At 45.0% G+C, this 144,179-nt stretch overlaps 4 protein-coding genes and 1 non-coding gene across 5 annotated transcripts; all 5 read left to right on the top strand.

Moving 5' to 3' along the window:
• The first annotated feature begins 18,691 nt into the window (after window positions 1-18,691).
• Window positions 18,692-19,591, top strand: LOC125133260 (vomeronasal type-1 receptor 4-like). Its single transcript, XM_047791373.1, has one exon. The coding sequence runs from the start codon at window positions 18,692-18,694 to the stop codon at window positions 19,589-19,591; it is 900 nt and encodes a 299-aa protein (XP_047647329.1).
• Window positions 19,592-39,166: 19,575 nt separating this feature from the next.
• On the top strand, window positions 39,167-41,432 carry LOC125133258 (vomeronasal type-1 receptor 4-like). Its single transcript, XM_047791372.1, has 3 exons — window positions 39,167-39,337; window positions 39,732-39,843; window positions 40,642-41,432. Exons 1-3 carry the CDS (start codon window positions 39,167-39,169, stop codon window positions 41,430-41,432), a joined length of 1,074 nt encoding a protein of 357 aa, XP_047647328.1.
• A 22,028-nt stretch (window positions 41,433-63,460) lies between these two features.
• LOC125134768 (U6 spliceosomal RNA) lies at window positions 63,461-63,569 on the top strand. The gene has a single exon (XR_007136770.1). It is a non-coding gene; the product is annotated as a U6 spliceosomal RNA (small nuclear RNA).
• Window positions 63,570-79,778: 16,209 nt separating this feature from the next.
• LOC125132719 (zinc finger protein 160-like) lies at window positions 79,779-140,777 on the top strand. Its single transcript, XM_047790366.1, has 5 exons — window positions 79,779-79,898; window positions 85,951-86,017; window positions 89,878-90,004; window positions 99,836-101,437; window positions 139,172-140,777. The coding sequence occupies exons 2-5, from the start codon at window positions 86,003-86,005 to the stop codon at window positions 140,743-140,745; spliced, it is 3,318 nt and encodes a 1,105-aa protein (XP_047646322.1). The 5' UTR covers window positions 79,779-79,898; window positions 85,951-86,002; the 3' UTR covers window positions 140,746-140,777.
• On the top strand, window positions 117,599-131,475 carry LOC125132717 (zinc finger protein 480-like). The gene is made up of 4 exons (XM_047790362.1): window positions 117,599-117,752; window positions 125,944-126,034; window positions 128,297-128,423; window positions 131,218-131,475. The coding sequence occupies exons 2-4, from the start codon at window positions 125,963-125,965 to the stop codon at window positions 131,346-131,348; spliced, it is 330 nt and encodes a 109-aa protein (XP_047646318.1). The 5' UTR covers window positions 117,599-117,752; window positions 125,944-125,962; the 3' UTR covers window positions 131,349-131,475.
• Window positions 140,778-144,179: the final 3,402 nt, after the last annotated feature.

Here is a 144,179-nt window from a genome sequence, read left to right as displayed (position 1 = left end):
ATGGAGGTTCCCAGGCTAGGGGTCAAGTTGGAGCTGGAGCCACTGGCCTACACTACAGCCACAGCAATGCAGCATCTGAGCCACATCTGCAACCTAAACCACAGCTCATGGCAATGCCAGATCCTTAACCCACTGAGCAAGGCCAGGGATCAAACCTGCATCCTCATGGGTGGGAGTCAGATTCGTTTCTGCTGAGCCACGATGGGAACTACTCAACTTTCACTTTATATGTGTCCCTAGAACTGAAATGGGTCTCTTGAAGACAGCATACATATGGGTTTTGTTTCTGTATCCATTCAGCCAGTCTGTTTTTTGGTTGGGGCATTTAGTCCATTAACATTTAATTATTGATATGTATGTTCTTATTGCCATTTTATTAACTGTTTTGGATTTGGTTTTGTTGGTCTTTTTTATTATCTTCTTCTCTTGTTCTCTGCTCGTGTGGTTTGATAACTATCTTTAGAGTTGTATTTGGACTGCTTTTTCTTATTTGTGTCTGTGTCTATTGCATATTTTTGGTTTACACTTATCTTGAATTTTGATATGGGAGTCTATATATATACAAGATAAAACATTTTAAGTTGTTGGTCTCTTAATTGCAAGTGCATCTCCAGTATCCTGTATTTGTACACTCCTCATGATTTCTGATTTTGGTAGCCTATTTGTGTGTGGATGATTTCCTACCTTTACTATATGTATGCCTTTACCAGAGTCCTGTCATTCGTAATATTTTTGTTTCTATTTGTGGTCTTTTCTTTTCCACCTAGAGATGCTCCTTTAGTATTTGTGATAAAGTTGGTGTAATGGTGCTGAATTCTCTTAGCGTTTGCTTGTTTGTAAAGCTTTTGATTTCTCCTTCGAATCTGAATGAAAGCCTTGCTGGGTAGAGTAACTTTGGTTGGAGTTTTTTTCCTTCCAACACTTTAAGTATATCAGGCCACTCTCTTCAGGCCTGCAAAGTTTCTACTAAAAAATCTGCCAATTACCTTATCGGGGTTCCCTTGTATGTCATTTCTTTTCCCTAGCTGCTTTCAGTAGTTTCTCTTTGTCTTTAATTTTGGTCAGTTTGATTAATATTTGTCTCAGGATGTTCCTCCTTGTTTTTTTTTTTTTTTTTCATATGGTATTTGTTATGCTTCCTGGATTTGAGTGACTAATTCCTTTCCCAAGTTAGGGACATTTTCAGCTCTTATCTCTTCAAATATTTTCTCTGGCCTTCTATCTCTTCTCCTTCTGGCACTCCTATAATATGGATGTTGGTGTGTTTAACATTGCCCCAGAGTTCTCTTAGACTATCTTCATTTCTTTTCAATCTTGTTTCTCTTTTCTGTTCCGCATCAGTGGTTTTCAGTAGTCTGTCCTCCACCTCACTTATTCGTTCTTCTGCCTCCTGTGTTCTGCTGTTGGTTGCTTCTAGTGAATTTTTTATTTGTTATTTTATTTTTCATCTATGCTTGCTTAATCCTTAAATTTGGTATTTCTTTGCTCATTGTTTCTTGTAATTTATCAGTCTTTGCCTCCAGTTTATTTCAAAGATCTTGGATCATCTTTACTGTCATTAGTCTAAAGTCTTTTTCATGGAGATTGGTGATCTCCAGATTATTTGGCTACTTTTCTGGGGGGGGGTTCTTGCTCCCTTATCTGAGTCATAATTCTCTGCCTTTTCATTTTATATAGATTTCTGGTGTGGTCTCTTTTGCAGACAATAGAGTTGTAGCCTCTCTTGCTTCTGATGTCTGTCCCCCTTGTGGCTGAAGTTGGTACAGGGGCTTGCTGTAGGCTTCCTGATGGGAGTGACTGATGCACTGGTAGGTGAAGCTGATTCTTATCCCTCTGATGGGTGGGGCTCTGTATCTAGGTGAGATTAGAGGCAGCTGTGTGCCTGTGGGGTGATTAGGCAGCCTGTTTGCTGATGCATGGGGCTGTATTCCCACCCAGGTTATTGTTTGGCCTGGGGCTTTTCAGCCCTGATGTGTAGGGTCATATTTTTCCAGAATGGCCATGTCTAGAGGGGCACATGCTGATGATTATTCCTGAGAACTTTGCCGCCAATGTCCTTCCCCCACAACTAGCCAGGGTCACCCCATTTCCAAGGAGATCCTCCAAGAACCACAATCAGGTCTGACCCCAATTACTATGGAGTCTCTGCTTTGCCCTGGAACACAGCACACATGAAAGCCGGTGTGTACCTTTCAAGAATGGAATTTCTATTTCCCCCAGTCCTGTGGAGCTCCTGCACACAAGCCCCAATGGCCCTCAGTGCCAAATGCTCCAGGGCTCTTTCTCCCAATGCCAGATCCCCAGGCATGGGAACCTGACATGGTGCTCAGAACTCTGATTCCCACAGGTGAGTCTCTGTGACACAGTTACTTTCCAATCTGTCGGCCAACCACCCAACAGGTATGGAGTTGCTTATATGGTGTAATCGCCCCTCCTACCATCTTGATGTGGCCTCCTCTTTGTCTTCTGAAGTAGGATACCTTTTTTGATAGTTTGCAGTCTATTTGGTTGAAGGTTGTTCAGCAGTTGTCATTTTTTTGCTTTTATGTGAAGATAAGCTCTTGTCCTTCTACTCTGTCATCTTAATCTTAATCCCATCTCAGTGCATTTTAAAAATACAACTTATAATAGAGCAGGCCCCTAGAATTATCAGTGTATCTACATTTTATTAAAATTAAAAATTGTATCCATAATTTTATTGACCTATACAGTATTTAAAGATAAATGGAAACTCATTACCAAAAAAAAAATCTATTTTAAAAATACTGCTGAGAATTCCCTGGTAGTCTAGTATTTAGGACTCAGCACTTTAACTGCTGCAGCCCAGGTTCAATCCCTGGTCTGGGAACTGAGATCCCACATCAAGGCACTGCATGTCACAGCCAAAGAAGAAGAAGAAGAATATTTTTTAAATGTTAAGATGACGTCCAAACCTAAAATGAAATGACAAGAAGATACATAAATATTTTAGTTAAAAAGCTAACTAGCTTTGTTAAAATATAATTGTGCTTAAATGCACTATTATTTTACCAATCTAGCATGGTTCACACCTTCATCTTTTTAAATTTTTTTTGAAGTCCAGTTGATTTAACATGTTAATTTCTGCTGTAGGGCAAGATGCAGATTTACATATATAAAACAATATATAAACAATTATATATATAGTTTTTCATATTATTTTCCATTATGGTTTATCACAGGATATTGAATAGAGTTCCCTGTGCTATATCTTGTTGTAGGACCTCGTTGTTTATCCATTCTGTACCTAACAGTTTGCCTCTGCTAATCCCAGCCTTCCAATGCTTCCCTCCCCTACCTGCCCTCTTCCTTAGCAAGCATGAGTCTCTTCTCTATACCCTGAGTCTCTTTTTGTCTCATTGATATGTTAAAATGTCCTATTTTAGACTTCACATACAGAGGATATTGTAAGGTTTTTGTCTTTCTCCTTCTGACTTGCTTTGCTTAGTATGATAATCTCTAACTGTATTCATGTTGCTTCAAATGGCATTATTTCATTCCTTTTTATGCCTAATATTCTATTTTGTGTGTTCGTATAAACACCATATGTACTTTATACATTCATCTGTTGACGGAACATTTAAATTGTTTCCATGTCTTGGCTATTGTAAAAAGTGCTGCTATGCATATTTTCACATTATACTTTTGTCTGGGTATATGCCCAGGAGTAGGATTGCTGGATCATATGGCAAGTCTATTTTGAGTTTTAGAGGTACCACCATAGTATTTTCCATAATGGCTGCACCAGCTTACTTTCCTATCAAGAATGTAGGAGAGTTCCTTTTTCTCCACACCTTTTCCAGAATTTATTTTTTGTAGATAGATTTTTTTTTAACGATGGCCATTCTGACTGGTATAAGGTGGTACCTCATTGTAGTTTTTATGCTCTGATGATTAGCAATTATGAGCATCTTTCATGTGCTTACTGGCCATCTCATATATTGGTTAATTTGGACAAAATGTTAACCTTTATTTGTCTCAGTTTTCTATAAGTTTTCAACAAAAACACTAGTACTGACCCTCACATGAATATATGAAGAGGACAAGTTATATTGTATACATGTTTCTTATATGCTGATCCATAGTTTGTGAAGATCTTCCACTGTTACACATTCAACTCTCAGACACCTGTTGAAAGGGAAGAACTATATATAACTATTTTTCAGTGGTAACCTGTGCCTGAAGAAGGTCAAGGTCTGTTGATGGGATCGACAGAGTTCTGCCTCATATCCCCACACAGGATTCTCTGGCTCAGAACAAGAAGCTCATCCCCGGGATGTGACAGAATGGACACCAAGGACTGGGCAATAGGAATGATCTTTTTGTTACAGACCACAGCAGGCCTCCTGGGGAATTGCTCTCTCCTTTACTGTTTTCTCTTCCTTTACCTCACAGGAGGCACCTCCAGGTCCACGATCTGATTCTCAAGCACATGACTTTGGCCAACCTCTTAGTTCTGCTTTCCAAAGGAATCCCTGAAACACTGGCAGCTTTGGGGTCGAAACACTTCCTCAATGATTTTGGATGCAAACTTGTTTTTTACATTCAGAAAGTGAGCAGGGATGTGTCCATTGGCACCACCTGCATCTTGAGTGTCTTTCAGGTGATCATGATCAGTCCCAGGGACTCCAGGTGGGCACAGCTTCAGGGAAAAGCTCCCAGGTACCTGGGCACCTTCAGTATCCTCTGCTGGGTCTTGAACATGATGCTCAGTATTTTGGTCCCTCTTTATACAACTGACAGATTGAACAACACAATTATGACAAAGAACATAGTCATGGCTACTGTTACGCAGTAGTTAATGGCAAAATCAAAGAGACGGTCTATGTGTCATATGTATTATTCCATGATGGTTTCCGTTTGGTGCTGATGGTTGGGTCCAGTGGTTCCATGGTTCTTATCATGCACAGGCACAAGCAGCAGGTCTGATACATTCATAGGCACGACCGGTCTGCTAGACCCTTCCCTGAGACCACAGCTACCCAAAGCATCCTTGTCCTGGTGTGCTGCTTTGTTTCCTTGTGGACACTCTCTTCTGTCTTACACAGCTGTGTGGCCATTTTTAACAATCCCAGTTTCTGGCTGAAGAACACTTCTAAGCTCATTGCTGCCTGTTTCCCTGCTCTAAGTCCCTATATTCTCATGAGCCATGACACCAGAGTATCCAGGTTCTGCTTTGCTTAGAATGGAATACAAAATCCCCCAAAGCCATTGAAATAGGTAAGTCATATGAATATAGATAAGAGTTGTTGGTTATCCATTCATCTTGTTAAATATATATGACATTCAAAAAATATTGACATTACAAGAGAGTGGTACACAAGACAAACTGTTTTACTCCTAAATGCGTGTCACCATCTAAAGCAATGATAAGAGGAATGTGATTACTTACCAAGCTCGTAGAGATGCAGTTCCATCTTTACTAATCTTTCTCACAGAGGCGTTCAGAGTCTATGCATTGTCTAAACTGTGGTTCCAGAAACAATCTGGAGACTATGGATAAAACTATTTAGAAATGTGTTGTGAATCCACAGCAGACTGTCCCAAAATAGACCTCAATGGCATATTGATTACTTTGAATTAAATATACTTAAGAAATGGCCAATGCGACTGGCACAATAGATCCTCCCATCTGTCTTCCCTAGGGCGGAAAATAAATTTCCCAGGTGAAAGCTACCCACCCTCTACCAGGAAGTTGAAAAACCATCTTTATCACTAGAGAGAGGGAATTCAAGGCCAAGAAGCCTGTACAAAAAGATCTTGTTACTTCTCTATTAATTTGTTTCCCAACACTGCTTACTTCTTTTACTAAATAAGCAACCAAACCCAAGTTGCTTTGCGCTGTCAATTCCTCTCAAATACTGTTCCTTGTCTAAAAAGGCTAAGAACTGCCTGCTGTGGCTACTTCTTAGGTCCTATTTCTAGAAGACACCTCTGGACACGCACTAAATCCTTTTTCTCCTGTGAATCTGTCTCGGGTCAATTTGATCCTTAGGCCAGCCACAGGAACGCAAGAGAACTAGAGGGGGATATTTATTCCTCCCCAACATTTGGAGAGCCAGCACGGAGATTGGTCAGACCCATTTCCTGCCTCAGGCAGCTACAGATGAGAGATTCTGGGACTTTGACAAAGTTCAGCTGGAGGGAAATTTGTTTGTTTTTGATTTTTAGGGCCACACCTACAGCATATGGAAGTTCCCAGGCTAGGGGTCCAATCAGAGCTGCAGCTACCAGACTCTGCCACAGCCATAGCAACACAGGATCCAAGCCAGTCTGTGACCTACAGCACAGCTCAGAACAACACAAGATCCTTGACTCACTGAGTGAGGCCAGGGATCAGACCCACCTCCTCATGGATATTAGTCAGCTTCGCTTCCACTGCACCACAACAGGAACTCCAGGAGGGAAGATTTCTTGCCACATCAGTCTCTCAGATCTCTGCCTGCATAGTCTGCTGGAAGCAAAGTGGTGAGAGTCCCTTTCCTAGCTCTCTAAATTTAGAATAGCAAGAGGAACGATTTTGTAGCTAGTTCCTTAGGACATAATGATTCTGGTTTTGATTAAGGAGTACTTTCAGGTTTCATTCATCTTTTCCTCCCAGTGGTGGACACTGTTTTTCTTTTGTTTCTGTCTGTTGGGTCATGTCTAACAAGGAGGAAGACCCATAGGACAGAAAAGCAGGCAGAGGCTCTTTAGCTTCTTTTTTTTCTGACTTTTTAGGGCTGCTCCAGCCACATATGGAGGTTCCCAGGCTAGGGGTCTAATCAGAGCTGTAGCCGCCAGCCTACACCACAGCCAGATGCGAGCCACTTCTGCAACCTACACCACATCTCACAGCAACGCCGGACTCTTAACCCACTGAGCAAGGCCAGGGGTCGAACCTGCCACCCCATGGTTCCTAGTCAGATTCATTTCCGCTGCACCATGATGGGAACTCTAGGCAGACACTCTTTATAGCCTCCAGTTGGACGTGCCCCACAGGCTGGTGGGTGAACAGTTCTCATTAGATGGGAAACAACAGAGACCTATTTTACCATTCATTTTTTCATGAAAAACCAGGTGTTTTGGGTGTTGTGTTTCTTGTCTTGTGCTATGGTCTTAATCCTTGGCTTTATGACTGGAGAGAATACTCTCTCTGGCTTATCTATCCAGAAGGTGTACTGGAAGCGCATCTGATGGTGAACTGAGGTTCCAAAGATACAAAGTCCCCAAAACCCCTCTTTATCATGCCATCCCAGAGTTCTGGGGGTTTTTCTCAAGGCATCCTAGGCCATAAGAGGCATCTCTTCTATCAACCTTCACTGCCTTGAAAGTGCTGGAAAAGCTCCAGTTCAGCAGAGCCTACCCAGTGTCATGGATGAGTGGGACTATGACTAGAGACATCTCATTTTCACAGGAAACTGGAGACACCCTCTTCACTACACCATTCTTTTATTTATTTATTTATTTATTTATTGCCTTTTGACCATTTCTTGGGCCACGCCCATGGCATATGGAGGTTCCCAGGCTAGGGGTCCAATCGGAGCTGTAAGCCACTGGCCTACACCAGAGCCACAGCAACGCGGGATCTGAGCCGTGTCTGCAACCTACACCACAGCTCATGGCAATGCCAGATCCTTAACCCACGGAGCAAGGCCAGGGATCGAACCTGAAACCTCATGGTTCCTAGTCGGATTCGTTAACCACTGCGCCACAACAGGAACCCCTACGCCATTCTTGACACCTACGGCAATAAAGGGCATTTACTTCCTTAGTACTAAGGTACTTTCTGCACCTTGTGACTGCTACATTATCTCTCATGGGATTTTTTTTTTAATATTTGGTTAAGCCATTTTTTAAAAGTGTTGGTTTGACTTGCTATTTCAAAGTAATATAAGATCCTACTTGTTAATGGACATGGATCCTTTAAATTGGCTATATTTAAAAGGAAAGAAAAACAATAGCTTTCATTAGAAACAACTGTCATTAGTACATATGAGAGGAACAAATTGAAAGAAAAAAAAAGTATAATGGCTAGTCTTAGGGAGTCCCTTAGTAAAATTAAAGAACAGGGAGTTCCTGGCACGGCTCAGTGGGTTACAAAGCCGACTATTATCCATGAGGATGCAGGTTTGATCCCTGGCCTCACTCAGTGGGTTAAGGATGTGCCGTTACTGAGAGCTGTGGTGTGGGTTACAGACACAACACAACTTGGATCCCACATAGCAGTGGCTGTGGTGGCAGCTGCAGTGCCAGTTCAACCCCTAGCCTGGGAGCTTCCATACGCCACAAGTTCAACCCTGGGGGGGAGGGGGGAAAAAAAGGAAATTAGACTTAAACATTCTCCTTCTTAAAAAAAAAAAAAAAAAAAAAAAAACATTGTCCTGTCTTCTCAGCAAGTACCCAGGCCCTACAAATACTCAGGAAATAGATCAGCTGGAAGCCAATATTGAAGAACTCATAGAAACAACTCTCTGTTTTGAAAATCTCCAGAAAAGTAGCAAAGGAGCTCTAGAAACAAGTCACAGCCCACTTATATGTACCAATCCCCATACCTCCTCATTTCCACTCAAAATGCTTACAGATATTAGAAAAGATCGGGATCTTGGAGTAAAATTGTCCTTAAGAAGAAAAAAAAATGTTTTTAATACCCTAAAACTTAAGATAATAGACAAAAATACTCCAAAAGTCCTAAGCGAGAACTTAAGATTTTCTTTCTTTGTCCCTTAAATTGATAAATCTTATCCAGTCTTTGAAATGAAGAAGAAGCAAACTAAGTATCCTTCAATTTCACAAGAAATTATCATCCAGGATAATATTTGGAAATAAAATCTCACACCTGGTTTAATTCGTACAGCCAGTTTAGTTCCATCAGTAAAACATGAAACTAAAAGAGAAAAAGATGCTAAAGACCTCTTTAAACACAAACTGATAAATTTCTTTTCCAAACTTTCTATCACAGCCTCCTTAAAATTGTGTGACAAGGCCCATCACAGACCTTAAAAATCTCTTCTCAACAAATAATAAAAGATGTTACCTGTCCCAGGGAGGACAGCTTACAAATAGGAAGTTCCCATTGTGGTGCAGCAGAAATGAATCCAACTGGTATCCATGAGGATTCAAGTTCGATCCCTGGCCTCGCTCAGTGAGTTAAGGATCTGGCATTGCCGTGAGCTGTGGTGTAGGTCGCAGACACAGCTCAGCTCCCACGTTGTTGTGGCTACAGTGGAGGCTGGCAGCTGTAGCTCCGATTCGACCCCTAGCCTGGGAATCTCCATATGCCACGGGTTCAGCCTTAAAAAGCAAAAAATAAAAATAAAAGTTGCTATTTATAAATGAGTGAGGTTTATATCGTACCTGATTCATTTTCAAATTTAAACGTTGAGACCTCTGCCTGCCTGTATTTATGCTTGTACGTCTAGGTATGTCTAGTAAAAGAATGGTACATTATGGTGACACTTTCTCCCTTTAAGCAATATTGCCGAAAATAATTTTTAAAAGAGCTTTGTTTGGTGGCCTTAAATAAGCACATGAAAAAAGCAAGAAGCACTTAAATACAAACTCTCAAAAACATAAGAAGAAGCAAACTAAGTATCCTTCAATTTCACAAGAAATTATCATCCAGGATAATATTTGGAAATAAAATCTCACACCTGGTTTAATTCGTACAGCCATGTCTTTAAAACTATCAGTATATTATATTATATTTACCCTACTTATGTTTACTAAAATTCAAATAAGCTCATGCTGTTTGTATTACAAAATTTGTAAGCCAAAACAAAGTAAAACACTCTAAGCCAATGACTGTTTTTTTTGTTTGTTTTGTTTTGTTTTTGTCTTTTTGTTGTTGTTGTTGCTATTTCTTGGGCCGCTCCCGCAGCATATGGAGGTTCACAGGCTAGGGGTTGAATCGGAGCTGTAGCCACCGGCCTACACCAGAGCCACAGCAATGCGGGATCCGAGCCGCGTCTGCAACCTACACCACAGCTCACGGCAACGCCGGATCCTTAACCCACTGAGCAAGGGCAGGGACCAAACCCACAACCTCAGTTCCTAGTTGGATTCGTTAACCACTGCGCCACGACGGGAACTCCCAATGACTGTTTTGATAGCTCACGAAATTTTCATGAGTTATCCAAGTATGATTATTAAGAATACATTAAATAGCTGGAAATAATAGTTTTTAAGTAACCTTTGTAACAATAACTGTTGTGCGATATTTCTCTTTAAGTTACTTCCTAAACCTCCTTGGTAACTGGCACCCTCAGAGTTCTGCTAAGTTAAATTAAATGATGGGAACTCAGTGAGTGTCTAGATCATTTCTAAAGAACGTAAAATACGGAAACATCCCTTGCTAAACAAATCCAAATGCACCTGCTTTTTACCTCTTATTACAGAGAGACTAAGCATGTAGGGGTCTTTTAGGAAACCTACACTGTACTATGCAATGGCTTGTGTTTTCAGAGATGAAATGTACTTACACGTTCACCAACCCATGAAATCCTAGTATAGTTCACAATTGTTTACCTCCCTATTGTCACACACAAAAAAAATTGTTTCAAATGATTTCAGAACTCTAGTTCATAAAAGTGGCTATAGCTACTAAAAATATTAAGGGAAGGCAAATGTGTTTGGGGGCAAAAAGAGTTAAGAGATAGTGAGTGTTGTTTTTTTTTTTTCAAGGAAATCAAAAAGCTGTTTTGTCCAAAAGCGCTTACATCAAATAAAATGAACACAGAATATTGTAAGGTGGGGGGAGGGGAAAGGAAACTTAAGAAAGGAATTTTATGCATAGTCAAAACTGGAAAGACTGGAATTAGTTTAAGTCAATTTTTTTTTTCTTTTTACAGCTGCACATATGGAAGTTCTCAGGCCAGGGGTCAAATTGAAGCCGAAGCTGAGGCCCACACCACAGCCACCCAACAAAGGATCCAAGCTCCGTCTGCAACCTACACCACAGCTCACCAGATCCTTATCCCACTGAGCAAGGCCAGGGATTGAACCCACATCCTCACAGAGACAATGTTGGGTCCTTAACCTGCTGAGCCACAAAGGGAACTCCTAAGTCAATTAGTTTTAGATAATAAAACTGTTGTAAAATTGAAATTGTTTTTTCTATTAAAAGGATAAATTTCTCAGAGTTCTCATTGTGGCTCAGTAGTAACCAACCTGACTAGCATCCAGGAGGATGCAGGTTCGATGCCTGGCCTCACTTAGTGGGTTAAAGATCCAACATTGCCGTGAGCTGTAGGTGTAGGTCGCAGACGCTGCTAGGATCCCGTGTTGCTATGGCTGTAGCATAGGCCGGCAGCTGTAGCTCCAATTTGACCCCTAGCCTGGAAATCTCCACATGCCACAGGAGCAGCCCTAAAAACGACGAAAGACAAAAAAAAAAAAAAAATGTCCACGTCAGTAAGACTTAATTTAGAAATTTCTTTGGGGAAGTTTTTTAAACAATCACAAAGGCCTTAAAACACTTGGTCAAATGGGATCATAAGTGACCCTTAAACAGTTCTTATCGCTTTAATCAAAGTGCTAAAGACTTCCCAGGTATATGGAGAAACTTGCATAGTTGTGAAAAGCCTTAGCTCTTTTATTGTTGAATAGACTCTTTTTTTTTCCTGCTAAGGAATCAATGACCTGATAAAGATAACACACAGAATCTTTATTTATTTGGACAGATAATATTAAAAGGAAAACTTTGTTTATAATCTCTCATTTAGAGAAGACCTATAGAAGTTCCCATCGCAGCTCAGCGGAAATGAATCTGACTAGTATCCATGAGGAAGAGGTTCGATCCCTGGCCTCACTTAGTGGGTTAAGGATCTGGCGTTGCTGCAAGTTGCAGCGTCAGTTGCACACTTGGCTCGGACCTGGCCTTGCTGTGGCTGTGGTGTAGGAAGGCTGCTATAGCTCCGATTTGATCCCTAGCCTGGGAACGTCTATATGCCATGGGTGTGGCCCTCAAAAAAGATAAAAAACAGGAAACTCCTAATCTGGACAATTTTAACATTTTCAGAGGAAATGTAAAAATTTTGGCACACCTCCAAAGACTTTTTCTCTCCTTTTAAAAAACATGGACTTTTAAGCTCTGTCAAATAAATGATAAACATTCTCCAGTTATTGTGTATGAGTAAATATTATTAATATAAATGTTCTAGAAAATGTATGAAACTCCTAAAATTGCTGTATGCCATAACTATAATGTTATGAGTCATAATTCTAGTTATACACTTAAAGTATTGTATGTCAGAGAGAAATCAAAATGTCCTTGATAATTCCATTATAATAAATCAAGTTCTTCATGGGAACAACCTAAATGTCCATTGACAGATGAATGCATTAAGAAGATGTGGTACATATCACAATGGAATACTACACGGTCATAAAAAGGAATGAAATAATGCCATTTGTGGTAACATGGATGCAACTAGAGATTCTCATACTAACAAGTTAGAAAGAGAAAGACAATATCTTATGATACCAAGTACATGTGGAATCTAAAATACGGCATAAATGAACCTATCTACAAAACAGAAACAGACTCAGAGACACAGAAAATATACCTGTTAAAAAAAAAGAAAAGAAAATATATTTGTTGTTGCTGGGGCAGGGGGGAGTGGGATGGATGGACTGGGGATTTGGGGTTGGTACATGCAAACTATTACTATTTCAATAGATAAGCAATGGATGGCACAGGCAGCTATACCCTCTTGGGATAGAACATGATGGAAGATAATATGAGAACGAGAAAATATATATAAATATATTTAAGACTGGATCACTTTGCTATACAGCAGAAATTGGCACAACATTGTAAATCAACTATAATTTTTAAAATCAAGTCTTTAATAAACATTTTCAAGTCTTTTATCACTTACGGACAGACATTATCATTTTATTCAGATGGTTTATAAGCTCTTCCTGCAAATGTATGTACTGTCAGAGAAATTCACGGAGAGATGTATAACTAGCACTCTAAAATAAAACTTTCCGAGCGCTTTAAAATCACGCCACTAAAGAAGGTAAGAAACTACAGAACCTTCCTAGAGAAACTGACAGCTTCGTAAAATTGTAACAAAACATAAAACAGAATAAGAATTCATTACTTGGCAATAAATGAACTGAAGAAAACAATTCCAATTTTTCAATGTTTTTTATTTGAAACATTGCTGATTGGAAAATGAAGCTTAGAGTCATTCCTGGTTCCCCACTTACCAACTACCAGATCCATATCTAGCTAAGAAATCTGTGAGGTCAAGAGCTGTTGGGACAAACCTGCTAACATGCTTAATCCTTCCAATATCCATTTATTACCCAGGCATTCACATGCCCCAGGTGGGTCTGATGTTTATCTTCAAATATAAGATAGTTTTAAAATTCTTTTTTTTCCTGACAAACAAGGATGCTTCCTATGTTGTTACACAACACTACAGTTCGAATCGAAGCTAGAAACATTTTTCTTTTGTAAAAACGACACAATTGGATTTTAACCAGAGTTAGCAGAGAACATTATCCTAATGTCAAAGACCATGGTTCACAGACCATCATAACAAAAGGTGCAACCACTATGGAAAACAGTACAGAGGTTCCTCAAAAAACTAAAAATAGAACTACCATATGATCCAGCAATCCCACTCCTGGGCCTCAATCCAGAGAACATCATAATTCAAAAAGATAATGCACCCCAGTGTTCACTGCAGCACTATTCGCAACAGCAAAGACATGGAAGCCACCTAAATATCCACTGACAGATGAGTGGATTAAGATGTGGTAGAGGAGTTCCTGTTGTGGCTCAGCGGAAGTGAGTCTGACTAGTATCCATGAGGACGTGGATTCGATCCCTGGCCTCACTCAGTGGGTTAAGGATCCATCATTGCTGTGAGCTGTGGTGTAGGTTGCAGCTGCGACTTGGATCTGGCATTGCCGTGGCAGCGGAGTAGGCCAGTGGTTACAGCTCTGATTCAACCCCTAGCCTGGGAACCTCCATATGCCACAGTGTGGGCCTAAAAGGTTAAAAAACAGATGTGGTACATATATACAATGGAATATTACTCAGCCATAAAAAATGAAATAATGCCATTTGCAACAACACTGATGGCCCTAAAGATTATCATAATGAGATTGACCATGAAAGACAAACATCATATGATTATCACTTGTATGTGGAATCAAAAAAAGGATACCAATGAATTTGTTTGCATAAGAGAAACAGACTCACGGTCTTTGAAAAACTCAGGATTACCAGAGGGGACAGATGGAGGGGGAGGGATGGACTGGGGGCTTGGGGTTGGCATATGCACACTGAGGTATATGGAATGAATGGCCAACAGGGACCTGCGTATAGCACAGAGAGCTCTACCCAATATTCTGTGATAATCTATGTGGGAAAAGAATCCGAACAAGAATGAATGTGTGTGTGTGCATAACTCAATCACTTTGCTGTACAACAGAAAGTATACCAGCCTTGTAAATCAACTATACCTCCATGAAACTTAAAAAAATATAACAACGAAAAATTTTGAAATATTGTGAAGACTGCCAACACCAACACAGGGACTCAAAGGGGAAAATGTAATTGAAGAAATGGACTTGCTTAAGGCAGAGATGCCACACACTTTCAAGTTGTAAAACACCTGCAATATCCGTGATCAACAGTAAAGTGAAGCACCAGAAAACCAGGTAGGCAGGTGTTTCTTCTGCTGGTTTCCAAGAGTCACCTTCCCCTCTCCCAACTATTGAAAGCCAGCATTAGAACATCAAATGCCTTCCTGCTCTAATACAGTCCCCCAAACAAAGGCTCCAGCGTCGTCTCTGGCACCTATTCCCTGAATCAGCAATGTTCAATGATGCTGGTGGGAAAACACGGCAATGCCTACTTTGCACTCAGCTGTGGGTTCTGCTCCAGCGATTCCCCATGTGGCCACAAACTCTCCACGTAGCTGCTCTCCGTTACTACACCTTCCTCAAAACCATGCAAAACCAGTTTCCCTTCTTCCCATATGAGTTTCTAGGATTACAGGCATTTATATACATGGTATCTACAACTTTACACGTCTTTATATTCTATGGATATCCTTCGCAGACATTCTATCTTTGACATGGGATAGAAGGAAAAGTTCTTACTCATAAAGTGTAATTTGACGGAAACATCCCACATCTCCTAGATTTCCATGTTAATTGGCAGTGAGTAGTGCCAAAATATCTGATGGTCTCCACGTTGGTGAAGGGATCCAAAATAAATTATTGTATCAGGTTGCATCCGCTGCTACTATTTGAAAATTCCTTCTCAGATTTTAGGTTCACTTTCTCTGCTCATAACCTACACAAAGGCACAGATCTGTGGTCCCAAGAAGGAAACTCATTTTTCATACAAACATATTTTGAGGGAGCAAATAATACAAGCAGACACATGAAATTCCCTGCCAGGGCTTCCCGTGACAGCTCAGTGACAGATGCATGTGAGGCCCTGTCTGCCTCCAGGGATCAACAGGGAATGAGCCTTTCTTAAACATTAAAATAGTCCCTTTGGAAATAACTACAAACTTTTAATTGTTGCTGTATAATTTGTAACTGGGAAAAATAGGTTTTCACAAATATCCTCAGTTCCCCAAGCCTGTCTCCCATCATGGCAGCTCCAGGTGAAAAGATAATTGCAATCCAGAGGGGAGGGGAGGGGAGGTCACAGACCACAATCCATATCTAGGGGCCTGGCTGTCTCCCTCCCTGTCACAGCAGCAGGGGCTTGTGACCAGCACACTGAGCCCACCGTCCAGGCAACCAGGGGAAGTCAAGTAAGTACTTGCTATTTCAGTCTGAGGGCAGAATCTGCAAGAAACGAGGGGTGTCGGGTGTCTGCATATGTGATTAGACAGGAGAAAGTGATTCTTCTGGCTGGAAGGAAGCCGGTGCCAAAGCAACACAAAAGGAGGACGAATTCTGGGGACTGAGCTGAGCTGTCAGAGAGATGACGATGCTAGACCAGACTTCAGTTCCAATGCCTCCTAATGTCACCGAGTGTACTCCTTAGCAGCAGTGACTGTCACGCTTTCATCCAAATGATTAAGCATTTAATCCAAGAGATGCTGAATACACTCACTGGAGTTCAGAAATAGCTCTAGAGTCGGGTTACCTTACAGAAATCATAGAGGACTTTTTCAGAGTCACTATAGGTGTGGCACTAGCACTTCCATCATTAGTAAAAACGAGAATAAATCCACAGAAGTGATCTAATTTCTTATAGAAACAGTGCATCCATTTGGCAATGGCTGAAAGAGATGTTCTCTAACTCTGGGTTTTATGAAATGCTTAATAGAGAAATTGTTCCCTACTGAAAACATCCATGGTCGGCTCATTTGATCAGACCATTTTCCATCCAGCTGGGGATGGGATATTTATGGAAAGGTCACTTCAGGCATGCTTTGCAGAGAGCAGCCGTCAGGCACAAAAGGGATCTAGTCTCAGATTTTAAAATATTCTCATAGGTTTAAGCTCTACAATTTCATTTGATGAAAAGATAGCGTATCAAAATTGTCATTTCTATACTGTATTAATGTTTCAAAAGTCGTGACCTAATGGTTTATACTTGAAACCGTGTTCATAAAGAGAATACATGTTTATTTGAAATTACTACGATTTATTTTCTATGCCACATTTTCACACACTTGGATTTCAAGTATCAGTTCAGGGCATGACATGGTCTTCCATGATGCCTGTGACACATGTCATTCCATCCCTGTCAGAAAAGCAACTCACGTTTCTGGAGCCAACCAATAGAAAAGAATACATTTATATAGGTGTTTTGTGAGAGAGCAGACCTCTGGAATTATTCCAGAATCAGGGAATCCACATTCATTGAGATCCCCAAAATTTTATCCATCACTGACATTGACCTGTACAATAAATATTTAAAGATAAATGGAAACTTGTTACAGAAAATATATTTTAAAATACCAAAGTGAATAGACAAGATATGACAACATGTAAGTGTACATATCTCTGTTATGTAAAAACATAACCATCTTTGTTGAAATATCATTCTGTTTAACGGCACTGATAGTTTACCAATCTCGTAATGTTCTTCTCTCCAACGTTTGCACAAAAAGCTGTCAAAAGTGGACAAATCATTACTGTTATCTGCCTCAGTGTTCTTGTTTGCCTTTTCTTTTTTTTTTCGGTTCCCTTTTTTTTTTATTAGTCTTTGTCTTATTTGGTGGGGAGGCACACCCGAGGCATATGGAGGTTCCCAGGCTAGGAGCTGAAGCTGCCGACCTACACCACATCCACAGCAACGTGGGATTCAAGCCCTGTCTGCGACCTACACCACAGCTCACAACAAGACCGCATCCTTAACCCACTGAGTGAGGCCAGGAATCAAACCTAAATCCTCATGGATACAAGTCAGATTTGGTCCTGCTGAGCCAGGAGAGGAACTCCCATAGTGTTTTCTAGAAAAATACGAGTACGGATCCTCCCATAAGTTTAAGAAGAAGTCAGGGTGGAATACATACATGTCTCTCAGACTGACCCGTGTTCTGTAAAGATACTTCCTTGTCATACATTCCACTAACAGACACCTGTTTAAAGGGAAGAAATACAATTATTTTTCAGTGGGAACCCATGACAGTGAAAACCAGCTCATCAGTGACTGGGGATGCAAATTCGCTCCTTATGTTCACAGAGGGAGCAGAAATGTATCCACTGGCACCACCTGCAGCCTGAGTGTCTTTCAGGTCATCAGGATCCGTCCCAGGGACTCCAGGTGGCCAGAGCTTCAGGGAAAAGCTCCCAGGGACATGGGCACCTTCCATATCCTCTGCTGGACCTTGAACATGATTCTAAATATCTTGCTCCCTCTTTACGTGACCAACAACATAAACAAAACTATCAACATGAGGTATGGAGATCACATCTACGGTTATTCTGTAGTGTATAGCAGCGTCACAGAGAAAATCGATGTGCCACTGGTATTATTCTGTGATGGGTTCTTTTGGGTGTGGATGGTCGGGTCCAGGGGTTCCCTGGTTCTTCCCCTGCACAGGCGCAAGCAGCGGGGCCAATACATTCATAGGGAAGATCACTCTGCTAGACCCAAAACACATGGGTTTTGGTAACATGTTTCCTTCCCCTTTAAATATTTCTTGTATAGGTCGATACCAATTAGGGATAAAGTTTGAGGTATCTGAATAAAGGTAGATACCTTGATTTTCGTGTAATTCTCAAGGCCGGCTCTATGACAAGTTGGAATTTAAAAATGCACTCGAGGATTTTTTTGGTTTGGCAAAGAGCAGGTTAAGGTGCTTTTATGACAGGAATGGAGTAACACCTGTCACAGGAGTCGCTGGAGTCCGTGCCACACCCTGCACAAGGACACTTGAAATATCAGTGTGTAATAACGTAACTGGAATAGAACATACATCTAACTGTGTTCGCAGGACAAGGTGTGTTCTATGCACGTTTCTTATATGCTGATCCATAGTTTGTGAAGATCTTTCACTGTTACACATTCAACTCTCAGACACCTGTTGAAAGGGAAGAACTATATATAACTATTTTTCAGTGGGAACGAATGAAAGGGAAGCCTGTGCCTGAAGAAGGCCAAGGTCCATTGATGGGATCGACAGAGTTCTGCCTCATATCCCCACACAGGATTCTCTGGCTCAGAACAAGAAGCTCATCCCCGGGATGTGACAGAATGGACACCAAGGACTGGGCAATAGGAATGATCTTTTTGTTACAGACCACAGCAGGCCTCCTGGGGAATTGCTCTCTCCTTTACTGTTTTCTCTTCCTTTACCTCACAGGAGGCACCTCCAGGTCCACAGATCTGATTCTCAAGCACATGACTTTGGCCAACCTCTTAGTTCTGCTTTCCAAAGGAATCCCTGAAACACTGGCAGCTTTGGGGTCGAAACACTTCCTCAATGATTTTGGATGCAGACTTCTTTTTTACATTCAGAAAGTGAGCAGGGATGTGTCCATTGGCACCACCTGCATCTTGAGTGTCTTTCAGGTGATCATGATCAGTCCCAGGGACTCCAGGTGGGCACAGCTTCAGGGAAAAGCTCCCAGGTACCTGGGCACCTTCAGTATCCTCTGCTGGGTCTTGAACACGATGCTCAATATTTCGGTCCCTCTTTATACAACTGACAGATTGAACAACACAACCAGTATAAGGCACATAGATCACATCTACTGTTTTTCAGTAGGTTATAGCAGTATCACATACAAACTCTATGTGTCAATGGTTTCATTCCGTGATGGCTTCCGTTTGGGGCTGATGGTCGGCTCCAGTGGTTCCATGGTTCTTATCCTGCACAGGCACAAGCAGCGGGTCCGATACATTCATAGGCACGACCAGTCTGCTAGGCCCTCCCCTGAGACCACAGCTACCCAAAGCATCCTCGTCCTGGTGTGCTGCTTTGTTTCCTTGTGGACACTCTCTTCTGTCTTACACAGCTGTGTGGCCATTTTTAACAATCCCAGTTTCTGGCTGAAGAACACTTCTAAGCTCATTGCTGCCTGTTTCCCTGCTCTAAGTCCCTATATTCTCATGAGCCACGACTCCAGAGTATCTAGGTGCTTCTTTCTTTAGAGTGGAATTCAATCTTACCTAAAACGATCGCTAACATGTAAATCACATGCATATTTACAATGATCAGCTGCTTATCCATTCGTCTCCTTCAATGTATGACACTTGTGAAATTCGTTCACTACCACAGACAGGGACACAAGACAAACTGAGCTTTTGCTCCCAAAGAAACACCACCATCCATAGCAATGACAATACAAGTGTCATGTATTTATTAAGTTCATACATATGCAACTGACTCTATCTCTGCGTGGCTCACGGAGTTCACAGTTTATGCATTCTTTAAGCTATGGTTCCACTCTAAATGCTTCCAGATGATATAAAAGAGCAGGGATTGAGAAGAAAGGTTTTCTGTACCTTCAAAGGAAAAAAATACTCATGAGCCTAAGAGTTGTAATAATAGACAGAAATACTGAGTCTCATAGAAAAACTGTAGATTGTCCTTCTTTGTCCTCAAGAGGTATAAAGCTTATCATGTCTTTGACATGTAAACACAACCCGTATTAACTCAAGTTATGGCAATCAGCAGAACCTAAAACTGAAGGAAAAAAAGAGGCCTCTTGAAACACAAGCTGATAGAAAAACTTTTCTCTTCCAAAGCCTCCTTAAAATTACTTGCCAAGGGCACATACAGATCGCTAAACAGCTTCTTAACAAATGACAAAAGACATGAGCAAGTACACCTAATTTCTTCAAATGATTACTTATAAACTAAGGACTTTAGTCTTGTACCTGATTCATGACTATACTTGTTTCATTTTGTCTTGTTTATTGTCTTTTTAGGGCCACACCCCCGGCACAGGGAGGTTCCCAGGCTAGGGGTCCAATTCGAGCTATAGCCGCCAGTCTACACCACAGACACAGCTCGTGGAATCCAAGCGGCATCTGCCACCTACACCACAGCTCCTGGCAACACCAGATCCTTAACCCACCGAGCAAGCCCAGGGATCCAACCTGCGTCCTCATGGATGCCAGCCAGCTTCCTTAACTGCTGAGCCATGAAGGGAACTCCCGTGACTACCGTTTTAAAATAAAAAACTATGAGATCTCTTTCTGCATCTATCTTTCGGTGTGTTGGCATACAGTTGTTCATAGTAGGTAAGAGTTTTCAGGTAAACCTTTTTCTTTTTTTTTTTTAGGGCCACACCCATGGCATATGGAGGTTCCCAGACTAGGGGTCAAACCCAAGATGGAGCTGCCGGACTACCCCACAGACACAGAAAAGTAGCATCCGAATCTGCGTCTGCACCTACACCACAGCTCACCCGAATGCCGGATCCTTAACCTACTAAGCAAGGCTAGGGATTGAACCTGCATCCTCCCGGATGCCAGTCAGATTCATTAAACACTGAGCCATGACAGGAACTCCTAGGTCATCTTTTCAACACTAATCACTTTATGACACTTCTACTTAAATAGTTTCCTAAATCCTGATGGTAATTGGCACCTTCAGAGTGTTGCTAAGTTAAATTAAATGATGGAAATTCAGGGAATGTCTAGTTCATTTCTACATAAGATCAACTACTCTAACAATAATTACGAAACAAGTCCAAGGATACATACTTCTGACCTCTTATCACAGAGACAAAATATGTCTGGGTCTTTTAGTAAATACGCCCTGTGCCTTCGTAAAAACCTGGCTTATGCAATAGCAGGTGCTTCCAGAAATTATCAAGTGTACTTACAAGCTCTCCAAGTCACAAGGTGCTACCATATTTCACAACTAATTAATTCCTTAAGTTCCCCCCAAAATTAAGGGGAGAAAAGTCATGGTAATAAGATAATGTTTGGGTGTAAGAAAAGGCAGAAGGCATAGAGAGTCTCTGTGAAGAAAAAAAGTGATTTCCTCATAAAGCTGATTATCTAGAGTGGAAAGAGAACAAGAGGCAAACTCAAATGCACACAGAATGCTGGAAAAGGTGTAAAAAACTATAGAAAAAAAACGTATGTAGGACAAAACTGACAAAGAGTGAAAGGAATTTAAGTCAAGGAGTTTTTAAAGGAAACTGGTACAAAATTAAATTTGATTTTTCTCCCTGTTAAAATGGCAAAGCTTGCTTATGGGTCTGCTCTCCATAAGAGACTGTACACAATGATTTTTCTTACTTTTACGTATTGTTTTAGTCATTTGTCTTCTTGCCTTTTCTAGGGCCGCTCCTGCACCATGTGGGGATTCCCAGGCTAGGGGTCTAGGCGAGGGCTAGAGGTGCTCCCTCTGGACTAGGAAGCTGAACACATCCTTACCACAAATGGGAAGGAAAACTGTCACCTGCCATACTAGCACAAGTCAAAGGATGCTGTGCCCATCACACATGCAGCCACCACCACCTGCCCCTGAGGAAAATCCACAGGGAAACCAAGGGGCTCCACCTGCCAAGTCTTCAGCCTTGCACTCACCCCCAGGGGTGCACTCCAGGGGACTCAGAATGGGAAAGAGCAGGACACGGGCCCCACATACCTCAGATCTCTCTTGAAGGCAAGAGGCTGGGAGCTTCCCGCACATAGAAAAACACTCGATTCCCTAACTCGAGCTGTCCGGCTTGCTTTAATTCACAGTCATCTTTGGGTCTTCTTACCTCCTGGCTTTATTGCAAAACACCTACACATCCTGCCTCCTCCCTCACCTCTTTGGAGCAGCCCCTCAGAGCTATCAGCCTCCCTGGCTTGAAATCCTCAAGCAAGCCCACCACACAAGACAATGGAATTCTCCACTTCTAGGTCCTGCCTCCTTTGTTTTGCATGAGACACTAGAGAAAGGAAATGCAGGGCCAAGAAGCCTCTATAAACAAATCTGGTTACTTCTACTAAGGTGGTTCCCAAGCCAACATTTCTTACTTCTCTTTACTAAAGGAGCAGACACACCCTTCTCTCTGTCCTGTCACCACTTCTCAAAGGGATCGCTCCTTGTTGAAAACAGTCAATGGCGGCCTGGCTCTGGCTCCACCGTAGGTCCTACCTCTCAGAGACCTCTCTGGGCACAAATTCCACACACTCTCTCCTGTGAACTTGTCTTCTGACAACTGCAGTACTAGACCAGCCACAAGAACCCAACACAAGTAGACAGGAAAATCTCCCCCTCCCCAGCAGGCGGGGAGCCAGCAAGGAGACCGGCCATTGTGCCGCCTCCACGAAGATGCAGCTAAAAGACACCGAGACCCTGACCAAGGCCAGCACAAGTGAACATTTCTCACCTTCTCCCAGCTCTCTGCCTGCACGATCTGGTGGAAGGGAAAGAGATATGACTCCCTTCTCTGTATCTCTCAATGTAGATGACGAGAGAAACTATTTTCTAGAACAAAGCTGGAGGCGTAACTCTCCCAGACTTCAGAATATACTACAAAGGCACAGTGAGCAAAACACTGGCATCAAACAGAAATGTAGACCACAGAAACAGAACAGACTGCCAGAAAGAAACACACACATCTACACTCAACTAATCTAGGACAAAGACGCCAAGAATATGCAATGACAGAAAGACCACCTCCTCAGGAAGAGGTCTTAGGAAAGCTGGACAGCTACTTATACATCAAGGAATGTGGAACACTCCTCTGCACTAAACAAAACGAACCACAAAATACCTTAAAGACCCAAACATAAGACAGAACACCTTCAAACACCTCGAAGAGAACATAGGTGAACATGCGCAGGCATGCATCGTAGCAATATTTTCTTAGATACGTCTCCCAAGGCAAAAGAAAGAGACGTGAAAATACACAAATGGGACCGAATCAAACGTAGAAGCTCGGCACAGCCAAGGACACCAACAAAATGAAAAGGCAGCCTTCGGAACGGGAAAAAACATTGCCAAGAATGTGACGGACAAGGGGTTCATATGCAAAATATATCAACGGTCTATGCAACTCTGTATCAAAAAAAAAAATTCGATCCAAAAAATGGACAAAAGACACAAACAGAAATTTCTCCAGTGGAGACACTGATGGTCCACAGTTACACGAAAAGATGCTCAATATCACCAATTATTAGAGACATGCACATCACAACCACAAGGAGGAATCACCTCACACCAGGCACAATGGCCACCATCACAAAGTCTACAAAGAATAAAGGCTGGACAGGATATGGAGAAAAGAGGGAATCCCCCTACATGGTTGCTGAGAACGTCACCTGGTGCACCCAACATGCAAAACCACGCAGACCTTCCATAAAAACAGAGCAACCAGATGGCCCAGCAATCTCATTCCTGGGCTTATACCCAGAAAAGAGAAACACTCTAATGCGAGGAGTTCCCGTCATGGCTCAGTGGTTAATGAAACCGACTAGGAACCATGAGGTGGCAAATTCGAACCCTGGCCTTGCTCAGTGGGTTAAGGATCTGGTGTTGCCGTGAGCTGTGCTGTAGGTTGCAGACACAGCTCGGATCCTGCGTTGCTGTGGCTGTGTCCTAGGCCTGCGGCTAAAACTCCAATTCGACTCCTAGCCTGGGAACCTCCATATGCCCAGGGGGCAGCCCTAGAATACCCCAAAAAAACCCTCTAATTCGAGAACATACATGCAAAATAACATATGAGATCATGCACATATGGAATTTAATTTTAAAAAATGATACAGGAGTTCCCGTCGTGGCGCAGTGGTTAACGAATCCGACTAGGAACCATGAGGTTGCAGGTTCGATCCCTGCCCTTGCTCAGTGGGTTAACGATCCGGCGTTGCCGTGAGCTGTGGTGTAGGTTGCAGACGTGGCTCGGATCCCGCGTTGCTGTGGCTCTGACATAGGCTGGCAGCTACAGCTCCGATTAGACCCCTAGCCTGGGAAACTCCATATGCCGCAGGAGCGGCCCAAGAAATAGCAAAAAAAAAAAAAAATGATACAGAAGATACTGACTCAAAGATTTTGAAATCAAATTGGGGGTTACAAAAGCAGAAACATGGGGGGAGGAAGGGATAAATTAGGGCATTGGGATGGACACACAGATACACTATACATAAAACTAAGTAACAAGGACCCACTGTTTAGCAAAGGGTAAAGCTATTCAATCCAGTGTAATAACCTACGTGAGAACACAACCTGAAAAGAAAGGCATGTACATATAACTGATTCACAGGGCTGTACTTCTGAAACTAGAAACCATATTGTAACTCAACTAGACTGCGATCAAATTCTATACCATTGCATTTCATCCAGAAATAACACAGAATATCCCCAACATAGGAAATGGCCCCTCTCCATAGCAGGATACAGGAACCAGATATAGACAGATACCGGTTCAAAACCAGAGACTCACATGAGGTGATGGGGTGGGGGGACAAGCTCGGGGACAGGCCTTGGGTACTGGGCTCTTTGTTTAAACATTTAATCATCACCAATATTAGCATCAGCCGAACATGCCATCAGCTCAAAGGGAAAACATTCCAACTCCCTCCTCCCCAAAAAAATATAGCAACAACAACAACAAAATGCTTCAGCAGAGCATACAATCATTGGTAGTAGAATCCATATTCATTCATTAGCAGAGAACTGTAATAGGAAATAATGCAGATATTTTGTTCACTTGGATTTTTTTTCTTCCAAGGGCCCCACCTGTGTTCACATGGAAGGTCCCAGGAGAGGGTCTGAATCAGAGCTGCAGCTGCCGGCCTCCACCACAGCCACAGCAATGCCAGATCCCAGGCAGGGCTGAGACCTACACCACAGCTTGTGCCAATGCCAGATCCTTAACCCACTGATCGAGGCCAGGGATCCAACCTGGGATCCAGCCTCACGGAAACTAGGCCGGTTCTTAACACCCTGAACCACAAGGAGAACTCCCTGAGTATCATTTTCTTTTTAATGTTCTGGAAATCCTCTGACTGTTAAGATATATGCTTCTTTAACATAAGTTCCACATCTAAACTCCCAGCCCATGTGTGCTCACTTTGGAAACATATACATTAAAATTTCAGCACATTTCACCTACAACCCCATGGTTTTATATGGATTTACAAAGATACATCCAATCCAGCTTATGGCCCCACCTTAAGTTATTTAAAGTATTGCCTACTGAGAAAATCATACCCGTAAAAATGTTTCGTTATGCAAAACAGTCTAGGCAAATGTACTGTGGTCTTTCTGCTAGGACAAGGTGAGATATAGTCACGAAAATACCTGCAAACCAGGTACAGAGCCAGAGAAGGGGCTTATGATAAATCCAATAACCGGTGGGATTGGAACTGAGATAAAAAGAACCTGGCCTGAGAAAACACCACCAGAAACATCCAAGGGTGGAACCTGGAGTCCCTCTTTTAAGACTCTCACCTAACACCTGGATGCTGGCAATTATCCTCACGGGGGAAAGGTGCACATGGACAGACTCATGACCTCCTAGGGACGAGCTCCTCCAACTTGGATGCAAAGGGTCAGAAGCAGGACATACGCGGATCCAGCAGGGAATCACTCCGTCCACCCGGAATTACGAACCAAGTCCTCTGTGCCCAAAACACAGAGAACGCAAGTGGGAAGAGTCCACCTGACTGTTCTAACATGACCGAGTATCTGGAGAAAGTCGTCGTGTACTGTTTAGAGAATGATACCTTTGGGAGGAGGCGGGGCACACAGAAAAGTGTGATGGCTTTGCCAGGCAAAAGAGGCCACAGCAGGCTAATGTCCTCCAAACCATGTCCTCCCTTGAGAGCGGATAGCAAGGGGTTTTATTGGTTTAGCTTAAAAACTGGGGAGCTGTCTATAAGGATTGGGGTGCTTGCCTTCCTCTCCCTTGATAGGGCATTTCAAAGTCATCGGAGGAGTCCCTTGAAAGCTTCTGGTGTCTGCGGTTATGGCATCTTGACCTCCTCTCTGCAGGGAAGATGGCTCACCAAAGTGGGGGTGGTGTCTTAGGAAGTGTTTCAAGGGTAAAGAAAACACAAGATGCAATACAACTCGAACTAGAAAGGAACCATTAGAAACAAGTTAGTGGGCCAAGGCACCCATAACATAATGGAGACAATTGTTTTTCTTGTCTTTTTGTCTTTGTAGGGCTGCACATGCGGCATATGGAGGTTCCCAGGCTAGGGGTCGAATGTAGCCACCAGCCTATGCCAGAGACACAGCAACCTCAGATCCGAGCCACGTCTGCAACCTACACCACAGCTCATGGCAACGCCACATCCTCAACCCACTGAGCGAGGCCAGGGATCAAACCTGCAACCTCATGGTTCCCAGTCGGATTCGCTTCCACTGTGCCACAATGGGAACTCCACATGGAGACTCTCTTAAGTAGCTTTTAGCTCCAACAATATTTCCTAATGATTATCTCTGGAGTCAGCCTTTGGAGATGGAGGGGAAGCCTGAAAGGCTAAAGGAAAAGCCTTTGACTCAAAAACACCAGGGCTCCTGGGCTTAAGCATGGTTTCAGGTTCAGGGGAGGGAACTGTGGCTCCAGAGATTAACCGCTGTGGTCCGCTGGTTTCCGGAGACCTGATTTGAGGGCCATGTTACAACGGTTTCACCAAACCAACCGATTCTGAAAACTGTGAACCTGGTTCCAAGATGCATGTTCTCTCTCCCTCCCCCCATCTCCCTGTCCTCCCCCACCCCACACACACAATCACACAGAGTCACCAGCACAGTTCTTTATATGTGAAAGCAAAACAATACTTTTGCCTTTGCAATGGATAAGCAATGGGATCCTGCTGTGTAGCACGGGGAACCACATCCGGGCACTTGTGATGGAGCAGGATCAGGGGAGAAAAAAGAACGTATACATGTATGTGTGACTGGGGTACCTTGCTGTGAAGCAGCAAATGGACAGGACACTGGAAATCAGCTCTCATGGAAAAAATAAACATCATTATTAAAAAAGTAATTTAAAAAAGTTTTAAAGCAAGACTTTCAAACAACTATAACATATAACCTGATTTACTCAGACCAGAAAAGCAGCACATGTGTTTTCCTCACCAATTGGCTGTAAAACCATCTTCAGAAAGCTTTGGAGGACAACCAACATGACCAAACTAGAGTCCCAAATATTACAAGGTTCATTTCACTGGTTTTGTCATGGGCGGTGGGGGATATACTATGTGTTTGGGAAATTCATATCTGGAAATGCAAACACACACACACAGGCCACAGAGCTTACCATTCGTACACTTGCATGGGTGCATCACCCGCCCCACGTTACAATCTACACAAACAGACCACTGCACCTACATTCTTCAGATGAAGAAACAACAACAACAAAGCTGCCATCTCTATAAATGCTTTCTCATCGTCTGCTGTTGCTTAACGTGGGTCAGAACCTCTCTGGTCGGCAACGACGCATTTCCAGCATGACTGTCAAAGGCGTCAGTCCAATTGTACCACAACTCATTTACCCAACCGCTCCTGTTGCACACTTGCAAGGATTCATGCTCTACATGTTCCCAAAAAGCTGCAAAGGAAACAGCCTCAGCCTGGGGTCATTTCTGCCCATAGACATTGAATACCTGTCCAGCAAAGGGAAGTCACTGCTCTAAGGTTTATCTGGGCTGAGTGTCCTCATGGAGAGGGACCTGGCTGAAGACAAGACACCAGGCTGGCTGGAGACCAGCAAGGGAAGTGGGAGGGCATCGGCGCCAGGAGGTTGTCGGGCAGGGAGGCTGAGACAGGAGGGAAAGAGCAGGACACAAACACCAGATGAGGAAGAAGGGGCACGGCTGTGGGGGAGGCAAGAAAGACCAGCCAGAACCAGCTGACACCAACGTTGCTTTGAGAAAACTCCCGTCAAGGGCCTTTAGCTCATCAGACCATCACTGTAATACTAAGCACATCTCTCCCTCCACGTGGCAACTTTTCTCTACACTCAAAATCTACTTACATTAAAAAAGAAAACCATGGCTTAAAAGCAAGCCCTGAGAAGTGATGGTTTCCAAGGCTACAGGGCACAGCTCAGTACCGAAGCATCAAAACTGGAATGCCTAACCCACTGTAAGTGTATTTTTTTCACTCTGCCCAATTTTTCAAAACTCACTCCCCCTCAAAATAGGATTGTACCCGGGCGGACCATAAAAAAACAAAAAGTAGGCACGGACCAATTCCTGGGAAATCCCTACTCTTCCCCAAACAGCAAGAACACTTCACCCACACACACCTACCCCCATTAACCTATGAAGTCACTTATCCATAAAAACCAACGTCTCCCCCACCCGTGCCCTGGGGACACACGCTCACATGCTGACATGGTCCACATTCTCCTATGGCATGTGTATCTCAGCTCAATCTGCTTTCCCTTTTCTCTGACTCCTTTTGAATGCTTTCCTGCAAGAAGCCAAGAACCCACACCAGGCAGCGGTCCGGGGACTCCTGCTCATCCCAGGACCCAACACCTCCTTCTCCTACAACACGAGCATCAGATGTCCCAAATCAGGGACGCTCCACTTCCCTACCAATGAATGACACACTGGTTCCTAGTCTAGCGCTTCCAGCCTCCTCTGGGCAGGGCTGACCAGAGGAACTGGTAGATTCCCACAGGGGACCAGACAGACCAGGGCTACAGTCTTTCATCACCAACACCCTGGACCCCACCCTCAAACACACGAAGTCTCTGCGGCACCTTCCCAGCAGCCCCCGAGGTACTTGAGCTCCAGGCAAAATCCCTCACCTGTGCCCTGAGGTCTCCCGGCACATCCCGCATCTCTCAGGCCTAGTGTGTCCCCTACTATTTTCCTCTCCTTGCCCTCCTGGGCCTCTGGACCACCTGCCCATTTTCCCGGCTCCCTCAAGTCTTGCAATCCTGAGCTCAGAGTCCTGCCCACCGGGGAACAGAATCCGTCACACAAACCAGTCCCTCATCAACCCCTGGCATTCCCCCTCCCACGGGTCCCTCACAGACTCGCTTTTGCCCATGGCCACCTTTCCCAGCCCACACACACACATGCAGGCGCACAGAGAGGGGGATGGAGGGAGGAAGCCTCACAGACACCAGACAACTGCCTCCTACGATCCAGAAAGGTGCGAGGGCGGCAGCAGCGCCCTTAGACGGGACACTCACAATCACAGGGCATGACCCACACACACACGAGGGCACACCACGCCTGACCCCGCACCCCTTCCAGGGTGCCCCCGCCCAGCTTCCAGCCTTGATCCTCTTCCTAGAAGGAGCACCCAGGACACAGGCCCTCTAACTTTCCGGGGGTTGCGGAACTTCCTCAAGACTCTTTAGCCCAGACGGCCTCCCAGATAACTGCCTAGCCCAAAAATTAACCGCGCCAACTCGGTTTCAACCCACCTGAGGGTCCAGAAGCTTGGAGGAGCTGCAGAAACCTCAGAGTCCCGCCGTCTAGCGCCTAGAAGCGCAGCAAAGTAGATCTGCCCTTCCTCCAGCGCCCCTCCAGGCCTCCCAGACTCACACCTGGAAGGCATCTCCTACCCACTTCACCTCACGCCTGCGCACAGCACACCTACCACGGCCCTGCCATTCTCAGTGCAAGAATCCACAATCCCAAAAACCCTGAAGCTTCATTCGCCTGCTTTTCCTCTCGTTTGAGAGGGTAGCAGCACTTCCTCCCTACAAGGCTCATCTGTGGGGGATCTGAACCTTCCTTCGGACCAAATGCTAAATGCCGGGAAACAGCAGGATGTGTGGGGCCATGATGGGCCCCTGGAAGGGATTCAGGTGTGTTCCCTCGTCTGGGGCTAGTGGAGTGGACGCACATCAGCACCACCAAGAAATGTGCTTTTAAAATGCAGATTTATAGGACCCATCACAGGGCAGCGTGAATATACTTTCATACTGGTGGACCACAGGTGATTTGTACCGAGGAGCAGTGTGGCACCAAGTGGCCGTCAGCCCTGGCTCCCCTGAGCATAATCTGGCAATTCTGAAGACTTGTTCTTCTCTCACCTCCCCCAACCTATAATCCTGTCCTAAAAGGGATGAGAACTAAACCAAAAAAAAAAATTTTTTTTTGTCTCCTTCGGGCCACACCCACTGGCATAAGGAAGCGCCCAGGCTAGGGGTCGAATGGGAGCTGCAGCTGCCAACCTACACCACAGGCACAGCAACACCAGATGCTTAACCCACTGAGCAAGCCCAGGGATCAAACCCTCTACCTCATGGATACTACTCAGGTTCTTCATCTGCTGGGCCACAACCAGAACCCCCAGCATACACTTCTTTTACCCCCTCCCCCTGTGTGGAAGTTCCTGGGCCAGGGATCAAACCCTTGCCAGAGGAGCTACCCAGCCACGGCAATGAGGGCTCCTTAACCCGCTAAGCCACCGGGGAATTCCTAGCATTAATTTTTTAAACAGTTTTTATTGAGATGTCCCTACCACACAATTCACCAATTTCAAGTATGCAATTCAACGGTCTTTAGTAGCTTTGCAGACATGGTCACCTCAAGGAAAAAAACTGTGTCATTTTTAAATATCACGCACAGCTCTCAGCAATCACTAGGATGTCCCCACCCCACACTCCACGTCAGAAACTTCTGTCGCCCAAATTGACATGATGAAAATCCCTTCCGTTTTTTTTCCCCACTGTACCAGACGATTGGATTAGGAAGATGTGGTATAAATACACAATGGAATACTACTCAGCCATAAAAAAGAACGTCCTCATGCCATTTGCAGCAACATGGATGGAACTAGAGACTCTCATTTTTGTTATATTTTCAAAATGTAATTCATGGCTTTAGTAACAAAATTTAAAAAGGGAGAATTGAAATTCCAAATACTATTGTTTGCTTTTCCCTTGACAACAACAACAAAAATTCCAAGGGGTAAAAGTGGTGATAATTTTCTACATATATTAAACATTTTTGAAAAAAATGTCTTTAGAAAAATCACGGCTCAAAGGCAGACTTACAAACCCTGCTGTTATTTCCTCGGTTGTGTTATCAGGGAAAAGGACCATGTCACATAATTAAGGGTACGGCTGTTCCTTACCATGGTGATCTTAACAGAAGAAATTTATCCTGGATGAGCCCCATGCAGCCACATGGGCCCAAACATCAGAAAATAAAAGTCAGAAAGATGTGGCCAAGAGCATGTTAGGGGCCAGAAGATGACAAGGATTGCACACGCTCTTCAGGTGTTTGATGACGGGGTTGGAAGCACATGGAAACTGCCCAAAGGAAATAAATTCTGCCAAGAATGGAATCATCTTGGAAGCAGGTTCTTCCTTAGAGAATGAAGAGAGGAGGTCAGGCCAACAGGCATCTTGATTCAGATTTGTATAACCCTCAGCAGAGCACTGAGCCTTTTAAACATTCCAAACTGACCTGTGGACTATGAGAACAATGTGGCTGTTGTATCAAGCTGCTAACTTTGTGGTGATTTCTTTTGTCCAAAATACAAATTAGGGACTTCCCATCACAGCAAAGTGGAAACTAATCAGACTAGGATCAATGAGGATGCAGGTTCGATCCCTCTCCTCTCTCAATGGGTTAAAAGACCCAGTGATATACAGATGGCCAACAAACACATGAAAAAATGCTCAACATCGCTGATTATAAGATAAATGCAAATCAAAACTACCATGAGATATCACCTCACACCAGTCAGGATGGCCATCATTAATAAATCCACAAATAACAAGTGCTGGAGGGGCTGTGGAGAAAAGGGAACCCTCCTGCACTCTTGGTGGGAATGTAAACTGGTACAGCCACTATGGAGAACAGTTTGGAGATACCTTAGAAATCTATACATAGAACTTCCATATGACCCCTCAATCCCACTCTTGGGCATCTATCCGGACAAAACTCTACTTAAAAGAGACACGTGCACCTGCATGTTCATTGCAGCACTATTCACAATAGCCAGGACATGGAAATAACCCAAATGTCCATTGACAGATGATTGGATTCGGAAGATGTGGTATATATACACAATGAAATACTACTCAGCCATAAAAAAGAATGACATAATGCCATTTGCAGCAACATGGATGGAACTAGAGAATCTCATACTGAGTGAAATGAGCCAGAAAGACCAAGACAAATACCATATGATATCACTTATAACTGGAATCTAATATCCAGCACAAATGAACATCTCCTCAGAAAAGAAAATCATGGACTTGGAGAAGAGACTTGTGGCTGCCTGATGGGAGGGGGAGGGGGAAGGAGTGGGAGGGATCGGGAGCTTGGGCTTATCAGACACAACTTAGAATAGATTTACAAGGAGATCCTGCTGAATAGCATTGAGAACTTTGTCTAGATACTCATGTTGCAATAGAAGAAAGGGTGGGGGGAAAAAATGTAATTGTAATGTATACATGTAAGGATAACCTGACCCCCTTGCTGTACAGTGGGAAAATAAAAAAATATATATAAAATAAATAAATAAATAAATAAAAATAAAAGACCCAGTGGTGCTCTGAGCTCTGGTATAGGTTGCTGACCCAGCCCCAATCTGGCATGGCTGTGGCTGTGGTGTAAGCTGGCAGCTGCAGGTCTGATTTGACCCCTAGCCTGGGAACTTCCATATGCCACAGGTGTGGCCCTACAAAGCAAAAGAGAAACAAGAAATATCAAATAACACAAGTGCAAACAAATTTAGTGATAAAATATTGAAGCCCCAAAATACGGTCAAAGTAGCCAATGATTACCCCAAAACCAGTTGTTAACAGGCTGAAGTCTACTCTCAAGTTCAGTAGGTATCTGATGTTGCATTGAAAAATTACATGCACATTGGAGTTCCCATTGTGGCTCAGTGGGTTAAGGATCTGGTGTTGCCATAAACGGCTGCGTGTAGGTCATGGAGGCAACTCAGATCTAGGGTTGCTGTGGCTGTGGCATAGGCCGGCACCTGCAACTCTGATGCATCCCCTAAGCCCAGGAACGTCCACATGCCACACGTGCACCCCTAAAAAAAATTGAAAAATTACATGCATACTATTAGTCTATTTCTATTTGGATCGGCATTTATTTATTTTGGAACGTCCATATGCCACAGCTGTGGCCATGAAAAGAAAAAAATTAGATGTAAAAATCGCAAGCATACTATTAATATATGTGATTTGCTCCTGTCCATCTTTTTAGTTTGGGTTGCTTTTTGTTCTCCCAGTATTGACACTCAGAGTCTAACTGGGCTTGTGACTCAAATTGCCCTTCTCACTCAGCGATTTATGAACAAACAACCATTGGGAACATACATACATTTTACATGTTAATAAGCTTAAGAGGTTTTGCAGGATCCAAACAAAGCCGAGCTCTGATATTCTGCAGGCACGGCGCATCAGAATGCAGGGGCTCATGGCTGGCAAAAGTGCAGTGATCAGGGTAATGCTGTCTACGTGTCACGGACTGGGATTCTCTTCAATGGGCCAACAAAGGTGAACAAGGAGAGAAGGGACATACACTGGTGCCCACCAGGACAGGGATGCTTTGGGTGACTCTGGTCCCAGGGGAGAGTTGGGGGACTAGGTAGTTCCTATGCAGGTGTTGGGCCCTCCACTTGTGCCTGTGCAGGATGAACACCGTGGAGTCACTGGACCAGATCTTGGGCATCATACAGAAACCATCAGGGATCAATACCCACACTGCTTAGACTTGACCTGAGGTTGTCTTATGAAGACTAGCATAGAGGTGGCCACAATGGTTTCTTTGTCATAATGTCGTGTTCTTTTTGCCAGTTACGTACACTGGAACGATGATATGCAGCATCATGTACAGAGGCCAGCGGAGGATACCAGAGGCGCTCGTGCACTTGGGACCTATTACTTTAGCCTCTGTACAGCAAGGGAAACAACACATAGCCTGAGACTGTAACAAAAGCAATGGGAGAAAATATTGATGATCCTTAGAGAAGGAGTTATCCCAGATGTGCAAGAAACATACACAACTCCACTGCAAAAATGAAACAAAATAACACGCCAAAACTAACAAACTGATTCTTTAAATGACCAAAGGCCTGAAGAGCTATTTCTCCAAGGAAGACATGCAATTGGACAACAGCTAGAGGGAAAAGGGCTCAACATCACAGATCATCGGGTAAAAGCCAACCCAAGCCACAGTGAGAAATAACCTCACACAGGTGAGGATTGCTACTCTCAAAAGAAAAAAAAAAAGATGCATGTTGATGAGATGGTGGAAAAAGAATCCTTTTACACTGATGGTGTACACATTATTGCAAAAAAAAATGTAAAGCACCTTCTGAGCCTTCAGTTAGATGGAAGAGTACCATCAAAGATTACTGATCACAGATGCTAACAACTACAGTAATAACATTTTTATTTTGGTCTTTTTGCCTTTTCTAGGGCTGCTTCCATGGCATACGGAGGTAGCCAGGCTAGGAGTCTGATCAGAGCTGTAGCTAATGCCCCTCGCCACAGACAGAGCAACGCAGGATCCAAGCCAGGTCTGCGACATACACCACAGCTCACAGCAACACCAGATCCTTAACCCACTGAGCGAGGCCAGGGAGATCGAACCCACAACCTCATACTTCCTAGTCGGATTCATCAACCCCTGAGTCATGACGGGAACTCCCAATAAACATGTTTTAAGTATGAGGAAAACTGCCAAGGAGTGACACAGAGACTCAAAGTGAGTAAAAAACTGCCCTCAGACACTTCATCAAGGCCAGGTTGCCACACTCCTTCGATTTGTAAAAAACCTGCAATATCTGTGATGCACAGTAAAAGGAAGCACCATAAAACAAGGTATGCAAGCTCTGCCTTCTGATGGTTGCTAAGAGCCACCTTTGTCCATGCTTTTGCTTTTCAAAGCCAGCAAAAAAGCATCAAGTGCCTTCACGCCCTGATACCATCCCCAACACAAGGGCGCCTACCTCTGCTGGGGCACATACTCCCGGAGTCAGCCATGCTCAGTGCTGCAGGCAGACAAAAAACGCCAGCACCTCTCTCCCTCTCAGCAGTGGAACCCCCTTCACTGGCACCTCAAACCACTGCTCTGGGTCACTGCACCTTCCCCAAAATCACCCCAAGGAGTCTCCACTCTAGCATAGGGGGTTAAGGACCTGCCATGGCTACAGCTGTGGCAGACATCCCAGATGCAGCTCCAATTGGATTCCTGGACCAGAACCTCAATACACCATTGGTGTGGCCAAAGAAGACCCACAAAAAAACTTAAAACCACCCCAAACCACTACTTCCCATCTTCCTGGATGAGTTCCTGGGACGGTTTCTAAAACCCCATGACTGTCTGGGCACTTCCATGTTCTCCTGCCCAAAAGGGAGCACAGGACTGCGACCCGAAGCATCCTTCAAAGGGGCTGAGGGTCAAAGCAGCTGTACGGGCTTTCTCCCACCTGTCCTCTTGCCTGAGATCCAACACCCGCTCCCTCAGCTTCCTCATCATCCGAGCGCAGGAAGCAACACGTTTGGGTCACGGTGCCTCCCCCTGCTTTGGGCTTTGGCCACGGACCTTCAGGACACCAAAGTGACCCTGGGCCCTTCCAGCCTTGACCACCTCCTGTTCCGAAGGGACAGGGCTCACAGTCCTGAGTCCCAATTTGAGGGGCCCTCCCTCTGCCCTATACCACCCCCCAAACCCTCTGTCTCCTTGAAGTAAGCAAGGAACACTGACTTCTCCGATGGGCAAGAAATGGTAAAACTGCCCGACTGGAACATGCTATCCCAATGCTTTTAGGACTGAAAACCATGTTTCAATGTCTGCCTTTCTATGGGAACTCTGCCCTTTGGACCTTCCATCCTGATGGGGGATGGAAGGAAAGATCCTTATTCATAAAGTGAAATTTGCTAGAAATTTGCCGCCTCACCTAGACTTCCAAACTAACTGAAAATGTGTTGGGCAAAAATGGCCAGCGAGCTCTACACAGGTAGAAAGTACAGTCCAAAAACACGACGGCATCAAGTTCCAACTGCTCCCTCCTATTTTTTATTTTCTGGCCTTTTTAGGGCCAAACCCAAGGTCCATGGAAGCTCCCAGGCGAGGGATCCAAGCGGAGTTGCAGCTGCTGACCTACATCACAGCCACAGCAAGGTGGGATCTGACCTGCATCTGCGACATGAACCACAGCTCACTCAAACACCCCATCCCTAAACCACTGAGAGGGGCCATGAATCAAACCGAGTCCTCATGCATACTAGTGGGGTTCATGACCCCTGAGCCACGATGGCAACGCCCGCCTTGGCAGGCTTGGAAAATACGTCCAGGGCACTTTGTTTGCTTCCATTTCGCGACACATGACCTAAAGGAAGGCACACATCCGTGGCCTCAAGAGTAAGAAAAAAAATCTCATTTTTTTCATAGAAACCCTTGCAAGGGAGCAAACTCTACAAGGAGACACATGAAATTCCCTGCCAGGGCTTCCCGTGACAGCTCAGTGTTTACTGCTGCTTCCATGTGACGCCCAGCCTGCCTCCAGGGATCAAGGGGAAAGAGCCTTCCGCAACACAGCAATGGTTCCTTGGCACATCATACCTGCAAACTTTCAGCTGTTCTTTTATAATGAGCAACGGGGGAAAAAAGGGCTTTCCCAAATAGTCCCCATTCCCCAAGCCTGTCTCCCATCATGGCAGCTCCAGGTGAAAAGATAATTGCAATCCAGAGGGGAGGGGAGGGGAGGTCACAGACCACAATCCATATCTAGGGGCCTGGCTGTCTCCCTCCCTGTCACAGCAGCAGGGGCTTGTGACCAGCACACTGAGCCCACCGTCCAGGCAACCAGGGGAAGTCAAGTAAGTACTTGCTATTTCAGTCTGAGGGCAGAATCTGCAAGAAACGAGGGGTGTCGGGTGTCTGCATATGTGATTAGACAGGAGAAAGTGATTCTTCTGGCTGGAAGGAAGCCGGTGCCAAAGCAACACAAAAGGAGGACGAATTCTGGGGACTGAGCTGAGCTGTCAGAGAGATGACGATGCTAGACCAGACTTCAGTTCCAATGCCTCCTAATGTCACCGAGTGTACTCCTTAGCAGCAGTGACTGTCACGCTTTCATCCAAATGATTAAGCATTTAATCCAAGAGATGCTGAATACACTCACTGGAGTTCAGAAATAGCTCTAGAGTCGGGTTACCTTACAGAAATCATAGAGGACTTTTTCAGAGTCACTATAGGTGTGGCACTAGCACTTCCATCATTAGTAAAAACGAGAATAAATCCACAGAAGTGATCTAATTTCTTATAGAAACAGTGCATCCATTTGGCAATGGCTGAAAGAGATGTTCTCTAACTCTGGGTTTTATGAAATGCTTAATAGAGAAATTGTTCCCTACTGAAAACATCCATGGTCGGCTCATTTGATCAGACCATTTTCCATCCAGCTGGGGATGGGATATTTATGGAAAGGTCACTTCAGGCATGCTTTGCAGAGAGCAGCCGTCAGGCACAAAAGGGATCTAGTCTCAGATTTTAAAATATTCTCATAGGTTTAAGCTCTACAATTTCATTTGATGAAAAGATAGCGTATCTTAAAATTGTCATTTCTATACTGTATTAATGTTTCAAAAGTCGTGACCTAATGGTTTATACTTGAAACCGTGTTCATAAAGAGAATACATGTTTATTTGAAATTACTACGATTTATTTTCTATGCCACATTTTCACACACTTGGATTTCAAGTATCAGTTCAGGGCATGACATGGTCTTCCATGATGCCTGTGACACATGTCATTCCATCCCTGTCAGAAAAGCAACTCACGTTTCTGGAGCCAACCAATAGAAAAGAATACATTTATATAGGTGTTTTGTGAGAGAGCAGACCTCTGGAATTATTCCAGAATCAGGGAATCCACATTCATTGAGATCCCCAAAATTTTATCCATCACTGACATTGACCTGTACAATAAATATTTAAAGATAAATGGAAACTTGTTACAGAAAATATATTTTAAAATACCAAAGTGAATAGACAAGATATGACAACATGTAAGTGTACATATCTCTGTTATGTAAAAACATAACCATCTTTGTTGAAATATCATTCTGTTTAACGGCACTGATAGTTTACCAATCTCGTAATGTTCTTCTCTCCAACGTTTGCACAAAAAGCTGTCAAAAGTGGACAAATCATTACTGTTATCTGCCTCAGTGTTCATGCTCTTCTTTTCTTTTCTTTCTTTTTTTGTTTTTGTTTTTGTTTTTGTCTTATTTGGTGGGGAGGCACACCCGAGGCATATGGAGGTTCCCAGGCTAGGAGCTGAAGCTGCCGACCTACACCACATCCACAGCAACGTGGGATTCAAGCCCTGTCTGCGACCTACACCACAGCTCACAACAAGACCGCATCCTTAACCCACTGAGTGAGGCCAGGAATCAAACCTAAATCCTCATGGATACAAGTCAGATTTGGTCCTGCTGAGCCAGGAGAGGAACTCCCATAGTGTTTTCTAGAAAAATACGAGTACGGATCCTCCCATAAGTTTAAGAAGAAGTCAGGGTGGAATACATACATGTCTCTCAGACTGACCCGTGTTCTGTAAAGATACTTCCTTGTCATACATTCCACTAACAGACACCTGTTTAAAGGGAAGAAATACAATTATTTTTCAGTGGGAACCCATGACAGTGAAAACCAGCTCATCAGTGACTGGGGATGCAAATTCGCTCCTTATGTTCACAGAGGGAGCAGAAATGTATCCACTGGCACCACCTGCAGCCTGAGTGTCTTTCAGGTCATCAGGATCCGTCCCAGGGACTCCAGGTGGCCAGAGCTTCAGGGAAAAGCTCCCAGGGACATGGGCACCTTCCATATCCTCTGCTGGACCTTGAACATGATTCTAAATATCTTGCTCCCTCTTTACGTGACCAACAACATAAACAAAACTATCAACATGAGGTATGGAGATCACATCTACGGTTATTCTGTAGTGTATAGCAGCGTCACAGAGAAAATCGATGTGCCACTGGTATTATTCTGTGATGGGTTCTTTTGGGTGTGGATGGTCGGGTCCAGGGGTTCCCTGGTTCTTCCCCTGCACAGGCGCAAGCAGCGGGGCCAATACATTCATAGGGAAGATCACTCTGCTAGACCCAAAACACATGGGTTTTGGTAACATGTTTCCTTCCCCTTTAAATATTTCTTGTATAGGTCGATACCAATTAGGGATAAAGTTTGAGGTATCTGAATAAAGGTAGATACCTTGATTTTCATGTAATTCTCAAGGCCGACTCTATGACAAGTTGGAATTTTAAAATGCACTCAAATGAAGACAACCATTTCCAAACTTTACAATTCCTAGACATGAAACAGATTCTGGCAAACCAATGGAAAGCCTGCATCTCTGTTACCTTCTTTTACAGGAGAAAGCTTTGACAATGGTTATCCGTCCAGGAGATATTTTTTCCCAAGAAAAAACATGTATGCTTGAGACACATCACTTGACCATATTTCATCCACTTACACCAAACTTAGGTAACTGTTGGTTACTTCACTTCTAAAATTCGACCTACTTCTATGCTTTTGCTGCCCCTACTAAATGGAAACCATCTAATACCAAAAGAGCATGGTAAAGAGATTAGGAACATGGATGTGTTCATTCTAATTTAATTCTCCATGCCTACACACTTCATTAATTCATAAATCCTGGATTTACTTGTGGCCTCAGTATGAAAAATAAAAATTCATTAAAAAATAAAAAACAAAAATAAATAAAATAAAAATGCACTCGACGCTTTTGGTTGGTTTGGCAAAGGGCAGGTTAAGGTGCTTTTATGACAGGAATGGAGTAACACCTGTCACAGGAGTCGCTGGAGTCCGTGCCACACCCTGCACAAGGACACTTGAAATATCAGTGTGTAATAACGTAACTGGAATAGAACATACATCTAACTGTGTTCGCAGGACAAGGTGTGTTCTATGCACGTTTCTTATATGCTGATCCATAGTTTGTGAAGATCTTTCACTGTTACACATTCAACTCTCAGACACCTGTTGAAAGGGAAGAGCTATATATAACTATTTTTCAGTGGGAACGAATGAAAGGGAAGCCTGTGCCTGAAGAAGGCCAAGGTCCATTGATGGGATCGACAGAGTTCTGCCTCATATCCCCACACAGGATTCTCTGGCTCAGAACAAGAAGCTCATCCCCGGGATGTGACAGAATGGACACCAAGGACTGGGCAATAGGAATGATCTTTTTGTTACAGACCACAGCAGGCCTCCTGGGGAATTGCTCTCTCCTTTACTGTTTTCTCTTCCTTTACCTCACAGGAGGCACCTCCAGGTCCACAGATCTGATTCTCAAGCACATGACTTTGGCCAACCTCTTAGTTCTGCTTTCCAAAGGAATCCCTGAAACACTGGCAGCTTTGGGGTCGAAACACTTCCTCAATGATTTTGGATGCAGACTTCTTTTTTACATTCAGAAAGTGAGCAGGGATGTGTCCATTGGCACCACCTGCATCTTGAGTGTCTTTCAGGTGATCATGATCAGTCCCAGGGACTCCAGGTGGGCACAGCTTCAGGGAAAAGCTCCCAGGTACCTGGGCACCTTCAGTATCCTCTGCTGGGTCTTGAACACGATGCTCAATATTTCGGTCCCTCTTTATACAACTGACAGATTGAACAACACAACCAGTATAAGGCACATAGATCACATCTACTGTTTTTCAGTAGGTTATAGCAGTATGGCAGAGAAAATCTATGTGTCATTGGTTTCATTCCGTGATGGCTTCCGTTTGGGGCTGATGGTCGGCTCCAGTGGTTCCATGGTTCTTATCCTGCACAGGCACAAGCAGCGGGTCCGATACATTCATAGGCACGACCAGTCTGCTAGGCCCTCCCCTGAGACCACAGCTACCCAAAGCATCCTCGTCCTGGTGTGCTGCTTTGTTTCCTTGTGGACACTCTCTTCTGTCTTACACAGCTGTGTGGCCATTTTTAACAATCCCAGTTTCTGGCTGAAGAACACTTCTAAGCTCATTGCTGCCTGTTTCCCTGCTCTAAGTCCCTATATTCTCATGAGCCACGACTCCAGAGTATCTAGGTGCTTCTTTCTTTAGAGTGGAATTCAATCTTACCTAAAACGATCGCTAACATGTAAATCACATGCATATTTACAATGATCAGCTGCTTATCCATTCGTCTCCTTCAATGTATGACACTTGTGAAATTCGTTCACTACCACAGACAGGGACACAAGACAAACTGAGCTTTTGCTCCCAAAGAAACACCACCATCCATAGCAATGACAATACAAGTGTCATGTATTTATTAAGTTCATACATATGCAACTGACTCTATCTCTGCGTGGCTCACGGAGTTCACAGTTTATGCATTCTTTAAGCTATGGTTCCACTCTAAATGCTTCCAGATGATATAAAAGAGCAGGGATTGAGAAGAAAGGTTTTCTGTACCTTCAAAGGAAAAAAATACTCATGAGCCTAAGAGTTGTAATAATAGACAGAAATACTGAGTCTCATAGAAAAACTGTAGATTGTCCTTCTTTGTCCTCAAGAGGTATAAAGCTTATCATGTCTTTGACATGTAAACACAACCCGTATTAACTCAAGTTATGGCAATCAGCAGAACCTAAAACTGAAGGAAAAAAAGAGGCCTCTTGAAACACAAGCTGATAGAAAAACTTTTCTCTTCCAAAGCCTCCTTAAAATTACTTGCCAAGGGCACATACAGATCGCTAAACAGCTTCTTAACAAATGACAAAAGACATGAGCAAGTACACCTAATTTCTTCAAATGATTACTTATAAACTAAGGACTTTAGTCTTGTACCTGATTCATGACTATACTTGTTTCATTTTGTCTTGTTTATTGTCTTTTTAGGGCCACACCCCCGGCACAGGGAGGTTCCCAGGCTAGGGGTCCAATTCGAGCTATAGCCGCCAGTCTACACCACAGACACAGCTCGTGGAATCCAAGCGGCATCTGCCACCTACACCACAGCTCCTGGCAACACCAGATCCTTAACCCACCGAGCAAGCCCAGGGATCCAACCTGCGTCCTCATGGATGCCAGCCAGCTTCCTTAACTGCTGAGCCATGAAGGGAACTCCCGTGACTACCGTTTTAAAATAAAAAACTATGAGATCTCTTTCTGCATCTATCTTTCGGTGTGTTGGCATACAGTTGTTCATAGTAGGTAAGAGTTTTCAGGTAAACCTTTTTCTTTTTTTTTTTTAGGGCCACACCCATGGCATATGGAGGTTCCCAGACTAGGGGTCAAACCCAAGATGGAGCTGCCGGACTACCCCACAGACACAGAAAAGTAGCATCCGAATCTGCGTCTGCACCTACACCACAGCTCACCCGAATGCCGGATCCTTAACCTACTAAGCAAGGCTAGGGATTGAACCTGCATCCTCCCGGATGCCAGTCAGATTCATTAAACACTGAGCCATGACAGGAACTCCTAGGTCATCTTTTCAACACTAATCACTTTATGACACTTCTACTTAAATAGTTTCCTAAATCCTGATGGTAATTGGCACCTTCAGAGTGTTGCTAAGTTAAATTAAATGATGGAAATTCAGGGAATGTCTAGTTCATTTCTACATAAGATCAACTACTCTAACAATAATTACGAAACAAGTCCAAGGATACATACTTCTGACCTCTTATCACAGAGACAAAATATGTCTGGGTCTTTTAGTAAATACGCCCTGTGCCTTCGTAAAAACCTGGCTTATGCAATAGCAGGTGCTTCCAGAAATTATCAAGTGTACTTACAAGCTCTCCAAGTCACAAGGTGCTACCATATTTCACAACTAATTAATTCCTTAAGTTCCCCCCAAAATTAAGGGGAGAAAAGTCATGGTAATAAGATAATGTTTGGGTGTAAGAAAAGGCAGAAGGCATAGAGAGTCTCTGTGAAGAAAAAAAGTGATTTCCTCATAAAGCTGATTATCTAGAGTGGAAAGAGAACAAGAGGCACACTCAAATGCATACAGAATGCTGGAAAAGGTGTAAAAAACTATAGAAAAAAAAAACGTATGTTGGTCAAAACTGACAAAGAGTGAAAGGAATTTCAGTCAATGAGTTTTTAAAGTAAACCGATACAAAATTGAAGTTTGATTTTTCTCCCTGTTAAAATGATAAAGTTCTCTTATTGGTCTGTTCTCAATAAGAGATTGTAAACAATGATTTTCCTTACTTTTTTTTTTCTTTTGGTCTTTTTGCCTTTTCAAGGGCCACTCATGCGGCATATGGAGATTCCCAGGCTAGGGGTCTAATTGGGGCTGTAGCCGCCAGCCTATGCCACAGCCACGGAAACACAGGATCTGAGCCACGTCTGCGACCTACACCACGGCTCATGGCAACGCTGGATCCTTAACCCACTGAGCAAGGCCAGGGATCGAACCCACAACTTCATGGTTCCTAGTCGGATTCATTAACCACTGAGCCACGACCAGAACTCCGATTTTCCTTACTTTTTAGAGTAATATGTCTAGATAAATGGATTAAGAAGATGTGTGTGTATACACACACACACACACACACACACACACAGTGGACTACTGCTCAGCCATGAAAAAGAATGAAATCATTCCATTCAAAGCAATATGGACTTAACTAGAGATTCTCAGACTAAGTGAAGTAAGTCAAAGAGAAAGACAAATACCATATGACATCAGTTCTATGTGGAATCTAACATATGGCACAAATCAGCCTATCTACAGAACAGAAACAGACTCACAGACATAGAGAAATTGTGGTTGCTAAGGGAGACGGGGCGGGCGTGAGATGGACGGGGAGTTTGGGGTTAGTAGATGCAAACTATGACATTCAGAATGGATCCGCAATGAGGTCCTGCTGTCCAGCACAGGGAAGGATCTGCTGTCCAGTCTCCTGGGATAGAACATGATGGAAGACAATATCAGAAAGAGAATGTATGCCATGTAGGACGGGGTCACTTTGCCGTACAGCAGAAATTGGCACGACACTATAAACTTTCTATACCCTGATAACATTAAAAAAAAAAAAAAACTAGAGTCATCTCTCTAAATGAAACAAAGGTTCACTATGGTGTTCTTTATCAGGTCACTGATTACAAAGACCAAAAGAAAGAAAAAGTGTCAATTCAACACTCAAAGAGCGAAGGCATTTTAAAAGCATTTAAGGTTCTGGCTTCACCCTGGAAGTCTTTGTGAGTTTGATTAAATAGATAACTAAGTATTGTCCACAGTGACCTATGATCGCCTTTGACCAAGTGTTTTGAGCCTTTCTGACAGGTTGTGGGGGGTTTTTTTTAAGGGTCACACCTGCGGCATATGGAGGTTCCCAGGCTAGGAGTCCAATCAGAGCTGGAGTCGCCAGCCTACACCACAGCCACAGCAACGTGGGATCCAAGCCATGTCTGCGACCCACACCACAGCTCCCGGCAACACCAGATCCTTAACCTGCTGAGCGAGGCCAGGGATCGAACCTACCTCCTCATGGATGCTAGTCAGATGTGTTTCCACTGAGCCACAATGAGAACTCCTTTTTTTTTTTTCTTTTTTGACATGTTCTTAACACTTCCAAAACAAAATTCTGAATGAAGTCTTATTGACTTGAATGACTTTGGAGTTTTCCAGAGGATCCCTGAATACCTCAAAAGATTTTTTTTCCTTCTCCTTACAAAAGAGATATTAAATTAATCATGTCTCCTCTCAAATAAATGACAACAAACTTTCTCTGGTTCTACTGTATGGGTAAATGTTATTAATATAAATATTCTAGAAATTATATGCAAGTCTCAAAGTTTGAATATGTCCTAACGTTATGAGTCATAATTCTAGTTATGTGTCATAGATAATTAATGAAGGCTCCTTGGCAATCCCATTCTACTAAGTCAAGTCTTTAATAACAGACATTTTAAGTCTTCTATTATTTACAGATTTTTTTTTAAAGGGCCACACCTATGGCATATGGAAGTTCCCAAGCTAGGGGTCAAATCAGAGTTGCAGCTGCTGGCCTACACCACAGCCACACCAATGAAGGATCCAAGCCCCATCTGTGACCCACACTGCAGTTCATGGCAATGTTGGATTCTTAACCCACTGAGCAAGGCCAGGGATTGAACCGGCATCCTCACAGATACTGGTTGTGTTAGTTACCACTGAGCCACAATAGGAACTGCTACAGATGTTTTTATAAGACCTTCCTGCAAATGTCTTTTGTCTCAGAGAAACTCATAGGAAGGAATACAAAAAGTACTCCATGTAAATCAACCATACTTTAGCAAAAAAAAAATTTGAATTTTTAAAGTACTCTAGAATAAAAGTTTCTGAGCACTTTATCATCATACCACAGATAAGTGTAAGAATTTACAGAATGCTAATAAAGAAATTGATGCCTTCACAAAATTCTAACAATAGATCAAGCAGAATGAGAATTTATTACATGGGACTAAACGAATTGAAGAAGATGATTATAATTTTGATGATTTTTTATTTGAGACTGCTGACTTTTTAAATGTTTCACTTCTCCAGATTTAAGAAAATCGTTTTCTCTTTTCTCTTAAGCTAACTATGCCTTAAGCAATTTGGTAAATTACATTCTGTAAGCAGAACTGAAGCATTAAATTTTTCTCCTTACCTGATCCCTTCAGAATTCAGAAACTCTAGGTGAGTATTATTTTTGTTTTGGCAATAAAGTTGCTTGCATTAATTCAAAAAGAATCTGTCCTCTAAATAAAAAGGCACAATGGGAATCTTTGATTACCAAAGGTTTGACTGGACTGTCATCTTTTAGAGAAAACTCCATAGACTCTGATATGACCAGACAGTTTTAAGGAACTAAGATTGACTTTTTAGACCCAATAAACCTCTTTGGAAAAACAACCTGGTACCTTGCTTACTGGCTCCTTGCTTACCAGGTGAGTAGGAAGAGTCACTTCCTGCCAAGCCCAGAAGCTTCCAGCTATTTGGGGGACTTCGGAAAGAAAGGAATTCACTCATATCTATAGGCAGTGCAGACAAAGCCTGGTGGCAAAATATTTGTCTTGGATTCTTAGCCTTGAGTTAACAACTAAAAGTTCATGCTGGAGATTTCTTATAAAAAGTTTCGGGGGAATTCCCTCATGGCTCAGCAGGCTAAGAATCCAGCATTGTCACTGTCGTGGCTCTGGTTACAGCTGTGGTTGTGGGTTCCATCCCTGGCCCAGGAACTTCTGCATGCCTCGAGTGCAGCCAAAAGAAAAAAAAAAAAGTCTATGTGGTCAATCATTCTTCTTGCTATACTGAAGTAAATAACCAGGGCACACTTACTGAATGTAGATTTGGTTTACAAACAAGTAAGTCCTAATTTGGCTACCTTTGGTAAGAATGGCAGTAACCAAAGACAGAAAATTCTGGTTGAGAAAAACTAAAATACACACTTGCGGATACCAGGTTCTAATTCTATGAATTGTCTTTGAGATGTTGTGTTATTAATCTGTAAACTAGACTGGATACTGAATTCTTCTCATTTCCTCCAACACCTAGCTAGGACATGCCAAACAGACATTTGCAACTTTCTTCCATCTTTTTGATTTAAAAATCATTGAGGTGGAGTTCCCGTCGTGGTTCAGTGGTTAATGAATCCGACTAGGAACCATGAGGTTGCGGGTTCATTCCCTGGCCTTGCTCAGTGGGTTAAGGATCTGGCATTGCCGTGAGCTGTGGTGTAGGTCGAAGATGTGGCTCAGATCCTGCATTGCTGTGGCTGTGGTGGAAGCCAGCGGCTACAGCTCCGATTAGACCCCTAGCCTGGGAATCTCCATATGCCGCAGGAGCGGCCCAAGAAATGGCAAAAAAAAAAATAAAAAATAAATAAATTAAATTAAATTAAAATTAAAATCATTGAGAACTAAAACCTCCCTTTTCTTGAAGCCCGGAAAATGAAGCTCGACAGTTAACTTAAAATTCATAGAAAGTGCCAAAACAGTTCTTCAAACATTCCTTATGGGGGTGGTTGTGTGAGCCACTCAGAAAGTTGACCTCAACACCCAGCAGCATCCTCAGAGACATTTCAAACTTCAAACTGTGCTTCTAGAAATCTTCCTGACTGATCGCCCCCTGGGCTCAGAAACTCATTTATAATCTTCTTTGATTACTCATCTCTTTTCCCCTTGTGTTTCCATGGACAGGCCTCTTAAGAAATACCCGATTGCTTATACAATCTAGGCCTCACTTTGGGAACCCAGCAGCATCACCACGTCTTAAGATGAGTTTACCTGAGCTGACCTATGGTCAAGACTAAGAGGCTAGATCAACCAGATGGAACAATTTACCAGCTCAATCTTTTTTTTAATTTAATTGGACTATAGGTGACTTACACTGCTGTATTAGTTTCAGGTGTATAGCAAAGTGAGTCAATCATACATATAACTATTCCATTCTTTTTTCCCATATGGGTTCTTACACACTATTGAGATTTTCCTGTGCTATACAGTAGGTTCTCATTAATCATCTATCTTGTACAGGACAATGTGTATGTTATTCCCACCCCCCACCCCCCAATTCTTCCCTTCCCACCCCCCCAATGGTATCACCTATGGTAACCTGTGAGTTGGTTTCTGTTTTATAAATAAATTCTTTGGTGTCCCTTTTTAATTACATTCCACATGTAAGTGACATCATATGCTACTTGACTTTCTCTGTCTGACTTCCTTCACTCAGTATGATAATCTCTAGGTCCATCTATACGGCTGCAAATGGCATTATTTCAGTCTTTATGGCTGAGTGATAGTCCATGGTATATACGTACCACAATTTCTTTATCCATTCCTCTGTCAATGGACATTTAGGTTGCTTCCATGTCTCGGCTATTGTTAAGTAGTGCTACAATGAACATTAGCTGCATGTTTCTATTTGTTTATTTTATGTATGCATTTATTTATTTAGCGCCACACCCGCAGCATATGGAGTTTCCCAGGCTAGGGGTCTAATCGGAGCTGTAACCATTGGCCTACACCACAGCCACAGCCACGGCAATGCAGGATCCAAGCCACATTTGCAACCACAGCTCATGGCAACTCCGGATCCTTAACCCGCTGAGCATAGCCAGGGATCGAACCCACAATCTCACGGCTCCTAGTTGGATTTATTAACCACTGAGCCACGACAGGAACTCCATGCATGTTTCTTTTCGAATTAGGATTTTCTCCAGATAGGAGTTCCCATCGTGGCTCAGCAGAAACAAATATGACTAGGATCCATGAGGACACAGGTTCAATCCCTGGCTTCGCTCAGTGGGATAAGGATCCAGAGTGCCATGAGCTGTGGTGTAGGTCACAGATGCAGCTCAGATCTAGTGTTGCTGTGGTTGTGGCATAGGCCAGTGGCTACATCTTCAATTTGACCCCAGCCTTGGAACCTCCATATACCATGTGTACAGCCCTAAAAAGACAAAAAAAAAATTTTAATGATTTTCTCCAGATAGATGCCCAGGAGTGGGATTGCAGGATCATATGATAGTTCTATATTTAGTTTTTTAAGGAACCTCCATACTGTCCTCCATAGCAGTTGCACCAATTTACATTTCTATCACCAGCTAAATTTTTTTCAAGTTTTATGAAGTATAGTTAATTTACGAGGTTGTGATAATTCCTGCTGTACAACAAAGTGACCCTGTCATACACATATCCATTCTCTCTCAAATTCTTTTCCCACATAAATTATCACAGGATACTAGGTAGAGTCCTCTGTGCTACATAGCAGGTCCCCACTGGCCAGTCATTCCATATACCACAGCGTGCATATGCCAATCACAAACCCCCAGCCCATCCCTCCCACCCCCAACCTGTTCTCTTTGGTAACCATAAGTTTTCCAAGGTCTGGGAATTCCCACTGTGGCTCAGTGATAATGCAATCAACTAGTATCCATGAGGAGGCAAGTTCAATTCCGGACCCGCTCAGTGGGTTAAGGATCCAGCGTTGCCATGAGCTGTGGTGTAGGTCACAGATGCAGCTCAGATCTGGTGTTGCTGTGGCTATGGCATAGGCCTACAGCTGCAGTTCCAACTTGACCCCTAGCCTGGGAACTTCTATATGCTCTGGGTGTGGCCCGAAAAAAGAAAAAAACAACCTGTAAGTCTGTTTCCATTCTGCAAAGAAGTTCATTTGTATCCTTCAGATTCCATATGTAGGTGACATCATATGATTGTCTTTCACGGTCTGACTAACTTCACTTAGTAACAGTAGTTTCTAGGTCATCCACCTTGCTGCAAGTGGCATGACTTCCTTCTTTTTATGGCTGAGTAATATTTCACTGTATATATGTACCACATCTTCTTTATCCACCCCTCTATTGATGGCCGTTTACATTGTTTCCATGTCTTGGCTCTTGTGAATAGTGTGTTGCAATGAATACTGGGTCCATGTATCCCTTCCAATTATGATTTTCTCTGGATATATGCCCGAGAGTGGAATTGCTGGATCATATGACAGTTCTATGTTTAGTTTTTTAAGGAACCTTCATAGTGGCCTCCATAGTGGTTATATCAATTTAAATGCCCATCACCAGCTCAAATTTTAATATAGGAAAATTCCCAGAAAAGACTCCTAAGAGGGAATTGTTGGGGCCCAGAGCAGTTCACCCCCAAATATACTTCAATGGCATGCTGAATATGTTAAATCACTTTTAAAATGGCCAGTGCGAGAGGAGAATTTTGACTCTAACCTCTGTCTCGCTAAAAGCAGAAAGTCAGGCTCCCACATGAAAGGTACCCTCCAGGTGCCAGAGGAAGTAAGACAACCTCATGGCCAGTGATGACGAATTGGTGGCTGAGAAGTCTGTATAAACTAACCTTGTCACTTCTTTCCTAATTACTACCCAAGTCCATACTTTGCTTAAATTCTTTACTAATAAATCACCAAACCTATGTTTCTTTGTCTTATCAATTCTCTCAAATAGGTTCTTCCTTGCCTAGAAAGTGTTAAGGCTGTGTGCTTTGGCCACTTCTTAGGTCCTACTTCTTTGAGACTTTTGTGCACACAAATTAAATTTATTTCTTTTCCTCCTGTTAATACATAGTGCATCCATTTCACTGTTATAACAGCCACAAGAACTCGAGAGAGGTAGAGGTGAAAAAAATCCCCCTCCCTATCCTAGTGGCATAGGTCACTGCTATGGCTCAGATTTGCCCCCTGGCCTGGGGACTTCCCTATGCTGTGGATGTGGCCAAAAAATTAAATCAAATTAAATGTAAAAGATGCATTATTCCATTCATACCAATTACAGAAAGCTGAAAGGGATGCATGCCGTTAGAGGTCAAAGTAGTGGTAGATCTTGGGGTTAGTGATTAGAATGGGGTATGAGGGAAATTCTGGGAGGTGACAGAGAGTATTCTGTTCCTTGATCTAGATGTCATTTACAAACACGTGTTCTATTTTTCTGTTTTATCGAAGCATAACTAATTTTCAATGTTATGTTAGTTTCAAATGTACAGCAAAGTGATTCTGTCAATCACATACACATATTCTTTTATTTATTTTATTTATTTTTATTTTTATTTTGCTTTTTAGCACCGTACCTGAGGCATATGGATTCCCAGGCTAGGCGTTAAATCGGAGCTACAACTGCCAGCCTACACCACAGCCACAGCAACACCAGATCCAAGCCATGTCTGTGACCTACACCACAGCTCAGGGCAACACCAGATCCTTAACCCACTGAACAGGGCCAAGGATCGAACCTGCAACCTCATGGGTCCCAGTCGGATTTGTTTCCACTGAGCCACAACAGGAACTCCAGATTCTTTTCCGTGACAGGTTTTCAAAAGATAATGAGCACAGTCCCCCATACTCTACAGTAGGTCAAAACAGCTCAAAATAGCTGTTTACCTATTTTATGTGTAGTGTTTCCCTATTTTATACAAAGTAGTTTGCAACTCCTAACTTATCTCCCCTCCCACCCCCTCAAATGTCCATGAGTTAGCAGTTCTGACTTTACGTATCTGGCCAATAAAAACTTTGGCAAGAGACAAGCAGAGGACTGTGGTACTACCCTTATATTGTAAAGGTGAAATTTTAAAGTTTTATATAAATTTTCACTATCATTAATTTTGTTTTTGGCCACCTCTGTGGCATGTGGAAGTTCCTGGGCCAGGGATTTGAACTCAAGCCACAGCAGTGGCCTGAGCTGCTGCAATGATAACACCAGATCCTTAACCCACTCTGCCAGGCTGGGGATAGAACCCGAATCTCAGGGTTCCCAAGATACCACCAATCACCTGTACCACAGCAGAAACACCCAATTTTTTTTTTTTTTGTCTGTTTTACTTTTCTAGAGCAGCTCCCACAGCATATGGAGGTTCCCAGGCCAGGGGTCCAATTGGAGCTGCAGCCGCCAGCCTACACCACAGCCACAGCAACTCGGGATCTGAGCTGCATCTGTAGCCTACACCACAGCTCACGGCAATGCCATATCCTCAACCCACTGAGCAAGGCCAGGGATCAAACCCCAACCTCATGGTTCCTAGTTGGATTCGCCAACCACTGAGCCACGACAGGAACTCCCCGATTCTTTTTTTTTTTTTTTTTTTGTCTTTTGTCTTTTTTGTTGTTGTTGTTGTTGTTCCTATTTCTTGGGCCGCTCCCGCGGCATATGGAGGTTCCCAGGCTAGGGGTTGAATCGGAGCTGCAGCCACCGGCCTACGCCAGAGCCACAGCAACTCGGGATCCGAGCCGCGTCTGCAACCTACACCACAGCTCACGGCAACGCCGGATTCCTAACCCACTAAGCAAGGGCAGGGACCGAACCGGCAACCTCATGGTTCCTAGTCGGATTCGTTAACCACTGTGCCACGACGGGAACTCCCCGATTCTTTTTTAATAAATAAATAAAATGGACTTTTCATTGTCCTTTTAGTTCCCAAATTGTATAATTTCACTGTCACGTGAACATACTCACGTGCATGCAACCAAACCTAAATAAATCTACATCAAAAGCAGCAAATTTTGGACTTCCCACCGAGGCTCAGCGAACAGGTAACGAACCTGACTAGCATCCATGAGGACACGGGTTCGATCCCTGGCCTCGCTCGGTGGGTTAAGCATCCAGCATTGCCAAGATCTGTGGTGTAGGTCACAGACACGGCTTGGATCTGGTGTTGCTGTGGCTGTGGTGTAGGCTGGTGGCTACAGCTCCAATTGCACCCCTAGCCTAGGAACCTCCATGTGCCGCAAGTACAGCCCTAGAAAGACCAAAAAAAAAATTAAAAAGTAGCAAATTTTTTTCTGTATTCAGCCAGGTAATAACTATTTTAGTCTTTGTAAACTACTCTGCCCTTGTCAGATCAACGATATGTAAATGAGCACGTGTTGGGGGGCTCTAATGAAGCTTTCTTGAACAGCAGATGGCGGGGTGATTTAATGAAAAATCCACGTCTTCGTCTCTCCACAAAAGCCACTGATGAGTTGGCAAAAGCTACCAGACTCAACTTTTGCAGAATTCTGCAACATTAAAAAACACAGCCATGGGGAAACTTCATGTAGGAACATGCTGCAGTGCCATATTGCATTAAAAACTAGCTGGTGGTGTCTTAAAAACTACTGCCCCTTGTCACCAGCACCCCATATGGATGGCAGCTGTAAGGATGACAGCACACACACCAAATAGTCATTGTTTTTGCCAAAAGGAGTTATACTGACCTCCTGGCAAAGAATTGCGTTTTAGTGTTTTGGCTTGTCTACCAGAAGGACAAGGGAAGGGGCTTGCCTTTGCATCGCCACAATCAAAATAGTCTCAAGATTTGGGCAGGTTCCCAGGCAGTTTTTGCTACAAACTTTCAAAGGTATACGTATTGATTTCAGCAGCAGGGAACAAGGGACAACAGTAAGGCCAAGAAAATACCAGACCAAAACGCCTGGAAAGGAACAGGTTGATTTAAAAGTTAACCACATCTGGAAAATATATATATATTTATGTCTTTTTAGAGCTGCACCAGCAACATATGGAGGTTCCCAGGCTAGGGGTCTAACTGGAGCTGTTGCTGCCAGCCTACATCAGAGCCATAGCAACGCCAGATCCGAGCCGCGTCTGCAACCTACACCACAGCTCACGGCAACGCCGGATCCCCAACCCACTGAGCGAGGCCAGGCATCGAACCCGCAATCTTATGGTTCCCTAGTCAGATTTGTTTCCGCTGCGCCAAGATGGGAACTCCTGGAAAATGTCTCAACCACAACATCTAGGTACCACAGACTGTCAGGTTGACACATAAAATTAGGCATCATAAGGAAGAATCTGATTTTCATTATTATTAGCACATTAGAGTATTTGAAATGTATGGTTTTCCATCCAAATGAATGAAACATACAAATTAGTAAAAAAGCATAGACCATGCAAAGAAATTCAAAGAAGGAGAAGAAGAGGAAGAAATAGAAATTATCTCTGAAGGAGCCCAGAATTTGGTCTTGCTGAACAAAAACCCTTTTCAAGATTTGCCACTTTTATATAATATATAAAAATAATACTATATATAATATAAAGTGATCCATATCAGAATCATGAGTGGATTTTTTTCCCCTTTTTACAGCCATACCTGTAGCCTATGGAGGTTCCCAGACTAGGAGTCAAATTGGAGCTACAGCTGCTGGCCTACCCCACAGCCACAGCAATACCAGATCAGAGCCACATCTAAGACCTATACTGCACTCACGGCAACGCCAGATTCTCAACGCACTGAGCAAGGCCAGGGGTTGAACCTGCATCCTCACAGAGACAACACTGGGTCCTTAACCTGCTGAGCCACCATGGGAACTCCTAGACTTGTGTTTTCATGGTTATGCAAAATTTTTGTGATCTTGAGATTTTTTGAAGAGTCCAGGCTCTTTATAGAAATCCCTCAATTTATATTGGTTTAGTGTTCCCACATGCTTGGATTTACATTATCGCTTGTACTGATGCTAAGAATGGCAAGCAGTGATGATGTGTCACTGTCAGCTCCTCCCCTCAGGACAAAGTGACATAAACGGACATATCACTGCTAGTGTTAATTTTCATGAGTTAGTTACAAAGCTGTCATATTTCTCCACTATAAAAATCTTTCTTTTTTTTTTTTTTTTTTTTTTAAGGCTGTACCCACATGGAAGTACCTGGGCCAGGGATAGACTCCACGCCAGAGCTGCAACCTACATCACAGCTACAGTAAAGCCACATCCTCATCCCACTGCACCAGGCCAGAGATGGAACCCATACCTACTTAGGGCCCCAAGCTCCTGCAGTTGAGTTCTTAACCCACTGTGCTACAGCAGGAACTCCTATTTTTCTCTTTTGAAGGAACAGGTACCTTTTGCAGATTTACCTTCAGATTATATAAAGATCCTGTTCTCATCCAAATTTCCTCACTGGTTTTGGCGCCATCGATGATTCTTACCTAAGCAATTTTAACTCTCGAGGCGCCAAAGGATGATTTCCTATGGTCACCGTTCCTTCTTCATCTGATGGCATTCTACCATGATTTTCTTTTCTGCTCCATTTATTTCTTCATGCCTTGGTTAACATCCCTATAAATTCATGGATCCATACTTGGTGTGTAATGAGGGTTATCATCATTAGTTTCTTTGATCCTGAACTTGTTGGATTTGGCTAATGGATGGCCATTTGCCAGTAACGATTTTAAAGGCAATTTTTGCTACTTCACAACTTGGTAAAAAAACAATTTAGGGGTTCTGTGGTGGCACAACAGGTTAAGAATCCAGCGTTATCACGGCTGTGGCTTGGGTCACTGATGTGGCACAGGTTTGGTCCCTGGCCCTGAAATTTCCACATGCCATTTGGAAAAAAAAAAAAAAAGAATTAAATGGCTTGTACTTTCAGTTAGCGCACATGGCATTTCATATTTTTATCTTTATACAATTCCTGTGCAGAATATTTCTCTGGGTTTTTACTATAGTTTTCTTTTTCATTTATTTCATTCATGGTCAGAAAATCCACGGACGTGGACATTTCATTATATGCAGATATGTGTGGCCAATAAATATTCACATTTTGTGTGTGGGTATTTCACTTAGTATCATAGGAAACTAAGAAGATTTTAGATAAATTCTCTTTTATCTCTTAAAATAATAAGTGGAGGGAACATCTCACATTTACCAAGTTATGTGATGCTTGTAAAATATTACAGAGTGTGAAAGTTTCTCCTCCAAGATTTTTATTTTTTTTAGTTACACTTGTGGCATGCAGAAGTTCCCAGGCCAGGGATCAGACCCAAGCCACAGCAGTGACAATGCCAGATCCTTAACCCGCTGAGCCACCACGAAATTCAAAATTATCTTTGAATTTTGCTTCGGAAAAAGAAGGCTCTCTTTTTTGTTTACTGGAGGTTTTAGATCCTGCAAATGTGGTTATACCTCAGTCAGGCTGAAGTTCTGTTGGTTTCCATTTTATTCCATGCTCATGTCACAGACATTTTTTCTGACTTCAGAAAATAAAAATAAGAAGAGATCCTGCTATATAGAACTGGGAACTATATCTAGTCACTTATGATGGAGCGTGATGGAGAATAACATCAGAAAAAGAATGCATATATGTATGTGTGACTGGGTCACCTTGCTGTACAGTAGAAAATTGACAGAACACTGTAAACCAGCTATAATGGAAAAAAAATAAAATATATTAAAAAATTAAAATATGGAGTTCCCTTCGTGGCTCAGTGGTTAACGAACCCAACTAGGATCCATGAGGATGCAGCTTTGATCCCTGGCCTCGCTCAGTGGGTTAAGGATCTGGCATTGCCATGAGCTGTGGTGTAGGTCACAGACATGGCTCAGATCCTGCATTGCTGTGGTGTAGGCTGGCAACTCCGATTGGACCCCTAAGCTGGGAACTTCCATATGCCACAAGTACAGCCTTAAAAAGCAAAGGGGAAAAAAGCAGAAAATAAAAATAAAAAGGAATCACGTAATACAGGCATTTTTATTGTCCCCAAATACTAAAATATAAATCAGTAAAATTGGTTAGTATAATGAGATATTTTTAGAAACCAAGAATTAAAAACAACACTTTTTTTTTCTCTAATTAAAAACAGCAGCTCCACATTCCCTTTGTGGCTCAGCAGTAACAAACCTTGACTAGTATCCATGAGGACTCAGGTTCCAGCCCTGGCCTCACTCAATGGGTTAAGGATCCAGCTTGGCCGTGAGCTGTGGTGTAGGTCACAGACAAGGCTGGTACCCCACATTGCTGTGGTTGTGATGTAGGCCGGCACCTGCAGTTCCAACTCAAGCCCTAGCCTGGGAACTTCCATATGCTGCAGGTGCCACCCTAAGAAAAAAAGCCCCCCAAAAAACCCAGCAGCTCAATTTGTTTTCTCCATCCTGTGTTTAAAAAACACAGAATCAGCCTACAGAGGCGTCTCACCACCTCCTACCTTAAAATATATGCTCTGCCTACTGTTCCCACAGTGGGAGCTATTCCAAGGATGCAGCCTTGAAAGAATAAGGTGTTCCTAAGACCACGTGAACAGTCTACATGACTGAACCTAGATGGACAGGTACAGAGATGTGTTCACCCTGTGGCCGCCAAGGCAAGCTTTGTATGTAAGTTTCCTTGCTTCTTAAAACTGCCACCAATTGGAGTTCCCTGGTGGCTCAGTTGGGATAAAGATCTCGTGGTGTGCCTGGGAATGCCCACATGCCAAAGGTATGGCAAAAGGAAAAGCAAAAAACAGAAAACTGCCACCTACCGATCTGGAGTGATCTGCCTCTTTCTTCTGCCTCTCCTGGCCCCGCTTTGTCAGAAAGCCAGTTTCAGATTTCACCCAGGAATCTCCAGCGCTCTCCAACCAGCCTGTGGGGTGCCCTCTCTCTCAGCAGCAGCACCTGGGTGTCTACACTGGGAATCTCTGCTTTAGGAAAAGGGAATGACATAAAGTGCCTAAAACACTGAGCTCAGCTCCCAACATGGACCAAGCATTAGCAGCAAAAAAGTTGTTGAAACCAGGGATGATCATTAGTTAAATCCACTTCACCAGGAATCTGCCTTCACTCAGCAAGGGCGGTTTAAGTGTTGCTACAAAAGATGTGTGCGTTGCAAGTAGCAAGGAGCCTTAAGAGGACGTTTGTCTCAGCTGTTTTCCAGGAACTGGGCATCAGCCGCGTCTAGTTGCAGCTGGCAGGTTAAGGCTGGATCAGACCCAATACCCTCCCACTGGGCATGCGCGAGTGTCCACCGGGTGACCTGTCGATGTCCAAGGGCTGAAAACTCCACCCTCAGATTATGCTGAGCATCTTCTTTTTTGTAACGTGCAAAGGCTGTAGTTTATTTACGCCTGCGCAGAACGATGATTACCGCATTTGGGGGCGGGGGCTGCACCAGCGGCACATGGAAGTTCCCAGGCTAGGGGTCAAAATGAGCTACAGCTGCCAGCCTACACCACAGCCACAGCCACACCAGATCCCAGCCACATCTGCGACCTACACCGCAGCTCACAGCAATGCCAGATCCTTAACCCACTGAGTGAGGCCAGGGATGGAGCCTGAAACCTCATGGCTCCTAGTCGGATTCATTTCCGCTGCACCACAATGGGAACTCCGTTTATTTAATTGTTTTTTTTAGCACATTTTTCCAATCACTTTTTCCCTCGTGCTCGCCACACTCCCCATGCCTACGTCTTTTTTTTTTTTTTTTTTTCCTTAAAATGCCCCAAGCCCCTTTCCATTCTGGGAGGCAGATCTGAGACTTGGTCTCCTGTCTTCTCGTGTAGCTGCCTTGTGGATAAACCCTCTCTTTCCTGCAGACCTCAGCATCTCAGCATTTTGCTTGCAGTGCGTCGGGCAAAAGGAACCTGGTTGGATAACCCCATTCACCGTGTTATAAGTAGATTGCTAATGTTCTTAATACAATATTTAGCTATACTCTGGAAAAAATCAAATATCAAATGTATATGTATATTTTGTTCTTTTTATGGCCACACCTGCGGCATGTGGAAGTTCCCAGGCTAGGGGTCAAATCAGAGCTTCACCTGTGGCCTAAGCCACAGCCACAGCAACACCATATCCAAGCCACATCTGCCACCTATTCTGCAGCTTGGGGCAATGCTAGATCCTTAATCCACTGATCGAGGCCAGGGATCAAACCCACATCCCCACGGACACTATGTCGGGTTCTTAATCCACTGAACCTCAACAGGAACTCCTACTATATATCTTTTTTTAATAGTTACATGTATAAACAAAATTTTTTAAATATATAAAAGGGGGAAGTTCCCTGGTGGCCCAGCAGTTAAGGAGTCAGTGTTGTCACTGCTGTGGTACAGGTTTGATCCTTGGCCTGGGAACTTCCACAGGCATGGCCAAAAAAAAATAAGAAAGAAAGGGGGGGAATCAAGAGGAGAGATAAATTAGGAGTTTGGGATTAACAAAAACACACTATTACATATAAAATAGATAACCAACAAGGAGTTACTATAAAGCACAGAGAAATATATATAATATTTTGTAATAACCTATAAGGGAAAAGAATCTGAAAAAAAGAATATATACCCACGTACATATGTTTGTATAATGGAATCGCTGTGCTGTACCTCTGAAACTAACACAACATTGTAAATCAACTGTATTTCAATTAACCTTATGAATATTTTCTCAGGTCAGTCTCCCAAAGCAACAGAAATAAGAGCAAAAATAAACCAATGGGACCTAATCAAACTGACAAGCTTTTACACAGCAAAGGAAACCAAAAAGAAAACAAAAAGACAACTTACAGAATGGGAGAAAATAAGTTTCAAATGATGCCCCTGACAAGTGCTTAATCTCTAGAATATACAAGAAACTTATACAACTCAACAGCAAAAAAGCCAATCACCCAATGGAAAAATGAGCAAAGGACCTGAATAGACATTTCTCCAAGGAAGATATACAGATGGCCAACAAGCACATGAAAAAATGCTCCACATCCCTGATTATTAGAGAAATGCAAATCAAAACTACCACGAGATACCACCTCACACCAGTCAGAATGGCCATCATTAAGAAGTCCACAAATAACGAGTGCTGGAGGGGCTGTGGAGAAAAGGAAACCCTCCTGCACTGTTGGTGGGAATGTAAGCTAGCACAACCACTATGGAGAACAGTATGGAGGTACCTTAGAAAACTATACATATTACTACCATATGACCCAGCAACCCCACTCTTGGGCATATATCCAGACAAAACTTTCCTTAAAAAACACACATGCACCTGCATGTTCACTGCAGCACTATTCACAATAGCCAAGACATGGAAACAACCCAAATGTCCATTGACAGAAGATTGGATTAGGAAGATGTGGTATATATACACAATGGAATACTACTCAGCCATAAAAAATAACGACATAATGCCATTTGCAGCAACATGGATGGAACTAGAGACTCTCATACTCAGTGAAATAAGTCAGAAAGAGAAAGACAAATACCATATGATATCACTCATATCTGGTATCTAATATACAGCACAAATAAAAGTTTCCAGAGAAAAGAAAATCATGGACTTGGAGAATAGACTTGTGGTTGCCCGGGGGGGGGGGGGGGGGGGGGGAGGGAGTGGGTGGGATTGGGAGCTTGGGGTCAATGGATGCAAACTATTGGAATGGATTTACAATGAGATCCTGCTGTGTAGCACTGAGAACTATGTCTAGATACAATGCAGCATGACATTGGGAGAAAAAACTATGTATACATGTATGTGTAACTGGGTCCCCATGCTGTGTGGGGAAATAACAATAAAAAATAAATTTAAAAAAGTGTGTTGGGGGAAATAACAATAAAAAATAAATTTTAAAAAACTATACTTCAATTCAAAATAAAACAAGAGGGAAACAGGAGTTCCTGTCTTGGCTATGGTAACAAAACTAACCAGTATCCATGAGGAGGCAGGTTCCTTCCCTGGCCTTGCTCAGTGGGTTAAGGATCCAGCATTGCTGTGAGCTGTGGTGTAGGTTGAATACACAGCTTGGATCCCACCTTGTTATGGCTGTGGTGTAGGCGGCAGCTACAGCTCCAATTCGACCCCTAGCCTGGGAACTTCCACACACTGCAGATGCAGCCCTAAAAAGGAAAAAAAAAATAGAAAAAGAAAGAAAACCCATTCTGAAGAAAGCCGTGTACTCTTATTGATTCAGGATAGAGTTTCCCCCAAAACTGAAAGAGGGAGAGAATCGGTTAGTGGAGCTTTATCTTTGTGTTTTCCCTCCCAAGAGGCAGCAATTAAAGACAGAGTGTTAAACAATCCTTAGATTCAGGTCAATAAGAAAAAACGCAGTTATCCACCTCTTGGGTAGTTCTTTCCTACTGTGTTTCTCTCGTTTACTCAAACACTTCACTTTTGACCGCTCTGCTCACCCACTGTGTGGAGTTTCCTATCCACAGCGAGCATTTCTCACACCAGCAGCATGTCCAGGTATTCAAGGCAATTCTGACCTGGAGATAACGTCAGCCCCCCGCAGCTTAGGGCTCATCCTACCGGACTGCCCTCGCACCCCCAACACATCAGACGCCAATCACAAATCCAGATGATCACCTTGGTTTCTGATCCGCTGGCTTTAGGTTGGAGGTTCCAAAAGCTCCCACCTTGGGTTCAATTAATTTGCCAGAGGTCACAGAACTCAGAAAAACATTTACATTTTTCTGATGAAAATGTAATCATAAACTAGATGATTAAATGACATGATAAAGTTTATAGATGGGAGTTGCCATCGTGACCCAGTGGAAACCAATCTCCCTAGCATCCATGAGGATGCAAGTTCGATCCCTGGCCTCGCTCAGGGAGTTAAGGATCTGGCATTGCTGTGAGCTGCGGTGCAGGTCACAGACACAGCTTGGATCCTGCTTTGCTGTGGCTGTGGTGTAGACCAGCGGCTACAGCTCCGATTCAACCCCTAGCCTGGAACCTCCCTATGCTGTGGGTGCCACCCTAAAAAGATAAAGAAAAAAAAAGGTTGTAGATGAATAGCCAGGTGAAGAGACACACAGAAGCAGGAGCTTCTGTGCCCGTGGATAGGGCTTCCTTCACTGTCCCCGTGTGCACGTCGGCCAAATTGGAGCTCATTGAACCTCTACTGATAGGGTTTTATGGAGGCTTCCTCGTTAAGGCATGATCAATTATTAATGGCATTTCCAGCCCCTCTTCCTCCTCTGGAAGATAAGGGGCAGAGCTAAAAACTTCAAGCTTCTAATCATGGCTTGGTCTTTCTAGTGATCAGGCACAATCCAGGAGCCCAACTTAAGTCACCTCATAGAACAAAAGATGCTCCTAGTATTCTTATCACCTAGGAAATTATATGGGTTTTACAAGCACTGTGCCAAGAAGCGGGGGCAGAGAACCGTACAGGCATTTTCAATTATCTCCTACTTTTACCAAAAAGGCAGTGTTCAGGATGCTCGCTGGTCTAAAGTCATAAAGAGACAAGGTTGGCGGAAAGGGAAGTTTGCTTTATTTCGGAGGCTGGCAACAGGAAGCAGCAGGGACTTCTGTTCAAAAGTTGACTCCTCCCACAAACAGTCAGGGGGCAAGAGCTTTGAAAGGGGAGTTTCAGGGGTGTATAGGCAAAAGAGGGGGCTGCATGTAGAAACAGCACAGGGAGCTCTGACAGCCACCTGAAGTTGGTCCTGCAGTGGTCTGACTAGTATCAACTTGATAGGGGTTCTTTTTTTTTTATTCTTTATTTGTTGTTATTATTTTTAATAGTTATTCTCCCAATACAATTTTTTTCTACAGTACAGCATGGTGACCCAGTTACACACATATCTATACATTCTATTTTCTCACATTATCATGCTCCATCATACATGATTAGACATAGTTCTGAGGGCTACACAGCAGGATCTCATTGCTAATCTATTCCAAAGGCAATAGTTTGTATCTATTAACCCCAAGCTCAGTTAATCTTCAGTTCTAAGGTAAGTTTGTTCCACTTACTTTGAGGCAGCTTCTTGGAAATGTGGCAGTTTATGTCATGGCTACACACTGGTCATCCTGTAGTTAAGTTCTTCCACCTGTTAAGGGTTGCAAGTATCTGCAAAACAGCTCACAGGATATGACGGCAAATATCATCTACAGCCCTTGAGGAGGAACTAAAGCTCCATAAATTTGCTAATGACCAAACGGTTATTATTTGGTCTTGTTTGGCTGTTTTCCTTTCCTTCTGCATTTTCCCACTTCGCAGATTCAACCTTTTTTTTTTTTTTTTTTTTTTTTGGTGGGGGAGCACCTTGTAGCACGTGAAAGTTCCAGGACCAGGGATGGAACCTAAGCCACTGCTGCAACCTGAGCCACAGGAGGGACAACGCCAGATCTTCAACCCACTGCACCACCAAGGGATCTCTCTGATTCAAATTATTTTTCGAAGAAAGTTTTTCTACAGACAAAAGGCAGGTACAGGACATGGGAGGGAAAGACCACAGGCTCCTGTGTGTTGCAATGCCGAGTCACAAATCCCCCCTCCCCCCAATGATTATCTCTGAGGGAAGGAAGCAGGCACTAGAGCTTTGAAAGCTCACCATGTGATCCCGATGGGCCCACTGAGATCCAGGTTACTTCCTGCTCATCACACTTCCACCTAAATAGGAACCACCTGGATTTGCTGCTCAGCCCTCCCACTCCACCCACCACCACCCCCAGCCCCCAACCCCCAACCCCCAACCCCCAACCCCTGCGCCAAGATACAGATTCCAGAGGGCTCGCTTGTGTCTGAGAATTTGTACTGCTTACAAGCTACATGTATTACAGTCCCTCGAGGCCAGGCAGGTTCACTCCGGATTCAGGCAACCTGAAAAGGAGCCCAGGCCTTGCAGGTAGGTTGGACATCCTTTTGCTTGGCCCCAAAAGCAGCAGCGGTGGCGGAGGCATGGAAAGTCCCCACCGCCTTTGATACTGGCACACACAAAGCCCGCTCTCTGCCAAGACACCGCCTGAGGGGGACCTCATCACATCCCACTGCGCAGGCACACGCGAAGTCACTCTTGCCTGACGATTGCCCCGCATCCCTCACCTGAGCAATGAGGCGACGAGGAGGAAAAGAGCCTGGGTCACGCCACTGTCCCCACAACCCAGGTCCCTGCATTGCACTGTCTGTACCAAGGTCCCCTTTACTCGGGGCAGTACAACTGGATGAAGACAAGGAAAATGGGTGCTCACTTTGGCGGCATCCACACCAAAACGGAAAGGACACAGAGAAGCTCATCAGCATGGCCCCGCACAAGGGCGACACGTAAACTCGTGACGCGTTCCGTCCTTTAAGAAAAAGACAAAAGAAAGACAACCAAATGGAGAGGATAAGGAAAAATCAAAACACGGGCCACCTGTGCTCTATTTCAGAAAATTTTATTCATACAGAAGAAATCCATCAAACATGACGCTGCAAAGGTTTGGAAAGGCGACGAAACCATCTCCCTTTAACCAAGGTGAAGACCGTTTCCACCAAAACTTCCTCACACTCAAAAATTCTACCCTCGGGAAAGGGCATCGGTTAAAAGGTACAGAGAGTTTCCGGAATCATGAATAAGTCTCTGGCTCGGTTACCCAAATTTCAGTCGCTTATCCACACAGACGAATTTCATAGTTTTCTATCGACATTAGAATATAACACATGTTCTTTGCTTTGATTCGGTTTCCTACATACCTAACTTATAAAGGACGCTCTAGAACCAGTTCACAAGCTTCCACTGGAAACACAACATAAAGGCCCAAAATTTGAAGGCGGCGTCTGTCCCTCGGTCCTCAATATTATGTGGAGTTCCGGCTTTGCCGTCGGTACCACGTGGGCAAGTGCTGATTCCCTGGACACACCTGCTCCTCCGTCCTTCCAAGTCCTTCCAATCCTCAGTCGTTCAGTCGCATCCCAATCAGCTGAGACGGGAGGCCAGGGCACCTCTCCATGGGGGGCGGAGGAGGGGGTTCCACACAGTCACAAAGGGGAAGAGGAGCCCAGGAAGTCTTAGAGACGACACTTCCTGGGACTGCAGAACCTGGGTCTCAGGCTCCGCTGGGATGGGGACTCCCACCAACAGGCAGATGTCTTGAGAGGAGGGAAGGGGGGGCCGTTGAGATTCGGAGCTCTGGCACCCCTCGTCCCATCTCAGGAACACAGCCCTCTCCGCCTGGCAAGGTGGGTCCCGGTGCTGTCTTGAGAGACTACATAGGGCAGGATCCTGTCCTATTCGGTTTCTTGGCCATTGTCTGTCCCGTGAGAACGGGGCCGGGGGCAGATCTCTTCCTGGACGTCCCGACAGGCATCGGCCGCGTGGGTTGCTACGGGAGGAAGAAGCTCGTTGAGACACGGCAGGACTCAGAATCATCAGCCTGTGTGCAGGACAGGACTGACCATTTCCACCATCTCATCATGGAAAACAGGAAATCATAAGCCGCTTAGGTCTGAGGACAACCGGCAGGGAGATATCACAGGGGGAACGTGACAAATACACACCAGGATCGTTTTCTGCATCAGGAGGAAGACGGTCGACCAAGGGAGATAGAAAACACGTGCAATGTTAACTTTCCCAGAAAAAGACAGGCAAGTGGTCTCTAGACCCTGGCAGAGATACTGACCTCCGAGGTGGTCAAGGGAAAATGTGACAATACCAATCCGAGTTTTCTCCCCGTCAGATGTGACAGTGAAAACGTGCCTCATAGCGTCTATGGTCAAGGTCAAGGGTAAAATCATTGGCCCATGCCATGTGGAGAATGCCAACAGCAAGTACACTGTTGAGGGCAGTTGGGAGTGTTTACAAGGGCAAAGGCCTCTTGGCTTGACCTAAAGTCAGACAGGGCAACTGAAAAAACCCTTCAGGCATGCCCTGAAATGCCTCCACGAGCATTTGCTGGCCTACTTGCAAAAAAAAAAAAAAAAAAAAAAACCACAGGTGGGAAAGTCTAAATCAAGAAACTGGACTATGACAAAGAGAGACATAAACCAGGACTTCCAGAGGCCAGCCTGGGTTGAACACCAGCCTGCACACAGAGGGGCAGAGAAGGGCAGCAGACTGGGCATGCGGAAGAGGAACAGAGCAGAGGACCCGGCGGAAGGCTTACCCTCAGAAAGGCACACGATTCCTCGGGCTCATGCCACGGTCTGTGCTTCTTCTCTTGGGGTCTCTTGGGAAAGGGCTGTGGCAGAGGATTTCCCTCCCGCTCCTCCTGCCTGCAGAACAGTTCAAGGTAAGTGGCTGCATGTCCCCACCGTCCTGCCCTCACCGGGGACCAGGAACCAAGACCCCTCCTGGAGCCCAGTCCAGGGGAGGAGCCAGGCATCCAAGGGCCTGTGCCCTTTGCAAAGGGAAGCCCCTCCTTTGCTCCAAAGGCAGCCCCCACAGCCCGCGAGCTCTCCCCGCCCCCATGGCCTTAACGGGCTTTCATCATGAAATACTCTCCTGGAGACCTGGGGGGCCCCCTCTACCTGCCATGGGCCTCCTCCCAAGGTCGTTCCTGGCCCTGCCCCCCTCGTGATTCTCAGGACTAGAAGGAGCCCTGCCTGCACCTGGGATGTCGGTAGAGGAAGCGTGCAGGGGACAAGGCCAGCTCCCTCGGTCCCACTGCCCCCAAATCATTCTGACCCTGCCATGCCTCACCTTGGTCCTGGTTCCTTCTTCCTGTCAGTCTTGCTAAAGGGCCCCAGAGTCTGTAGGGCCAGGGGGTTTCTGGGTTCCAGATTCTCCTTCTCCTTGGAGCCCAACAGCGGGGGAGCAGAGGCTCGGCTCCAGCACTTCACCGGGCACCACTTGCTCATGGCCACATGCCCAAAGGCGCCACAGTTCCTGCACTTCACCTGTGGGCAGAGGAGGTAGGTGGTCAGTGGATCAGCAGAAATCACTGGCGACTCTCCACAATCCACCCCAGAACAACCTGGGTAGGGCCTGAGCAGGGCCACTTATGCTCAGATGGTTTTCATAAACACAGACCATCCCTGTCCTGCCCCAGGCAAAGTCCCTTGAATCCCTGGGTGGGGGACCCTGGGTCCAAAGCCCAGAGGGCTGACTCCACAGTCATACACGATTCTCCAACTGTCTGGGGTTTGTGGCCCCTCGTCTCTGCATTGTTTCAGGGCCAACTGCCTAAGGGCAGGTTTTTTGTTTTGTGTGTTTCTTGTGCCACGCCCATGGCATGTGGAAGTTCCCAGGCCAGGGATCCAACCCGTGCCACTGTTGCAACTGATGCCACAGCTATGGCAATGCCAGATCCTTAACCCACTGAGCAGGGAACTTCCAAGCGCCAATTTTTTAAAATTAGGCTTAATGAAGTATAGTTGATTGACCTACAAGGTCGTGTTAATTTCTGCTCTACAGCAAAGTGATTCAGCCCTCCATCCACATATGCTTCTGAAGAGCAGATTTTTGAGGCTGGATATTGGTTTGCACGAGAGGACACGACCACAGCTGCCAGGACATTCAAGACGCTACGGTGTTCCTGTTGCATTTGGAGCGGATAAGCAAGGAGGTCCTGCTGCAGAGCACAGGAAACTCTATCCAGTCACTTGTGATGGGACACAATGGAGGATAAGGTGAGAAGAGACATATGCATAACTGTGTACATATGTGCGTAACTGGGTCACTTTGCGGTACAGCAGAAACGGACAGAGTTCTGCAAATCAACTATAATACAAATTTTTTTAGAAAAGATACGATGGTGTTTTCCATAGACCATTTTAGAGAGAGACCAAGGAGAAAAGAATGTAGTGTGTCCGAGGGGATGAACATGAACTGTATTTGTGCAAGGGACAGACGCCAAGCTGGCCTTGACACGAAACAGGGAGCAAGACGGCTCCTCCAAGGTCTGCTGGGCCCATCAGCCAGGTGAGGATACTGCACACCAGGCCAGCCTTGGATAAGTAATTACACCTGAGTCAGCAGACAGGCCTTTCCATGGTAACGACCACTCCCTGGGATCCCTGCAGACACCCCGGTTCTTGAAATAGCCCAGCTGCCACGTACCTGGGCCTCCTTCTCTTTGGAGGGGAGGGTCCTCTGCCCCCCTGGTCCCCTCTGTAGCATCTGCACCTGCGCAGCCACAGGGGGCCTTTGGGGCAGACAGTGAGGGGGGTGGTCTTTGATCCGCCTCATGTCCTTGGGCTTCTGGTCACGCTTCTTTGGGAACTGACTGTTGGGTTGTCTGGTCACAAGAAAAAGAAAGACAACAGCGTGTGTGGACCCAGAGACAGAAGCCCATTGTACCTCTACTTCCCCGAGTGGGTGAGGAAGGGGCTCGCTGCCCTCTAGGTCACACCCACTATGACTTGGTCCCCTCAGGAACCCATGTCCCAGTCGGTGAAATGTGTCATCTTTCCCCATCAGTCCTTCCTCCCAGAATAGGACGCTGCCTGAGAAGAGACCCCTGGATGAACACAGGGTGAAATTCGATTTGCAACCTTGTACATGGAGACTTGGCTATGGCCAGGGGCATCGTACTGATGCTCCCTGAGACTGGCAGTGTCCCTTGGACCCACGTTTGGGGTTTTGGGCCAGGCACCCCCTCCAACACTTAATCATCTACCAAATTTATTAAAGCCAAATCACAGGCAATCAATACCTGAGGATGTTTTTCCCACACATTTCCAGAATATACACAATGTTCACAGAAGAACTTCTTGGAAAACCCACCAGTTCTTCTGACAAGACTTTGCAAAGATTTGCTACTTCAGCTAACGAGCATCTGTGAAATTGCAGCCATGACCGCATAACCACCTGCCAGTGTTCAGCAGAGGTTTAGCACAAAGCCATAGACATGAGGAATCTGAGGACACCAGTGTAAGCCCACATGTTCATGCAAATTCACACCAGGCAACTCACCAACTAAAGCCTGTGTTGGGCTGAGGGACACTCAAGTCAAAAGTCTGCAGATGCATTTCAGGCAGAAATCTACAGCCCACCCCTGTGCCCGGTTGGAAGGCCTGCAGCCTCTACCCCATTTCCCTGCCTAACGTTCTGTTCTGTTCTTTTTTTATGGCCCCACCCTCTGCATATGAAGGTTCCCGGGCCAGGGATGGAATGAGAGCTCTTGCTGGGGACCTAGGCTGCACCTGCTACATCAGCAGATCCTTTACCCACTGCACCAGGCCGGGGATCCAACCCTCACCTCCACCCTGACCTGAGCTGCTGCAGGCAGGCTCTTAGTCCACCGCACCACAGCGGGAACTCCCACTGCGTGACCTTGGACTGACCTCCCATCTTGCCCTCCAGGTCTCTGTGAAGCGCTGCGAGGCTTGTGGGCTGAAGGCGGACATTTCTTCTGAGGGACACAGCGGGCCGTTGGATCCTCCCCGGGCCGCAGGGGAAACCGCAGCAGGACCTCCACAGAGGCATCCACTACCCACTTCTCCGTCATCAAGTCAATCTGATGGAGACAAAAAAGAATCACGATAGCACCACTCTTGTGCCCACAGGAAGAAGTCCTGTGATCACAGAGAGAAAGAAACCTCCCAGGGCCTTTTTCCTTTTTCTTTCTCATTGTTGTCACCCCTGGGAGAACCTGCCTTAGCAGCAGCCTGGGGGAGGGCAAAGGGGTCCACTTCATTCCTCCACGTCTCCCTGCCCAACCTCACATCCCCCATACTCACATCACGTTGCGGAATCCCGACCTGCCTTAAGAACTCTTTGCCCTGTTCAATGGACAGCGTGCGGGGATCCATCAGGCCGGTCCTGTCCCAGGGGTTCGCTTTCTCTGTGAAGAGAAGATGAAACCATTGAGTTGGGGACATCCCGGGAATCCCCCACACACAGGATGCTCAAGCCCCACCCCTCTTCTGCCCACCTTCTTAACTGCCACCTTTTATGCAAATTACTGCATTCTTCTACTAGGAACAGAGTGCCAATTAATGAAGAATAATGGGATTCACTTTTTTAAAGTTTCTCCACTATGTCCATGAAAATTCAATGAACAATCAAGCCAAGAGGGAAAAAAAAAGAATTTTTTTTTTTTTTTGCCTTGCCCATGACATGTAGAAGATCCCCGGCCAGGAATCGAACCCAAGCCACAGCACCGACTACACCATATGCTAAACCCAATACACCCAAAGGAAATTTCAAAAAAGGAGAATTTATTCAAGCCAAACTGAGGGTTGTAAGCCAGTAGACAGACTCTCAGAAGCTCTGAGAAAGGAGTTGGTGATGCAGTTTTATGCATTTTCAAGACAATGGATTGTGCATCCTATCGACAGGTGAACATTCTACTGACATCTCATCCGAGATAATTTGGTCAGGGATGCATGGACAGAGGGAACCTTGAGGTCTACCCACCCCAAGAGCAAGGCGGAAGAGAAGTATTACTCTTAAAAATTACGACGCTGCTCTCTGAAGACAGGGACCATTTTTCTCAACTTTGGTTATATCCTCCTGTCCCGCAGGGGTCTGCTTCCCCTGTAAAGTGGACCCACACTGCACCCTGGGAAAGACCCGCCCCCTGCACAGGGGGGACAGGGGGAGGTATATTATGTGTCTTTCAATTCTTTTTTTGCCACAGCCATGGCATAAGGAAGTTCCCTGGCCAGGGATCCAAGCCATGCCACAGCAGTCACAACTTGGAAGCCTTGACCTGCGAGGCCACCAGAGGAACTCCCTGTGTTTCGATTCTGACTTAGCTTGATGCTCTTGCCGTAGAGAAATTTATGATTTTTCCTGTCTCCTGCTTCACACATTGTATTTGAACCTGTCCTAACTTAGAAGCAGGATAAAACCTGGGTTCTGGAGAAATTCCTTTTCTAAGTGGACACCTTAAAAACAAGCAAAATTTCTCCAAAGTGTTCATTAAGAAACTGGAGACAGGAAAAAAAAAAGAAAAGAAAAAGAAAAGGTGGAATTGGTTAACTAAAAATTCCGTAGGACCTATTGGGAATTCCAACAGAATGTAACAGGAAAATATCTTAGTTGACAGGCCATCATAAAGAGTAAATACGATTGGGAGTCCCCTGGTGGTTCAACAAGTTAAGGATGCAGCACTGTCATTGCTGTGGCTCAGCTCACTGCTGTGCTGAGGGGTTAATCCCTGCCCAGGAAATCCCAAAGGCCATGAGCAAACCCCCCCACCCCCCAAAAAAGGGAAATAAAAATATATCAGAATGGATTCTATTAAGAAAAAGAGAAGCTATCTTGCCCTAGAAACAGGAAAGCAAGGGTCAGGGCAGGCTGGATCTGACCTTGGGGCTGCTATATTTGAAGGTCAAGAATAAAGGATGTTTTCCTCTTCAGATTTTTTTTTTTTGTCTTTTTATCTTTTCTAGGGCTGCTCCCAGGGCATATGGAGGTTCCTAGGCGAGGGGTTGAATTGGAGCTGTATCCACCAGCCTACGCTAGAGCCACAACAATGGGGGATCCGAGCCACATCTGCAACCTACAGCACAGCCCATGGCAACGGATCCTTAACCCACTGAGCAAGGCCAGGGACCAAACCCGCAACCTCATGGTTCCTAGTCGGATTTGTTAACCACTGCGCCATGACGGGAACTCCTCCTCTTCAGATTTGAAGTGACCCAAATCAAGCAGTGAGGAAGCCTTTCCCGGCCACACATTAAGGGAGAATAGCTCTGGCCTCCACATGGCACTGGCAGCTTCACACCTGAGGGGCTGCTCTGGTTTTCTTACAGGGTTAGGGTTGGGGTCCTGAATTTCGACCAGCTCCAAACAAGATCTCGTGAACACACCAGGATAAACGGTGAATGAATAAATCACCTACAGTTTTTAAAAGCCCTTTGGTCAAAGACAGCAGGGCTCCGCAAGGTTCACCTACCACCCCACACACATCAGGGGCTGGGGGCCACTCTTTGGAAATGCTGACCCTCATATCAAATGAACGCTTTGGAAATACTTTGCAAATCAGGCTCTGGGCTAAGACCTTCTATTAAATAACTAATTAGGACAGGCCTCCACCCCTACAAACGCCTACAAAAGGCCCTCTGTCGGTATTTCCCACTGTCTGCGGTCTTTGATGATACACGGAAGCCCTAAGCAGTAATGAAAACCAACCTGTGTGGTGCTTGTCTGTCCAGAGCCGCTCCGATATCTGGAGACTGGAGGTAAGAGGCCGGTAGACCGTAGACCGAGGGGTTACCAGGCTGACTGAAGATTCCTTCTCCTGCTGGGCTTTATATAGTCTCAGAGGGACCCCTGGGAACTTCCATCCTGCTAACCTCATCATCTCATCACGTGGGATCCAATCAACACGACCCCGATTGGATCAAACGCTTAATTGGATATTTACTGTCCCTTCACTCACACACACACACACACACACACACACACACACACACGCGACACCTCCTCAAGGTGGGAGGTCTCTCGTCTGGGGATGGCAGGAGCATCTCTGAAAGCGGCTGGACAGCAGACCTCAGCTGAACCCCAAGGAGCTAGACCAGGGAACCCACAGTGCTGGGAGAGAGGTGTTGGCACTGGGGAAATCTGACACGCACGCCTCTCTGAGGTTTGAACCGAGGAAGAGCCCTGGGGACAGATGCCCTGGCCCATTCTTCTGAGGGAGCACTGCAATGCGCTGAGAGATGCCGTGTCCTTGCTGTGCCTGCATGTGCAAGCATGCTGTTTCTGACGTGTGCGTGTATATCTGTGTGTGACTGTACAGGAACGCGTGCCTGTGTGGTCGAAGGTGGCTCTAATCCCAGACATGCAAACTGAAAGGCACTGGGAAAACCAGAAGTCATGTGGGAGTCACTGGGGAGCATGTGACTATGAACTCGGTATCAAATGATAGTTCTTTTACTTCTGATATAATTTCATGTTAAAACCCCAGGAGTCTCTTATTGTCTTTTATACCCTTAAATAAGTGCATGCTGGGTATGCCCTGGTGGCTCAGTAAGTTGAGGATCCAGCATTGGCACTACTGGGGCTCTGGCTGGCAGCTGGGGTGCCCGTGCCATCCCCAGCCCAAGAACCTCCACATGCCACCGATAAGGCCTAACTAAATAAATAAATTCTTCTTAGAACGGATTTCAGAGCTCCCAACTTCTCTATTCGATAAATACATACCCCTAACGACTGCCATGAAAGTGTATCGGCTCTATTTCCCACCCAACCCCCACCAACCCCCACCCAAAGAACTTGGAAGGCATGATCCAAACGGGGAGAACACTGGTCATCTGGAAGGACTCTTCAAGGGAAACACAGATTCGCTGGCTTTTCCCGGGGGGGGGGGTCCCCTCCTCTAATCCCATCAGACCCAGCCCTCAGCTCACGCCAGCTCAGGCTGGGATCCCTGACGGGAAGGTGCGGGAGGATGCAATCCAATCAGCCAATCAGAGAAAGGCACGCCCCCTCAGCCTCTTAGAAAAGGCCAGTTCCTCCCCTCCCATGGACACTTCTGACTCAGGACCTGTCTGAGAGAGGGCCTCTCCTTTGGGCTCCGAGATGGAAGCGGGAGCTGAAGACCTCCAGCCCCACAGCCCCTCCATCCAACAGCCCACGGACCAGCCCCCCACCCAGCCGACCTCTGGTGAGGAAAGGGGCTCCGAGGTGGAAGAGACACTCTCCCCCGACAAAGACCACACAGTCTCTTCCCCGTTAAGGCAGAGCCAGGCCCAAACACCAGGTAGGGACCTGGGCTCTTTGTCTGGATGCTGGGAGGAGGGGTGGAAGCAGGGACACCTTTTCTTTGTGTCTTGTTTGGGCTTTAAGTCGGGATCGGTGATAAGGGCGATCACTCAGCCCTGCGGGCCCTTTGATCACAGTAGTAATGACCCCTCCCCCCCCAGCCTGTGGCGCCAGTTCACACTGGACGTGGCCCACTGGCCTCGGGTGACGCAATTGCCCTCAAATGCGAGTTAGGAGTGGACTAGAGCCCTCTGTGTGCCTCGAGGGCGGCCAGTCATCTCACTCCCTCTTTCTCTCCAGAGTCGGCGCCCAAGACCGACCACGAGGACAATTCCAAGGACCCTGAGCCAGAAGGAGCAACCAGCTGCCTTGAATCGTCAGGTAAGATTTCATTCTCTGGGGAGCAGGGGCAGGCTTGCCCACGGTCCCCCTGCGCAGGGAACTGGGTGAGCCTGGGCAGCCAGGCCCAGCCCATCCCAGACTCTAGGATGTGCAGTTCCGAAAGGCGCTTTGGTTGCCATCTGGGCTCCAAAGAGAGCCCCGGGAGAGACGGGGCTTCCAGGCTGCCTGTGGCAGCCACTTCCTCAAACTCCCCCTTTCTCCACAGGTTCAGACTGCTGCTCCAGTCCAGAGAGGTCCTGGAAGAGGAAGAGCAAGTCCAGGGACCGCACCTGCGATGGAACAGGTAGGATCTTGTTTGGGGTCCCCAGGTGCACAAAGAAAAGGCAGGTAACCTTCCCAGTGCGTGGGCACCCGGAGGGCTGCCAATGGCTGAAGCCATGTGGAGACTCCGGAATCCAGGGAGGACGGACGGGAGGGCCCAGGATGGGGCTGGCATCGCCTCCATCTAATAAGGTTGAGGGGGCGGGGCGGGAACAGGAGGTAGGTGGGGCTTATCGGATGGCACAGGGTGAGATCCTGGGAGCGGGGCGTCCATGCCCTGGCTGTGGCAGGGCTCTCACGCACGTGCTCTGTCCGCAGGGGCCTCTCCAGATGAGTGCAGTGTGTCTTTGGAGAAGGAGAGAGAGAAGGTCCTTGCCGAGGGCCACAGCAGCGAGAGTGAAAAGACCCGGGACGCCAGCCCCAGGAGGTCCCCGGAGAGGCGCCCTGGGGGCGGCAAGCGGCCCAGATCCAGGTCCCCAGGAAACCAGCTCCCTCCACTTCGCAAACACCTCGTGACCTCCCTGCGCACCATGTCCGAGGCCATTTGTCAGAACATGCTGCAGGTGTACCACCAGCAGGGACATTCGCCCCCGACCCGGGAGCAGCTGGCCCAGCTCCGGGGGCCCCTGTTCGCGGCCGTGCACACCTTCTACACCATGGCCAACCAGGCGGCCTATGTCTTCCCCGCTGACAGCTGGCTCGTCCCAACCCCACTGCCAGAGCCCCAGGGTCCAGCTAAGGATGGAGGGGAAGCTCAGGGCTGCAAGGACAGTCCACCTCGGCCCTAGACAGCCTGTCAGTGAATCAGACTGCGCTTGATCTGCCCCAAGGGGACCCAGCCTTATTCGGCAGAGAGCTCAGCTCTGAGCGCGAGAGCCAAGCCCCGCTGCTTCTCAGATTCTCCCAGACCAGGGGCAGCGCCGATTCTCCCCAGCGCGTTCATCGGGAACGTGAGACCCCGGGGCGGACCTCGCAAAGGCGCTTAAAAGCTTTACTCAGAATGGTGAGATCTGGGTTTCCCCGAGGACGAAGTTTACAACGTTTGTCATTCCTGTTGGGCAATGTATGCACTTGGAGTATCTTGGCAAAGTCACCTGGGTGCATCCAGTCTCTGGCCCCCACCTCGCGGGACGGCTACCACCGAGGTGCTGGTTCTACAGCGGCGTTATTGTAGAGTGAGCAAAGCTCAGCTTTATTTTATCGTGAGAACAACCTTCCGGGGGCACTTCCTGTGTATTTGCGTATTTTCAAGTGGAGCCGAGTCCACAGGTTACTCCCTCCCCCTTTTCCTGACGCAAAGGCTGTGGGTCTTCCCTCCTTCACCCCCAGTCCTGGGAGGAAGGCTGTCCACACACCCAGAAGGACGGTCAGTGTGGAAAAAGGTTTCTCTTCTTCGGTTGGATGAATTTATGATGACGTCATCGTGTCGCTTTGATTGGCTTTTTATTGACTTGGTAGAAAACCCAAGTCAAATCCATGCAATGCTTTTTGACCGTGTGTATGTATTCTTCGGGTGGCTCACCTTATGGACCTCCTTTTAAATTTTCGTCTCATTTATAGATTTCAGTGTGTGGTATTTTACTAGAGCGTGTTAATATAGATATTGTCATTGGTGTTTTGCATATTGATAAATTTCATTACATACAGTTTGTGATTTACATGTTACCCTGGGATCATGGACTCTCTCAGCATGTTGATGTAGATAATTTTGATGAAAGACTAATAAAGTGAAATTTGGAGAATCTCTTTTATCCTTTGCCTTTTTATTTCCGTATCACTTAGAAGTGAAATAAATACCAATGATTTCATGTGTGGTACCTTTGACATAATTCCCTTCTTGCCCATCTGGATGTACTTTCCTGTGGGTGGGGGTGAGGAGGCTGTTTTCTTTTCACTTCTACTTCAGCCCCAAACTTGGCTTCCCTACACCTAACAGCTCTTGTACATGAGGGTGGCAGATTGCCCTTCCCGTGAGTGAGGCCAGGTCAGTGATTACAGATGACAAACCGCTGTGCACCCATCACATGGCTTCAACTTACGCAAAACAAGTACCCAGATGTGTACAAAAGGGAGACGTGACAAGTCACCCTTGGAAATTGGGGATGCAATTGCAAGAGGATAAAATAAAACAGACCACACTGTGTTCTTGAGCAGAAAAACTCAGTATTCTAAACACACTGTCAGAGTTCTCTTGTGCTCCAGTGGCTTAAGGATTCTGCGCTGTCTCTGAAGCTGTGGGGTAGCTCACAGCGTCTACTTGAATTCGATCCCTGGCCTCGGAACTTCTATATGGGGGCAGAGAGGCTAATAAAAAAAGGTAAAATAGTGAGTTCCTGGTGGCTCAGAGGGTTGAGATCCAGCACTGTGGCTGCCATGGCTCTGGTTGCTGCTCTGGCACAATTCAATCCCTGGTCTAGGAAATTCTTTGTGCACTGGTTGCAGCCAAAAAAAATCGTCAAGTAAATTAGTTAAAATTTTTTTGTTGTCTTTTTGCTATTTCTTGGGCTGCTCCCGCGGCATATGGAGGTTCCCAGACTAGGGGTCAAATCGGAGCTGTAGCCACTGGCCTACGCCAGAGCCACAGCAACGCGGGATCCGAGCCGCATCTGCAACCTACAACACAGTTCACGGCAACGCCGGATCATTAACCCACTGAGCAAGGGCAGGGACCGAACCCGCAACCTCATGGTTCCTAGTCGGATTCGTTAACCACTGCGCCACCACGGGAACTCCGAAATTTTTTTAATTAACTGGTTAAAAGAAACATATTCGGAGTTCCAGTCGTGGCGCAGCAGAAACGAATCTGACTAGGAACCATGAGGTGGCGGGTTCGATCCGTGGCCTCACTCAGTGGGTTAAGGATCGGGCATTGCCAGGAGCTGTGGTGTAGGTCTCAGAGGCAGCTCGGATCTGGCGTTGCTATGGCTGTGGTGTAGGTTGGCAGCTATAGCTCCAATTTGACCCCTAGCCTGGGAATCTCCACATGCCACAGGGGCAGCCCTAAAATGACCAAAAAGAAAGAAAGAAAGAAAGAAAGAAAGAAAGAAAGAAAGAAAGAAAGAAAGAAAGAAAGAAAGAAAGAAAGAAAGAAAGAAAGAAAGGTATTCAAAATAATTTTCAAAGTCAAATAGTAAAAATTAATTTGTTTTTTCAAGGTACCTAAATTTCTCCTTGTCCAACATAAATTACAAAGATATCTAGGAATCAAGCAATTGTAATGGTTAATACGCTTTCTGAATCTTGATGAGAATGGCTAAATACATCTATGAGGAAGATGCTGGACCTTTCAAATGCATTCCATGCCATAATACTTGGTAAACACAGGTAGGTTGAGATAAGCAAGGGGAAAAACCAAAGACTCTAATTGGGAAGGGAACCCAGGAGAACTGCTCTGCCACATGGCTTGCAGGCTCAGCTTTTATGTAGGCGGTCTCTCTGGGGTGTCTCTGGCCAATCATTTGGGGTTTTTTTTTGGGGGGGGAGGGTGGCCACACCCATAGCATGTCAAAGCTCCTGGACAGGGATTGAACACAAGCCCCGGCAGGGACTCAAGCTGCTGCAGGTAATGCTGGGTCCTTAACACACTTTGCCACGTGAGAAGTCCTCTAGCCAATCATCTGGCTCAAGCCCGAACTAGGTCAGACTCAGGGCCCTTCCTGCTGGCAGGTGCATCTCTCAGCCAAGATGGATTCCAGCCTGAGTGTTTCTGAGGTTGGCAGGACCTCTTATGGGCTGGGGTCTCCTCCCTCCTTTGGACCCTCCTGAATTCTCCCAGTTAGTTTTCCATTGAAGAACTGGGTTCCTTATCAGGACCTCTTATTGTGAGCCAACTCATGCAAGCCATTAGCACTGGCAGTTTCAGACAGTGGTACCCTAACTGGCCTGCACTTACAGGAAATACCTGTCACAGGAACCCTAGCATACACCCCTCACAATCCTCCGATTCAACTTTACCTAATTTACCTTACTAGAGAAAACATGAGCTCATGGATCTTTCGAGACAAAACAGAAGCGAAAACCTCCACCTCTTCAGCAATCATGTCCTGTCTCTGCATTGCCCCTTCTAAAGCTCTAGGCAAGGTGCTCATGCCCAAAATCCCTCAGGAAGAGGGATTCACCCCTTTTTGAGGTACTGTACTCCCCCAGCCCATCCATGGCTTGTTTTCCCTAAATAAGGGATATCAAACTAGTTACTAAGTCGTTTTGTCTTTGACATCATTTTATTATAAAACCAGATGAAGGGATACACAGAGCAAGGTCTGGGACGGTTCCCAGCACAGTAGGTTCAGTGCTCCACCAGGAAGCGCCCTCAAGCTCCTCTGTCCAGAGTGTTAATCAGGGTTTTATTTTTTTTTTTACCAGGCATGATGGCCTAAATCACTGGCCATATGAATAAGCCAAATCCCCAGCCTCCCTCCCATCTCCAGACACTGTGCAGCTGACTATTCCAAACTTCTGATCATCTGTTTTTTCTTTCTGCTGTCCAGGCTCCCGTTCCAAAGCTTTGTAAGGAACCCACAAAGCTGTGGGGGGTGGGGGAGGTGGCCACACCCATAGCATGTCAAAGCTCCTGGACAGGGATTGAACATAAGCTGTGGCAGGGACTCAAGCTGCTGCAGACACAGGCCAAGGATTCAAAGCAGAAAAGCAACGCCTGTGGCGAAGGAAGAGGAACAGAACGGAAGAGTTGCCTCCTTAGTGTAATGAAGACACTTGTATCACCCAGGAAATTCCAAGGTTTTTTGTTTTTTGTTTTTTAATTGAAACATAGTTGATTTACAATGTTTGTAAGTGGCAGGTGTACAGCAAAGTGATTCAATTAGTGGAAATTTGAGGGGGGTATGAAGTTTGGCACCAGGAACCTGGGACAAAGGAAATAGGTTTACCCACAACCGATCAATCAATGAAGTTAAAAATTCAGGAAATTTTCACTGTGGTGCAACGGGATTAGCGGCATCTCTGCAGCACCAGGACAGAGGTTCCATCCCCAGCCCAGCACAGTGGGTTAAGGGATCTGGCCTTGCTGCAGCTGTGACTTAGATGGAAACTGTGGCTGGGATCTAATCCCTGGTCCAGGAACTCAATATACCACAAGACAGCCAAAAGAAAAAAATAATCAGAAATATGCCAAAGTATAGAAGAAGTTAATAAGCAGCAAAACTAGTGACAGTAACACCATTAGTGGGTGATAGTTGGGAAATGAACATTTCTATCAGAATAGTCTTATTCTACACATCCTGTAAGTGTGTCAGATGCATGTAATTGTTTAACTGCATCCTACAAATGCAATATAAAGTCAAAGGAAAGAAAAATCTTTATGGTAAAAAATGAATATATGGTTTCATTCCTTCCTAAAGTTTATTTCTCATGCTCCAGACTGTAGCCACCACCTTCGTCATAGGCCCCCAACAAAGTCCCTCAGACAATAACAGGTTTGGAGTTGAAAAAAATCACCTTCGTGATTTTTGATGCCTCCCAGTGAATGGTGAACAGAAGTTTAAACGACACTCTGGAGGGAAGTGAGGATAAAAGTGCACATTCCGGACTTGTCACTGTAGCACAAAGCAATCTTTGTTGTCTCTACAGCGCCAGGGCGCAGGTGCCATCTCTGGCGGGCACATTGGACTATATAATCTGGCCTTCAGCTGGTAGCTGAGCCCTGGCCCTGATGCCTGACCTAGGAATTCCACATGCCATGGGCCTGCCAAAAAAGAAAATAAAGACATACATAAATTAAAAAATGCACGTTCTGCACAGGCCCAACTTTGCATTCCCTGTCACACTCGGTTTCCATCACCTACTCTGAAACTTAGGCTTTCAGTTAACTGTGCTGTAACCGCCTGGGGTCTCAGAAGTTCCAGGATTCAACCACGCCCATAAACCCCCTCCCCCCCGAGGTCCCAGCGCTCCCGCCTCCTCGCTGCCCAAAGGATCCGTGTCAATCATTATCAATTCTCCTCTTTCAATGTAAGCGGCCCGCGGGGCTCTATTTCTGCACCTGGCCCGGCTCCAAACGACACCAGACACAGGCCAAGGATCCAAAGCAGAGAAGCAACGCCCGTGGCGAAGGAAGAGGAACGGAAAGCGATTTTTCACAGACGGAGAGCAGGCTCGAGGGCCAGATCCCTGCGGGCGCAGGGGGCTCCCTAACAGCAACGCCGCCTCCACCCGAACATCTGAGACGCGACGCTTCGAGGCGCCCCCCAATGGCCCCGCGCAGCCCCACTGCGCATGCGCAGGTCCCGCAGACCCGGAAGTGAATCCCTGGGAACAACGGGCGCCCTCAGAGCAGCGAGTATCTCGGGTTGTTAGTTCGTAGCTAACTGCGTTATGCGGTCCTCAGGCTCCGCTGCTCCACGCCCGGGTGTCCGGGGTCTCCGGGTAAGTTGCAGTCCCTGAACGCGCTCGTGGCTCGCGCTCTGAGTCCGCCCCTTCGGTCTCTCGCGGCGTCGCGCGAAGACTGGGTTCAGGTCCCGGGCCTCAGGGTCCGGGTCCGGTTAAAATCGCTCTGAGGCCGGCTCCCCAGCTTTCTACCTTCAGACTTTAGAGATACCGACCTCCTGCAGCCTGTTTTCCTGCTCTGGCTCCCGGTCCCCAAGCCCAGCCTCTTCGGGTGAAGCAATAGGTGTGTGCACCCTTCACCTCCCTCCTGGGAGAGCAGAGGGGGTTGGATACAGAGGCAGAAATACGTGCTCTTAGCGAAGGATCAGAAATCCTGGAGAGAAAGACAGGTATTGAAACAGGCCAATCTGTGGGAGGAGGGATAGACAGGAAAAAAAAAAATGATGGGTAGAAAAGAGGGGGAAAGCACAGAAGTGGACAAAAGGAGAAGAAAGAAACAGGACACTTTTATAGAAAACAAAGCATACGGTGGAGAAAGCAGAGGCCCCAAACCCAGATGAATATGGAGTAGGTTGGATATGGAATGTTAAGTTGTGAAGTACTAGCTTGTGTCTCTCTAACCTAATTTATATAAAATTGTTGACATTTAAATTATGCGGAGGAAAGGAGAGTGGCAAAACCTGGCGATGGAGGTATCTGCATTTTCTATTTCTATCATAAGAGGGTAACTCCATTTGCAACCCCGATTCATCCCAAGGGCAGAAACTTTGCTCAGTCAACTCCAGGTTCTCCTCTTAGCTTTCAAAAAATGAGGGGAGAATTTTTTTCAGCACATAGTGCTTTTTGAAAATGGCTATTATTGGAGTTCCCGTCGTGGCACAGTAGTTAACGAATCCCACTAGGAACCATGAGGTTGCGGGTTCGATCCCTGGCCTCGCTCAGTGGGTTAAGGATCCGACGTTGCCATGAGCTATGGTGAAGGTCGCAGATGCGGCTCCGATTCCGCCTTGCTGTGGCTCTGGCGTGGGAAAAAGACAAAAAATAAAATAAAAAACAATAAATAAATAAATAAAAATGGCTTTTTAGCGGTACTGTTCTGTTTCCACTGTGGCTCATGCCATCCTTTTCTGAATTTGATGTATCCTCACACTTGTTTTAACTAATCTCAGAACCTATTGGATTTTTTTTTCTAATTTCCAGATCATTTTCCCTCCAGATTTTATTGTGCAGAGTACAAAGCTTATATGCTTTTTACTGTGTCCTATCTTGAAACTTTTTTGGTATCTGGCAAATTACAGTATTTCACTATGCGTGTGGTAAGGATGTTGGTTAAAAATCTAGTTTAAGCAGTTTGATATTCAGTAGCTTCTTTCCTCCCTGAAGTGATCTGCTACATCATTAAGCCTGAGCTGAAGTGTCCAACTAAGTAGACTTTCCCCTCACATCCCCTTTGTCCTTTCTGTGCAGATGTGGAAGGATGGGCTGGATTTGTTACTGACCGGGGTTCTTGAACTCTTTAATCGATAGAGATTGGTAACAGGCCAGATGAGGCATTGAGGCAAGGCTTTATTGAAACTCTTTAACTACTGCACGGAGTGAGCGAGAAACTGGTGCCCTTGCTCACTCCCTGAGGGGGAGCTGGCCCCTTATATAGGATGAGGGTCGAGGATCTGTGGGTTGGACAGGAGGTGTGGCTTAAGTGATCTCTGCACACCCTTGGTGCTGCTGTGTGCAGGGATCACGTGTAGAACCCTGCTTTTGCTCCCACACTTCAGAAGGGGCAGTTGGGTTTTGGCCTTTTTTATCTTACTGTTCCTAATTTGCCACAACTGTGCATGTTTGTAGTTATTTTTAGCCCCTTATCATTTCTTTGGATTCTGTTGCTTAGGAGACATTTGTACTGGTGCAAGCATTGCAATCCGTACAGAATCCCAGGTCCCAGCATCTCTCACATTGATGAGAAACAGTTCCAGCAGAGCCCACATGCTCATGATGAAGAGATTGTTTGGAGTTCATCTCCATAGACGGTCCCCTTTCATGCTTTTCTGGAGTAGTAACTATTTATAATTTCATATATTTTGATTATCATGTTTTCTGGAAAAGAGGAAGTAAATGTTTGATTAAATCATGAAAAAGAAGGTTCTCTTGCTCAGGAATATGAAAGGTAATCAGGAATTAGGACAAACCCTTTCTGCTTTAAGCTATCCAGACCAGCCCTTAAACCCAGTTCTGCTCACTCAACTCAGACTTCTTCCAGGTAAATTGGTAAAATTGCTTCCCCTGTGAGGCTCACTCCCCACCTGTAACATGAAGTTAAAGTAAACCAGGTTTTCTGAGTCTGAGAAAGACACCTGATTTTCAGAATTGGTTTTACGTTTGCATTTGGCAGTTTTCTGAGATGGGTACCCAGTTATAATTAGAATTGAAATGTACCTCAGGAGTTCCTGCTATGGCATGGTGTCATAAGAATCCCACTGCAGCAGCTCACATTGCTGCGGAGGTGCAGTTTCAATCCTTGACCTGGCACAGTGGGTAAAAGGATTCAGTTTCAGCCCCTGGCTGAGGAACTTCCAAGGGTGTAGCCATTTAAGAAAAAAGAAAATGTACTCCAGTTCTCCAACAATTATGAAAAACTTTTTTAAAAGGCAAGGGCTCGGAGTTCCCGTTGCGGCTCAGTGGTTAGTGAATCTGACTGGGAACCATGAGGTTGCCGGTTCGATCCCTGGCCTCACTCGGTGGGTTAAGGATCCGGTGTTGCCGTGAGCTGTGGTGTAGGTCACAGATGCACCTCAGATCCTGCGTTGTTGTGGCTGTGGCTGGTGGCTGGTGGCTACAGTTCCAATTAGACCCCTATCCTGGGAACCTCCATATGCCATGGGTGCAGACCTAGAAAAGACAAAAAAAAAAAGGCAAGGGCTCAAAGATAGAGGCCTACCTTTCTCTCAGTTTGTCTTTCTCTATATCGTGGAGTAAATCTTTTTTTTATAGATTTGCTGTTCCCATTGTGGCTCAGCAGTTTAAGAATCTGACTAGTATCCGTGAGGATTCAGGTTTCATCCCTGGCCTTGCTTGGTGAGTTAAAGGATCAGTGTTTAAAAATAAAATAAAATAAAAATAATAAAAATAAGAGTTCCCGTTGTGGCTCAGCGGAAACAAATCCAACTAGGAACCATGAGGTTGCGGTTCAATCCCTGGCCTCGATCAGTGGGTTGGGCAGGCGTGGCTCGAATCTGGCGTTGCTGTGGCCGTGGTGTAGGCTGGCAGCTATAGCGCCGATTGGACCCCTAGCCTGGGAACCTCCATATGCCATGGGTGTGGCCCTAAGAAGACAAAAATGTAAAAATTTTTAAAAAAGAAAGTGTTACCATGAGTTGCAGTGTAGGTCTCAGACGAGGCTCAAATCTGGTGTGGCTTGGCTGTGGCCGACAACTATAGCTCCAACTCAGCCCCTCATCTGGGAACTTCCATATGCCGTGGATGTGGCCCTAAAAAGCAAAAAAAAAAAAAAAAGGTCATTTCATAATGTGTGCAAATGTTAAATCACTGAAAATTAACATAACATTGTGTGGCAACTGTATTGCAACAAAGGGGGGGAACTGATGTGATTTAGAATTCATTGGTATAAATGCAACATCCAGTATCAACAACATGGAAACAGGTGGTTGGTCCTCCATTTCTAAAGTGGAATATTTTATTTTGGACTTCAGACTAAATTTTAGGAAGAACCTTTGGCAAAGAAAAATGCTTATATGAGAGAGCAGAACAGAGCCAAAGGACCTGAGGCAACTTCGAATCATTGTTGAATTATGGTCTTCACAGATCATCATAACTGAATGCGGAAACCACAATACGTATTTGTTTTTAATGTTTGTCATAAAAAAATATGTGTGTAAAATATATTAAAAAATACAAAGTAGGTTTTACCGAAGGCAGAGGTTATGAAGAAAAGGTTAAACCATGTTTTGTGAAAACATGTTTTGGATGTGTTTCTGTGTGTGTCCAGCGTCAGCCAGAATATGAGTGGTAGGTGATGAAGTCACGTGCAAGAAAGTTGCCATTCTCATTCCATTGAGGAGGCTCAGAAGGCTACTTTTTTTTTTTTGCCTTTTTATGTTTTTAGGGCTGCACCTGCAGCATATGGAGGTTCCCAGGCTAGGGGTCCAATCGGAGCTGTAGCTGCCAACCTACACCACAGCAACTCAAGGTCCGAGCTGCATCTGCAACCTACACCACAGCTCATGGCAATGCGGAATCCTAACCCACTGAGCAAGGCCAGGGCTCGAACCCGGGTTCTCATGGAACTCCAAGAAGACTGTGTTTTGAAGATAGAAAATGCCTTGTCAACACTGACAAACTTTGACTTCCCTAGTTCCTTAGGTATTATATCCATGTATTTCTTTTTCTTTTTTTTTTTTTTCTTTTCTTTTTAGGGCCATACCTGCAGCATATGGAAGTCCCCAGGCTAGGAGTTGAATTGGAGCTGTAAGCTGCCAGCACACACCTCAGCCATGCCAGATCCAAGTGACATCTGTGACCTGCACCGCATCTTGTGGCAATGCCAGATCCTTATTATAACCCACTGAGCATGGCCAGGTATCATAGCCTGCATCCTTACGGACACTGTGTCAGATTTTTAACCCACTGAGCCACAGCAGAAACTCTGTATCCATGTACTTAATGACCTAGTTCCAGTTCCGCGGCAGGTGTAAAATCCACTGTTTTTTTTTTCTTTCTTTCTTTTTTTTTTTTTGGTCTTTTTGCCATTTCTTGGGCCGCTCCCGCGGCATATGGCATTTGGAGGTTCCCAGACTAGGAGTCGAATCGGAGCTGTAGCCACTGGCCTACGCCAGAGCCACAGCAACGAGAGATCCAAGCCGCGTCTGCAACCTATACCACAGCTCATGGCAACGCCGGATCCTTAACCCACTGAGCAAGGCCAGGGACCGAACCCGCAACCTCATGGTTCCTAGTCGGATTCATTAACCACTGCGCCACAACGGGAACTCTAAAATCCACTCTTAAATAATGCTGCAAGTTGCACCACTGGATGTGTTGGGAGCCAATTTGTACCATCTGGCATATAGACAAATTTTAGCACCAGTAATCTAATAGGAAATTAATAAAATGATATTCATAATAGAATGATATCACCGTGAAAGTAATATTTTTGTGAGCACAGTGGCATCCACCATCTGATGCACGCTTCTCCTTCTGCAGTTACACCGTGCTGAGTCAGTGTCCACAACCTGTTTCCAAAAAGACATTGAAACACAGGCAAATGTTTTTTATTTCTTAATAATTAATTGACTATTAATTATTTTTTTAATTACTCAACGAATTTTATTCCATCTCTAGTTGTACAACATGATTATTAAGTATTCAGTAATGTTTTTATCAAGTGTTACGTGGGGGAGAAAGCATCATTGAAAGGAAAGGCTGAATTTACAAGCTGCCTAGAAGGTAGAGTCTGTCATCTGATGATTTAATTATTAGTTGTAGGTAAGAGGAATGGATGGGGGTTTGAAGATGATACATTGTTCCACGGAAGGATGGTTACTGTGCCACTAATTGAATAAGTATAATTATAGGTTTTAGGGTAAATCTTAAGTTTAATGGTGTCATCTCTTGGTGTTAAACCCGCCTCATGGTTCCGCAGTGCCTCCAAGGGCAGACTAGCCTCTTCAGTAGAGCTTCAGCAGGGAGCCCTGAGGCTGGGCCGGCCCTCCAGCGTTGCTCTAAGTGGTGCGATGGGATAAGCATCCTATGCTGCATCAACCAGTCAGTGGATGCTGGCTGCCTGGGGCAGAGCCAAGAGCTCGGACAAGGCAGGTTCCTTTGGTTGAATGTAAAGTGAACAAAGATCAGTGCAGGTGAAGCAGAGCGTGGGTTTCAGCAGGAGGGGAGAGCTTCCTGGAGAAATAGGTGAAAAACTCACGTATTGGTCTCCCTATAGGGGCTTACTGTCTCTGCATCCCTCCTGTCACTGTGAGCCTTCGTTCCCCCATCCTCAGTCTCCCCTGTGTGTCTGCTTGAGGCAGGGGAGGGATGTATGTTGATTCAAGCATTAAAGAACACGTTTTTTGTCACACAGAATCACCTTCTCTGAGAAGGAGCTCAGAGGAAGAGGGAAGAACGAGGAAGGAATGGCGCATGCCCAGGTAAAGGTCCTGTTCTCCGCTGACTGTTCTCTCCTCCCTAAAATACGCTTTGGACTTGTTGAACTTCTCAGTCTCTGAAGTTCCCTGTCTCAAATATTTCCTAGCACACAAGGCCTTCCCTCATCTCCTCTTTTCTCCCTGCAGATTACTCCTCACTGTGACCAGTGGCGTGGAACTTGGGAGGAGGGCCCCTTTAGGTGCTCATCCTGTGAAGGGTTTTATACCCAGGCCTGGGTTGGAGATGGAGCGTAGGCTCTGTGGTGTCAGTGCGGTTGGCCAGGAAGGATGCTTTAGAGCACCCTCCTGGATGCCCTCTGAGCTCCGTATAAGCCAGGATCTAAGCGACTGCGTGTGTAAGGATGTGTTAGGGTTCACGAACTCCCGAGGAGGTCTGGGAAGGAAGACCGACACGGAGAAACTTGCTTTGTGAGATTTTATAAATGCATTTGAAGTTGAGTGAATCAGGATGTTTCTGACTCCAAAATACCAGTACTTAAGAATGAAATGGGAAGTTCTGAAATAGAAATAAGGTGTGGAGAGGGTGTTTTATGACATAATTAGTGTTTAAAAGTAGCATCAACTTAGTTGTCTAACAGGAAGCATTCCCTTAAATTATTCATACCACCTCCTTCTCACAAAGACCCAGATATTCATGCAGCAGATGGTTTTGTTTGTTTGTTTTCTTTTTTCTTTACTGCCACGCCTGTGGCCGCGTGGAAGTGCTCCGGCTAGGGGTTGAGTGGGAACTGCAGCTGCCGACCTACACCACCGCCACAGCAACACGGGTTTCTTAACCCCCTGAGCAAGGCCAGGGATCGAACCTGCATCTTCAAAGACACTCTGTCGGGTTCTTAACCTACTGAGCCACAGCAGGAGCTCCATCTGTTTTAGATTAAAATGGTTTTAACTTAGCCAAGGCATAGGAGCATAACTTTGATGTCATCTGAGAGCCTGGAGCCACATTCCGATTCTCCTTATTGTTGTTCAGCATTATGTTTCTTTATATGAAACATCTCATGTATATATGGTTTTTATTTGTTTGTTTTGTCTTTTTTGTCCTTCTAGGGCCGCACCCACGGCATATGGAGATTCCCAGACTAGGGGTCTACTTGGAGCTACAGCTGCCGGCCTACACCACAGCCACAGCGATGCCAGATCCTTAACCCACTGAGCAAGACCAGGGATCAAACCCACAACCTAATGGTTCCTGGTCAGATTCGTTTCTGCTGCACCACAACAGGAACTCCCCCCCCCCCCCGCTTTGTTTTTTAATGTTTTTTTCATGTATATGTATTTGTGGTTCAACACACAGTGATGCAGTGTAAAGACTAAGACGTACACTCTCCCCTTCTCGTCACATCTTCCACCATCACTTATTATCGCCATCAAGAACAGCTGTTCTCAGGACAGAGCTTGTAAAAATGCATTTGTATGTGGTAATGTGGTTTTAGAAAATATTTTTCAGTAACTGTTTTGTTAGACTGTGTTCTGCAAATTTAAATATTTACATGCCATATATATTGGATTTATTTTCACATTAGTAAACAGAGAGATTATTTTGTTTTTTTGATCCTCATTGGAACATTTTCTTGAGACACAAGGGTTTTTCACATTTTTCATTACTGTAAAAAATGCCACAGTGGCTGCTTTTAAGCACGCCAGCTTCTGTACAGATGTCTAAGGTTTTCTCTAGGTTGGGCAACTTGTATATGATGACTGTGTTAATGATGATGTTTCCAAGGAAAAACAGACACTGCAAGCACAAAGTAAAGATTTTAAATCAACTCTCATAAGCATGCTAAGCTGCGGGAAACCATGGACAAAGAACTAAGGGCAAATGGAACAGTGTTTCAACAAATAAAAAATATGAGTAAAGAGAGAGAAATTATAGAAAAGAGAAGAAATGGAAATCGTAGGGCCAAAAAGTACCATGACAGAATTGAAATTTCATTACATGGTTTCAACCACAGATCGACAGAATAGAGTCGGTGAACTTAAACATATGCTCATTGGAATTATTCATTCTGAGCAAAAGAGAGGTAGAAAAAAGAAGAATGAAGAGAGACTAAGAAACCTTTGAGACACTCTCAAGAACACAGATATGCACATAATAGGAGTACCAGAAGGAAAGGCGAGAGGGCAAAAAGAATATTTGAAGAAATAAGAGGCGTTCCTATTGTGGCTCAGAAGAAGGAAATCTGACTAGGAACCATGAGGTTGTGGGTTCGATCCCTGGCCTCACTCAGTGAGTTAAGGATCCAGCGTTGCTCTGAGCTGTGGTGTAGGTGGCAGAGGCAGCTCGGATCTGGCGTTACTATGGCTGTAGCATAAGCTGACAGCTGTATCTCCGATTAGATCCCTAGCCTGGGGACCTCCATATGCCTCGGGTGCGGCCCTTTTAAAAAGTAAAAAAAAAAAAAAAAAAGCAGGAGGAGTTCCCACTATGGCACAGTAGGTTAAAAGAGTTTGACTGCAGCAGCTCAGGCGCAGGTTCAGAGTCCCTGGCCTGGCACAGTGGGTTATAAAGGATCCAGCCTTGCCACAGCTGTGGTGTAGGACACAGCTGAGGCTCAGATCCCATCCCTGGCCCGGGAGCTCCGTATGCCATGGGGCAGCCAAAAAAGAAAAAATAGTAATAAGTAAAACCACCATGAGATATTTCACACCTCCTAGAGTGGTTATAATAAAATGCAAAATAGAAAGTGTCAGTAAAAATGTGGAGAGATGAGAATCCTGCCACATTGCTGATAAAATAATGTGCTGCTGTGGAAAACAGTGTGGCAGACCCCTAAAAAGTTAAAGTGTGTGGCTCTAATTCCTGTCTAGGTGTATCCCCACAAGAATTGAAAACTGGTACTCACGCATATACTTGTACTCGAAAATCCCAGCAGCAGCACTACTGATATTAGGCAAGAAGTGCTGACAAGTGGCCAGCGATGAAAGAGTAAATAAGTAAGTGTGATATAGCTACAGAATTGAATAGTATTCAGTCCTGAAAAAGGAATGTAGTGCTGATACAAACTACCTTTTTTTTTTTTTTTTTGGCCGTACCCGAAGTATGTGGAAGTTCCCAGGCCAGGGATCGAATCCATGCCACAGCAGCAGCCCCAACCTCTGCAGCGAGAACTCCAAGAAACACTATTCTGAGTAAAAGAAGCCACACAGAAAAGCTCAGGTTTCGTACCATTCCACTGATAGGAAAATTTGCCAAGTAGGGAAATGCGTAATGACAGCATTGACGGTGTGCAGGACCGAGGACAAGGGCGCGCGGGAGGTGACGGCCTAGTGAGTGAGTTTCCTTCAGTGATGGGGAAAATGTTTTCGAACCAGAGGGAGGTGGGTTGTGCAACTTGTGAAGGTAATAAATGCCACTGAATGGTACCTTAAAATAGCTAACTGTATGTGACATGAGCTTCAGCTCAGTAAAAAAAATTTTTAGGAGTTCCCATCATGGCTCAGTGGTTAACAAATCTGACTAGGAACCATGAAGTTGTAGGTTCGGTCCCTGGCCTTGCTCAGTGGGTTAAGGATCCGGCGTTGCCGTGAGCTGTGGTATAGGTTGCAGACGCGGCTTGGACTGGATCCCGCGTTGCTGTGGCTGTGGCGTAGGCCGGTGGCTACAGCTCCAATTCGACCCCTAGCCTGGGAACCTCCATATGCCGCGGTTGTGGCCCTAGAAAAGGCAAAAAGACAAAAAAAAATGTAAATAAGAGAAAAGTAATTTGCTCAAAAGTATCTTGCATGGATCAATCAGAACATTCACTCCAGCCAAGTCAGTCATTACGTCCCTGCTTCTATAATTTTGTGTCAAACTAGGAACTCTCTCCTTGTCCACCTGGTGAAAGGTGCTTTCCTTTCAGGGACTGTTTACCTTCGAGGACGTGGCCATCGAGTTCTCCCAGGAGGAATGGGCCTGCCTGGACCCCGCTCAGAGGGCCTTGTACTGGGATGTGATTCTGGAGACCTACGGGAATCTGCTCTCCCTGGGTGAGCATCGCTTCTCTCCGGGAGTCCATAACTACTTTTGTCTGTCTTTGCATTTTCTCTTGTTTTTCAGGAGCCCCTAGCATGCTTGTGAGAACTTCCTTTCCCTACACTTGAGATTAATTGAATGTGTGGGTTTCATTTCGCAATGAAAGAATTCTTTTTTCTTTCTTTTTTTTTTGCCTTTTTTATCTTTTTAGGGCCACACCAGAAGCATGTGGAGGTTCCAGACTAGGGGTCTAATTGGAGCTATAGCCACTAGCCTACACCAGAGCCACAGCAACAGGGGATACAAGCCATGTCTGCGACCTATACCACAGCTCATGGCAATGCTCGATCCTTAACCCACTGATCGAGGCCAGGGATCGAACCCGCAACCTCATGGTTCCTAGTCAGATTCGTTTCTGCTTTGCCACGATGGGAACTCTGAAAGGATTCTTAATGTGCTCATGACACTGTAACTTCTGGCATCCAAAGTCCTGCATTCATGATTAATTAGTTGTGGTTGTAGTAGTCAGGAGGCCTTATGCCTAATTCTTGCGTGTGTGCATGTGTCTTTTTAGGACCACACCTGCGGCATATGGAGGTTCCCAGGCTAGGGGTCCAGTCAAAGCTGTAGTCACTGGCCCACACCACAGCCACAACAACTCGGAGCCGCATCTGCAACCTATACCAACCACAGCTCATGGCAACGCCGGATCCTTAACCCACCAAGCGAGGCCAGAGACTGAACCCGCATTCTCATGGATACTAGTTGAGTTTGTTAACTGCTAAACCATGATGGAAGCTCCTTATGCCTAATTTTTAGAAGTATCTCCTTCTGTGGTTTTACCCTTGTGCTTTTGACTCTTCTGGAAGAGGGCTAGATGTCTGTATACCTATCTAGGCATTCAGGAGGCAATTGGTTGACTCATTTTTGTAATATGTTTCTAGACCCAGCTATGATTTTCTTTCTTCTTAGCTCAACAAAGAGCTGGCCATGTTTTCTAGAACAGCATAGCATGTCATATTCTGTTTTTCTTTATAAATTGAAGTCTCTCATAAGTTGAATATTATGTACATTTTAGAACAAGGGAAAGAGCCCTGGACTTTGAAAGGTAAAGTGAAAACAGAGAAAAATCCAGACCCATGGGAATCTATAGAGATGTGAACAGAGATAGGAGCTCAGATGGGCACAGAGTAAACGCCATTAAATGTCATTTGGGAAATTATCCTCAGAGGAGCAACTATGGAAAAATTAAACTTTGTGTCTTAAGGATTCTCAAAAGAAATCCCTTCCACACACTCACACTTGTCACTCTGTTATTCAAATATGTGAAAGTTGAAACTCCGGCTCCACGGTGATGCCCCCACTGATTCAGAGCCAAGCAAAGGCTTTGTCATGACCTACAACCCTCCACCATCTGGCCCCTCCCAGTGTTTTGGTGCCGTGGCTTGAGGGGGGGGACCAAGGTGGCTTTCAAGGAGTCCTCTCTCCCCTTGATCTCTCCTGGTTTTCAGTTAATACAGATGGGGGCTAAGTTCTCTGTAGACCTGACCCCAGGAACTATTTCATTTCCATTCACATTTCGTATTTTTGGGAAAATTGCTCAGAGGATGTCAAAAGAAAATAGCTGCTCTTCCATTGCATCTGGGGCTTCATGAAAGTCACGAGGCCGAGTCAGGCCGTCTCTGCCTCTTCAGGCCCTTAAGCCGCCGTAGTTGTCTGGGCCACATGTGAGTAAACGGGGATGGGCTGGCTCCTGGGAGAATGATTCTCGGCAGTGATACAGAGACTAGACCCTGCGATCCGCTCTGTTCTCATTGCTCCCTGCGAGTGTCTCAGCCTGGGCCTTCCCGCTTCCAGCCTGTGGGCAGCACACCACCCCTTCTCAAGAACCCCACAGAGAATTTGACTTTTTTTTTTTTTTTTTTTTTGGCCACACCCAAGACATGTGAAAGTTCCTGGCCAGGGACTGAACCTGAGCCACAGCCCGGACACAAGCCACTACAACAGTAATGCCAGATCCTTGACCCACTGCTCCCCAAATTTGACCTTCTTATTTTACTCCCATATCTTGTATTTTTCTCTCTTCCAGCTCTCTACCTAGCCTAGGAACATGGAAAGACCTTTCCTCTTTCTTTCTTTTTTTTTTTTTCCCTGTCTCTTTAAAGCGAACCCGCAGCATAGGGAGGTTCCCAGGCTAGGGGTCTAATCGGAATTGTTGCTGCTGGCCTACACCACAGCTCACAGCAACGCTGGGTCCCCAACCCACTGAGCGAGGCCAGGGATCGAACCCACAACCTCATAGTTCCTCATCGGTATTGTTAACCACTGAGGCACAATGGGAACTCCAGAAAGACCTTTGCTTTCTCTCCTTTGCAGTGTTACCTCTGAAACTTGCTTTTGAAGTACGCATTCCAAGGGTCTACAGTTTGATCCCCTTCTTCTGCTGTGGTAACCCACCTTAAGGTGATGGACAGTGTCTGGTGCACACTCCCGTGGAAGGCGTTTACTGGGTGCAGAACATGCTTGAAAGAGAGCACCATATTATCTTGCTTTACACGTAGAAATATCTCATGCAACCATTGAGTAGCACGGTCAGCATGTCCCAAGACACTGAGCGAGGAGGGATCAGGAGAGGCTGACTGATAAGGGCCTCCCTTTGTCCCTCTTGTTCTTGCAGGGAATAATGTGCCTCCCAGGGCGGTGTGACAGTGTGATCAGATGTAAAATGATCACCTCCTTTGAGCCAGAAATAAAAGGTTTAGGAACTTGGGCTAAAGAGAACGCTGTCCAGGTTCACAGCCTCACGTCAATGACACTGACTGCACTGCTGTTCATGCTGCATTGTTCATCCTGTGTGTGTTTTGTTTTTTTTTGGCTGTGTCCCTAGCATCTGGAAGTTCCCAGGCCAGGGATTGAACCCCTGCCACAGCAGTGACCTAAGCCACAGCAGTGACAGTGCCAGATCCTTAACCCACTGAGCCACCAGGGAACTCCCCGTGCTATTCATTTACCTTCAACAAATAAAATTTTGACAAGTTTTATTGAGGAAGCTTATAAGGTTGAATGATGCTGACTTTTTTAAACTACAGTAATTGGTTTTGTTTAAGCCACTGATGTTTTCATCTTGCAAATTTCATTGTTGTAAATGGCTTTGATTTTTCTTTCTTTAGTAATCATTAGTTCCATATGTTTTTATCATACTTTTTGTGGCTTTGTTTTATATCTACAGTTTGGTCTGTGGGGTCATGGAGTGAATATCACAGGTCATATTCGACACAGTTTTTTTTTGAGTGTTTATGATTGAACACTAGTTCAATCATAAACCTATATAACCTAAACCTATATAACCTCTAGAATTTTTTGGAAAGACAGTCTGAGTTATTCCTTCTACTCTGTTTCATGTTACTTAGTACCTACTGTTCACATACACTTTTGTTTCTCTACACATAGACTGTTTCTTCAAGCAGTTTCAGGTTGCAGGAAAACGGCAGGGACGGTACGGAGGTTTCCCGTTTCTGGCATTTCCTACCCAGATATGCAGACCTTCCCCCATTATCTGCATCCCTCACCAGAGTGGGACCTTTGTCATCGCAGAGGAACCTACACCTGACACACATTAACCCCTCAAAGTGCATATTTACCGTAGAGCCTTACCATTGTATGTTCTGCAGGCTCGGACAAATGCGTAACCGCATACATGTACCAAGGTGGTATCGTTCAAAGCACTTTCATCACTTTAAAAATTGCCTGTGCTCTGCCTGTTTCTCTTCGCTCTCACCCCTGGAATGACAGATCTCTTTCCTGTCTCCATAGTTTGCCTTTTGCAGAAGGTCTTGCAGTCGAAATCAAACCATTTATATAGCCTTTTCAGATTGTCTTCTTTTGCTTAGTCATACGCATATGAGTGTCTCCGTTTCTCTTCATGACTGAATCGTTCATTTCTTTTTAGTGCTGAATAATCCTTCCATTGTCTGGATGTATCACAGTTAATTTTTCCAGTTACCTGCTAAAAGGCATCTTGATTGTTTTCACGTCTTGGCAGTTATGGGTAAAGCTGCTCTAAGCCCTGGTGTGCAGGTTTTTTATTGTTCTTGTTTGGGGTAGTACCTTATTCATATCCATCCTTGCGTAGAGAGACGTTTGGGTTGCACTTTCACCATTTGGCTATTATGAATAATGCTGGAGTTCCTGTCAGGGCTCAGCAGAAACAAATCTGACTAGTATCTATGGGGATTCACCTTCAATCCCTCGACTCACTCAGTGGGTTAAGGATCCAGCGTTGCCATGAGCTGTGGTGTAAGCCGGCATCTGCAGCTGAGATTCAACCCCTAGCCTGCTGGGAACCTTCACATGCCGTGGGTGCAGCCCTTAAAAAAAAAAAAAAAAAAAAAAAAGGACAAAAAAGATGCTGCTGTTAACAGTTTTTATACAGTTGTTTGTGTGGACATAGATTTTTATTCCTGTTCAGTAGTAGCTATTGTGAAGTTCCTGGGTCTTATGATAACTGTTTAATCTTTTGAGGAACTGCCAGACTGCTGGCCAAAGCAACTGCAGCCTTTGGCATTCCCGGTAGGGGTGTATGAGGCGTCCGGCTTCTCCACATCCTTACCAAGAACTTACTTGTCTCTGTGTTAGAGCCCCTTTCAGGTAGATGAGTTTTATCTCATTCTGGTTTTTATTTGCATTTCCCTAATAACCTATAATGTGAAACCTATTTTTTGTGTGCCTATTGGCCATTTTTCTGTTCTTTGGAGAAACATCTATTCAGATTTCTTTGTCCATTTTATCTTTTTTTATTTTTTAAAGTTTTATTGAAGTATAGTTTTAATTTACAAGGTTGCAATAATTTCAGTTGTAGGACAAAGTGATTCAGTTATATACGCATCCATTCTCTTTCAGATTTCTTTCTCACATAGATTATCACAGTATTTTGGGTAGATAATTCTCTGGGCTGTACAGCAGAATTTTTTTTTTAAATTATTTTTGGCCACATCTGAGCCATGCAGAAGTTCCTAGGCCAGGGATCAAACCTGTGCTACAGCAGCAACCCAAGCTGCTGCAGTGATGCTGCCAGATCCTTAACCCACTACACCATAAGGGAACTCCTGTCCATTGTAAAATTGGGTTATGTGGCGTTCCTGTTGTGGCTCTGCAGTAATGAACCCAACCAGTATCCATGAGGACACAGGTTTGATCCCTGGCCTCGATCAGTGGGTTAAGGATCCGGCATTGCAGTGAGCTGCAGTGTAGGTAGCAGACTCGGCTCAGATCTGGCATTGCTGTGGAATGCCTGGAACTCTCTGTGTCTAACTTACTTCATTTAGCATAATGCCCTCAAGTTCCATGCATGTTGTCACACATGGCATGATTTCAAATTTTGGGGGGGCTAAATAATATTCCCTTGTACATATGTACTAAAATGTCTTCGTTCATTCATCAGCGGATACTTAAGTTGTTTTTATATCTTGGCTCTTGTAAATAGGGCTTCAGTGAACAGGGGGTTATATATAAATCTTTTCTAATTAATTAACTATGTATGAACATACAGAAGTGGACCTGCTGGACCGTATGGTAGTTCTTTTTCCGTTTTCTGAGGAACATTAATGCTATATTCCATAGCAACTGTACCAACTTCCATGCCCACCAGTAGCTCAGGAGGGTTCTCTTTCCTGCACATACTCACCTCCTCTTGGGATTGTCTTTTTGGTAATCGCCGTTCTATCAGGTACAAGACGATACCTCATGGTGGTTTTGATGTGCACTTCCCTGGTGATGACCAATCTTTTCATGCCCCTGTGTGCCATCTCTATCTTGTCTTCAGAAAAATGTATATTTAGATCTTCCACCCATTTTTTAATTGAATTGTTTCTCTCTTTCCTATTGAGTTGTAGAGGCAGTTCATATGTTTTGAATATTAACATTTTATGAGATAAGTGATTTGCAACTATTTTTTCCCAATCCATAGAACTTTTTATTTTGTTAAGGGTTCCTTAGCAGTGCAGAGGCTTTTTCATCTCATGTAGTCCCATGTGTTTATTTTTGCTTTTGTTGCTTTTACTTTTGGGGTCAGATTTAAGACATTATGGCCAGCATTTTCTTCTAGTTTATGGTTTCGGGTCCTACATTCAAGTCTTTAATCCATTTGAGTTAATTTTTTGCAAATGCTGTAAGATAGAGGTCCAATAATGTGAGAAAAAGAATGTGTGTATGTGTGTGTGTTGTGTGAGAGAGAGAGAGACTGGGTCTCTTTGCTGTACAGTAGAAATTGACAGAACACTGTAAACCAACTATAATGGAAAATAAATTTTTTTTTTTTTTGTCTCTTTAGGGCTGCACCCACAGCATATGGAGGTTCCCAGGCTAGGGGTCTAATTGGAGCTGTAGCTGCCAACCTACGCCACAGCCACAGCCATGCCAGATCTGAGCAGAGTCTGCGACCTACACCACAGCTCATGGCAACACCAGATCCTTAACCCCCTAAGCAAGGTCAGGGATCGAACCTGCAACCTCATGGTTCCTAGTCGGATTCGTTTCCATTGCGCCACAACGGTAACTCCATAAAATCGTTTTTAAAAAAAGAAAAAAGGAAAAAACGGAGAGAATCAGCGTCTTTCTTTTGCACATGGCTATCCAGTTTTCTCAACACCATTTATTGAAGACACTGCCCTTTCCTCACTGTATATTCTTGGCTCCTTTGTCATAAATAACTTGACCACATGTATGTGTGGGTTTATTTCTATACTCTTAATTTTTTGCCTATACCACCCTACTGTATTAAATACCATATTGTGTCCTACAGTTTGAAATAGGGGAGTGTGGTGTCTCCCAACTTTGTTTTTCTCTATCCAGGTCTCTTTGGCTATTCAGGGACTTCTGTAGTTTACTGTATACAAATTTTAGGAGTATTTGTTCTAAATCACATGCAGGTTTTTGCATATACAGAAGTTTTCACCTTATTTGTGTAAATACTAAGGAGTGCACTTGAGAGGTCATATTTAAGAGCATGTTGAGGAGCTCTCATTGTGGCCCAGCAGTAGTGATCTGGACTAGTATCCATGAGGAGGCGGGTTTGATCGCAGGCCCTGCTCAGTCGGTTAAGGAGCCAGCGATGCCGTGAGCTGTGGTGTAAGTCGCAGACATAATCCAGATCCCACTTTGCTGTGGCTGTGGTGCAGGCCGGCGCCCGTAGCTCCGATTGGACCCCTAGCCTGGGAACCTCCATATGCTGCGGGTGCAGCCCCAAGAAGCAAAAAAAAAAGGTGTGTTTGGTTTTGTTAGAAACCACAAACTGCCTTCCAGAAGTGGCTGTACCGTTCTGCATTTCCACCAGCCGCCAGTAAGTCCTCGATCTCACACGCGCTCACTCGTATTTGGTATTGTCAGTGTTGTGGATTTTGGCCGTTGTCATAGGTGTGTAAGGATATGACACTGCTTTCACACACATTTCACTCAATTAAATCTATGGCCTTTTTTACATTGAAGATTTTTCATGTCTTCAGAGTAAACTTTTTTGATTAAGTTACTTTGTTAGTCACAGAAATACCATTCGGTTGATTTGCCATGTTATGTTTATTTAAGTTACGTTGCTTGTTCCTTATATACGTAGTTTTCTGTAAGTAAACTTTGCATTATATTTTAGTTTAGGGATTTTTTGCTGCAGATACTTTAATACTCATTTCTCCCTGTCTGGATTTCATCATGCACATCTTGGGACACAAAGCTAACATGTACATATCTTAATCTTGTTTAAGGACACATGGCAGCTTTTACACTCTGAATTCCCTCATTACGAACCGCTTCTCACACTTGCTAGAAATTTTCCAAAGACATTTTCAAGTTCCTAGAATTACATATTTTTATTAATCCGTGAAGCCTGCTCTGCTGCCTGTTCTGTTTTTCAACTGAATTCCATAAAAAGTCACCTGGTCCTTGTGGACATACATCCCGTTGCTGTCCGGTCCTTCAGGCTGTCATTGGCTGCTTGTGTTACGGACCACATCTCTGCTCATGGATGTCTGACGCAGATCAGCACAGCACGGCCGGAAATTGTTTCTGTGCTGAGGTGCTGCTGGCAACACTGCCCTTCCACCCAAATCCCTCTCTGCTCATGGTCCCTTGCTAATGCCCCTGAAGGGCACTGCTTTTTGGTGACAGTTCTGTAGTCAGAACTTACTACTTTTGGATAAGTGCATATTAATTGCCATTGATTTTTTTTTTAAGGGCCACACCCACGGCATATGGAAGTTCCCAGGCTAGGGGTCAAATTGGAGCTGCAGCTGGCAGCCTACACCACAGCTCACAGGCAACGCGGGATCCTTAGCCCACTGAGCAAGACCAGGGGTCGAACCCCCATCCTCATGGATGATAGTTGGATTCCTTTCCGATAGGAACTCCATGATTCACAATAAGTATGTAGTCATGTACACATGGTAAGAGCACTTCTCATCAGATTTCTCTTGTATGTCTGGGGTTGTAATGCTAAAAGATCCAAAAATATGGAGTTCCCATCGTGGCGCAGCAGAAACGAATCTGACTAGGAACAGTGAGGTTGTGGGTTCGATCCCTGGCCTCGCTCAGTGGGTTAAGGATCCAGCATTGGCATGAGCTGTGGTGTGGGTCACAGATGCAGTTTGGATCTGGCGTTGCTGTGGCTGTGGCCTAGGCTGGTGGCTACAGTTCCAATTAGACCCCTAGCTTGGGAATCTCCATATGCTGAGGGTGTAGCCCTAAAAAGACAAAAGACCAAAAAAAAAAAAAAAAATCCAAAAATATGATTTCAGATACTTTGTAAAAATTCTGGCAAAAGAGATTCTATGACTTCAAGTAACAAGTAAAGACATTTTCACTAAAAAACTTATGCCAAAATTGATACTCTATTTTTAAAATATATAATGTAGTTCACACATTATTCTTACCAAATATGATCACATCCACAAAGATAATAGGTACATCAAATTTTTTGTCATGTTTATTATAAGATTTACGTTCCCCTGTAGTATATATATCTTGTACGTTGTCTTTCTGTAATTGTTTCCATAGTAATGTTTTCTCTTGCCTGAGATAACGAAGTTTCAAAGGACACACTATATACTATACGTATTTTTGGCCCTATAACTGTATAATTAAATCATACTTCATAGTTAGGGAGTTGATCAATATGACTGGCTGTCATTAACTATAGGCATGAAATCATAGTTGAGATTTCCGTTTTCCCTAATTCTTAATCTTTATAGAAAGAAAACGTATGTTTTACCTTAATCTGATATTTCAAAATTGTGATGCTCAACATATATTTCACTTTTCCTATTATATGTTCCTTCTGGAGTATAAATTTTCTTCAATTCTTATGAAAGAATCCTTTAGAATGCCAGACGCAATTATTTTGTATAACTGTGGTTGCTTATTAACTTCCCTGCTAGAGCTATCCTGGGTTACTAAAATATGCGATAAAGATTTTTTTTTGTCTTTTTTTTTTTAATGTCTTTTTGCCATTTCTTGGGCCGCTCCCACAGCATATGGAGGTTCCCAGGCTAGGGGTCCAATCGGAGCTGTAGCCACCGGCCTACACCACAGCCACAGCAACGCGGGATCCAGTCCAAGCCACGTCTGCAGCCTACACCACAGCTCACGGCCACACCAGATCCTTAATCCACTGAGCAAGACCAGGAATCGAACCCACAACCTCATGGTTCCTAGTTGGATTCATTAACCACTGAGCCACGACGGGAACTCCTGATAAACAGATTTTTTAAGCAAATTTTTTCTTACATTATATTTCCACATTATCAAACACATTTATGAGTAATTCAATATGAAATATTTATTTTGGAACTCTTGTTTAATAGGAAGCCATTCTCCTGGACTTAGAATCAAGGACTTAGCGCCAGGAGAGGACATGAATGAAGGAGATGTTCACCATCTGGTGACACTGGAAAGAAACCAAAGTCGAGGCATCGAGGATGTTGACCCCAACGAAGTCTGTGAAGATAAGTGTGAATGTGCGTGTGAGCAGAGGTGTGACGCCGGAGATGACAAAGTGCTTCTGCCGGATAATGGAACCCGCACTTACAGAGAAGCTCAAGAGAGTAAATCTAAATCCTTCGTTCATTTTCCTCTGGATGTTTCTGTAAGGAGTCGTCTGTATGACTATTTCCCACAGGACAAGCCATTCATAAGGACTTTGTTAGAAATTAAAAATAACATAAGCATTGCTGGAAACAAAGATAGAGAGTGTCCGGAAGGTGGGACTGGAGTAAGGCTGCAGGCACTGGTGGCTCAACTGCAGAGAGTTCCCGGCGAGGAGAAGGTGCATGCGTGCCGTCAAGTGGAGAGGTCCGTCAGTGGCGGTTCCTCAGGGTCGTCGCTTCAACGGATTCCTCCTGCTGTTATACACACTTTGTTACCTGCACCATACAGGAGAGCACACACTAAAGAAAAATCGTACACCTGTAATGACTGTGGGAAGGCTTTTAGCAAAAGCTCAAACCTCAGGAATCACAAGCGAATTCATTCTGGACAAAAACCTTACAAATGCAAAGTGTGCGACAAAGCCTTTAATCAGTGTTCCAACCTCACGACACACCAGAGAGTGCACACAGGAGAGAAGCCCTACAAATGTAATGTGTGCGGCAAGGTCTTCAGTCGAAATTCACACCTTACAAATCATCAGCGAATGCACACTGGTGAGAAACCTTACAAGTGTCACGAATGTGGTAAGGCCTTTATCCAGCATTCACTCCTCTGGAGTCATGAGAAAATGCATACAGGGGAGAAGCCTTACAAGTGTAATGAGTGCGGCAAAGCATTTGCCGAGCGTTCAAGCCTTAACAAACATGAGAAAATCCACACTGGAGAGAAACCTTACAAATGTGTCGTGTGTGGCAGAGCCTTTACCATGCGGTCAAATCTTACTCAGCATGAGACTATCCATACTGGAGAGAAACCTTACAAATGTAATGAATGTGGCAAAGCGTTCACCCAATGTTCACGCCTTACTAGGCATCAGAAAATGCACACTGGGGAGAAACCACACAAATGCAAAGTGTGTGGCAAGGCGTTTGTCGAGCATTCACAACTTTGGGGCCATGAGAGAATTCATACTGGTGAGAAACCACACAAATGTAACGTGTGTGGCAAGGGATTTACCCAGCGTTCAAGCCTGATGGCACATCAGAGAATTCATACAGGAGAAAAATCCTATAAGTGCAAAGACTGCGACAAGGCTTTTATACAGCGCTCACAGCTGTGGGGTCACGAGAGAACTCACACTGGAGTGAAACCGTACAAATGCGATGCATGTGGCAAAGCTTTTACAATGCGTTCATACCTTCTTCAACATGAAACGATCCATACCGGGGAGAAGCCTCACAAATGTCATGAGTGTGGCAAAGTTTATACCCAATTTGCAAGCCTCACGAGACATCAGAAAATACATACGGAAAAGAAAAGTAAACCTAACCTGTGTGACAGTGCTTCTCTTTAAAGCTCAAGTTTTGGGGATCATCAGAGAATTCATAGGAGGGTAAAACTTTAAAAGGTCATGATTGACAGACAACTTGTGCAAATATGCAAGCCTTTCTCAGGCCAAGAGACCCCATCATGGAGAAGGAAGGCATACAGATGGCCAACAGGCACATGAAACGATGCTCGGTGTTGCTAGTCATCAGGGAAATTCAGATCAAAACCACAAGGCGCTACCACCTCACACCTATCAAAACACCTGCTTTAAAGACAACAAGTAACAAGTGTTGGTGAGGATGAGAGACAATGGAACCCTCGTGCACTGTCGGGATTATAAATTGGTGCAGCCACTTTGGACAACAATATGGTGGTTGTGCAAAAAATTAAAAATAGAACTACCATATGATCCAGCACGTGCACATCGGGATATCTACCTAGAGAAAACAAATACTGCTTCGAAAAAATATATGCACGCCGTTGTTCATTGCAGCATTATTTGCAATAGCCAAGATAAGAAGGCTACCTAGATAGGTGTGGTGTCCCGTCACTCTTCCCCCCCCCCCCCCCCCCCGTGCACACACTTGTCTGTATCTGTGCATGTGTGTGTGGATATGTACATAAGCATACATACGCACAGTGGACTATGAGCCATGATAAAATGAAATTGTAATTTGCAACAACATGGATAGCTCTAAGTATTATGCTAAATGAAATAAGTCAAAAAGTAGCTCGTGGATTTCCCGTCGTGGCGCAGCGGGAAGGAATCCAACTCGGAACCATGAAGAACCCTGGCCTCGCTCAGTGGGTTAAGGATCCCGTGTTGCTGTGAGCTGTGGCGTAGGTCACAGACGTGGCTCGGATCCTGTGTTGCTGTGGCTCTGGTGTAGGCCGGCAGCTACAGCTCCAGTTGGACCCCTTGCCTGGGAACTTCTGTATGCCACGGGTGTGGCCCTAAAAAGCAAAAATACGATATCACTTATACGTGTAACATAAAAAACAAAATATAAGAAAAATAGATTCGTAAATAAGCATGATTGCCAGAGGGGGAGTGGGATTTCGGGTGTGTGTGGAATAGGAGAAGGCTTTAAGAGGCACAGGTCTCCAGTTACGCAGTAAAGCGCCAGGTTATAATATAGAGCATAGGCAGTATAGTCAGTGATAACTTTGGGGACAGATGGCTACTAGACTTACCTCTGTGCTTCATAAGGTATGCAGTTGTTAAACCATAGGTAATACACCTGAAACATAATGTTGTGTATCAACCATATTTCAGTCAAGAAAAATGAATAAAGACTGGATCTGCCCTCAAGGAGACAAACCATATATAAAACTAATGCCGGTGGCAAAGCCGGTAGCCAGAACCTGCACCTCACTCGATACCAGCTTATACAGGTTTTGGGGAGGAACTCCCCCAAGGTATGGAGGAGCAGAATCTGAGTGTAAAAGTGTTTTCTAAGTGAGTGCGATTTCTGTGGCCACAGCCCCTCTGGATTTGTTGCTGGGACTCGGGGCCTCTTTGGTCAGTATAGGAAAGGCTTACTCTGCCTGATGACCATGACGCAGTAGGACAGGAAGTGGAGAAGGAGGTTTTCCTGTGAGGAGAATGATGGGTCACTGGAGATGGCATATGTGGTGGGGGGGAATGGGGAGGGGGCAACAGCCTCTGTCCTTTGAAAAGGAATAGCTGCTGTATAAAAAAAATAATTATTACTCTTATTATTGAAAACTGAAGAGACCGTGTTATAGAGGGTAGTAATTTGAAGAACCAGAGTAGAGCAAGCTTGTGAGGGCTGCAAGGTTTGCCTCTGGAACTGTATTTGGACAACTTTTTTTTTTTTTTTTTGGTCTTTTTGCCATTTCTAGGGCCGCTCCCGCAGCATATGGAGGTTCCCAAGCTATGGGTCTAATTGGAGCTGTAGCCGCCAGCCTACACCACAGCCACAGCAGCGCTGGATCCAAGCCACATCTGCAACCTACACCACAGCTCACGGCAATGCCGGATCCTTAACCCACTGAGCAAGGCCAGGAATCGAACCCGCACATCATGGTTCCTAGTTGGATTCATTAACCACTGCGCCACAACAGGAACTCCTGGACAACATTTTATGTAGAATATCATACTTCTCACATCCAAATAAGTAAAATATGAGTTCCCGCTGTGGCACAGCGGGATCGGCAGCCTCTTGGGAGCTCTGGGACACAAAGTTCGATCCCCAGCCCAGCACAGTGGGCTAAGGATCCAGCATTGCCGCAGCTGCCCCTTAAGTCAAAGCTATGGCTCAGATCTGATCCCTGGTCCGGGAACTCCATGTGTCACAGGGACCCCACCCCCCAAAAAAGTAAAATTTAGTTTTGGCCACACCCATGGGCATATGGAAGTTTCTGAGCCAAGGGGTCAAATCCGAGCCACAGCTGCGGCAACAGCAGATACTTACCCACTGCACAAGATTTAACCGGTTCCTCAGCAGCAACCCAAGGCACCAGAGAGACAATGCCAGCTCCTTAACCCACTGTGCCAAGGCAGGAGCTCCTAAAATGTAATCTTTTTTCTTATAACCCTAATGAATCATGTTCCTTCTGTTAACCCAAGCATATCCCACCACATGGGGGCGCTTCATGATAACAATCACTATGCTTTCTAGGTTGAAGAACATCTGTAACAATTTCTTCCCATGTTAGATTCAAACAACTTACATTTTTGAAATATATGTTCATAATTTTCATTGGAGTTATGAACTCCAGGGTGTAATCCAGATTATTTCTGTAGCTGTAATGAAAACAACACAGCAGTCCAGGTTCAGACTCGACGCCCCCCCCCACCCCCGAAACCCACCTTCCCACTTGTAAACATACACCATGTGATTTCTGCAGACATTTTTTGTGCCAAGATAAGACCCATGGGTTGCACCTTTACATGAAATGAAGACATGGTAAATATGCCAAAAATTTAGGAACTAAAATCTCAGAAATAGGGATAAATATAACACAATATCTTGTGCTTGGAGTTGAAAGAAAATTTATATTTTAAAACAGGACAGGAGAAATTAAACATAAAATTTCTCTGTGTGTGCTTGCCCGCCTCCTGCCTCCTCCCTAATGTGCAGTGTGCGTCTGCGTTACACATTAACCACAGCTCCTCACAGGTGGGAATGCCTCCTCCATCATAAAATAAAGGTCAATTTATAGTTTCTTGGAGTTCTCTGCTGGCTCAGCATGCTGGGGACCTGGTGTTACTGCTGCAGCGCAGGTTCCATCCCTGGCCCAGGTGTTTTTTGAATGCCAAGAGCCTGGCAAAAAAAAGAATAGCGTTTTTTTCCCCAACTCTCTGGGGGGTCGTGTGACTTTCTCTCACCTTGAACATGCTGACCTGAGCTATATTATCTTTGGTGAACTTTACATGAAATCATCACTGTCATTTTGATAAATGATCCTTTGTCTTGAAAATGTATATGACACTTGCCTTCAACTTCTAGCCAGAGTGACAGCTCCGTGAGCTTCTGAGAGCCTGTCCCCCAGGGTTAGAACCCTCAGTTTCGCTTGAATAAAATTCCCTTTTTCCTTCATGATTGTTCATTGAATTTTTCTTAATTCTATTGACATTTTCTTGTTGTGGTCAGTAGGATATCAGAGAATCCCTCCAGAGGGAAGTTCTCATCATGGCGCAGCAGAAATGAATCTGACTAGGTTCAGTTCCTGGACTTGCTCCCTGGTGCAGGGGAAATGAATCTGACTAGGAACCATGAGGTTGCAGGTTCAATCCCTGACCTCGCTCCCTGGTGCAGGTTCAACCCCTGGCTTCAATCCCTGGTGTAGGTCACAGACTTGGCTCGGATCCCGCGTGGCTCTGGCTGTAGCATAGTCCGGCAGCTGTATCTCTGATTAGACCCCTAGCCTGGGAACCCCCTGAAAAAAAAATAATAATCCCACCAGAGGACACCTGGGGCCCACCACAAACCCATGCTTGGTACCAGCACAGACCCTTTGAGCCCCACCCACTTCCCAGTACTCCTCTGGTGCTTTGGTGATTTCTCCTGATATTCAGACATTGTTGCTTTAAATGAGGTTCTGAATTTTATCTTCGAGCTGTTTTTTTCCTGGGACTTGGAGTCCTAAGGGGGCATGGTACATTCCCTGGGTAGGGACCTCAAGAGAACTTTGGAGTGAACCGAATTTGGCTGGTGTTTTTAAAAGTTTGGCTTAAACTGAAAAAAAAAAAAAATGTGTATATATGGTCTGAGCAAACTGTTGATAGTAAAATGAGAGACTGAGCCTCGCTCAGCTCCAGAGGGATACATGCTCTGCTCTTTGCAGCCCCTAATGATTCAGAACCCAGTGCGCATGACTCTGAAGATCAAGCCTCTTGATCCTGCAAGGGATCCCGCTACAGCCGAAAGTAAATTCTCACTGGAGGGCACAGCCCTTTCTGCTGGAGGGAGAAACAGAGCTAGGTTAGAGAGTCAACCAACCCAAGGGTGACCCCTAGGGAGCTAGACAAAAAAGCAACACGCTGTTTTTTTTTTTTTTTTTTTAAATGGTGGCAACTGAGGCACATGGAAGTTCCCAACCCAGGGACTGAACCCGAGCTTAAGCGGCGATGTAGGTTGCAGCTGCTGGCAACATTAGATCCTTTAACCCACAGCGCCAGGCTGGAGATCAAAGCTGCACCTCCTTAGCCACCCAAGCCACTGTAGTCTTCAGATTCTTAACCCACTGCACCACAGTGGGAACTCCAGAAGCAGGTCACAATTGGTCCATCATAGTGCCCTCAGAAGGTTGACGTTACATCTGAGTTAGGTTACCAAATTAATAAAGAGAGACTGCACCTCAGAGTCTGAACGGCTTCTGGACAACCACTTGCTGGGACTCTGGCTGGATTCATGTGCAGTTGGAACAAAGCCAATGCTTGTAAGCATTTGTCCTAACTTTTTTTGTTTGTTTGTTTGTTTGTCTTTTAGGGCCACACCCTAGGCATATGGAGTTTCCCAGGCTAGGGGTCAAATCGGAGCTATAGTTGCCGGCCTACACCACAGCCACAACAACACAGGATCCAAGCTGCATCTGCGACCTACACCACAGTTCACAGCAACGCCAGAGCCTTAACCCACTGAGCGAGGCCAGGGTCGAACCCGCAACCTCATGGTTCCTAGTCAGATTCATTTCCTCTGCTCACCGACGGGAACTCCTGTCTTGACTTTTGAATGGCCAGGATGGAATTCTTGACATTGCAAAACTGTAGAGAAAGCTGGCTTGACAAAACATCTTTTCAAAATTCTGACTCCAAGGAGTTTCCTGGTGGGTCAGTGGGTTAAGGATCCAGCATTGTCACTGCTGGAGCCCAGGTTGCTGCTGTGGTGAGGGTTTAATCCCTAGACCCGGAATTTATGCATGGCCAAAACCAAAATTTTTTGTTTGACCCTAAGAATAAAAGTGATTCCAGGAGTCACTTTTAAGCTTAAGGACATAACCCTTATCATGTCCTTGAAATGGAGCTCATGTTGCCTGACCCTACAGACTTGGCTCAATTAGTAGAACTTAAAAACTGAGAAAGGGAGAGGAGGAAGGACTTTTTTTTTTTCCTCTTTAGGGCTAAACCCACAGCAATGAAAGTTCCCAGGCTAGGTGTCGAATTGGAGCTGTAGCTGCACAACCACGGCAACTCTGCATCCGAGCCACATCTGCGACCTACACCACAGCTCACAGCCACATCGGATCCTTAACCCACTGAGCGAGAGCAGGGATCGAACCCTCAACCTCATGGTTCCTAGTCGGATTCGTTAACCACTGTGCCACAACGGGAATTCCAGGAACTCCTATTTTTAGAAATTAATTTTAAAAAGGGAATCCTGAGAAAAGAGTTTTCTGCATAGTCAGGACTAAGAGTAGATTGAACTTAATTGAATGAATTTTAATATCAGAGGTGGGTGTGATATTAAGTTTCTGTTGGAGACATCTGAAGTTTGGGACTTGTAGTTAGAATTTTTTTCTATTTTTCAGGGCTTAGAAACCACCCTGTATAAGCCAGCTGTGTATACCTTCGTATGAACAACAAAAAAAATAAGTTGTTGGAAGCTCCAGTCTATAGCCAGTTGGTCAGAAACAGGTGACAACCTGCACTTTTTCACTGGCACCTGAAGTGTGTTGGGGGGGGTGTTGGATGGGAAGTGGGGGCAGGCTTGTGGGATTTGATATGGTCTCTGGGACTCACCAGGATTGGAGTGAACTGTGGGACACCCCACTGGGGTCACACGCAATTGCTTGTTGTGGAGAAAACACTCACATATGTGTTGACTTCGAAGAAGCCGAAGTGGAGTGGTGTTCTGTGCGTGTGGCTGTGGCGTGAGAGGGAAGGAGACCGAGAGGAAAGGGGCTCACAGCAGGAGGAACTAACTGGAGCTTTCCCTCCACGGGGTTTTTCCTTTAAAAGAGGAGTTCCTGTCGTGGCGCAGTGGTTAACGAATCCGACTAGTAACCATGAGGTTGCGGGTTCCGTCCCTGCCCTTGCTCAGTGGGTTAACGATCCGGCGTTGCCGTGAGCTGTGAGGTAGGTCGCAGATGCGGCTCGGATCCCGCGTTGCTGTGGCTCTGGTGTAGGCCGGTGGCTACAGCTCCGATTAGACCCCTAGCCTGGGAACCTCCATATGCCGCGGGAGCGGCCCAAGAAATAGCAACAACAACAACAACAATAACAACAACAAAAGACAAAAAAATAAAAAAATAAAAGCCAGTGAGAGAATTTCACACAGTCTCACCGAGTGCACATCGTACCTTACCAAGACAAACCTTTCTGGAGTTCCCTTCGTGGCGCAATGGTTAACGAATTCGACTAAGAACCATGAGGTTGCGGGTTCGATCCTGGGCCTTGCTCAGTGGGTTGAGGATCTGGTGTTGCCGTGAGCTGGAGTGTAGGTTGTAGATGCGGCTCGGATCCCGAGTTGCTGTGGCTGTGGCGTAGGCCGGTGGCTACAGCTCCAATTTGACCTCTAGCCTGGGAACCTCCATATGCCGTGGGAGCGGCCCAAGAAAAGGCAAGAAGACAAAAAAAAAAAAAAAGACCTTTCTGGGCCATCAAATAGGTCTTAATAAATATTCAAAGAATTCAAGTCATGCAAAATAGCTCTATAACCACTATGTTATTAACATAGAAATCAATGACAGAAAAACCCCTGGGAAATCAAATATTTGGAAAATGATGACCTACTTGTAACTAATCCTGGAACAATAGAAACCGGAAAGAAAATTAGACGATTCTGAATTGAATGAAAATGAAAACAAAACATATCATATCTATGATTTGCCACTGGCGCAAGAGAAGTTCAAAACGGCACCCCTAGACAAAGGTTAGCGATTTAACAAAACTCTAAAAACTCTAGGGCTCTTTCATTTTCACGTTTGCTTTGGATTTTTTTTTTTTTTTTGGCCACACCCACGGTATGCAGAAGTTCCTGGGCCAGGAATCAAACCCAGACCGCAGCAGCCTGAGCCACTGCAGTGACAAACCCAGATCCTTTAACTGCTAGGCTACCAGGGAACTCCTGCTTGGGCTTTTTGGTCAACAGTGTGAACTTCCTGTTTGCAGTGGGACTTCAGTCATTAACGGAGCTCATCCAGGTCTAGGGCCTGCTTCCTCAGATGGAGGCAGCAACCTTGTAAGAGGCCAAGTATCCTGAGGTTATTTACAAATATTTGATCACGATGAACCAGTTGGAAATGTTGTGCCTGGGAACACACAGTCCATTGAGTGTAATTAGACAATGAATAGTAATATGTTTGCTGGTGAATTAAAAATAAAGGGATATGCTAATGGAAAGAGTGAATAAAATAGAGAGGGATGAGGGTAATAATTCTTGATTCCAAGAATTCAAAAATGGGTATTTCCCAGGAGTTCCTCTTGTGGTGGAATGAAAACAAATCTGACTAGTATCCATGAGATTGCAGGTTCAATCCCTGGCCGCGCTCAGTGGGTTAAGGATCCAATGTTGCCATGAGCTGTGGTGTAGGTCGCAGACATGGCTTGGATCCTGAGTTGCTGTGGCTGTGGTGTAAGCCAACAGCTGTAGCTCCGATTTGACCCCTAGCCTGGGAATTTCATATGCCTCAGGTGCAGCCCTAAAAAGCAAAAAACAAAAAAACAAAAACAAAGCAGACATTTCCCTTGTGCAGTTAAGTACAGGGTGTTGTCACTACAGCAGCTTGGGTCACTGCTTTGATACGGGTTTGATCTGTGGATGTGGCCCCCCCAAAAAAGATTTAAAAGGTACGACAATTACTGGGGATAATGAGCTCCCCCTTGTAACCTTGAATTAGAGTTTAAGATGAGTGAGGAAAAAAGAAGCCATTGAAAGTGTACCAGTCAGCTTTTTGGAAGTTTTGCTATGGTAACAAATATCCCTGGATTCTCCTTGGCTTATGACAACCAACATTTATTTCTTTTTCTTTTTCTTTTTTTTCTTTTTGTCTTTTTGCTATTTCTTTGGGCCGTTCCCGCGGCATATGGAGGTTCCCAGGCTAGGGGTCAAATCGGAGCTGTAGCCACCAGCCTACGCCAGAGCCACAGCAACACAGGATCCGAGCCGCGTCTGCAACCTACACCACAGCTCACGGCAACGCCGGATCCTTAACCCACTGAGCAGGGGCAGGGACCGAACCCGCAACCTCATGGTTCCTAGTCGGATTCGTTAACCACTGCGCCACGAAAGGAACTCCTCATTGTATCTTTTATTATTCACTTCCAGTGTTTTCTGTAATGTGATAGTTGGATTCATGATAAAATTCCAATATATCTGGGAGAGAGAAGAAAGTGTTCAGAATAGCAAGCAAAGGCTTTGAAAGCTTCCATTTAAAGTGAAAACATGGGAGTTCCCGTTGTGGCTCAGTGGAAATGATCTGACTAGCATCCATGAGGATGCAGGTTTGATCCCTGGCCTTGCTCAGAGGGTTAAGGATCTGGCATTGCCATGAGCTGTGGTGTCAGTTACAGACACTGCTCAGATCTGGCATTACTGTGGCTGTGTCATAGTCCCTCAGCTACAGCTCTGAATTGACCCCTATCCTGGGAAACTCCATATGCCTTAGGTGTGGACCTAAAAAGACCAAAAAAAAAAAAAGATTTTTTAAATTAAAAAAATAAAGTGAAAACGCAGAGTTCCAGTCGTGGCTCAGTGGAAACGAATCTTACTAGCATCCATGAGGATGCAGGTTGATCCCTGGCCTTGCTCAGTGGATTAGGGATCTGGCATTGTGGTGAGCTGTGGTGTAGGCCAGCAGCTGCAGCTCTGATTCGTCCCCTAGCCTGGGAACCTACATATACTGGGAGTGTGGCCCTAAAAAGACCAAAAAAAAAAAGGGAGCCTATTGTTGGGGGGGTCACACAGTAAAATATCTTGAAAAGAGCACTTTATGCTGCATGAAACAGCTACATTTTCCATGAGCTACAGCCACAATTCTTAATAAGATGTACCTAACTTTTTAGATTTATTCCAGAACCTTTGAGCTTCTCAGGCCTTTATACTAGAGCCACACTTAGAGATTCTGTTTGCTAAGTCATTTTGCCCAGAAGTTTCACATAAACCACTTCAATCAACTGGCAGTTACTTCAAAGGGCATGAGGGACAGGTCTTCATCATGTCATCACTTTTCAATAATTTTATTATTTTTTATTTTTTTGTCTTTTTGCCTTTTCTAGGGCCGTTCCCACGGCATGTGGAGGTTCCCAGGCTAGGGGTCGAATCGGAGCTGCAGCCACCGGCCTATACCAGAGCCACAGCAAAGAGGGATTTGAGCCACGTCTGCAACCTACACCACAGCTCATGGCAACGCCGGATCCTTAACCCACTGAGCAACGGCAGGGATCGAACCCGAAACCTCATGGTTCCTTGTCAGATTCGTTAACCACTGAGCCACGACGGGAACTCCACTTTTCAATAATTTTAGTTTCAATGTGCTCTTGATCCTCACAGTATTCTTTATATTGCAAGAGCTCTATTTTATTAATAATTTTGTTTTATTGAATGCTTATTATAGTCCACAGAATTTGGTTTAAAATGTTTTAATTTACATTATGCTGCCATACTTGCATTTAGCTTTTTTTTTTTTTTTTTTTTCCCTTTTTCAGCCACTCCCTCTGCATGTGGAAATTCCTGGGGCCACCACAGCGGTAGCAATGCTGGATCATTAACCCACTGCACCATGGCAGGAACTCCTGTTTCTGGCCTCCAGGGTCCTTCAGGGTGTGAAGTACTGCCTTATCTCCAGTTCCATCCATCCAGGAGCTTTTGCTGTGGAGCCAGTGTGTTTCCTCCTTGTGTTCACTGATCATCACACAGGCTTCCCTAGTTATTAAATTCTCACACTGTTCACCCCAGTTAATTCTCAGGAGATTTTAATTTAGCAGCTTTAGAGTTACATGCTCATTTTTAGTTCCCATTATCTCCAAGGTATTACAGATCTCATTTTTTTTTTTTCTGTTTTTGGTCTGTGCCTGCAGCATATGAAAATTCCAGGCCAGGGATCAAAACTTCAACACAGCAGTGGCCCAAGCCACAGCAGTGACAACACCAGATCCTTAATTGCTAAGCCACCAGAGAATGCCAAACTCCAACTTTATGACTTCTTAGACTCTTGACTTCTCTTCTGCAACATTTAGTAAAATGGAAATTACAAAAGTATTGCACATAGTGTTTAGTTTAGTGCCTGCTGTGCCGACTACATTATGAATTCTATAAAGTGGGAGACTTTTTCACACCCTCTCTTTTATATGATTGTTCATTCTAGTGCTTAGATCTCTGTAAAGAATAAATTCATAGGCATTCCCGTCGTGGCGCAGTGGTTAACGAATCCAACTAGGAACCATGAGGTTGTGGGTTCGATCCCTGGCCTTGCTCAGTGGGTTAAGGTTCCGGCGTTGCCATGGGCTGTGGTGTAGGTCACAGACACGGCTCGGATCCTGCGTTGCTGTGGCTCTGGCATAGGCCAGTGGCTACAGCTCCGATTAGATCCCTAGCCTGGGAACCTCCATATGCTGTGGGAGCAGCCCTAGAAAAGGGAAAAAGACAAAAAAAAAAGAATAAATTCATAAATTGGATGGACCTAGAAATTATCACGCTAAGTGAAGCTAGCCATACAATGAGACACCAACATCAAATGCTTTCACTGACATGTGAAATCTGAAAAAAGGACAAACTGAACTTCTTTGCAGAACAGATGCTGACTCAGATATTGAAAATCTTATGGTCTCTGGAGGAGACAGTTTGGGGGGTGGGGAGATGTTCAGGGGCTGTGGGATGGAAATCCTATGAAATTGGATTGTGATGATCATTATACAACTACAAATGTGATAAATTCATTTGAGTAATAAAAACATTTGTTAAAAAAATAAATTCATAAATTAATAAATGGAGTTCTCCTGCTGCACAGCAAGTTAAGGATCCAGTGTAGTCACTGCAGCAGCTCAGGTCATTGCTGGGGCATTGGTTCGAAACCTGCCCCAGGAACTTCCACCTGCCGCAGGCACAGCACCCCCTGCCCCGCAAAAAAAAGAGGGAATGCCAGACTCATTCAGATTATATTTTGAAGGTAAATAAGTCTCACATTTGCATTACTGCTTGTATTGTCTAATCATAACCATAGTATTCATTTAAAAATTTTTTTCTTTTTATCTTTTTAGAGCTGCACATACAGCATATGGAGGTTCCTAGGCTAGGGGTCGAATCAGAGCTGTAGCTGCTGGCCTACATACACCACAACCACAGCACAGCAGGATCCAAGCCTCGTCTGCGACCTACACCACAGCTCACGGCAGCCCTGCCTGGATCTTTAACCCACTGAGCAAGGCCAGGAATAAAAAGAAAAAAAAATTATAAATGTTTTAAGACAAATGCACTCTTCATAAAAAATGAAAAAAAATGTCTTTTGTGCATTTTTATTGTATCTATATGAGATTATGGATGCTAACTAAACTTATTGTGATAATCATGTCACAACATAAGTCAAACCATTATGCTATGCACTTTTAAATTTAGATAGTCATGTTTATCAATTATATCTCAATAAAACAGGGGGGGTGATAAAAAAAAAAGGTAGTTCCTGTTGTGGCTCAGCAGTAATGAACCTGATGAGTATCCATGAGGATTCGGTTTCGATCCCTGGCCCCCCTCAGTAGGTTAACTATGCAGTGTTGTGTAAAGCTGTGGTGTAGGCAGCAGGTGTAGCTCAGATCCTGTGTCGCTGTGGCTGTGGTGCAGGCCGGCAGCTGCAGCTCTGATTTGACCCCTAGCCTGGCAATGTCCATATACCACACATGCAGCCCTAAAAAAGCAAAAAACAACAAACAAAAAACCGGGGGAAAGAGTTGGTTTTAAGAGGCAATTTAAAAAATTTAGCAAAAAAGACAGAAGAATGCAATTTATAGCAGTTAACTATATATATAAATTTTTTTTTTGTCTTTTTCTGGCTGCACCTGTGGCATATGGAGGATCCCAGGCTAGGGATCCAATTGGAACCGTAGCCACTGGCCTACACCACACTACAGAAACGCCAGATCTGAGCCGCATCTGCAACCTAAACCATAGCTCACAGCAACATCAGATCCTTAACCCACTCAGCAAGGCCAGGGATTGAACCTGCATCCTCATGGACACTAGTCAGATTCATTTCCTCTGAGCTACAGCGGGAACTCCAAAATATCTCTTTATTTATTTATTTATGTATTTTCTAGGGCTGCACCAGCAGCACATGGAGGTTCCCAGGCTAGGGGTGGAATCGGAGCTACAGCTGCCGGCCTACACCACAGCCACAGCAATGCCAAATCCAAGCCACGTCTGCAACCTACACCACAGCTCACGGCAACTACGGATCCTTAACCCACTGAGCGAGGCCAGGGATTGAACCTGCAACCTCATCGTTCCTAGTCGGATTCGTTAACCACTGAGCCACTAAGGGAACTCCGAAATCTCTCTCTTTTTAAAGCAATGGTTGGTGACCTAAGTTATCACATGCCTCAGACCTCCAGTCTCAGGTCCTAGTGTTTCAGAAACCATGGCAGCAGAAGGAGACAAACTGCACTTGGGGCTGCGGCACAGCAAGGTTTATTCAGCACCAGTTTGGGCTCAGAGGAATCACCTCCAGAGTCTGAGCACCAGGTCTTTGTTCTCAGCAACTTTTACACCAGACAGGGTCTTGTTTTCCCCTGCAAGCAGCAGGGACCACCCCCTTGGGGGAGCAGAGACTGTGCCTGCCTAAGAAACTGAGCAAGCTAGGTTTCAGAAGCGAAACTGACAAGCAATGCTTGGAGCACAATTAGCAGAGCTGCTGACTTGGACTTGGGCGTGTAGTTGCTACACAATTACAAGAAGGATGGTATGAGGGGCCCAGAACTGAAAAGGCACTGCAGCTGCTTCTTCGGGTGGTGGGGGGGTGGTCTTAGGTAAATCTCCCAGGTCATGTTGATGAAAATTGTCAATAAATAATCAATAATAAAACTAGAAAAGAGTTATTTGAGCCAAACTGAGAACTAACCTAGAAGCCTGCTTCCTAGATTTCTCTGAGAAACTGCTCCAGACAAGCAGAGTTTTCACAGTTTTCTACATTGCCAAAACAAAGAACATTAAACAAGTCAGGGTTATATTGTTGCAAAAACCGTGGCAGTGGAAGGAGACAAACAGTACTCAGAGATATGGAAAAGCAAGGTTTATTCAGCACCTGTTTGGGCTCAGAGGAGTCACTTTCAGAGTCTGAGCACCAGGTCTTTGTTCTCAGTAACTTTTATACATTACAAGGTCTTGATTTTCCCATGTAAGCATCCTGGACTCCCCCCCCCCCTTCCCCAAGCAGACAGTGTTTCTCCCTAAGAAACTGAGCAAGCAAGGTTACAGAAGCAGAACTCATAAGCAATGCTGGGTACATGATCAGCAGGGCTGCTGGCTTGGACATGGGGCACACAGTTGTTACATTATTACAAGAAGGGTGGTATAGTGCAGCATAGCTGGAAAAGCTTGTAGCTGCCTTTTTAGACAAGAGGGAGATTGTTCTTTAGTTAAAACTCTTATTTCAGTATTTCTTCATGGTTTCCAAAAAAAAAAAAAAAAAAGAACAGACCAGCACATACACAGCAAGTCAGCATGACTTTGGCACCTGGAAAGGGAGTCTTAGCATCAAAGGACAACCAGCATTGCATCCCGAGAAAAGAGCCATTCAGTCTTTCTTTTCTTTCCTTTCTTTTTTTGGCCACTCTTGCGGTACATGAAAGTTCCCAGGCTAGGGGTTGAATCAGAGCTGCCAGCTGATACCACAGCCACGGCAATGCTGGATCCCAGCTGCATCTGCAACCTATGCAGCAGCTTACCACAACGCTGGATCCTTAACCCACTGAGCGAGGCCAGGGATGGAACCCACATTCTCATGGATACTAGTCAGGTTCTTGATCTGCTGAGTCACAATAGGAACTTCTAATCTTTTTTTTAAAAAAATTATTATAGTTGATTTACAATGTTCTGTCAATTTTTGTTGTACAGCAAAGTAATCCAGTTATACACATACACACACATTCTTTTAATCACATTATCCTCTATTAAGTTCCATCGCTGGTGATCAGATATAGTTCCCTGTTCTATACATAATCTCACTCCTTGTCCATTTCAAATTCAATAGTTTGCATCTACTAACCCTAAATTCCCAATCCTTCCTACTCCTTCCCCCTCCCTCTTGGCAACCACAAGTCTGTTCTCAATGTCCATGAGTTTGTTTCTTTTCTGAAGGTAGGTTCATTTGTGCCATATATTAGATTCCAGATATGCATTATATCATTTGATCTTTCACCTTCTGACTTAAGGTCACTTAGTATGAGAGTCTCTAGTTCCATCCATGTTGCTGCTAATCTTTATTTTTAACACGGACATTCTTTACTTCAGGTCACTGTGTCCCTTTCTTTCATAATTAAAGTGAAGTGGGAGATTTAACTAAGAGATATGACACCTCCCCCTTGTCTGAAAAAGCAGCTGGGAGCCTTTTGAGCTCTGCTCCCCTCATACCATTCTTCTTGTAACTGTGTAGCAACTACATGCCCAAGTCCAAGTCAGCAGCTCTGCTAATTGTGCTCCAAGCATTGCTTGTCAGTTTCGCTTCTGAAACCTAGCTTGCTCAGTTTCTTAGGCAGGCACAGTCTCTGCTCCCCCAAGGGGGTGGTCCCTGCTGCTTGCAGGGGAAAACAAGACCCTGTCTGGTGTAAAAGTTGCTGAGAACAAAGACCTGGTGCTCAGACTCTGGAGGTGATTCCTCTGAACCCAAACCGGTGCTGAATAAACCCTGCTGTGCCACAGCCCTGAGTGCGGTTTGTCTCTTGCTGCCATGGTTTCTGCAGTTTCTGCAACAAAAGCAGATGTACAATGTATGTTTGATTGGCCACAAATATTCTATTGTAGTTAGCACAAAATTCACATTAACTCATGTGTAAGGTAGAATGACTTCCCTGTATCTCAATATATGAAAATTTATTTTATCAGTCTTGTCCCTGCAAGTCTCTAGAACTGAGTAATGTTAAGTTGACCTGCTGAAACGGGGAAGAGGAATGGAAGTGCTGTTCTGTAGTGTGTCAGTATGAAATAGCCCTTTCTACACAGGCAGGTTTGTGTGTCAGTATGAAATAGCCCTTTCTACACAGGCAGTTTTGTGTGTCATGTTCTAGTTCGCATACCACACAGACACCTCCCGTTCTCGTTCACTTAAACTGCTTAAATTAAATCTTATTTCAGGAAATGTTCCGGGATCTAACAGGGAAATACAGATCCCTCTGGGAAATCGTTCCCAGACCTCTGAATTGCTTCAGCCGCACTCGCAGAACTCCGGTGCAACCCACTAGCATAAATAGTTTTTGACTTAAACCGTTTTCAACTTAAGAGAAAAACATCTTAGTTTCCTCATAAGCGTTTCACACAACCTTCGGCGTTACAGTTAAGACAGTAACTTAACCTAAGCAGGAAGCAACGCTCCATTACCAGAACACTAAGCATTTCTAAATCCCAAAGTCAAGGCTTCTCCCAGTCCCAGCGCACACCAAGGCGCTCTCTTCGCCCCGCCCCTGTCCCGTAGCGCTCCGCCCAGGCCCCGCCCCCGGAAGCCCGCCTCTAACTCTGCGCGTGCGCAGCGGCCAACGGACCCGGAAGCGGAGAGCGCGGAACGGCGGTTGCTCTGCCCGGCAGTAAGTTTCTTCCTAGTGTTAAGTCTGCGCTTCCCAGCCCCTCCCCCAGCCCATCCTCAGGGTAGGGGAGTCACTGTGGACCTTAAATTGCAGCACCCGGCCCTCCGCCCCAAGTAAGTCCAGTCGACGCCGTTACAGGTCTGGGGTCGTTTCCCTCTGGGTTTGAATTCGCTCTGAGGCTGGTCCCTGTGTTCGGCTTTTCGGCCTTCAGTCCACTTAGACACCGTCTTGGGCGCCGTTTTCCTGCTTTAGGCCCTTCACCGAGGGACTACCCCACCCCACCGTTATGTAAAGTCGTCTTCCCTGAGGAGGACCCGCGCCCCCACCTCGCCCCCGGCTCCTGGGGGCGGCACCGGCCGCCCCGCTCCCGGAGAGGCCGCATCCTCGCCCTGGTCCTGGGATTCGGGAGCCCGCCCTCTCCTGAGACACCCCCCGTCCAGCCCCTCTGTTCTCGCGGCTCCTCGGGCCGGTCCTTCTGGCCCGCAGGCCTTCCCTGCGCCGTCAGCCCTTCCCCGCACCCCGTTGAGGGGGGGGGGTGACGCGGGCGAGCCCTGTAACACCCAGTGTTCCAACGGTCCACCCCGCAGGAAAATGTGCTCTTCAAGTAGGGGGGCATCTTATTCCTTTGGCATCACTGTAAACATGTGGGCGAGGGGACTAGGAGAAGTAGACACAGCTGTTGATAGAGAAATAGGAAAACTAAGGGGAAAAAAAGAATGAGAACAGTTAGCAACACGGTGTGAAGCCCTATTGCAGTGAGTACTTGGCACGGTTGTCAGGGATCTTTTAGCCATCGAGATCAGTTAAAACAGTCAGCCTCATACTCCGTTTTCTTCCCTTTTATGTGATCTGTTAAAGTAGCGAGCTGTGAGGTGCTATGAAGATGTTTCCCGCAGGTCCCTCTTAACTGTTGTCTGCACGTGATGAAGGATGGGCTGGGGTGACTGGAACCTTCTCCCATCCCAGCCCCTCTATTCGTGATGAAGAGGTTTGCTTAGAGCTTATTCCTAAGCTGATCCCGTTCAATGTTTCCCCAGGACGGCCAATTTCTTCATCGCCACACTGGATGCCCAGTGTCCTTCAGTTTGCAGCTTGTGTGCATTCCCGTTGAGAGGCTTGTGCCCAGAGGTCCCTGAGCCTCTCAGCCTTGTTTGCTCATGCATGCATGGAGGAGAGGAGGAAAAACGGGGAAGATAGAGGGACTTCTGTAAGAGTCTACAGGAGGGGGAGTTCCTGTCGTGGCTCAGTGGTTAACGAATCCAACTGGGAACCATGAGGTTTCAGGTTCGATCCCAGGCCTCGCTCAGTGGGGCTCTGATTAGACCCCTAGCCTGGGAACCTCCATATGCCACAGGTGCGGGCAGCCCTAGAAAAGACAATAAGTAAATAAATAAAATGCCATCTTAAAAAAAAAAAAGTCTGCAGGAGGGATGTGGAGGCAAATGTGGGCCCCTAGGTGAGCCCAGTGAGTGTTGTGGGCCCAAGGGCTGTGTAGAGCCCCTTGAAAAAGGATGTCTCGGTTCCAGCTGGAGCACCTGGAACTGGGTTTATGGATCCCAGTGAGGTGCATTAGATGGGTTGAGGCGCTATAGTGTCTTAGCTCATATTTCCTGGGACACAGATGCTGAGACTCAGATTGTGGGCCTGGTTTAATTAACTACTGAGCACCCCTGTGGAGGAATGAAGGCAATGGAACTGGCAGAGGGAGGTGTATTCCTTTGATGTTAGAACAAGTCCCAAGCTGAGCCTGCAGGAAGATGGGTGCTTCGGTCCTAATGGGTGCCTAGGTGTCCAGCAGAGTCCACTCCACTCAGTGCCTTCTGCAGGGTTTTTTGGGAGGGCAAGAGGCATCATGCATCCCATAGTGTAATTGTAGGGAAAACCTCAGAGAACATTTTGCAGGTTACCTTGTTCTCAGATATTTTGTGTTGCTGGTGAAGAAAGTTTCAGCAGCATTTTGGAAGAGACAAAGAATTTGGAGTGTTTTCTTTGAGGATGTTGGGGTCTCCCTGGGGCATGTAGTTTTGGGGGGTGACAGTGTTTGGGCTGAGGTCACTGCGAATGAAAGTACGGTGTCTGGGGTCTCTTGGGTCTCGTGCGTCCTTGGCTGTCTTCATGTGTATCATTCCATCTAAATGCATGAGTTGTTGGGGCTTGAAATGTTGTGTGGGGCTTCATAGCAGGATGAGGGATCCTTGTGGATTGTCTGGGGAGTGTGTTGGGCTCCATAAGACTTTGTAAGTTTGAGTCTCAAAGGGAAACATTGGCTCTTAAGGTGCAGATGGCAGAAAGGTTTAGTGGGGGGACCTCCTGGGGATGAGTTTAGGGGCACAACTTGAGAGGGGCAGAAGACCCTATGACTTGGGGGAAAAGATTGTTCTAGAAATAGAGGACCATCAACACCAAGGCAAATTGAAGTATAAAGCCTCATTGTTGGGAAGATGGAGCTGCTACTTTCTTCCTGCCAGTGGTAATTTCTCTAGTGTCTTCTCCATGTATATCCCAAAACACCACACACAGACACAACAGACACACACACACACACTATAGTCACAGGGCAGCTGGGGGTCAGGGGTGCAGACGAGCAAGATGTTTTAAACTAAATGTGGAACCAGGAGTTCCCGTCATGGCGCAGTGGTTAACGAATCCGACTAGGAACCATGAGGTTGCGGGTTCGGTCCCTGCCCTTGCTCAGTGGGTTAACGATCCGGCGTTGCCGTGAGCTGTGGTGTAGGTTGCAGACGCGGCTCGGATCCCGCGTTGCTGTGGCTCTGGCGTAGGCCGGTGGCTATGGCTCCGATTCGACCCCTAGCCTGGGAAACCTCCACATGCCGTAGGGGCGGCCCAAGAAATAGCAAAAAAAAAAAAAAATGTGGAACCAGTGAGGAGAGAGACTGTAGTCTGAGAAGGGAATCTGGAGGCAGGAAGGGGGCCTTGTCTGGGGGAGTCCGAGCCCTAATACTTGCAGGAAAACTCAGGAACTAGATGAAGGAAAAGCTCTGTCCATTCTCGCCAGGTGACTCCGTGCTCCCCAGTTAGTAGAGTTCAGATTGAGCTGAGCCAGTGAGGACACATGCAGAGAGGATCCTGGGTCCCTACGCAGCAGCACAGGCTCACCTCACATGCACACACGTTTCTCCTCTGTCTCTACAGCGGCAGTGCTGGTGGTTTCCCACTTAGGTGACTTGAGGGGAAGAAATGTTTCCTCTCTTCCTGCCTCACTTGTGTTTTCTCCCTCAAGTCCTTGAGCTTCCTCTCTACCTTTCTGTTCAGACACACACTTCCTGCAGTTCTTCCACTGTGGGTTTGCACCATCCCAACAAGCCCATTCAAGTCAGGATCTCAGGCTGTGATTTTTTTTTTTTTAAGCCCGTGTCATTGCAGAGAGAGAACTGTCAGCTCCCAAGAACTTTCCTCTGTCAAGGGGTCTAGGCTGCCAGGAGGCCTCTGCTGTTTCTGCTGATTTTAGGCTCTTTTATTTTCCAAAGCGGGTCTGCCCAGGCTCAGGCAGCTGCCCCCTGGATGAGCTCACTGTGGTTCTAGTTGAACTTAGACTTGCTCTTTGCACCTGTTGAGGGCAAGGGGCATTGTCTGGGTGGAGGACCCTTGGCTCTGCCCTCCTGTGCTGTTCCTGGCCAACCCCCTCCTCTCCCTTTCCAGGGCAGAGGACCCCTGCCCACATCAGTCCCCAAAGTGGCGACCACACGGGAGGGTGTATGAGTTTCACTTTGTGTTCTTCTCATTCATTCGCTGACTGCATCCGTATTCCGGGCTGGTTTTGTCTGCCTCAAGGGTAAAATGATAAGCCAATGGCATATACTCCCCTCCCTTATCCAGGTTATTTTTATTTTATTTTCTTATTTCTTTTCTTTGCTGGCTGCCCCGGGGCACATGGAGTTCCCGGGCCAGGGATCAGATCCCAGCCGCAGTCACAACCTAAGCCACAGCTGCAGCAACCCTGGATCCTTAACCCGCTGTGCCAGGCTGGGGATCGAACCTGTGTCCCAGCATGCCCAAGACGCCACCAATCCCTTTGTGCCACAGCAGGAGCTCCCAGGTTATTTATTTATTTATTTATTTTGGTTATTTTTTTTCCCCAGGTTACTTTTAAGTCATGGAGATAAACACACCCTTTCCTTTACTTACAGCCACGAAGGTCGGCTGCCCCAGAGCAGGGACTAGTGCACTTGTTCTACTCCCTGCTTCTCCCAGACCTCATCCGTCCAGCCCTGCCTCCTCTGTGCTGCCCTGTGTGTGCATGCATGCGGCTGATCTAAGTTGAAGAAAAATATGCAGCAACACTGCCTGGTCTCCCTTCAGATTCCTGGCTCTGTTCCCTCAAATTCTTTGTCGGATCCATTCCTTTCCTTTCGCCCTCCCCCCAGAAGTTTAACTCCTCCTCCCCCAACTTTTCTCTCAAAGACCTTGTTTCTTCCATGAGCCCCTGGAGCAAAGGGACGAGATCCCCTCTGAGAGGCTCACTCCTCTGCCCCAGGGCCTGTGTGCTCTGTTCCATTTTGACCAGCAACAGCGCTCCCTGCTCCTGGCTGTGCCCCAGCTGCCAGCTCCACCCCTGTCAGCTCCTTTTGGCATCAGATATTTTGCATTTAGGAGCTTATTTTCATCAGCGTACACAGTCGGTGGAATTGTCTGTCTTACAGACAGGGACAGACAAGCAGACACACACACTGACAAACACACAAACCTTATCATGTGCTCTACCATCTTTCAAACGAGGCATTCTTTCTTTTTAAAGGGTGATTATTCTTTTTTTGTTGTTGTTGTTATTGTTGTTGTTGTTGCTATTTCTTGGGCCACTCCCTCGGCATATGGAGGTTCCCAGGCTAGGGGTTGAATCGGAGCTGCAGCCACCGGCCTACGCCAGAGCCACAGCAACGCGGGATCCGAGCTGCGTCTGCAACCTACACCACAGCTCACGGCAATGCCGGATCCTTAACCCACTGAGCAAGGGCAGGGACCGAACCCGCAACCTCATGGTTCCTAGTCGGATTCGTTAACCACTGCGCCACGACGGGAACTCCCAATTATTCATTTTTTATTATGGTTCTCTGTTTTTATTTTATTTTATTTTATTTTTGGCCACACCCATAGCTGGCAGAAATCCCCAGACCTGGGATCAAACCCACGTCACAGCAGTGACGCCAGAGCCTTAACCTGCTGAGCCAGTAGAGAGCTCCTAAGCATTCTTTTTTTTTTTTTTCCTCTTTTTAGGGCCACACCCTCGGCATATGGACATTCTCAGGCTAGGGGTCAAATTGGAGCTATAACTGCTCGCCTACACCACAGCCACAGCAATGGGGATCTGAGCTACACCGCAGCCCACAGCAATGCCGGGTCCCCAACCCACTGAGCGAGGCCAGGGATCAAGCCCGTGTCCTCATGGATACCAGTTGGATTTGTTTCCACTGAGCCACAGCGGGAACTCCTAAAACAAAGCATGCTCAATTAAATGCATTTTCCCCCTATTGAGTACCCTTTTTAAACGATCCATTTCAGAGCACGGTATACTAAAACCTTGCCTGTGTTCTTTGTCTTCACTTCTTGCCTCCATTTACCATTTGAACATCATCCATTCAGGCTTTCACATCCACCGTTCCTCAGATGCTGCCTTTTCCACAGGCACCAACGACCTCTTCATTTCTCAATCCAGTAATTTACTCCTTTTCTCACCTTGCCTGCCAAAATCAGCAGCAAGTTGCACAGATGGCTCTTTCTTTTCTTTTTTCAAGTTTTACTGAAGTCTAGTTGATTTACAAGGTTGTAAATTGTAACCTTGAAAGAAAGACTGGTTTTCTTGGCCTTAAAGACATCCCGTTAACCTTTAGAAATCTCGGAGGTCTTATTGTGGCCCAGTGATAACTAACCGGACTAGTAACCATGGGGATGCAGGTTCGATCCCTGGCCTCTGTTAGTGGGTTAAGGATCCGGTGTTGTGATCTGTGGTGTAGGCCAGCAGCTGCAGCTCTGATTGCACCCTTAGCCTAGGAACTTCCATATGCCGCAGGTGCGGCTCTAAAAAAAAAAAAAAACCTTTAAAAATGTCTTTGCTTCAGTTTTCTTCTCCCCTCCCTGTTCACTTCTCACTTTCCCCCGATGGGTTTTTCTGAACTCCCTGATCTCTGAATGTGGGGGCATCCACAGGCTTAGTCCTTGAACCTTTTCTCTTGTTTACACCCACTGCCTTTCCTCATCATCTTGTCGCGTGACTTTCAGCACCACCCACTTGTCTCCCAGTTTCCTTCTCAAGCCTAGATCTCTCCCTTGAAATAGATAAAATACATAACATTATTTATCATTGTTTTAAGATATTGAAACAAAAATAGGGGGTTCCCGTCGTGGCTCAGCAGAAACGAATCTGACAAGTATCCATGAGGATGCAGGTTCAATCCCTGGCCTGGCTCAGTGGGTTAAGGATCTGGCATTGCCATGGGCTGTGGTGTAGGTCACAGAAGTGGCTTGGATGCTTTGTTGCTGTGGCTGTGGTGTAGGCTGGCAGCTATAGCTCTGATTAGACCCCTAGCCTGGGAACCTCCAGATGCTGCAGGTGCAGCCCTAGAAAGCAAAAAAAAAAAAAAGGTAAAATGACTGATGGTTCATTTGTGCTCTATATTAGATTCCAGATGTAAGTAATATCATATGGTATTTGTCTTTTTCTTTAACAAACTCATGGGCATGGAGAACAAACTTGTGGTTGCCAGGGGGAGGGGGGAGGGAGTGGGAGTTTGGGGTTGGTAGATGCAAACTATAGCATTTGGAGTGGATAAGCAATGAGATCCTGCTGCATAGCACAGGGAACTATATCTAATCACTTGTAATGGAACATGATGGAGGATAATGTGAGAAAAAGAATGTGTGCGTGTGTGTATATATATATGTATGTATGACTGGGTCACTTTTGCTGTACAGCAGAAATTGACAGAACATTGTCAATCAACTATAATAAAAAAATTTTAATTAAAAAAATAAAGGGGAGTTCCCGTCGTGGCGCAATGGTTAACGAATCCGACTAGGAACCATGAGGTTGTGGGTTTGATCCCTGGCCTCGCTCAGTGAGTTAAGGATCCGGCGTTGCTGTGAGCTGTGGTGTGGGTTGCAGACGCAGCTCGGATCCCGAGTTGCTGTGGCTCTGGCATAGGCCGGTGGCTATAGCTCCGATTTGACCCCTAGCCTGGGAACCTCCATATGCCGCAGGAGCGGCCCAAGAAATGGCAAAAAGACAAAAAAAATAATAATAATGAAGAAAAAAAGAGTGATGGAATACACACTTGCTAAAATTCTCTTGAGCTATGGAAGAAGAATGTTTGGAGACCAAAACGGGGCTTTTCCGCTTCCCCTGGTGCCTGTCTGACCTCCTCTCCTGCTTGTCTCCTCCTCACCCTGCTCCAGCCACTCCAGTCTCCTTCCTTTTCCTGGGCCAAGGTCACTGCTGTCTCAGTGCCCTCTCAGTGGTGTCTCTGTCTCAAACTATATGCTCCTATGCAGGTGACAGACACCCTTCCTCCCCGAGGCGTTTGTTGTGCTGTCACCGTCTGAGTGGAGCCTTCTCTGACCACCCCCCGACCTCTGGTCCCTAATGCCTGCTTTGCAAGTTTCCTTCCTTCTCTTTCTTCCCCTTTCACTGGCTGGGTCCCTGTGACCCCAAGCCCCCAGGGCAGAGCAGAGCCACAGGGAGGTGGCACCACTTTCAGAATGCTGTAGCAATAGACAAGAACAAGTGTCAGCAAGGGCGAGGGTAAAAAGGACCCCTCCTTCACTGTTGGTGGAAATGTAAATAGTCCAGCAGTCTTGGAACACACTGTGGAAGCTTCTTCAAAAGCTAAAACTAGAGCAGACAGACTACCTAACAATCTCATTGTAGCTGTTTATCCAAAGGAAACAGCAGAATTTGGAAGATGTCTGAATTCCCCAGGTGATTCCATTCTGGATCCATCCTTGAGCAGCAAGGCTCCGTGTCCTCCCAATCCTGAGAGCTGGGATCTGGGCTGAGGGGGCGGGGATGGAGCAGGGCTACTCTGTGACCTGCAGGGGATTGTGGGGTCCAGCTGAGGTGCCCATGGCCACAGTGAAGGTAAGGTCCTCATCAGGAGGGGAGCTTGATCTCAAGAAAGGGTGGGAAAGCTCCCCTGTTGGTCTCTGTGCAGGAGTTTCCTGTCCTGAGTCCCTCCTGTGACTGTGGGCGACAGAGGCCTGTGTCTTCCACATGGTGAGCTCTCCCCTGTGTGTGTGGTTGTGGCACAGGAAGGAGGTTTGTTGATTCTAAGCATCATCTTTTTCAACTTTCAGGATTGATCTCTAAAGACTCATGTTGCCTGAGGAAGAAACCCAGAAGAGGAGGGAAAGGAAAGGAAAGGAGTCAGGAATGGCTGTTTCTCGGGTAAAGTCATAGTCTCAATTGACTGTTTCATCTGTCCTTCCAAAATCCCTTTCTTTGGACTTGCCAGTCTTCTCTGACACTAAAGTGTGTTCTTGCTCAATGAAAGTATTTTTTTCCAGTATTCTTTTTTGTCATGATTTTTAATTATCTAAGAATTTCTCAACTCTACTATTTTGATAATTTTTCCCTAATCTGTTAAATTAATGTTTACCACTAATAACTTTTCCAATTTTGAATCAATATCTTATCTGGAATAAAAAAATTCTGTTTGGCTTTTGTTAATAACTGCATATCTAAATTTAAATGGATAAAACTGTATTTGTATTTTCAATTACATGTACTTTATCAAAATTAAAGTATTAGATATTTGTTCATATTTGTACCATTTTTTTTACTAACCTACCCTAGAATAATGTTGACAAACTAAATTAAGTACAGTTAGTACATTTGCATTGTCCCAGAGATGCTGCAATGAATAAAAATTATATATATTATATATATATATATTTTTTTTTTTTGGTGTCTTTTTAGGGCCACACACGCGGCATATGGAGGTTCCAGGCTAGGGGTCTAATTGGAGCTGTAGCTGCCAGCCTACACCAGAGCCACAGCAATGTGGGATCCAAGCCGTGTCTGCGACCTACACCACAGCTCACGGCAACGCCGGATCCTTAACCCACTGAGCAAGGGCAGGGACCGAACCCACAACCTCATGGTTCCTAGTCGGATTCGTTTCCGCTACACCACGATGGGAGCTTCCTAAAAATGATAATTAAAAATCATCCAAGGCGTTCTCTAGTGGCTCAGTAGGTTAAAGATCTGGCATTGTCATTACTGTGGCTTGGGCTGCTCCTGTGGCGGGAGTTTGATCCCTGGCCCATGAACCTCCACATGCTGGCAGACATGGCCAAGAAAATAATAATAATCCAGAATACATTGAGAAATAGTTGCTCTCATTTTAGTGAATTGTGTGTTGCCATGTGTGTGTTAGTGTGTGGATATTCACGTCCATGACATTGTCATTTTATAAATGTTTTATGTTTTTCTGAAATTGAAAACATATCTTAATTCTTTTTTACACTATCGTGTTGGTAATTTAAGTAGTAAGCATGGTGACATTGTGTGTTGATGTGTACATGTGCATATATCATGATTTTTTATGCATTTGCTTTTTTTTTTTTTTTTTCCTTTTTCCGTTTTGGCTGCCCCATGGGATATGGAGTTCCTGGGCCAGGGATCAAATCCAAGCCAGAGCTGCAGCCTAAGCCACAGCTGAGGCAACACCAGATCCTTAACCCACTGCACCCAGCCAGGGATCAATCCTGAGTCCCTGTCTCTGCAGAGGCATCATCGATCCTGTTGCGCCACAGTGGGAGCTCCTCAGTCAATGTACTTTTAATACTCAACTCTTTGATTTTTGGGGGTTCAATTTTAAAGGCCAGTCGCCTGAGTTCAGATGCTTGCTCTGTCATTTCTTAGCTGTTTGTTCTGAGGCAAGTTTCTCTCTTTTTTCTTTTTTGGCTGAGCCAAAATTCACAGGCCAGGAATCCACCCTGAGCCACAGCAGCGACCACACTGAATCCTTAACCACTGTGCCATCCGGGAACCCCTGAAGCAAGTTTCTTGAAGTGTCTATGACCCAATTTGCTCCTTTGTGAGGTGGGAAGGGGTCCTTCTCTATGAGCTCTTATGTTGGTAACATGTTAACACATGTAAAGTGCTAAGAGTAATACTTCGCACAGGGGAAACGTTCAAATACGGTCAGTCATTCCTATGTCATCCTCATCATGGTTTTAAGATCCCGATCTTTCTTTAAAGCCACTGTGGACTTGGTCGTCTCCGAAGACCGCGCTTGGCCCCAGCTCGCCTGCGTGTTCCACCTCACTCAGCGTGTAGAGCATCATACCTGACACCCCTGTGTCCACAGTCCCTGTTACCTTTTTACTTGAACATTTCGTGTATTGGCCACAAAAATCAGTCATGCACACGGACGTGGCTGATAATCCTCATCTCTTATGGAAGCAAAGAAATTACAACTTCGGGCACGTAACTTGCTCAAAATGCCTCTATTCAAATCCATCAGAACAAACTCTTCAACCCAGTGGATCTTCTTGGCTTATTTGGAGGGCTTTTGTTTGGTTTTTTTTTTTTTTTTTTTTTTTTTTGCTTTTTAGGGCCCCAACAGGAGCTCCTCTCTTCTCGTTTTGTGTGATGAAAAGAATGCTCCTCAGGGCCCCTCGGTGAAACGGGTTTTCCTTTCAGGGACCATTGACCTTGGAGGACGTGGCCATCAAGTTCTCTCCGGAGGAGTGGGCCTGCCTGGACCCTGCCCAGAAGGCCTTGTACAGGGACGTGATGCTGGAGACCTGCAGGAACCTGCTCTCCCTGGGTGAGCATCGCTTCCCTCCGGGAGTCGGGATCTGCCCTTGGGTATCTTTGCGTTTTCCCTCTTGTGCCTCTTGGGAGCCTCTCTGCCTTGCTTGACTGAGCTCAAAGCCCTGTGGACTCAGCGCTGTAGCATCAGGAGTTTAAACTCACTCTTCTTTGGGTGATCTGCCCACTTCATGATATACTAGCAGTTGTTCCAGAGCTTAAGTATTTACAAAGTCCAGTGGCCAACTTAAAATATCAAATTCCCTACTTTCTGCCCCTGTGCTTTTGAATCGTTGTTCTTGGAAGAGGCTGGCCATCTGCCTGTTACACCCTCCCCTCAGCATTTGGAAGGAAGGAGGCAGTGCCTGACCTCGTGAAGTATTTTTCCAGTCCCATCTGTAGTGTCCTGCTCCTCAGCTGGATAGGGAGCTGGGATTCTGGAAGTGCCCAAGGGCCCTGTGTCCCTTTTTATAAGTACAAATTCCTGTTTCTTTTTTTCTTTTTTCTTTTTTTTTTAGGGCCACACCCATGGCAGATGGAGGTTCCCAGGCTAGAGGTCGAATGGGAGCTACAGCTGCCGGCCTGCACCACAGCCACAGCCACACAGGATCTGAGCCATGTCTGCGACCTCCACCACAGCTCATGGCAATGCCAGATCCGTGACCCACTGAGCGAGGCCAGGCATCAAACCCATGTCCTCAGGGATCCGAGTTGGATTCATTTCCGCTGTACCGCAAGAGGAACTCAAATTTCTGTTTCTGATGTGAATGGTATCTCCATTTTGGAGAAAGGGAAAGAGCTGGGGGCTCTGAAGAGTGAAGAGAAAATAGCAAAAAAAAAATCTAACAAGTGGGAATGTATGAAAGGTGCCAGCAGAGCTCAGAAAGAGAGAGGGGAAACCACACCATTCATAGAGTTGGGGAAACTTTCCTAAAGTGGCAGGTTTCTAGGGGAACACAAACGTTTATTTCCTGGGAACGCTCGAAGGCAGGTTTTCTTCTCTGTAACTTACCAATCCATCCCTCGACATGTAGAATTTGTCTTTTCACCCTCCAGTGGCGCTGCAGGTCCAGCAGAGCCCAAGGCACGGTTGTCACCGTGCTCTGCCCTCCGCTGTCTGGCTCCTGCAACCACTTTGTTTCCTTGACTTGGAGGAGCGTGGGACGGACTGTTTCGAACGGGTCCCTTTTCCGCTTGGTCCCCTCTTTCTGTTCTTGATTGCATCAGATGCTCGGTTCTCAGTCTGTTTTGATCAGAGCTCGCGCCTCCACAGTCTTCCTCCCTGGACCTTTCCCTGTTCCGTCTCCATTTGCTATGCTTGGAAGACCTGTCAGAAGATGGGAAAGCACGGGCTGCTCTTGGACGCCGTCTGTCCCCCCAGAACCTGCAGAGAGTGGTCTCCAGCCCTGTCTGCCTGTTCAGATCCCGCAGCCCTTCTGGTTATTTTTGCCACACAGTTTGGTGTGGGAAGGGGGGGTGGATCATCTGTGATTGTTACTTAGCAAAACTGTAGACAGTGGACAGAGAGATCTTCTCTTTGATCCCTACGTGGTCAGTCCTAAGTGAGGCATATACCAGTCTTGCAGGCTCTTAGCGTGGCATCCGTGGGCAGAGTGCAAGGTCCCATCTCCAGATCCTGCAATATCTGATCCCACCTCTTGTTATTTTTCTACCTCATGCACTGCTGTACCTGGTTGGGGAAAACAGAAAATTCTTCTTTTTCTTTTCTGTCTTTTCTTTTCTTTCTCTTTTTTGTTTTTGTTTTTTTTGTTTTTGTTTTTTTGTTTTTGTTTTTTAGGGCCACAAATGCAGCAGGTGGAAGTTCCCAGGCTAGGGGTTGAATCAGAGCTGTCACTGCTGGCCACAGCCACAGCCCCAGCAATGCCAGATCCGAGTCTGTCTGTGAGCTGTATCACGAACGCCGGATCCCCAACCCTCTGAACAAGGCCAGGGATTGAACCTGCAACCTCATGGCTCCTAGTCGGATTCATTAACCACAGAGCCACGAGAGGAACTCCGGTAACAAAATTCTTGATGGAGAATACCTACATACCTTCGCTCACATGTTGCAGTGTTATCCTGCTACGCATAGAAGTGCCACCTGAAGCATGAGTGGTCAGCATGTCCCAGGATGCTGAGGGTTCTGAGGGAACTTGAAGTTGTCTGATGCCTTCAGTGATGTACCATAATTCATTGTGTTTAAGCCACTGCTGCTTTCATCTTGTACATGTCTGTGTGTCATAAATGAACTTGATTTTTATTTTTTTCATCATTAGGTCCATATTTTTTGATGATAGTGTTCTTTGTTTCATATTTGCAATGTGTAGGAGGGAGAATTGGGGAATGGATGTTGTTTTCTATAGTTTACAGTATTTCCTTCAGAGTTAAGCAGCAGTTCCAAAGAATACACTTCGTCCAGAAAATTTTGCAAACATATTCTTATCAATTCCCTTTTCTTTTCACCTAACTTAGTACTGAAACTTGTTACATTTTTTGAATTAAATTTGTTACAATTCTTATGTTGGGAATTGTTAACATATTGAGAATCTGTGATTTTTTTTATTGTTGCTCTTAATCCCAGAAATACCCTTAAATTGACTTGCTGCAATTTGTTATATAAAATTCATCGCTTTTTCTGTTGTATGTTTTCCATTTGCTACATACAATTTGTTGAGTTTTGTGTAAATTTCACTGAGTTTTTATTTTGGGGCTTGACTGCTGTATTCTAATAATTAACACTCCCTGTTTTGATTCACACATCCATGTTGATAAACTGAATTAATGTTTATATATATCATTGTATTTTACAGGAAATTTAGCTCATTTCTTGTTCTTCATGGACTTCTTCAACAATGTTGTTGTTGTTGTTAGTTCTCTTTGGCTGCACTCAAGATACACAGAAATTCCCAGGCCAGGAATTGAACCCAAGCCACAGCAATGACAGTGCCAGATCCTTAACCACTAGGCCACCAGGAAACTCCTTCACTGTTGTTTCTAATACCTGTATTTTCTGCAAAAGTTCTAACATTCTGGAAATTGCATTCTTTTTTAAAATTTATTTTATTGAAGTGTTGTTGATTTCCAGTGTCGTGTTAGTTTCTGATGTACAGCAAAGTGATTCAGACATACATACAAACAGTAGTTTGTATCTGCTAATCCAAACTCCCAATCCATTTCCACTACCCCTTCTGGAAATAGCCTTTTTTTTCAGCCAAGCCCGTGGCATGTGGAAATTCCTGGGTCTGGGGTCAAACCCATGCCACAGCAGCAACCTGAGCCACTGCAGGACAGTGCCAATTCCTTAACCCACTGCATCACAAGGCAACTCCCTGGAAATTGCATTCCTTTTTTTTTTTTTTTTTTTTGGTCTTTTTAGGCCATATGGAAGCTCCCAGGCCAGGGATTGATACCACAACTCTGCAGTGACCCGAGCCACTGAGGTCGGGTTCTTAATCCACGGCCACAGCAAGAACTCTAAAATGGACAATTTTTGATATTTCACATAAGTGGACTCATACAGTATGTTTTGTGACTGGTTTAATTTCCTTTCATGTAACATGCTCAAGGTTTATCCACGTTGTGGCAAGTGATAGGATTTGAGTCTTTGGGGGTTTCCTTCTTTTTGTACATTTATCTGTCAGTGGACATTTGGGTTGCTTCTGCCTCTCAGCCTCTGTGAATAATGCTTCTGTGAACATGCCTATGCAGGTGTCTCTCCAAGATCCTGCTTTCAGTTACTTTGTTTCACATACCAGAAAACAGAACTGCTAGATCATAGGTCTCTTAGTTAGTTTCAGCTCCTATAACAACATGCCATAGACTGCCTGGCGAATTAACAACAGAAATGTATTTCTCTCCCTTCTGGAGGCTGGAAGTCTGAGAGCACAGTCTCAGCCTGGTTGGGTTCTGAGGCGGCCCCTCAGAGCTGTGAGAACCTTCAGAATTTCCTGAGCCAGGATAGCAGTAGGAACATCTTCTGTTACAACATTAGGTGTCTTGTCCCCAGCGTCTGAAATTACTTCAGAGCCACGAAGGTAAAACGGGGTGTCTTGTTATTTATTCATAACAAACCCCTTTCCGTCACAGCTGAGTTTATGGCAACGAAGTGACTTTTGGACATTCCCTAAACGGGAGGCTGGTGGCCAGGGGAACCAGCCATGTGACTAGAAGGTTGGAACTTTCAGTCTAACCCTTGACCTGCTGGAGGGGAGAGGGGCTGGAGATTGAGTTTACTTGCAAGTAGCCACTGGTTTAATCAATCATGCCTCGGTCATGAAGCCTCCATGCAAACCTATGAGGAGAGGGTTCTGAGTGTTTTTAGGTTGGTGAACACACGGAGACTGGGGGAGAACAGTGGGCTAGTGGTCAGAAGCCCGGGTGACATCCTGGACTTGCGTTTGGCATCTGAAGTGTGGGATTGGGGGCAGTTTTATAACACCAAGCCCTTAGCCTGTCAGATATGACATTATCTCCAGGTGGATAGTGTCCCAATTGAGTTTAATGGTGGGACCCCCAGCTGATGGCTGAGCGTTGCTTGCTGGCATGAAGAACCACCCCCGCCCCCATCATGGAATTGCTGATCAGACCCTTTTATAGAGTTCTTTGCATATTCCCTGTATTTCCGTATTATCAAATAGATGATTTGCAGATATTTTTCCCAGACCATAGATTGTCTTTTCAATCTACTGAGTGTGCTTTAATGCACAATACTTTGTAATTTTGATGTAGTCCAGTTTATCCGATTGGACTTCTTTTGTCTGTGCTTCCGACGTCATATCTCATATATCATTGCTGAATTCAACATCATGAAGGTTTCCTTCTGCGTTCCCTGCTAGGAGTTTTAGACTTGGTCTTATGTATGGATGTATGTGGTGTAAGGCAATGGTCTCACTATATTCTTCCACATGGGCTTATCCAGTTTTCTCAGCACCTTTTGTGGAATGTACTTACATTCTCCCATTAAGTAATCTTTTTCTATTATTTTTTATTTTTATTTTATTATTATTAAAGTATAGTTGATCTACAGTGTTTCATCAAGCCCTGTTGTACAACAGAGTGACCCAGTCACACACATTTCCCTGTGCTGTACAGTAGGAACCCATTGCCCATCCATTCCAAATGTGAGTTGCACCCCAAACCCCCATAGTGCCCATCCATCCCCCTCCCTCCCCTTCCCCCTGCCCCAAGGAACCCCAGGTCTGTTCTTCTTGGCCATGATCTGTTTCTAGTTTTTGATTGCTTCTTTGTTTGTTATTTTTAGACAGGATCATTTGTTCCCTATTTTAGATTCCACGAATAAGTGATATTGTATGGTATTTGTCTTTTTCTTTCTGGCTTGCTTCACTTAGTGTGAGAGTCTCTTGCTCCATTCCTATCAAATAATCTTGACAACCGAGTGGTACATCATTTGACCACGTACACAAGAGTTTATTTCTCACATCTCTGTTGTGTTCCGCTGGTCTGTCTTTATGCCAGTACCACACTGCTTTGATTAGCTTAGTTTTGTGATAATTTTTGAAATAAGCAAGTGAAAGACCTCCAACTTTGTTCTTTTCAAGCTTACTTTTGCAGTTCATTGTCTCTTGCATACTTTATTTGAATCTCAGGATGGATTGTCTCTTTCTACGAGCAACACTTGAAATTTTGCTAGGTGTTGCACTGGATGTGTTGATCACTGGATAGTAGTGACAACCTGACAATATTGTCTTCCAATCCATCAACTTGCGATATCTTTGCATTTATTTGTGACTTTTCTGATATTCTTCAGCAGTGTTTTTAGTTTACAGTATTGCAGTTTACTTTGGTAAGGTTATGCCTGAGTGTCTTATACTCTTTGATGTTACTTTAAGCAGAATTGTTTTCTCTTTTTTTTTTCAGATTGTTTGTCATTAATATATAAACACAGTTGATTTTTACATGTTGCTGTGTCTTGCAACTTTTCTGAGTTTATTCATTTCAGCAGGATTTTTGCAGAATTTTCAGGTTTTTTCCTCCATGTTAGATCGTAGCAGCAGAAAACATAACTTTCTTTCCTTTTTCTGGTTGGGTACCTTTTCTTTCCTTTTCGGCCTATTCTGGTTAAGACTTCTAGTAACTTTTTTTCACTAATATGTTTTATGCAAATAGTGAGCACATGTATCATTGTCTTGTTCCTGATCTTCAAGGAAAAGCTTTCAGTCTTTCAACATTGAGTATGATATTAGCTGTGAGCATTTAATAGATGTCCTTTCTTGTGTTGAGGTAGTTGTTTTGTAGTCCACTTTATTGAGTATTTTTAACTTGTTAATTTTTGTCAGATGGTTTTCCTGCATCAATTGAGATGATCATGTAGCTTTTTTTTCCTTTCACTCTATTAATGTTCAGATTTACATTGAAAAGTTTTTACATGTTGAACCATCCTTGCATTCCAAAAATATATTTCCCCTTAGTCATGGGATGTAATTCTCTTAATGTGCTGTTGAATTTGGTTTACTTTTGTTTTATTTGTGATTTTTTTTAATTTATTTATTTATTTTTGGCTGCACCATGGCAAGGCGGAAGTTCCCAGGCCAGAGATCAAATCAGTGCCACAGCAGTGACAACGCTGGATCCTTAACCACTAGGCCACCAGGAAACTCCCTTATTTATGATTTTTTTCATCAGTGTTCATCAGCAGTGTTGGTCTGTGGTTTTCCTATAGTGTCTTTGTCAGCTTTAGTGTAAGAGTAATTCCGGTGCTTGGAAGTGTTTCCTCTACTTCAGTTTATTTTGAAGTGTTTGAAGGAGCTTGGTGTTAATTGTTTTAAAATGTTGGCTAGAATTTAGCAGTGAAGCTATCTGGCTTTACTTTATTGAATGGTTTTTGATTAGCTGATTCAATCTCCTTACTAGACATAGGTCTGTTCAGTTTTTTTATTTCCTCATTGTTCATTCTTCAGAGATTGTGTTGCTAAAAATTTATCCATTTCCCCTCAGTTATCCAATATTTATTTATAGATAGAATTGCTCCTAGTGTTCTCTTGGAATCCTTTTGATTTCTGTAGAATCAGTTGTAATCACTTGTAATGTTCATTCTTTCTGATTTTTGCTTTTTGAGTCTTGTGGTTTTTCCTTAATATTGCTGAGTGTAAATTTTGTCTTTCATTTCAGAGAACAACTTTTAGTATTGTGATTGTCTGTAGTTTTTTTAATTTTCTAGTTCCTTTACCTCAAATCTTACTTCCTTCTGCAGCTTTGGCTGTATTTTGTTCTTCTGAGCTCTTTTTTCCCCATCTTTTCTTCTTCTCTTTCTTTTTTTTTTTTAATTCTTCTTACCACATGATAAACCAGGATTTCCTTTGTATCTTTGTATTTTCTTTTTTCCCAACTTTATTGACATGCAGTTAACATAACATGGTATGAATTTCAAATGTACAGAGTGATAATTTGCTATACATATATTGCTAAATAATTTACCACAGCTTAGCTCACACATCCCTCAGTTCACATAATTTCAATTTTTGTGTGTGTGGTAAGAACACTTAACATCTACTGTCTTAACAAATTGGAGGATATAATACAGTATTAATAACTGTGGTTACCATGCTATGTATGCTGTCCTTTGAAGTTACTCAACTTATAACTGAAACTTCCAATCCCCAGCCCTGCAACCACTATTCTGTTCTCTTTTTCTCATCGTTGGGCCTTCATTTTTGTTTTAAGATTCCACTTAAATGTGATATGAGAGGGTCACACTATATTTGTACTTCTCTGCTGAGTTATTTCACTTAGTATAATGCCCTGAAGGTTTGCCCTTGTTGGTATAGATAGCAGGATTTACTTATTTTTTTTATTACTGAATATATTCCAATGCATGTAACATTTTAAAATTTATATACTGTTGGACACTTAGGGTATTTCCGTGTCTTGGCTGTTGTAAATAATGTTGCTACGACATAGGAGTGCAGGTATCTCTCTGAGATAATGATTTTATTTCCTTTCAGTATATACCCAGAAGTGGGGGTTGCTATATATTTAAAAAAAAATTTTTTTTTCCTGTCTTTTTAGGGCATATGGAAGTTTCCAGGCTAGGGGTCGCATCAGAGCTGTAGCTGCTGGCCTAAAGCCATAGCCGCAGCAACTCAGGACCCGAGCTGCGTCTGTGACCTGCACCACAGGTCACAGCAACACCAGATCCTTAACCCACTGACCGAGGCCAGGGATCAAACCCGCATTCTCATGGATGCTAGTCAGGTTCATTACTGCTGAGCCACAACAGGAAGTCCCAGATTGCTGTATTATATGGTAGTTCTTTTTTTTTTTTTAATATTTTGGGGAACCCTCCATACTCTATTCCATGGCGACTGCACCAGTTTACATTCCCACCAGCATTGCGCCGGGACCCCTTTTCTCTGTATCCTCACCGACACTTAGCTCTTGTCTTTTGTATGATGGCCGTTCTAACAGGTGTGTGAGGCGATAGCTCGATAGCTCGTTGTGGCTTTGATTTGCATTTCCCCCTAAGGAGCTGGGAAACAGGGGCAGCTTCCTCCTATTCAGCATCACAGCAGTGTGCTGGGGACCACGGGAGTCAGAAGCAAACAGGTTGTCATGAACTTTCTGACACTTTCTGATTGAGCATTTTGGGGGTAGGCATTTGTTTCAGTGCCACAGCTTCCTTACTCACTTCTAGAGTTTTCCCAGAGTTGTTTGTTTCCTTTGGTCTTTTGGTTGTATATTGTTGTTAACTTGGCGTCTCCATGTGGGAATCATTCCCTGGAGTTTACCAGCCTGCTGTGTATTTTGTTTCCTTTTTCTTTAGGGGTGCACCTTTGGCACATGGAAGTTCCCAGGGCCAGGGGTCGGAGGGGAGCTGCAGCTGTCGGCCTACACCACAGCCAAAGCGACGCCAGCTCTGAGCCACATCTGTGACCTTTGCCACAGCGTGCAACACCAGATTCCCACCCCACGGAGGGAAGCCAGGGATCACGCCTGCAGCCTCACAGACGCAACATCGGGTCCTCAGTCCACGGAGCCGCGATGGGAGCTATCTTGCTGACATTATTCTTCATGACTTTGTGGCAGAGACTGTGTTCAGAGATCCAAGATAGGAGGAGTTCCCAAGTGGTGCAGTGTGTTAAGGATCCAGCAGTTGTCACTGCCATGGCACAGTTTGATCCCTGGCCTGGGAACTTCCACATGCCCTGGCCTTTCGACCAAAACGAAAAAGAAGTTGGGGATCACATCTACCTCATTTACCACTGTATCTCCTTTGTCTAGTCACTGTCTGGTTCAAATTAAGTCCTCTTTTTTTTTTTTTTGCTTTTTTAAGGCTGCACACATGGCATATGAAAGTTCCCAAGCTAGGGTTACAATTGGAGCTACAGCTGCCGGCCACAGCCACAGCAGCATCTGATCCAAGCCACATCGGCAACCTACACCACAGCTCCTGGCAATGGTGGATCCTTAGCCCACTGAGCAAGGCCTGCAACCTCATGGTTCCTAGTGGGATTCGTTTCCACTGTGCCACAATGGGAACTCCTCAATAAATATTTTTTAGAAAGAGAAAGGACTACCCGTCGTCTCTCAGTGGTAACAAACCTGGCTAGTATCCATGAGGATGCGGGTTCAATCCCTGGCCTCAATCAGTGGGTTAAGGATTCGGCATTGCCAGGAGCTGTGGTGTGGGCTGGCAGCTGCAGCTCCAATTCAACCCCCAGCCTGGGGATTTCCATATGCCACAGGTGTGACCCTAAAAAGAAAAAGGGAAAAAAAAAAGATAAATATTTTGTACTCTTATAAATTGTTTATAATTGATTTATCGTCTCAATGCTAAAATGGTTTTGCAATCCTAAACTGCTGGTTATTTAGATTATTTGTTAGATAAGTTTGTTTTGGATTCTTTACCCTCACAGTACTTTGTCTGTTTGTATTTATTTATGTAGTAATTACGAAGAAAATATAATAGTTTTTTCTTCTCAGTTATGAGACAGCAGTATGTTTATGGCCAGCAGGTATGTTTTTGGAGGTCACGGTGGAGAATACCCTTTCTTTAGCAGCTAATATAAGTTTGCACAATATGAGTGTTTTTGTCATAGGGTGTTTGACTAGGTTACCCTAACATTAATTTGAATTACATGTGATTATTCTTTCTTTAATAAATCCTATTTCTTTAGTGTGTCTAAAAATTTGAAGATCATGGTTGGGAAATTGTATAACTCTGTTTAGGATAAATATTACTCCTGGTGTAATAGCACATTTTCAACCTGAATCCTTTATTTATGATCTGTAATTAATAGGATACCTTTGATTCTTTATATCTTGTAGCCGTCTCACATATGCAGGCGATCAAGAAATTAAAACCAAAAGCGAACGTTGACATGGGAGAAGCATTACAGACAGTGATGTTGGGAAGACATGAAAGCCACAAAATTGGAGATTTTTATTTCAAGGAAATCCAGGACCCCGTACATATCTTTGGGTGTCAGTGGAGAGATGATGAAAGAAATTACAAAAAAATGCCCATAACCCATAACGAATGTCTCACTGACAGAAGAGATGGACCTATTAGAAGGGATGTCGGAATCAAGCCTGTTGAAAACAGGCTCACATTAAGCTTTCGGAATGAGCTGCGTGTTTTTAAAGGTCAAGAGAAGATGGGTGAACTTAATCAAGCTGACAAGACTGTCAGCCGTAGTGCCTCATTTTCACCACTGCAAACAATTTCTCCCATTGTCCACCCCAGCATTTCTCATACGCATGGGAGTGATTTTATGCATCCTTCAGTACTGACACAAGACCAGAAAGCATACAAGGGAAAACCTTACCGATGTGATGAGTGTGGCAAAACCTTTCCCTACAGCTCAAACCTCAGCAGACACCAGTTAATCCATACAGGAGAGAAGCCGTATAATTGTGATATATGTGGCAAGGAGTTTAGTCGAAATTCACACCTTGCGTGTCATCGGAGAGTTCATACTGGAGAGAAACCTTACAAGTGTAACGAGTGTGGCAAAACCTTTAATCAGCGCTCCAACCTCACCAGACATCAGATAATCCATACGAGAGAGAAAGCGTATGAATGCGATGTCTGTGGCAAGGTCTTTAGTCGAAAATCAGTCCTTGCAAGTCACCAGACAGCACATTTTGGAGAGAAATCTTACAAGTGTAATGAATGTGGCAAAGCCTTTAGGAAGCGGTCAGGCCTTACTCAACATAAGAGAATCCACACTGGAGAGAAACCTTACCTCTGCGTTGAGTGCGGGAAGGCCTTTAGGAAGCATTCAAACCTTACTCAGCATAAGACAATCCATACTGGCGAGAAACCTTACAAGTGCAGTGCCTGTGGCAAAGCATTTAGTGTGCATTCAGCCCTAAGGAACCACCAGGTGATCCATACAGGAGAGAGGCCATATAAATGTGATGTCTGTGGCAAGGTCTTTAGTCGAAACTCCATCCTCGCCAGTCATCAGAGGCTACATACGGGAGAGAAACCGTACACATGCAACGTGTGTGGTAAGTCGTTCATTCAGCGTTCACTCCTTTGGATCCATGAGAAGGTTCATACTGGGGAGAAGCCTTACAAGTGTAATGAATGTGGCAAAGCCTTTCCCGTGCGGTCAATCCTTACCCAGCATATGAGGATCCACACTGGAGAGAAACCTTACATATGTATCGAGTGTGGCAAAGCCTTTACGAAACAGTCCAATCTTTCTCAACATAAGACAATTCACACGGGAGAGAAACCATATAAATGTGAGGAGTGCGGCAAAGCCTTTACCCAAGTTTCAAGTCTCAGCAGACATCAGAAGAGGCATCCGGGAAAGAAACCCAAGCAATGCAGTGGGTGTGTCAAGGCTTTTATCCAACATTCGCAGCTTTCGGATGATGAGAGAACTCATACTGGAGAGAAACTGCACAAGTGTGACGTGTGCTACAAGGCTTGCAGCCAACATCCAGAACTTTGGGGTCAGGAGAGAAGTCACCCCGGAGAACTCAAATGTAGTGTGTGTGGCAAGGCTTTTAGCCAGCATTCAAGCCTTGTGGCACACCAGAGAATTCATACCGGAGAAAAGCCTTATAAATGTAATAAATGCGATAAGGTTTTTAGCCAACGTTCACAACTTTGGCGTCATGAGCGAACGCACCTCGGAGAGAAATCTCATCAATGCAACGAATGTGGCAAAGCCTTTACGGATCGTTCCCATCTTAATCGACATAAGATAATTCATACGGGTGAGAAGCCTTACAAATGTCATGTGTGTAGCAGAGCTTTTACCCAATTTGCAAACCTTGCTCGGCATCAGAAAATACATACTGAAAAGAAGCATTGTAAACCTAGGAGTTCCCGTCGTGGCTCCGTGGTTAACAAATCCGACTAAAAACCATGAGGTTGCGGGTTCGATACCTGGCCTCGCTCCGTGGGTTAAGGATCCGGCGTTGCCGTGAGCTGTGGTGTAGGTCGCAGATGCAGCTGGGATCCCATGTTGCTGTGGCTCTGGCGCAGGCCAGGAGCTACAGCTCTGATTAGACCCCTAGCCTGGGAACCTCCATATGCCGTGGGTGCGGCCCTAAAAGGACAAAAGACAAAATAAATAAATAAACAAACAAACAAACTTAATATGTAGCACTGCTTTTAGTAAAAGCTGAAGCTGTGAGGATCCTCAGAGAATTCATAGTAGAAGGAAACCTTACAAATACAATGACTGGGATAAAACTTATGCAAGTGTTAAACCCTTAAAAATCACAGATTCCATCAAGGAGAGAAATCATGTATAATTTATGTGTGTGGCAAAGCCTATAATACCAGGCCTTTGGTATCAGAATGTACATCTCTTTTTTTAAATTATTTATTTTACGGTTGCACCCACAGCATATGGAAGTTCCCGGACCAGGGATTAAATCTGAGCCACCGCAGCAACGCCAGATCCTTTAACCCACTGCAGCAGGCTGGGGATCAAAGCCCCACCTCCACAGCAACCCGAGCCACTGGCAGTTAGATTCCACAGCGGGAACTCCCAGAATATACACCTTTGAGAGAAACCACACAAGTGCGATGACTGTATCACAAAGGTTATCCAAAGTTTAAGCCTCGTGGCACATAACAGAATTCTTAGTGGAGAGAAGCCTTACAAAGGTAATGACTGTGATCAGCTTTATCAAAACAGGTACCTTTGTGCTCAGGAAGGAATTCATGTCAGATAGGAGCCATACAAGCGTGTCAGGGCCTTTAGGCAGTGACCTCAGGATATTATACCCCACAGGAGTCCTACTCAACAGAAATGTTACAAAGCAGTGATTCTTACACATGTAGGAAACTTTATGCTAGAGAAACTAGGCCTGTCAGCGGAACCAAGGATATCTGGGGGAAAGTGTGATTATCTTCTTCAGCTTGCAAGATTTTTTTTTTTTTCAATTATTTGAGGTTTCTAGAAAAGGCTCCATTGTGGGTGGGTGACATGCAACCTGAGGTTCGAAACCCACGGATGTGATCCGTTTCGTTCCATGCTTTTTCATTTGTCACCATGAGGATCTCAGGGCAGGCACCGGTGCGCTGCAAGGACCTGCTTCATCCGGTGGGGTTTATTCATACCCACGTAACCTAGAAAACGAGGACACAGTTTTAAGATGCAGTGTGGCATAAACAAGAGACCATGGGAGATGGCAGAACCCATGAACACTAGTAATACATTGGCTAAGTTGTGTGGCGTCTGTAACAGTCTCTCTCCATGTTAGAGTCAAGGAACTTGCAGTTTTGAAAATGTGCTATGTTCATAATCGGCATTTCAGTTGTGTGCTCCATGGTGTATCCCAGGTTATGTCTGCAGCTCTAATAAAAATATCCTACTAGTCAACTTTCAGATTCTCTCCCCCAAATACCTGCCTCCCCATTCATGGATGGACACAATTTGATTATAGTTCTACATGGCTTTTTGCGTGTAGAGACGAAAATCAGATCCCTGGGTTGCAGCTTTATGTGAGATGAAAATAGAAATAGAGGAGTTCCCGTCGTGGCTCTGTGGTTAATGAATCCGACTAGGAACCATGAGGTTGCGGGTTTGATCCCTGGCCTTGCTCAGTGGGTTAAGGATCCGGCGTTGCTGTGAGCTGTGGTGTAGGTCGCAGATGCAGCTCAGATCCCGAGTTGCTGTGGCTCTGGTGTAGGCCGGCGGCTACAGCTCTGATTAGACCCCTAGCCTGGGAATCTCCATATGCCGCAGGAGCGGCCCAAGAAATGGCAAAAAAAAAAAAGACAAAAAATAGAAATAGAGTAAGCATAAGAAAAATATACAAGAATAGGAGAACATTTCAGAAGTAAAGATAACAGCCTATTTTTTGTGCTTGGTGCACTAAGGAAATAATTTGAAAGGATCCGTGTTCCTGAGTTCCCTCTTAAGAATGCAATGAGTTGTGGAGTTCCCGTCGTGGCGCAGTGGTTAACGAATCCGACTAGGAACCATGAGGTTGCAGGTTCGGTCCCTGGCCTTGCTCAGTGGGTTAACGATCCGGCGTTGCTGTGAGCTGTGGTGTAGGTTGCAGACGCGGCTCGGATCCCGCGTTGCTATGGCTCTGGCGTAGGCTGGTGGCTACAGCTCCAATTCAACCCCTAGCCTGGGAACCTCCATATGCCGTGGGAGCGGCCCAAGAAATAGCAACAACAACAACAAAAAAGACACACAAAAAAAAGAATGCAATGAGTTGTTTTCGACAGCTCATATAGTCACCCTCCAACACAGTTTTTTGTTAGTTTGCACTGGTGCGCACTCCACTGAAGCAGGACAGAGCCCCACTCAAACTTCGAATGTCAGGACTAATGCCTACATATATTAAAGGGTTACAAGGATGCTTATTACATAATGAGGTTTTCCGGGGAGTGCAGGATCGGCTTGCCGAGTCATTCCAAAGATAACTAGATAGAACAGTGGCTGGCTTGTGTTATGATGGATGCTGGACCAGGCTGGGGTGATGGTATCCAGAGGATAAACTTGGAACTAGTGCTGAGGGAGGGAGCCCACTCAGGCCTTCTCATCAGTTTGCCCTGCCCCGTTGGGCAGAATCAGCAGGGTTTGTAGTAAGGCTTAAAGGTATGAGTAGTCAGACATTAGACATAGAATCAGATGATTTCATATAAAACTGAATGTTTACACTTGAAATTCCAGAATTCTTGGTTGAGAAAGGACCACAATTTTTCTCTTTTTTTTTTTTTTTAAGGCCACAATTTTCAGAGTTCCGGTCGTGGCACAGCAGAAACGAATCCAACTAGGAACCCTGAGGTTTCCGGCTCGATCCCTGGCCTTGGTCAGTGGGTTAAGGGTCCTGGGTCGCCAGTGAGCTGTGGTGTAGGTCACAGACACGGCTCAGTATCTAGCATTGCTGTGGCCGTGGGCGTAGGCCAGCAGCTGCAGCTCGGATTTGACCCTTAGCCTGGGAACCTCCATGTGCTGTGGGTGTGGCCCTAAAAAGCAAAAAAAAAAAAAAAAAAGACCACAGTTTCCATCATGTGATAATATACTTGCTAAATTGCTTTTCTTGATGCACATGTAGATCTCATTGTACAATATGACTGTTGAAAATTGTTGTGAAATTCTATTTAGATACATTACCTATTTTTATACTTGTTTGATGAAAATTACTGTGAGAGTTCCCCAGTGGCTCAGTAGGTTAAGGATCCTAAGTTGTCACTGCTCTAGCTCTGGTTACAGCTGAGGCACATGTTCGAACCCTGGCCCAGGAAGTTCTGAATGCTACAGGTACAGCCAAAAGATAAATATATTTTAGGGAGTTCCCATCATGGCTCAGTAGTAATCAACCCGAC

Source organism: Phacochoerus africanus, chromosome 8 (assembly GCF_016906955.1).
Source record: "Phacochoerus africanus isolate WHEZ1 chromosome 8, ROS_Pafr_v1, whole genome shotgun sequence".
In the NCBI taxonomy this organism is placed as follows: Eukaryota; Metazoa; Chordata; class Mammalia; order Artiodactyla; family Suidae; genus Phacochoerus; species Phacochoerus africanus.
This window is presented reverse-complemented; position numbering and strand designations above follow the sequence as displayed.

Bases quoted from the DNA above. Each gene is read 5' to 3' on its own strand.
- LOC125133260 (XM_047791373.1), top strand. From the start codon at position 18,692: ATGGACACCAAGGACTGGGCAATAGGAATGATCTTTTTGTTACAGACC.
- LOC125133258 (XM_047791372.1), top strand. From the start codon at position 39,167: ATGGGCACCTTCCATATCCTCTGCTGGACCTTGAACATGATTCTAAAT. The intron at 39,338-39,731 runs GTATTATTCTGT...CTTCTTTTACAG, and splicing joins AGAAAATCGATGTGCCACTG to GAGAAAGCTTTGACAATGGT. The intron at 39,844-40,641 runs GTAACTGTTGGT...TTTACCTCACAG, and splicing joins TCCACTTACACCAAACTTAG to GAGGCACCTCCAGGTCCACA.
- LOC125132719 (XM_047790366.1), top strand. The intron at 90,005-99,835 runs GTGAGCATCGCT...CTTGTTTAATAG, and splicing joins CGGGAATCTGCTCTCCCTGG to GAAGCCATTCTCCTGGACTT. The intron at 101,438-139,171 runs GTAAACCTAACC...AAGACCAGAAAG, and splicing joins AATACATACGGAAAAGAAAA to CATACAAGGGAAAACCTTAC.
- LOC125132717 (XM_047790362.1), top strand. From the start codon at position 125,963: ATGTTGCCTGAGGAAGAAACCCAGAAGAGGAGGGAAAGGAAAGGAAAG. The intron at 126,035-128,296 runs GTAAAGTCATAG...TTTTCCTTTCAG, and splicing joins CAGGAATGGCTGTTTCTCGG to GGACCATTGACCTTGGAGGA. The intron at 128,424-131,217 runs GTGAGCATCGCT...TGTATTTTACAG, and splicing joins CAGGAACCTGCTCTCCCTGG to GAAATTTAGCTCATTTCTTG.